At 52.9% G+C, this 135,178-nt stretch overlaps 6 protein-coding genes and 1 long non-coding RNA gene across 14 annotated transcripts; 3 read left to right on the top strand and 4 right to left on the bottom strand.

The window, feature by feature from the left end:
- Positions 1-459: 459 nt before the first annotated feature.
- Positions 460-34,553, bottom strand: IGF2BP1 (insulin like growth factor 2 mRNA binding protein 1). 2 transcript variants are annotated; one of them, XM_064174199.1, is made up of 15 exons: positions 34,107-34,553; positions 32,292-32,352; positions 10,279-10,327; positions 9,701-9,752; positions 8,791-8,854; positions 7,162-7,443; positions 6,448-6,582; positions 5,776-5,898; positions 4,892-5,027; positions 4,699-4,788; positions 4,185-4,328; positions 3,171-3,245; positions 2,776-2,907; positions 1,689-1,802; positions 460-636 (listed from the first exon to the last, which is right to left on the bottom strand). In XM_064174199.1, exons 1-15 carry the CDS (start codon positions 34,279-34,281, stop codon positions 544-546), a joined length of 1,725 nt encoding a protein of 574 aa, XP_064030269.1. In that variant the 5' UTR covers positions 34,282-34,553; the 3' UTR covers positions 460-543. The 2 variants fall into 2 exon arrangements, with proteins under 2 accessions (XP_064030269.1, XP_064030268.1); XM_064174198.1 differs by having other exon boundaries at positions 4,185-4,301; positions 4,666-4,788.
- Positions 34,554-51,140: 16,587 nt separating this feature from the next.
- On the top strand, positions 51,141-60,646 carry GIP (gastric inhibitory polypeptide). The gene is made up of 6 exons (XM_064174215.1): positions 51,141-51,234; positions 53,682-53,795; positions 55,138-55,284; positions 55,604-55,735; positions 59,421-59,504; positions 60,499-60,646. The coding sequence occupies exons 2-6, from the start codon at positions 53,719-53,721 to the stop codon at positions 60,506-60,508; spliced, it is 450 nt and encodes a 149-aa protein (XP_064030285.1). The 5' UTR covers positions 51,141-51,234; positions 53,682-53,718; the 3' UTR covers positions 60,509-60,646.
- A 1,943-nt stretch (positions 60,647-62,589) lies between these two features.
- On the top strand, positions 62,590-69,620 carry SNF8 (SNF8 subunit of ESCRT-II). 3 transcript variants are annotated; one of them, XM_064174592.1, is made up of 8 exons: positions 62,590-62,669; positions 63,301-63,351; positions 64,937-65,075; positions 66,454-66,558; positions 67,210-67,282; positions 68,144-68,285; positions 68,633-68,707; positions 69,374-69,620. In XM_064174592.1, exons 1-8 carry the CDS (start codon positions 62,616-62,618, stop codon positions 69,509-69,511), a joined length of 777 nt encoding a protein of 258 aa, XP_064030662.1. In that variant the 5' UTR covers positions 62,590-62,615; the 3' UTR covers positions 69,512-69,620. The 3 variants fall into 3 exon arrangements, with proteins under 3 accessions (XP_064030662.1, XP_064030663.1, XP_064030664.1); XM_064174594.1 differs by lacking the exon at positions 62,590-62,669 and adding an exon at positions 62,704-62,799; XM_064174593.1 differs by lacking the exon at positions 63,301-63,351 and having other exon boundaries at positions 62,591-62,669.
- Positions 69,621-71,282: 1,662 nt separating this feature from the next.
- On the bottom strand, positions 71,283-87,309 carry UBE2Z (ubiquitin conjugating enzyme E2 Z). The gene is made up of 7 exons (XM_064174432.1): positions 86,851-87,309; positions 84,361-84,433; positions 81,988-82,175; positions 78,400-78,511; positions 77,101-77,213; positions 76,326-76,416; positions 71,283-73,929 (listed from the first exon to the last, which is right to left on the bottom strand). Exons 1-7 carry the CDS (start codon positions 87,189-87,191, stop codon positions 73,759-73,761), a joined length of 1,089 nt encoding a protein of 362 aa, XP_064030502.1. The 5' UTR covers positions 87,192-87,309; the 3' UTR covers positions 71,283-73,758.
- Positions 87,310-89,767: 2,458 nt separating this feature from the next.
- On the bottom strand, positions 89,768-92,338 carry ATP5MC1 (ATP synthase membrane subunit c locus 1). 3 transcript variants are annotated; one of them, XM_064174042.1, is made up of 5 exons: positions 92,274-92,338; positions 91,628-91,676; positions 90,992-91,069; positions 90,545-90,720; positions 89,768-89,992 (listed from the first exon to the last, which is right to left on the bottom strand). In XM_064174042.1, the coding sequence occupies exons 2-5, from the start codon at positions 91,664-91,666 to the stop codon at positions 89,878-89,880; spliced, it is 408 nt and encodes a 135-aa protein (XP_064030112.1). In that variant the 5' UTR covers positions 91,667-91,676; positions 92,274-92,338; the 3' UTR covers positions 89,768-89,877. The 3 variants fall into 3 exon arrangements, with proteins under 3 accessions (XP_064030112.1, XP_064030111.1, XP_064030113.1); XM_064174041.1 differs by lacking the exon at positions 92,274-92,338 and adding an exon at positions 92,190-92,265; XM_064174043.1 differs by lacking the exon at positions 92,274-92,338 and adding an exon at positions 91,878-92,091.
- A 732-nt stretch (positions 92,339-93,070) lies between these two features.
- Positions 93,071-105,479, top strand: CALCOCO2 (calcium binding and coiled-coil domain 2). Of its 3 annotated transcripts, none has more exons than XM_064174039.1 (12): positions 93,071-93,308; positions 95,015-95,203; positions 95,988-96,090; positions 96,686-96,819; positions 97,464-97,589; positions 98,574-98,701; positions 98,813-98,894; positions 100,048-100,170; positions 101,793-101,888; positions 102,961-103,096; positions 103,497-103,534; positions 104,272-105,479. In XM_064174039.1, the coding sequence occupies exons 2-12, from the start codon at positions 95,021-95,023 to the stop codon at positions 104,452-104,454; spliced, it is 1,332 nt and encodes a 443-aa protein (XP_064030109.1). In that variant the 5' UTR covers positions 93,071-93,308; positions 95,015-95,020; the 3' UTR covers positions 104,455-105,479. The 3 variants fall into 3 exon arrangements, with proteins under 3 accessions (XP_064030109.1, XP_064030108.1, XP_064030110.1); XM_064174038.1 differs by lacking the exon at positions 93,071-93,308 and adding an exon at positions 93,318-93,400; XM_064174040.1 differs by lacking the exons at positions 93,071-93,308; positions 100,048-100,170 and adding an exon at positions 93,318-93,400.
- LOC135191603 (uncharacterized) lies at positions 102,947-114,914 on the bottom strand. The gene is made up of 4 exons (XR_010308853.1): positions 114,737-114,914; positions 113,393-113,541; positions 108,235-108,432; positions 102,947-103,118 (listed from the first exon to the last, which is right to left on the bottom strand). It is a non-coding gene; the product is annotated as an uncharacterized LOC135191603 (long non-coding RNA).
- Positions 114,915-135,178: the final 20,264 nt, after the last annotated feature.

Raw genomic sequence — 135,178 nt, forward strand, 5'->3', positions numbered from 1 at the left:
AGTTAAACCTGGTATGTGGAGCTAAACCTGGCACACAGAGCTAAACCTGGCACACAGAGCTAAACCTGGCACACAGAGCTAAACCTGGCAGGTGGTTTTAAACCTGACATGTGGATTTAAACCTAACAGCCAGAGCTAAACCTGGCACGTAGATTTTAACCTGATACACAGAGTTAAACCTGGCAGATGGAGCTAAACCTGACATGTGGATTTAGACCTGGCACACGGAGCTAAACCTGGCACACGGAGTTAAACCTGGCACACGGAGCTAAACCTGGCACACGGAGTTAATCCCAAGCCAATTTTAGGGTTTAAGGAGGAGTTTTAGGGGGTTTGTTTGGAGGGTTTTTTTTTTGGGGGGGGGGGTTTCGTGAGGGGTTTGGGGGGGTTTCACCCTAGCCATCTACCTTGGAAGCCAATCAAACTGCCTTTTAATCTGGGTCAATGAAAAGGTGAGCGTCTGTCTGGGGTAACTGATTCCTGCCACCCTGACGCCTGCCGCGGGCTCGGGCCGCGGTGCGCAGTGCTCGCGGGGGGATGCTCTCATTTCCTCCGCGCTTGCGTCTGCCCACTCTGCCCCTTCTGGTGCTGCTGCTTCACCTGCGCCAGGATGTCCTGGATCTTGCGCTGCGCCATCTGCAGAGAGAGGGGGAAAGGAGGGGAGGGGGGGAAAGGAGGGGAGGGGGGGAAAGGAGGGGAGGGGGGGAAAGGAGGGGAGGGGGGGGAAAGGAGGGGAGGGGGGGAAAGGAGGGGAGGGGGGGAAAGGAGGGGAGGGGGGGAAAGGAGGCGAGGGGGGGAAAGGAGGCGAGGGGGGGGAAAGGAGGCGAGGGGGGGAAAGGAGGCGAGGGGGGGAAAGGAGGCGAGGGGGGAAAGGAGGCGAGGGGGGAAAGGAGGCGAGGGGGGAAAAGGAGGCGAGGGGGGGAAAGGAGGCGAGGGGGGGAAAGGAGGCGAGGGGGGAAAGGAGGCGAGGGGGGAAAGGAGGCGAGGGGGGAAAAGGAGGCGAGGGGGGGAAAGGAGGGGAGGGGGGAAAAGGAGGCGAGGGGGGGAAAGGAGGCGAGGGGGGGAAAGGAGGCGAGGGGGGGAAAGGAGGGGAGGGGGGAAAAGGAGGCGAGGGGGGAAAAGGAGGCGAGGGGGGGAAAGGAGGCGAGGGGGGGAAAGGAGGCAGGGGGGGAAAAGGAGGCAGGGGGGGAAAAAGAGGCGAGGGGGGAAAGATGTGATGAAGCTGGTGAAAGGCCTGGAACACAAATCCTGTGAGGAGAGGCTGAGGGAGCTGGGGGGGTGCAGCCTGCAGCAGAGGAGGCTCAGGGCAGAGCTGATTGCTGCCTGCGGCTGCCTGCAGGGAGGCTGTAGCCAGGTGGGGTTGGGCTCTGCTGCCAGGCAGCCAGGGGCAGAAGAAGGGGACCCAGGCTGAAGCTGTGCCAGGGCAGGTTGAGGATGGATGTTGTTGTGAAGTTGTTGTCAGAGAGAGTGATTGGCACTGGGATGGGCTGCCCAGGGAGGTGGAGTCACCACCCCTGAGGATGGAGGTTCAGGACATGGTTTAATGGCCATGGTTGTGTTGGACTGGATGATCTTAGAGGTCTTCTCCAACCAAAGTGCTTCTATGCTGCTACACACAGGTGGACACAACCCATGCAAGCCAGCAGAGACCCCCCCCAGCGGTGGCACAGGAGCTGCTGGGGCCATACCTGACTGGCATAGAAGTGCCCAATGATCTTCACAACCACCTGCTGGTTCTCATCAGGGGTCTGGTCCCGTGGCACCACCACCTCTGCTGCCGTCAGGTTCTGCAGCTCATTGACCTGCGGGGAAGGGGCAGAGACCTCCCTGTCATGCGGAGGGAAATCCCTGCCAGCTCCCTGGGACACTTGTCCCTGGGATGTCCCCAGGCTCTAGCAGGAAGCTGTCACCCTCCCAGGGCTGCCCCCACCCCACAGTGCTCCCAAGCAGTGCTGGTGACACCAAGCTGGGTGGAGTGGCTGCCACAGCAGGAGGCTGTGCTGCTGTTCAGGGAGACTTGGACAGGCAGGGAGTGAAATTCAACAGGGGCAAGGGGAGAGGCTGGCAGCTGGGGAAGAGCAACCCCAGGGAGCAGGAGAGGTTGAGGACTGAGCTGTTGGGAGGCAGCGAAGGGGAGAAGGATTTGGGGGTGCTGGTGGTGGGAGGGTGAGCATGAGCCAGCAATGAGCTCTGGTGGGCAGGAGGGGCAGTGCCAGCCTGGGGTGGGTTAGAAGGGCTGTGGTTGGTAGGTCGAGAGAGGTTCTCCTGCTCCTCTGCTCTGCCCTGCTGAGGCTGCATCTGGAGTAGTGTGCCCAGTTCTGGGCCCCCCAGTTCCAGAGGGACACAGAACTGCTGGAAAGAGTCCAGCACAGAGCCACAGATGCTGAAGGGAAGGGAACAGCTCTGTTAGGAGCAGAGCCTGAGGGAGGAGAGGAGCTGAGAGGTGACCTCAGCAGTGGGTATCAATGTGTGTAGGTGAGTGGCAAGAGGCTGCAGCCAGGCTCTGCTGGGTGATGCCAGTGCCAGGCCAAGGGGCAATGGTGGAAGCTGAGGCAGAGGAAGCTTCATTTAAACAGGAGGAGGATTTTTTTCCCTGTGAGGGTGGCAGAGCCTGGCACAGGCTGCCCAGGGGGGCTGTGGAGTCTCCCTCTGGAGAAATCCAAACCCTGCCTGGATGTGCTCCTGTGTGATCTGGTCTAGGAGATTCTGCTTTGGCAGGGGGGTTGGACTGGATGAGCTTTGGAGGTCCCTTCCAGCCCCTGGCATCCTGCTTACAGTTTTGCCCCCTTTGCCAATGACCCTGCCCGCGGCTGAGGCGGGCACCCGGATGTGAGTCTCCAGCTTCACTTCTTCCTTGGGTCCAAAGAAGTTTTCCTCCTTCAGCTTCCCATAAATCCTGCCCTGTGCCTGCCAAGAGGAGGGAGAACAGCATCAGGCACCAGCCAGAACGTCCTACCCCTGCACCTCCCCAGCAGCTCAGTGCCTCCATCCCTGGGAGCCAGGATGTGCCAACCCCCCCCAGAACCCCAGCTCCTGAGGGGTTCAAACCAGTTCCAGCCCTGGGAGCACTGATGCTGAGTTAACCCAGCCACAGACTGGTCCCCACCCTGCTCCTCCCCCTGTGCTGCAACCCTGAGTGCCCCCCACGGGGGTGGCAGTGCAGGAGGAACCTTGAACTGAGCTTCTGGAGGCCCAGTGATGACCACCATGCGCACTTTGGAGTCTGGCGTCTCTGGAGGAGCAATCTGGAAGGAGAAGGGAGAGAGGATCAGAGAGATGGAGAATCATGGAAGGGTTTAGGTTGGAAAGGACCTCAGAGATCATCCACAAGGGATGGCAGTGACAGGACAGAAGGGCAAATTTAAACTGGAGATGAGGAAGAAGTTCTTCAGAGTGAGGGTGGTGAGACCCTGGCACAGGTTGCCCAGGGAGGTTGTGGAGCACAGAAGCACCCAAGGTGATCAAAGATCACCTTGGGTGCTTCTGTGCTCCACAACCTCCCTGGAGGTGCTCAGGACCAGGCTGGATGAGGCCTTGAGCAACTTGATCTAGTGGGAGATGTCCCTGCCCACAGCAGGGGCTTGGAACTGGCTGAGCTTCAAGGTCCCTTCCAACCCAAACCATTCCATGACTCTAGGTTGGCAGTGGCTGGGAGCACCACAGCTATGGTGGCAGCTGCATCCTCTCTCCCCTCTGCCACAAGCCTGAGCCCCCAGCCCAACCACCTGCTCTTCTTGAGCAGAAAGCCACAGCCCTGCTGGGGTAGATGGCAGAGCCCTGCACGGGGTTGGGGGGGAGGTGGCAGAGCCTTGAAGGGGAAAGGTGACAGAGCCCTGCTGGGGGGGGGGGGGGGGGGGAAGGTGCAGAGCCCTGCTGGTGTGGGGGAGGTGGCAGAGCCCTGCAGAGGGGGAGGTGGCAGAGCCCTGCAGAAGAGAGGGGGAGGACAGTGGGTGGCAGAGCCCTGCAGAAGTGGGGGGGAGGTGGCAGAGACTTGGTGGGAGAGAGGTGGCAGAGCCCTGCTGAGGGGGGGAGGTGGTAGAGACTTGCTGGGAGAGAGTTGGCAGAGCCCTGCCGAGGGGGGGAGGTGGCAGAGCCCTGCTGGGGGGGGTGGGAGGTGGCAGAGCCCTGCTGGGGGGGGGGGAGGTGGCAGAGGGATGGGTTCCCAGCAGGCCAACCCTGCCTACCTTGATGGAGGCACTTGCAAAGCGGGAGAGCTGCTTGATGTGCTGCCCCTTCTTGCCGATGATGGCACCGACAGCCTGCGCCGGGATGAAGACGTGCACCGTCTCCTGCTCGGGGGGCTGCGGGCACAGGGGGCACAAGGAGGGCTCAGTGCCACCACACAGAGATCCAGGCCCCCAGCTCCCCTCCCAGGCGATCACACAGAGCCACAGCAACCTCCAGCTTGGCAAAGCCCCTCAGGAGTGCCTGGAACGAGCTGCCAGGGGCAGTGGTGGTGCCCTCAAGCCTGGAAGGACTGCAGAGCCGTTGGGCTGCGGTGCCAAGGGGCAGGGCTGGGCTGGCAGCTGGGCTTGGCCCTCTGAAAGGGTCCAGATCTTTTCAGGTGATCAAGCAAAGCGAAACGATTCTGTGGTGGTCTTCACCACAGAGGAGGATCCCCAAGCAGGCAGCAGGAGGAGGCTGAGCTGCCTGATGGGCACCTACCATGAAGGAGCTGTAGGGTGCAGCCCCGGAGACGCTGCTTGGTGGAGGAGGAACTGCGTTGGAGGAGGCAGGGAAGAGGCCAACCGCAGCCAGGTTAAGGCCAGGGATGAGGTGAGACTGCAGCTGGTGGGGGGAGAAGAGAGAAAGGTTCATTGCTTTGATCAGGGCAACCTCCTGGCCAGCTCCTGGCAGCTAAAGAGGCAGGAGAGGACCCAGCCCCACTCACGCTCATGGCAGCCACATCGTTCTCGTAGGCTTCCCTCACTTTCTTCATGATCTCCTGCTCTGCCTTGCAGCAGTTCTCGATGGAGCCCTTCACTGTGATGGTCCTTTCAGGGTTGTACAGTGTCAGGTCCTGCAAGCTGAGGAGAAAGCCAATGTCAGCACCAAGCCCTGCCCTGCCCTGCCCAACCAGCTCCACCCCAGCTCCTCCTGATGGGTTCTGCTGGGATGCTGAGGACACAGAGTGGCACTGACAGAGCGTGCTGGGGCTGCAGGGTCCACACAGGCAACAGCATCAATGGTTACACTGAGAAGCAAAGCCTGGATGGGGCACTTAGTGCCATGGTCTGGGTGATTGGCTAGGGCTGGGTGCTGGGTTGGCACTGAGTGCCATGGTCTGGGTGATTGGCTAGGGCTGGGTTGGCACTGAGTACCATGATCTGGGTGCTGGGTTGGCACTGAGTGCCATGGTCTGGGTGATTGGCTAGGGCTGGGTGCTGGGTTGGCACTGAGTGCCATGGTCTGGGTGATTGGCTAGGGCTGGGTGCTAGGTTGGGCTGGATGAGCTTGGAGCTCTCTTCCAACCTGCTTGGTTCTATGATTCTAAGTCCACTCTGCTTTCACCCAAACCCATGGCTTAAGATTAAATTCCCAGTCCCAGCCATCAAATCATCTGCTCCTGGACTCCAGAGCCACCAAGGAACAGAGAGTGGACACCAAAAGGATGGGCCAAGGTATTCCAGGAGAGCTTTTGGAAGAAGCTACACCCCAAGCTCCCTTCCCAGCTGGGAGAAGCATCTCTGCCCACCCTCATCACATCCCACATCTTCTGCTCATCCACCCTGGGCTGAGGAAGGTCTGCCCTTGGTCTCCCCAAGGGAGCCTTACGAGGAGATGGTGATTTTTGTCTCTGTGTCCTGCTCCACCTTCTTCAAGTTTCTGCCTTCTTTGCCAATCAAACGTCCCACAAAGTTGTTATGGGCCAAGATCTTCAGAGGCACTTCATCAGCCCTTGGGAGAGGAAAGAGGGGAGGTAAAAGCAAACACCATCAAGGATGACTGCAGGCAGAGGAGGAGAGATTGGGACAGAGAGCTCAAATCCCAAAGTTCTTTAGAGTGAGGGTAGTGAGTGCCTGGCACAGGTGGAGGGTAGTGAGACACTGGCACAGGTTTCCCAGGGAGGTTGTGGAGCACAGAAGCACCCAATGTGATCAAAGATCCTCTTCTCCACACTGCACCCCCCCAGCTCCCTCAGCTGCTCGTCCCCAGCCCTGTTCTCCAGACCCTTCCCCAGCTTTGCTGCCCTTCTCAGGACCCACTGCAGACTCTCAATGCTCTTCTTGGGCTGAGTGGCCCCAAACTGAACCCAGGACTCAATGTGCAGCCTCACCAGTGCTGAGTCCAGGGGGACAGCTCCTTGCCTGCTCCTGCTGGCCACAGCATTGCTGCTCCAGGCCAGGAGCACCACCCAGCCCTGGGGGTTGGGATGATCCCACAGCCCAGCAGAGGTCCATGGGTGGGATAGTCACGCACAGAAAGACAGGGGAGGGGAAACCTTACGTCTTGGTGTCCTTGGCCTCCTTCTGCATGATCTCCAAAATCATCTTGCAGGCAGCAGAGCAGCCCTCGGGGGTGGAGTGGATGCTGATGGCTTTCTCTGCAGCTCCAGCGTTCTCCTTCCGGTGAACATCAATCCTGCAGGGACAGGCTGGGTGCTGGGGCTGCAGGGAGCAGCTCTGCAGCTCCTCACACCCTCCACGGCCCATGAGCTGCCTGGGGCTCAGGCTGGCAGGCTCTAGGCACCCGGGGAAGGGAGGAGGAGGTAACTGTGGGCTTGCTGCTCAGCAGGGAGCAGGCAGCCAGAGGCCCAAATAAGGCATCAGCTTCTCTTTATTTTAGGCAACCACGAGCGATGGAGTGGTGGAACAAGCACATGCCTGGGGGACAGGGAGGGCTGCCCATTCCTTCCTTGCCTTAGAGAAAGCCTTCCTTGGGGGGAACAAGAGCTGTAGCCACATGCAAGAACAGGTGGGTGAAGCCTGACAGGCTCAGGCTCAATCCCCGGGTGCCCCCCCCCAGAGATTTCACCCCAGCAAAGGGAGGCAGGTGGGAAAGTGCAGCCAAGAAAGCCTGGTGGGGACAGGCCTTGAGAAGGTGCCTTTGGGGCACACTGCTCTGCATGGTGAGAGAGCTGGAGGGGCCTCAAGCAGCAAATCCAGCCTGAAGTCACTGCAGAGCAGAAGGGACACAGCAGCTGGCGGGGAAGGGACTCACTTGGACTGCGTCTGCTTGGTGATGTTCCTGATGGTGGCACCTTCCTTGCCGATGATGGCACCCACGTACTGGGTGGGCACCAGCAGGCGCAGGGGGATGTCCACGGGCTGCTGCTTGACTGGGGCCCCAGCAGGGACAGGGGAGCCCTGGCGGGGGGCACCGCGGCCCCCGAAGCCTCCTCGCCGCCCGTTCTCGGCTCCCGGCGCCGACTGCTCGTCGGGGATGTAGGAGACCTTCAGGGCGTGGCTCTCCAGCTGGTGCCCGTTCAGCTTCAGGATGGCTCTGCAGAGGGAGAGGAGGCTGGGGTGGGGGATCCCTCTCGGTCGTATTTCCACTCTGAGTGGCTGCAAAGAGGTGAAGCTCTCCTTGGAGTAGCAGGCAGCAGGGAAGCACAGACGTGTGGTGGATAACATCCATGGGGCAGCAGTGTGCCCTGGTGGCCAAGAAGGCCACTGGGGTCCTGGGGGGCACTAAGCAGAGTGTGTCCAGCACAGCCAGGCAGGTTCTCCTCCCCCTCTGCTCTGCCCTGCTGAGACCTCATCTGGAGCACTGCCTTCATTTTTGGGGTCTCCACTTAAAGAGGGACAGAGATCTGCTGGAGAGAGTCCAAGGGAGGGCTGTGAGGATGAGGAGGGGACTGGAGCACTGCCTGAGGAGAGGCTGAGGGCCCTGGGGCTGCTTAGAATGGAGAAGAGAAGACTGAGAGGGGATTGAATCAATGTCTGTAACTATCTGAGGCTGAGGGTCAGCAGGGGGGACAGGCTCTGCTCACTGCTCCCTGGGACAGGACAAGCAGCAGTGGATGGAAGCTGCAGCACAGGAGGTTCAGCTCAGCACAAGGAGAACTTCTTGCCTGGAAGGGTCCCAGAGCCTGGCACAGGCTGCCCAGAGAGGTTGTGGAGTCTCCTTCCCTGCAGCCTTCCCAGCCCTGTCTGGATGTGTTGCTGTGTGCTCTGAGCCAGCCTGGATGGTCCTGCTCTGGCAGGGCTTGGACTGGATGATCTCCTTTGGTCCCTTCCAACCCCTGACATCTGTGAGCTGTGATGTGAGCAGACATCGCTGCTGCCATGGGGACCTGGGAGGTCTTTCCGCCCAGCCTGGATGAGCCAAAGGATTTTACTGAGGACCTCTCCAAGCACCCATGGCAAGGACTGGGGGGCACAAAGAGAGACTCCCACATCTCCTCGTGGTCTCTGGCGTCTCAATCCCTCTCCTGGCAGGACTCGAGGGGACTGCAAGAGCTGGAAGCTGTCGATAGATGGAGCTGGCGGCAAGAGCAAAGCCTTGGCCGCTGCTCTCCGCAGCTTCCGAGGGAGACAGCCCCGAGGGCAGCTCTGCACAGCGCTCAGCAGCTCAAACAAACACAAACCCCTCCGCTTTTAAGTCAGGTTCTCACTCTGTGAGCTGCAGAGAGGAGCCTACAGCCTTGGATGCCTGCTTGAAAGCGAAGGAGAAGAAAGGAGAGCGCCAAGAGAGAGGATCCAAGAGCAAAGACCTGCTGCATGTCCAGCTGAAATGTGGGGGTTCTGGGCTGGTTTAACTCCCAGCACTGGGCAGTTTTGTTTTCTGGGCACGGGGAAGGGGCTGGAGCCACAGCAGGGAGGGCAGCAGGGAGGATGGAGAACTTACTGCCTGGTCTGCTCCCGGTTGGCGTAGGTGACGTTGACAACGGCAGTCTCGCTGTCTGTGTTCACTGCGAGCAGGAGAGGCAGGAGTCAGAGAGGCAGCACCAATGCCTCAGGCCAAGCCCCCCCCCCTGAAAACCTGGGAGACCTCCTCAGGTGAGTCCTTGCTTGGACAAATCCCCTCCAGGGCTCCCCAGGAATTATAAACACTTTTCTCCTGCGAGGGAGAAGAAAGTCCAAGGCTCAGCCCATGAGCAGGAGATGGCATCAAGCTCTGCAGCCAGGTGGGGTTGGCCTCTGCTGCCAGGCCCCCAGGGACAGAAGAAGGGGACACAGCCTCAAGCTGTGCCAGGGCAGGTTGAGGCTGGATATGAGGAGGAAGTTCCTGGCAGAGAGAGTGATTGGCACTGGAATGGGCTGCCCAGGGAGGTGGTGCAGTGCCCATGGCTGGAGGTGTTGCAGCCAAGCCTGGCTGGGGCACTGAGTGCCATGGGCTGGTTGGTTGGGCAGGGCTGGGTGCTAGGTTGGGCTGGGTGAGCTTGGAGCTCTCTGCCAACCTGCTTGTTTCTATTCTATTCTAAAGCCACCAGAGTCAGCTCCATCCTGCCAGCCTGAGTGCATGGAGTGTGGCCAGCAGGTCAAGGGAGGTTCTTTTTCCCTTCTGCTCTGCCCTAGCAAGGTCTCATCTGCAGAACTGAGCTGCACAGCTCAAGGGAGACAGGGAACTACTGGAGAGTGTCCAAAGGAGGCTACAGAGATGCTGAGGGGCTTGGAGCAGCTCTGTGAGGAGCAAAGGCTGAGAGTCCTGGGGCTGGGAGCCTGAAGCAGAGCAGCCTCCACCCCCCACGTGGACAGAGCAGAAGAAACTCTTCAGACACAGCAAATTGGCCTCTTCTTTTTTATCCCACTCCTACCTTGCTCACAGTTTTCTACAGTTCCATACTGGGCTAACAAACCATCCAGAACCTGGAAAAGGAAACCCCCCCCAAATAAAGAGTATTCAGAAGTCCCATTTTCACTCTGGGACCATCAGGACAAACCAGGCCAACACAATCAATCAATCAATCAATCAATCAAGGCAGCTCTCTGGGCGTTAAGGCTGCACAAGCAGTTAGATGAAGGAAGCTCCTTTCTGCCCCAGGATGCTGGGGAGCCTCGGAGCCAGCAGGGGAGGGGGGAAAGAGGCAGGGAAAGCAAAGTCCTGGCAGTTGGTGGGGAAGGAAGGATCCAAGTTTTGTCCCTTATATGACAGACAAGTCATGGAACCCTCTTCTTGGTGGCAAGTTTGGTGGTGTAGCTCACCCCCTCTGCCAGTCGGATCTCCTCCTGTGCCAGAAGAGGAATAAGCTACATGGAGGCAAGGGGCTGCTATAATTAGACTTAATTAGAAACAAAGTAAAGGAGAAGATCAACTTCAATCCCAACTACAGCACCATGGAGGGCAGGATTAGTCCTTAAACCTGATCTACCACTCTCTGCTTGCTCCTCTTACCTCCCATCGCAGCTGGGGGGGAATGTTCCGGATTTGGATTTTCCTGCTCCTGAAATAAAGGAGAAGTGGTTAAAAGAAGTCAGCTCTGGTGCCCCAAATTCCTCTGCCTCACGTTGGAGTTGTTGCCTCTTGACCTAACTAATCAAGCTTTGAGTTCTCACACCCCCAGCCAGGGTTTCTGATGGCTTTTGGTCAATGACATCCAGCTCGGTTGGTGCTGGGAGCTTCTCCAAGAGCCAAAAATCCAAACCCTTTGGCACTCCAAACCCCTCAGCCCTACCCCCAGAAGCACAACTGGAAGGGCAGAGACTTTTGTCAGGTTAAACACAAGGATTAGAAAGCAAAAATAAATGGAAAATGAGCCTTGTGATCCTGTGACCTGCACTACAGGCACCAAGGGGTGACCCCAGAGATGCCACCAGCTGCTGGAGCATCACTGCTGCACCTCAGCATCCTGGCTGAGCTTTCACTGGGGAGAGAGATCCAGGCACAGGCATCCCAGATCCTGGCTGAGCTTTGACTGGGGAGAGAGATCCAGGCACAGGCATCCCAGATCCTGGCTGAGCTTTGACTGAGGAGAGAGATCCAGGCACAAGCATCCCAGATCCTGGCTGAGGTTTGACTGGGAAGAGAGATCCAGGCACAAGCATCCCAGCTCCACCACCAGAGATGGTCACTGCCTGCTTCTCCACTCACATTTTTGGCTCTTCCTAACTTGGCTTTTCCCAAAATAGAAACTCCATTTTTATATTCCCAGGTCAAATCTGCCCTGGGGGGATGCTGTGTCCCCTCCTGCCCCAGCCCACCCCTCCCTGTGCAGCTGCTACAGACAGCTGAGAGCAGCTGTGGGCTTGTCTAGCAGCTCTGGCCAGGTCACCACCACAGCTTCCAGCACCCCAACCTGCTACCAGACACCCCAAAAGCCCTCTCCTAAAGGCAATGACACCTTTAGGTGCCCAAGGTCTTGAAGGGTGCAGCTTTAAGGGTGCAACCCAAGTATGAGCAATGCCAACACCCCTCCACCCCAGATGATTCCTGTGTGCTCCTTCCTACTCATTGGCCTCTTCTTTTCCAGGAGCAACCAAAATCAATTCATGTTAAGATTCCTAAAGCTGAGGAAGGTGAATGGCAGCAGCTCAGGGGTGGCAGCATGCCCCTGGGTCAATATCCTTGGAGCTGCTCATCACCAACCTGGGCCTTGAGCTCAAAGTGTTTATGAGCATGGGAAGCAATCCAGGAGAAGACAAAACAAAAGCAACTTCCAGATCCTTATCCTCCAATTCCACAACTTCAGAAGGCTGCTGTCAGGGAGAAGAAATCTTCTCAGCATGCAGTGGCCCAAAGCCCTGTGTTAGATGTGGCACCACAGGTGAGGATCCCTCCTCAGCTCCTTCACCCTGTGAGGTAAAAGCAGCTGCCTCCAGCATCCCCCCCTCTCTGTTCCCTGCAAGCCCACCCACATCAAACCCCCCAGCCTGGCTGGGTGGTTTCAAACAAAACCAGAACTGATGCTTCCCAGAAAGTCACCAACACCTCCCAAAGACTCAGACCAGAGGGATGAGGAGGACAGATCTGGGGTGGCTTTCCCCTCCTTAAGTCAAAACAGAGCATGGGGGGGGGGAAGGAAATAGGTTTGGAGTGCTCCTGCCAGCTCAGCTACCAAGAAAGCTCCAAATCCCCACATTTGGTCACCACTGCAGGTGCAAACCAGGCAGGCAAGCAAAAATAAAAAGAAACCATCTCAGCCCTTAACAGCGCAGCAGGTCCTAGGGGGCTGCAGGAAGCAAAGGCAGGGACCAGGCACACCGCACCCTGAAGCCAGACCTCTCCTCCCGCTCCCAATCCCACCTCCCGAAAGCAGCGGCTGAGAGATAAAGAACTGCAGAATGCAAACAATGTCCTAGCCCAGGGAGGGTCAAAAGGGATTTGGAAGCGAGAGGAACCCCCTGGAGGTCTCCCACCCCTCCGACCCCTACACCACGGAAACTTCTCCAGATGGCTCCAAGCATCCACGCAGGCAGAGCCAATGTTCTACACGGATGTGCCGTGGGGAGAGCAGAGCCGTTTGTGCCCTCACCCCCTCCTTCTGTCCCTGGCACCTCCTTTTCTAACCCCCTAAAAAGAAGTCCCCCAACACACTGAATTAACAAAAGGAAGGAAGGAGATCTCCTTCTGCTGAGCTCCAGGTCCCCCCTTGCCGAGCTTGCCCAGCCAGAGCACCTCCTGCACCCACTGTGCTGGCCGAGAAAGGTGAGAAGCTGCTCTGCACCTTGCTGGGGTCGCTGGGCTTTGATTGAGATGTTAATTAATGGCTAACCCCTCCCGCCGTGACCACACCACGGGGATTATTGGCTGCTCCTGCCAGCCTCCTCCAGCGAGAGATCCCCACGAGGCCACGCTCGGATGAGTCTTTTCTCAGCCCAACCGGGAGAGCTGCACAGAGCAGCATCCTGCTGCCAGCCAGCACCCCCCAAGCTCTTCACTCCTGGCTCGTCTCCATCAGCACCCATCCTGCCCAGAGAGGGGGGAGCCCTTTGGTGAGGTTTGGGCTTGAGATGGAGCGGGTGGAAACTTCTCCTGCCACCCGCAGCCCTTTGCAGGAGCAGCTCCGCTCGCATGGGGCTGGGTGGGAGCGAGGGGGAGCGGGAGCGATGCGAGGGGGAGCGGGAGCCGTGCGAGGGGGAGCGGGAGCCGTGCGAGGGGGAGCGGGAGCCGTGCGAGGGGGAGCGGGAGCCGTGCGAGGGGGAGCGGGAGCCGTGCGAGGGGGAGCGGGAGCCGTGCGAGGGGGAGCGGGAGCCGTGCGAGGGGGAGCGGGAGCCGTGCGAGGGGGAGCGGGAGCGGCGGGCAGCGGCCGCGGTTCAATTACAGAGGAAGTCATGAATAAATAAACCCTGCTCTTTGCTTTGCTACAAGCAGGTCCTGCCGGATTTAAATCCTCGTGGCAAAGTGCCACGGAAGGCAGCAGCCCCGGCTCTGCCCACTCCCACCTCCCTCCACGCCCAGCGGAGCTTCTCTTCCAAAGGAATCCCTCCGGGGGGCGGCGATTCCCTGCCTTTCCCTATTCACCCTGTGCCAAAGGCAGGAGCTCCTCCCCCCTCGCCCGACCTCGGCTGCCAGCCAGGACCACTGCTCGTGCCCAGCGGGCCAGAAGGAGCCGCAGAGCAGCCCCAGCAGCCTCTAGCCCACGGGAGAAGGCGACAGCTCTCATGGATGCTGCTCATGGGATGCCAAAGGCTGGAGCTTCCCAGAGCCTCGGAGTGAGCTGGAGCCGGTAAAAACCCCACAGGTCTGTGTGCAGATCTGGATGGGTTCTGCTGCCGAGCTGGGGGCTGCTTTGATTCGGAAAAGAAGAACAATCAGGGTGGAGAGGGCAGGGTGAAGAGCTGCAAGGCGAGAAGGATTCGCGGGATGGACCCTGGCATCGCTCTCCCCCTGCTCCGTGCCCATGGTGCTCTTTGGGTAATGGGATTTTAACACCCCACTCCGTCTGCCAGCGCCCCCCCAGCAGATCTCCTGCAGAGCCAGGAGGCACAGAGACCTTCACAAGCTCTTGGTGTGCTCAGGAAACCCTCCCCAGACTCAGCTGGGCTTGCTGGGGGAAAACAACCACCTGCCTTGATGCCCCCAGATCGTAGTGAGAGGCTGCAATAGCATCCACAGCATGGAGCCACCCCACAGACGAGCATTTTGGGTCAGTGCCAAGCAGGGAAAGCACCAAGATGTGCTCCATCAAAGGTTTTCCTTCCCCCAACTCTTCAAAGAGCTCAATGCACCAACAGGTTAAACCCCTCCAAGAGGGGAAAGCAAAGAGATGGAACAAAACACCCAGGAGCATCCTGCAACCAGCAGGTACCAAGAGATAACTGCACCAGAAGGAACCTTCTCTCCAGAGAGGAGAAGCAAAGATGAAGCAGGGGAAAGTGGCACCCAGGAAATGTCCAGTGGTAGTCTCAGACAGCTCCGGAGCCAGCTGCAAACCAGCCTGAGTCCCTGACACACTCAGAGCCCTCACTGGCAGCTCACATCCTCAGAGCCCTGCACCCGTGGGTACCCAGAGCACGGATGGACTGGTACCCACTTCAGCCTCCAGAGAGAGCCCTGAGCACCCAGAGAGACAGAATCAGCCTCAAGAACCCAAAATTAACTTTTGGGTCGATTTGGTTTTTGCTTGGCTTGTAATTTCCAGATCCCCCTGGGAAACATCCAGATCCAGCTGGCAGCATCCCCTTTCTCTCAGCCCTGGATGCATCCCCAGAAACCACCTTCAAGAGGGTGGCTGAAGCCTCCTGCTGCATTGAGAATCTGCTGGTAATTCCCCAGAGTGGACTGGCACGGTGGCAGTGGTGGCAGGGACCCAAGAAAGGGGCACCAGCAAGTTAGGAGCAGGCAGCCTGGCTGGGGGCCAGCAGGAGGCTGGGGCTGGCTGCTGCCAGCCAGGGCGAGTGGCAAAGCAGCACCAGCCCTGCTCAAGGGTTCCCCTCTCTGGTGCATGAGCCCCAGGGGATGTTTGAAGTAACATTTGAGGGGCACAGAGATGATCCTCACCCCAATCCCTGCCTCCAGCAGGACTTTCTGCCACCTCCTCCAGATAAAGTTCAGTCTCACCTGAGGCAAGTTGCTGTTGCCCAGCATGGAGAGAGAGGGAGGTTTGGAGTGGAGCATCCCTGCAGCCACAGCCACTGAGAGGGCCAAAAAATGGAGCTTGGGATCAAACCTGGATCACCCTGTGGGAGGGGGAGTCTCCTTCCCCTGTGTTGTGGAGCTCCCTGGCATGGGCAGGGACTCACCAATGGACTGGGGTTCAGCCCTGGGCAGCAGCAGCAGCTTGGAGGTGGCTGGAGATGCAGGGAGGAGAAGAGGCTGGAGTGGGCTAGAAGCTCAGGTCACCCCAGCTTCCTGAGCATTCAAGCCCCAACAACGTTCCCTGTGATCTGCAGGGAGCAGACACTCCCAGCCACCTGTGCCACCAGCAGGTGCTGCTCCCCAAGGACCACCTTCAGGAGCAACCAAATCCCCAGCGCCCAGGGGTGACCTCTCCCCAAGCAAAGCAGCCCAACGCTGCAGCCAGCACCAGCACAGCCACCCCCATGGATTTCCTTCCTCTTCCTCACCCCCAGCCCAGGTTTTGCTGGGACAACCTGACCTCTCCTTAGCTCCAAAGCAAGGGGATGATCTGGTGAGCATCTGCTAGAGAAAGAACCAACCCAGACACTGCAGCAGGAGCTGCTGGACCTCAGCAGCCTGCTGCTCTGCATTGGGGTCAGCAGTAGGTTCACTGATTGCAGTGGGTTGGAAGGGACCCTCAGAGGTCATCTTGCCCAACCCCTCTGCAGTCAGCAGGGACACCTCCAACTAGACAAACTGCCCAGGGCCACAGCAAGCCTGATCTTGGATGTCCCCAGGGATGGGGCCTCAACCACATCCCTGGGCAACCTGCTCCAGGATTTCACCACTCTCATTGTGAAGAGCTTCCTCTGCAGCCACCCTAGAGCCACACACACCCACAGATGCTCTGTGTGTGCCATGCTGGCTACAGCATCTCCCTTCTCTCCAACACCTCCTGGACCTCCTCCATCCTCCACCACAGACCTCTCAAAGCAGAGGGGACTGGAGGCACAGAGACACCAAAGGACCAAGCACTGTCAGCCAAGTACAGCAGCGACAAAGCACAGCCGAGCTCTGGTCTCTCGCTGACCTCAAGAACCAATCCCATCCTGGCCCATCTCCTGCCAACCCCCACGTCTCCAGCTCCTCAGGGCAGGAGGAGGACAGCCAAAGCCAGCCACATGCAGGGGGGAATCTCCCAGAACTCTGCCACCTTAAGGATGGCTTCGCAATCAAATGCAAATGGGATGCAAATTCAGGGGCTGAAAACACAGAGCTGGAGACATCCCTGACTCAATTAGCAGCATTTCATTTATCTAGTTAGGCTCTGATTCAGGGGAGCACTTCATCCTCTGCCTCATGTCTGGTTGGGGTTCTTCTTCTTTGCTTGGGTTTGTTGATTGTTTGGGTTTTTTTTTTCTTTTCTTTTTTTCCTCTTCTTTTTCTTTTTTTTTCCTTTCTCTTTTTTTTTTTTTTCTTCTTCCTTTCCTTTTTTTATTTTTTTAATGGTTTGAACATTTTTAAAGAGGAAATTGTGGTTGCTAAGACACAAACGTTGCCAGGGGGACCCAAGGAAAAGTTGGGAGCAGAAATTAACTTGCTTTTTCCCTTTGGTGAAGGGGTAGGGTTTGTGGCTTGCCAGCACCTCCACAAAGCAGGGATCTCATCCCTAAAACTCCTGCCCTGGTGTCCTGGTGGACAAGAAGTTCTCCCTGGTCTGCAGTATGGCCCCAGGGCCAAGGTCAGTGCTCCCCAGAGCATGAAGAAGAGTGTGGCCAGCAGGGCAAGGGAGGTTCTCCTCACCCTTTGCTCTGTCCTGGTGAGGCCACATTAGGGGTACTGGGTCCAGTTCTGAGCTCTCCAGGTCAAGAGGGACAGGGATATGCCAGAGAGTGTCCAATGGAGGCTATGAGGATGATCATAGAAGCAGTCAGGGTGGGAAGGAATCACAAGAACCATCCAGGTCCAACCCCCTGCCATGCCCAGGGACACCTCACACCAGGGCAGGCTGCCCACAGCCTCAGCCAGCCCGGCCCTGAACACCTCCAGGGATGAGGCTTCCACCACCTCCCTGGGCAACCTCTGCCAGGCTCTCAGCATCCTCATGCTCAACAACTTCTTCCTCACCTCCAGGCTGACTCTCCCCATTTCCAGCTCTGTTCCATCCCCCCCAGTCCTATCATTACCTGGCAGCCTCAAAAGTCCCTCCCCAGCTTTCTTGTAGCCCCCTTCAGACACTGCAAGGCCACAGGAAGGTCCCCTTGGAGCCTTCTCCTCTGCAGACTGAACAGCCCCAACTGCAGTCAGAAAGACTGAAGGCCCTGGGGCCGTTGAGCCAGGAGAAGAGCAGCCTGAGAGGGGATCTGATCCATGCTGGTCAAGAGCTAAAGGGTGAGGGGCAAGAAGAAGAGGACAGACTCTGCTCAGTGGTGTCCTGCCACAGGACAAGGGGCAGTGAGCACAAACTGCAAGCCAGGAAGTTCCACTTCAACATCAGGAAAAGCTTTGCTGTGAGGGTCCTGGAGCCCTGGAGCAGGCTGCCCAGAGAGGTTGTGGAGTCTCCTCTAAAACACTTTCAAGACCCTCCCAGATGTGTCCCTGTGTGACCTGCCCTTGCTGCCCCTGCTCTGTCAGGGCAGTTGGAGTCCATCTCCACAGGTCCCTCCCAGCCCCTGCCATTCTTTGGTTCTCTGAACCTATGATCCACTGAGAAAGAAGCAGAAGCCCCAAAGAGGAGGTACCTGCTGGAAGCCCTCCACAGGCACCCACCACACCTCTGAGCACAGCCCAGCCCTGGCTGCCCCTTCCCAAGGGATCTGCCTCCAGGCTTTACCCACTTCACCTGTGCTTTGCCACCTCCTACCTTCCCTCCTGAGCCAACTCACAGCTGCCCCACATGCCAGCTGGCTGCTGTCCATGGAACACCCTGGCACATGGACTTCCCAGCAGGACCAGGCACGCGAGGTCCTCTCTGGAAGTGCTCACACCCTGGCAAGGCAGGAAGAAACACATACAGACTGCCCAGGGGGTGACTAAGCAAGAGCAGGAACCCAGTCCCCTCCTCAAACGTGCCATCACCCAGGTCTGAGTCATGCTGAAGTGGAGGCAGATGTGGGAAATGCCTTTTTCTGCATGCAGACCTTCCTGACCCAGCTCCTCGTGGAGCTGCAGCAGCTTCAGGTTGACCCTTTGGAGCATTTGCTGCTTCTCTGCTCTTGTGAGGCCACACTTGGAGCACTGGGTCCAGTTCCAGGCTGTCCAGTTCAAGGGAGATGGGGAACTACTGGAGAGAGTCCAGTGGAGACTCATCCAGAGATGCTGAGAGGCTCTATGAGGAGCAAAGGCTGAGAGCCCTGCAGCTGAGAGCCTGCAGAGGAGCAGCCCCAGAGAGGCTCTGAGCACTGCTCATCAGTAGCTACCTGCACCCTTCTTCTGCCCCTTGCTTCCAAGCCTGGATTCAGTGCTGAACCTGTTGAATGAGGGAGATCTTCTTGTGACATGGGCAAGGCAGGGCCAGTCCCACAGAGCTTACTGTAATGGGTAGAACCTCATCCAAGAGCCCCCAGATATGCCATATCTGAGTGGAATCCAGGAGGGATGGAATGGCAAAGAAGAGCATCCCTTCTCTCAGCCCAAAAACCTTGCAGCCTGCTGAGAGAACACCAATCTGAGCAACCCTCCCATGGCTCCCACAAAGCAAAGGCAAAGCTCAGCCAGGGAAGCATCCCCTGCCCCCAGAGCACCTTCTCCACCCAGACCTCAACTGAGTGCCACCAGCACAGGGAACTCTGAAGCTCTAACATCTTTTCTTCCTCAAAACAGCCTGGGTGACTTCAAGCTGCTCTGCTCCTTCACAGAACCAAGCAGGCTGGCAGAGAGCTCCAAGCTCAGCCAGCCCAGCCTAGCACCCAGCCCCATCCTGTCAACCACACCATGGCACTCAGTGCCCAGCCAGGCTTGGCTTCAACACCTCCAGCCATGGGCACTGCACCACCTCCCTGGGCAGCCCATGCCAGTGCCAATCACTCTCTCTGCCAACAACTTCCTAACAACATCCAGCCTGAGCCTGCCCTGCCACAGCTTCAGCCTGGGTCCCCTTCTTCTGTTGCTGGCTGCCTGGCAGCAGAGCCCAACCCCACCTGGCTACAGCCTCCCTGCAGGCAGCTGCAGACAGTAACGAGCTCTGCCCTGAGCCTCCTCTGCTGCAGGCTGCACCCCCCCTGCTCTGCAGAGAGGTTGGACTGGATAAGCTTTGGAGGTCCCTTCCAGCCCCTAGCATTCTGTGATTCTGCCTGCCCTCAGATCCTGAATCTCCACAACGAAACAACTCCTCCAGGGCCACACAGTGGTGAAAAGCCTCCGTGGCCAAGGGTTGGGGCTCACCTGGGGCGACCTGAGCAAGGCAGGAGGAGTGAGTCCCATCTGTGCCTGTGCCAGAGCAAAGCCAGGGCTGCAGGGTGGCTGATGGGAAAGAGATTTGGGGGTGGAATAAAAGGAAGAGGAGGCTGAGAAAGGAATATGCAAATCTGAGTAATGACAAGATTAAAGCAGCAGCAGCAGGAAGAAAAGCAGAGAGAAAAGCAGCTCCATCCCACGAAGAGGAACGATCCAAGAGGCCACACCTGGGGAGAAGAGGCCAAGCCAGCAAAGGTATTTGGCTTCTTGTGGCTGGGAGGATGGAGGAGGGAGGTGGCCATGGGATTTGGGAGAAACACCTCAGCCACCTGAGGGTCTCACCCAGCCCCAGTGGCCTCGGTGTGTAGTTCTCTCTGGCAAGCCAGCCCGAGGTGATTAATCCTCTCCATCAATCACCTCAGCCACCAGAATTTGATCTTGGGCTAATAAATCTAATTGGTCTCTCCCCATCAGCTCCGTTGGAAGCTCAGGAGGCTCACACCCAATAATTGAGGAGATTTTTTGCCAGGAGGCTGCCAAGAATGAGCTGTCCATGAGCAGCCCTTTGGAGGCCTCAGAGCTCCTTCACAGAACCAGAGAATGGTAGAGCTTGGAAGGGACCTCTGGAGCTCAGCCAGCCCAGGAGCTACAACACAGATTGCACCTTCTGCACTGAGGTCCAGGGTGGAGACCTTTCTACCCTAACCCAGGACCCATGATGCCCTAACCCAGACCTGCCAGTCTGAGAGCAGTTTGGGTGGCAGAGGAGGGTCTCAGACCTCCTCCAGCCCGGGCTTGTGAGCAGCAGGCTTGCTCCCATCGTGCTGGGCACAAATCCCAGCCCAGATGCCAAAGAGAAGCTCCCAAAACTCCTTCCAGCCCTGGCACCAGCATCAGCGGCTGCAGGCAAGGATGTCACAGGGGGGCTGCAGCAGGTTTGGTGTCACAGACAGAGGCTGTGGCTGAGCCCACACTGCACTCTCCACTGAAACCAGCAGGTGAAGTCCAAATGCTTCTGGGAGAGGGGACAGAAGAAAAGAGCTCAGATGAGAAAGGTTTTTTTCCTCCTTCCCCTGAATTCCCAGCATAGATTTAGAACAGAAGAACCAAATCCTCCACCAAATCTGGTTGAAACCAGACTCAGCTTCTCCTGCACTTCCTCTGCAGACAGGTGAGGGCAAAGCAAAAACCTCTCTGAGCAAAAAGCCATCCTGCTTTTGCACCAAAGCCCAAGCCAAGAGACCTCCTCATGCACAGCACAGAGGCAGGGCAAAAGGTGCCAACAAACCCACCCTGGCCAGGCCCAGCTGGCACCCATGGAGCCCACACAGATCACAGAATCATTAAGGCTGGAAGAGACCTTTAAGACTGAGTCCAACTACATTGGCCACTAAAACTATATCCTGAAGAGCCACATCTACAGCTTCCTGATCATGTCTAGGGATGGGGACTCCACCACCTCCCTGGGCAGCAAAGAAATTGTTCCCAATATCCAACCCAAACCTCCCCTGGCACAACTTAAGCCCCCAGGGATCAGTGCTGGGCACAGACCTGCTCAATATCTTTATTGATGACCTGGAGCAGGGCATTGAGGCCAGTATCAGTCAGTTTGCAGCTGGCACCAAGCTAGGAGCAGCTGTGGAGCTGTTGGAGGGTAGCAGAGCCCTGCAGAGGGACCTGGGCAGGCTGCATGGGTGGGCAGAGGCCAAGGGTTGGAGACTGAAGAAGGCCAAGGGCAGGTTCTGCACTTTGGCCACAACAACCCCAAGCAGCACTGCAGGCTTCATCCCACTGGAGCTGGACCAGCAGCAGAGATGTAAAGTTTCCAGCTGGGGGAAGCCTTCCTCTGCTTGATAGATTTGGGTTGGGTTATTTTAATAAGAGAAGGAGAAGATTGAGGCTTGAGCAGGACAGGGCAGGAGCTGGGAAAGAGCTTTTCAACCCCTCTGCTGCTCATCTCATTACAGAGTAAAGACCAATGCCAAAGCAAAGCCATTTAAAGCTCACCACTGCCTTGGCAGTGGAAGGAACAGAAGGAACCTGACCCAGCAAACAATGCCCCAAATCAATTCAGCAAAACCATTAAGGAAATCCAGCACAAAGCCATGGCAATATCTGATCTGGATTTCTTCCCTAAGTGAATTCCACCCCCCAGACATGTTCATGCCCTTCTCTCCTGCCTGCTCCCAGCAAACATTCACATGGCCAAGCTTTACTGGGGCAAACCAGCAGCAGAAAGGAGCTTTGAGAGCTTCACTAAACAAATAGTTAGGGAAAGTGGATCTAAAAGTGGTGCTGGGCAAGAACCTGTGCCAGGCACACAGCTGGTGGGATAAAAGCTCACCAGGAGAAGCTCTTCAGCCAAATCACAGCTTTTTAAGTCACCAATATTGTCTTTTTCAACAGAACCACCTATAAATGTCACAGCCACTTTGCATCTCTGCCCTCAGCCAGTTGAGGTTTCAGATATCAGAGGAAATTCTCTCTCCTCCAGAGATCCTCCAGCCCAACCCCCCTGCCAAAGCAGCATCACCTGGGGCAGCTCACACACAAACACATCCAGATGGGTCCTGGAAGCCTCCAGAGAAGGAGGCTCCACAACCTCTCTGTGCTCCACCACCCTCAAAATGAAGTTTTTTCCTCATGTTGAGGTGGAGCTTCCTGGGTTGCAGTTTGTGCCCACTGCCCTTTGTCCTGTCACAGGACACCACTGATGAGAGCCTGGACCCTGCCTCTTGACACCCACCCCTCAGATATTTATAAGCAGCAATGAGACCCCCTCTCAGGCTGCTCACCACCAGGGCTCTCAGCCTGTCCTCATCACCCTGATGTTCCAGTCCCTTCATCATCCTCACAGCCTTCACTGGACAGTTCCTAGCAGATCTCTGTCCTCTTGATTTGGGGAGCACAGAAGTGGAGAGCAGAGTCCAGCTGTGGTCTCAACTTGTTGCATTATTGGTTCTGCTGTAACTGAACCCTAAAGACTAACCAATGACCACACAGAGTTCATCCAAAGTTGTGTGGTTTAGGCTCCAGTTCAGCACCTGCCACATTTCACCACCCAAGCAGCCCTGCTGACTTCACAAGGGTAGCTTCCCTCTTCCAAAGCACCTCCTGAAGGAGTCCCAGTGAACCCCAGCCTAAAAGCACAACCTCCAGAAGAGGCTCTTGGCTGCTCATGAAGTGACATCCCCAACACACAGCTCCCTAAAAGCTTGCAGAATCCCTCAAGGAGATGCTCAGATTGCAGTGGGTTGGAAGGGACCCTCAGAGGTCATCTTGCCAGGCCTCCCTGCACTGGGCACCTCCAACCAGATCAGAATGCCCAGGGCCACAGCAAGCCTGATCTTGGATGTCCCCAGGGATGGGGCCTCAACCACGTCCCTGGGCAACCTGCTCCAGGATTTCAACACTCTCATTGTGAAGAGCTTCCTCTGCAGCCACCCTAGAGCCACACACACCCACAGATGCTCTGTGTGTGCCATGCTGGCTACAGCATCTCCCTTCTCTCCAGCACCTCCTGGACCTCCTCCATCCTCCACCACAGACCTCTCAAAGCAGAGGGGACTGAAGGCACCAAGATCTCCAGGGACCAAGCAGTGACAAAGCACAGCCAAGCTCTGGCCTCTCTCTGACCTCAAGAACCATCCCCATCAGAGAACCAAGCAGGTTGGCAGAGAGCTCCAAGCTCATTCAGCACAGCCTAGCACCCAGCCCAGCACCCAGCCCTGCCCAACCAACCAGCCCATGGCACTCAGTGCCCCAGCCAGGCTTGGCTTCAACACCTCCAGCCATGGGCACTGCACCACCTCCCTGGGCAGCCCATGCCAGTGCCAATCACTCTCTCTGCCAACAACTTACTAACAACATCCAGCCTGACCCTGCCCTGCCACAGCTTGAGGCTGTGCCCTTGTTCTGATTTAGTTTGGAAGGGACCTTAAGGATCATCTATTTCCAACCCCTCTGCCATGGGCAGGGACACCTTCCACCAGAGCAGACAGCTGAAGGCTTCATCCAGCCTGGCCTTGAACACTTCCAGGGAGGGGGAATGCACCTCCAAAGCAGAGGATGAGTGTGGCTCATGAGCAAACACCAAAGCTGACCCCCTGAAGGCTCCTTCCCAGAACTACATCTTCAGCTCCTCAGGGCAGGAGGAGGGCAGCCAAAGCCAGACACACGGAGAGGATCTCTCAGAACTGCACCACATTAATGATGTAAAATTAAGGCAAAGGACACGAGGAGGAAGCTCAACCCAAGCCTACCCTGCTCCAGTTCCAAACCACTGCCCTTGCCCCAAGCCCTTCTGAGCAGTGCTTCACCATTTTCCTTTAGTCTTTGCTGATTCGCTCTGCTTGCTCATAAATACTTTGATGCCAGAGGGGTGGAACCACAGGAGGTGATAAAACACACATCCATGTCCTCACAGCAAAGAACATCCACATCTCATTACTCCCTGGAGTGACCAAATCTGGGACTAGATGAGCTTTGAGGTCCCTTCCAACCCAAACCGTTCCAGGAATCCACTTTGGGGCAGCAGCTGCCACTGTGGGAAGGTAGGAGCCAGGGTAGAGAGGAGAGGCTGGGAATGCTGCAGCCTCCTGGGGGTGGGCTGCTGGATCCAGACCTCAAAGAATAAGACAGAACCCCAAGCAGTCAGAGTTTTCAACCCATTTCCATGTTGGGTGCTGATTGCTTCTGGATAAAAATAAAGGAGTTTGGATGCTGAAAAGGATTGGGGAAGTCTGGCTCCAGCTGGGGGTGAAATTCTGAGAGCTGCTGTTATCATCATCATTATCACTACTACTACTGCTGCCACTATCACCACCACTGTCAACACCACCACCATTGCAGCATCTTCCCTTTTACTTAGCTCTGGATCCAAATTCTCCCATCTCTTTCCCACTCCAGCCTGGGAGGCAGCTCCTTGAGGATCTCTGATTTTAGCCTCATTTTAAAGAGAGAAAGAAAGAAATGGGGTGGGAGGTTGCAATTAAAAGGGAAAACTCCAGCAGGACCTTCACTGGAATCAAAACTTTCTCCTTTTGCTGCAAATCCACTTCCCTGGGCTCTCAAGTGCTGTTTACACAGGGCAATACCCCCGGACCGGGAGGGATTTGCATCTCGCCGTGCGCTGCGTGGAGCTCTGCCAGCTCCCAGCGCTTCCCCGGGCACGAAGCTGCTGCTGCTGCCGCTGGTGCTTTGAGGAGAGGTGGACTGCGTTCGGAGCACCTGAAACTCACACCTGGGGGCTTGTCCTTCCAAAATAAGGCGTGGGAGAACCTGGTTCTGTCAGGGATGCCCCCGTGGGTTAGGGATTTGGGGTTTTCGTGCGGCTGCTTTGCTCCCACCCGAGCAGACGATTACAGCAGCCAGAAAAGTGTGAAATTTCAGCTCCGACCACGCCAGGGCTCCCAAGCGTCAGTCACGACAAAATCAATGAGCCATTTCCTGAGGGGCTGGGAGGGCTCCGCCGAGGGGGACGCAGAGGACTTTCAGGTGTGGTTGTTTTCTCCCCCTCCCCAGCCCGACAGCGAGGCTGCGCTTTTCTCTTCTTCCCCATCGGGAGGTGGAAGTAGAGACAGGGATGCTCTCCTGCTGCCCTGGCACTGCCCTCCTGGCTGTTGCCATCCCATCCTCACTCCGAGCAGTGTCCTCCACTCCTGACCCCTCTTTCCCAGCCAGAACCTCTAATGTGCCCTGCTGCTCTTCAGGCTTTATTAGCTCCCCTGGGGAAGCTCCCGTGCCCGAGCGAGCTCCGCTCGAAGCAGTGGCATGGGGAGGATGAACGCTTCCAAAAAGCACTTCCCAACACACAGGTCACAGAGTGACAGCACCAGGCAGGCTGGCAAAGCCCCTCGGGATCACCAAGTCCAACCTAGAACCAGCTGCAGGACCCCAGCCCTGGTGAGACTCCCTCCAGACAGCCCCAACCGTTGTTAACTCTCTCCGGAGGAGGAATCTGAGCAGGTTGAAGCATGACTTTTTTTTTCCCCCCCTTCCTTTTAAATCAATATACTGAAAAGCACAAAGACAGCTCCAGCACCTTCAAGAGCTGAACTCTGGGCACCAGGCAGAACCCAGTGGGGATCTGATTTGCACTGCCCTTCGGGGAGTTACTCCAGCAGAGCAAGCACTCTGGTTTCCAGCAACCCAGCTTAGAACAACCTTGCATTAACTCCCCCACAGCTTCCCGGGGCACCAACCCTGGTACCAGAGGTGTAAAACCTCCAACCTGCTTCAGACCGAGACTCAGGGCAGGATTGGGGTGGGAAGGGACTTCCCCCGAAGTCACTTTGACCAACCCAAACGTTCCTCCAGCCCATGCCGGGATGTGAATCTTGACACTGCCCAGGCAGAACCTCTCACGGTTCACCAGAAAACACACCCGGATGGGGACGGGCAGAGAGAGGCACACTGAAGGCACAAGGAAAAACTTCCAGCTGAGATTCCTGCGATCCCCCCAGCTCCAAAAACTCCAGGACAAAAGCTGCAATGTTCAGGTAAAGCCCAGGAAAGTTGTTTGGGTTTATTCTGAGCTCGATTCCCCACGGAGCCTGCACAGTTACAGGTACCCGGGGAAGGCAGCTGGGATAAACCACCACACGCACCTCCAGGTGGACAAACTCCTCCACCGCGGCTCTGGGCTTCTCGTTTCCCACATTCCCGGGGAGCAAATGATTCCCTGACTGCCTCTTAAACGCTCCTCATGCCTCTCCCCGCAGCAGTTAAAGCCATCCCAAGGGGATGCAGGACAGTGCAGGACATCAACCCTGCCACTGCTGCACTTTTCTCCCACTTCTTTCCTCTCAATCTGTTTGCTTTGCCGGACAAGTACATCCCCACCACCACCACCACCTAGGTACTCTCTGCAGGACCCTTCCAGGGCATTTCCAAGCTTCAAACTGAACAGAACAAGAATTTCAAGGTGCACAAAAGGTTCAAAGCCATCGACCAGCAAGGAGTCAGGGTGAAGGGCAGACCTTGCAGACTCCTTCTGCCAGTTGCTCCCCACTAACCCCCTGTTTATCAGGGTGCAGCTGGCAGTTGGCAAACCCCTCCCAGCCACAAAGGCAGAGGAGCAGGCACCCTGTGCTCCTCAGAAATGGGGGATTCAGGAGCACACAGCCCCAGTCAAGTTTTTAAATGCCTCTGGGCACAGCAAAAGAGACTTTGCACCCAAAACTTTGGAAAAGCTTCTCTCTGGTGCAAAACAACCAAACCACCACAGCACAGCAGAGAAGTTTCTGCAACCTCTTTGAAAGGCTTTTTCTTTTCCTTCCCCCCAGAAGAAACTTGAGAAACTTGCAACCTTCAGGTTTTAGGCTCCTCATTTCCCCCCCACTCCCTCTTCTCCTTCCCAAAAATTAAAGAGGGAAGTAGAGACGACAGCATCCATCCCCTGGGCATATTCCCCTGCTTATCTGCTTTAGCTTCCCACTTCTCCCCGCTAAAACTGTGCTGTAAAATCTGTGACATCACTAAAAGGAGCAGAAAAGGAGCCCCAGCACCTTCCACCTGCAACAGTGAAGGCAGCTTCCACCCCAAAATTCCAGCAAATCTAGGAGGCAGTGGAAAAAACGAGTGGGAAAGGTGGGAAAAAAAACGAGTGGGAAAGGTGGGAAAAAAAACGAGTGGGAAAGGTGGAGGAGGAGCTGGCAAACCCCAGCAGGTAAAAAGGAGTTGGAGATGCTTCCTCCTACTCCAACTTGGTGCTGCAATCCCCATGGTCAACCTTGGGCTATCCCAAGCAGCCTGAATGCTCCCCCAAGCCCTCCCAGTGCCTCTGGAAAACATTAACATTGTTGGGGAATTGGGCAGGGGGGGGCAAAAAAAAAAAAATCACTTTTTGGGTTGTTTCTTTTCCTTTTTTTTTTTTTTTTTTGGGTGGTTGTGTTGTTGAACTCTGCAAGGTCTCCACTTTCAAAGGCAGTACTTTAACCCCTACCTCCCCCCAGCCCTATCTCTGTTTGCTTGGGGAGGGAGAAGGCAACTTAAAAGGCAAAAGAGAGAAACAAACCCAAGGAGAAGTGGATTCAGCCCCAACCATTTCCACTGAGGTTCGTTTGGGAATTCGATTTCTTTTCTCCTGGGTACTAAACCAACTCAGCAAAGCTCTTAAAGGGCATCTCCAAGGGATGAGCTCCACTTTCTACAAGCTCTAAACTTGAAGCTGACAATGAAAATCCAACTTTTCTGGGGGGGTATTTGCCACTTCAAGCTCCTAAATAGGAAGGGGCAACAAAAATGTTTCTTTTTTCAGGCTTTTAATTGGTAAATATATTAGATTCCTTCTATTTTTTTTCCTCTTTCCTCCTGTTAAAATTGATTCAATTGTTTCCAGGTCGATTAAATGATCTCCCTGTTAAACCTCACAGATAAAACTTACTGACAAATTATTAATGTCTGATTTAATGACAGATTATTCCTAGGTTGGTTGAGGGATTTTCCCCCCCCTCCTCCTCCTCCCTCCCTGGAAATCATCAAAATATATTAATTCCCAAACGATTCCAGCTCCCAGAGGTGTAAAACCAGTAGCAGAGCTCTCAGCTCAGAGCTGGGGGGGCTCAGAGAATTAAATCAACGAAAGGCTTGAAGTTTATTGCCCTTTTTGGTGCAGGCAGCTCTCAACTCACAGCTTGGGGTGGGGCTCAGAGAATTAAAGCAACGAAAGGCTTGAAGTTTATTGCCCTTTTTGGTGACCAAATAAATTAGCAACAAACCAAATCCCCTTAAACTCCTCAGGAAAAGAAAATTTATTCACCCTCCCTCCCCATTTTCCAGCCCTGCTCTAAACGAGGGTGTTGCTCATTTCGTTTTGCTGAGATAAACTCCTCAGCCAGACCTGTTTGAAAGGGGAGGAGAATGGGCTTAAAAGTGGCTTAAAAGCAAATTTTTGCCTCAGCATTTAAGGAAAAGATTTTGGATTCCACGGGGGGGGGAGGAAATTAAATTAGCAAAGATACTTATTTAATTTCACTTTTTCAGAGGCTCCAAACATCAGGAGAGGGAAGAAGGGGGGGAAAAGGAACATTTTGTGTTTAGAAGTGACAATGAAATCAATCACACTCAGCCTTCCCCTCATTTTGGTCAAGATTTCGTTGCAAACAATTAATTGGAGGCTTCTGAGTGGGCAAAAAAGAACATTCTGCCCCGTGCAAAAACAAAGGCTGGGGTAAAAAACGAACCAACAAAAGCCAGGGTGAGGGTCACAGATTGGCTGCAGTTGGAAGGGACGTTAAAGATCATCGAGTCCCCAAGATTGCTCCATCCATTTCCAGGCGCTCACTCTAAATGCCCACAGCATTAACGGCGTTTGCTAAGTGTCACCTCCGCTCCCGAGCACGCAGACCCCCACCCAAACCTACAAGCTGCTTGGAACTGACCTCGACTTAAAGCCTCCCTTTCAGTCGAGAGTCTACAGGGCTGTTATCAACCCAAGGCGCTCTCTTCCCCCTCCCCTTTCCCCTACCACCACCACGCCAATGACTTGGTTTCATTCTCTCTGCTCGACTCACTTCCACATTCCTCATATTTGGAATGTCTGCTTGATGGATTCACTTTTTTTTTTCGCCCCCTTCACCCCTCCCTCTCTCTTCATTCATTCATTCTTTCGACTCCAGGCTTTTCAGCTTCTCACTTCCAACCCCCCTCCCCAAACCAGCCTTTACTCTTCAGTGGGGAAAACTGAATCATTCTTATTTCTCCCCCCCAAAATCAAATCTCTTTTTTTTTTTGAACCTTCTGCAAAATAAACCACACAATAATTTCCTTTTTTTCTCCCCTTCCCTTAAATCCTCTTTAACTTTCCCCAAGTTTTCCTCCCAAAAGCTAAAGACAAAACCCAACCCCCAAACACCAACCGACAAAACACAAACCAAACCCAAACGAACCTCAGAACTCTGTGGCTTGGTCCTTATTTTCTGTCTCTTCAGCTAAAGCATCTTTCTCAGCAGCGATTTTTGCTTCCTAAGCCTCCACACCTCCGAAGGAACTCGGTTAAAATGGTTCCCCCTTCATCATTAACATAATTCGCAGCTTTAAAAGTGCGAGGTGGAAAGAATTGCTCTAATTAAACAACTCTCAACCGGTTGATCCTTTCTAAGGGGATCTCCACGCAGCAGCCACACACCAGTGGCTCTTTTTGGTGCCGCATTGCCCACAAGCAGCATCTTCATTTTTGTTTTGGGGGGTGGGGTGGATGTTGTTGTTTTAATTCATTTCTGATCGTTTTAGCTCCAGGAGAGATTTCAAAGCAGAAAAAAAAAGAAAAAATAAAGATTTCTTTCCAGCTTGGCCAAATTCAGATCTAAAACCAACCCAAATCGCTTTTTTTTCTTGACCCTTTCCTTATTTCCACACAAGCAAAAAAAGAAGCTCTAAAACCAACCAAACAAAATCAACTTGAGGAGATTTGCTATTTATTTTTTTACTTTCAGAATTCAGCTGGAAAGCAGCACCAAAGCTCCTGAGTTGTTTTCCCACATTTTTAAAGGGGAAAAAAAAAGAAGAAGAAGATTTGCTCTCAGGTCTGGGGCGGAGGTGGAGGGAGGGAGGGAGGGGAGGGGGAGATTGTTAGATCCCACCAAACCCATCGGATTTTGTCCTCCCTGCTCACACTTAATTAACCATTTCCTGCTCTATGAGGCTTTAAAAACTGGAAAATCCAGTCTTAAAAACAAGCAGAAAGGGAAGAAAAAGAAGAAGGAGGAGGAAAAGACAATAAATAAAAGAAATCCACACACCCCAAACATTAAATTGCCTTTGAAGCAGTCCCCTTCCCTCATCACCTCAGCCCTTACTCAGGCTTGGAAAGAGAAGGGGAGGACCCCCCAAAAAAATCCACCAAACAATCTCCACCCCCCCAAAAAAAAGGAGTTCATTGGAGACGAACAACCTGCCAAGCTTCCCGAGAGCTGCCAAGAAAGTCGCCTTTTTTCCCACTCAGAAACACAAAACTACTTCCCCAAAGCGAGACAAAGTAACCGCGGCTGCAGCACCCCCTGGGGACCCCCCCCCCAAAAAAACAACCAAACCCTGCCCCAGCGAACGCAGCTCCTATCGCTTTAAACACAGCGCCCAGAGAGAGGGGGAGGGGAAGAGCTCATTTTAACCCCTCCACCACCATCCCCCCCCCTCAAAAGGGGTTTAACAGCTAAATGCAGGGCAGAGCATGTTTGCAGATCGGGAGGAATGCAAAGCAATCTTCCTTCCACCTATTGTAAAGTTTTCCACACGCCACCCCCTTCCCACTCCCAGCAGTTCTTTGAAGCAGAAAAATTCCCATTTTTAGTGAATTTCGGGGGGGGGGGGGAGGTTGAGATGTGCTCTTCCCTCCTCCCCCCCCCCACCTCCAGCTTATTATTGCTTATCCAGCAGCAAAATTAAAGGCTAAAGAAGCAAGGGGAGGGGATGGAGTAGAGTTGAGTGCTATTTTGTCCCCTTTCATAGGGCTCTTCCACCAACACCCCCTCACTGATAACCAAGCAGCAGCCCTGGCATGAGCGTTTATTGATCACCCTGCCACGAGGTGCTCAAACTAATTAGCAGCGGTCGTAATAACACCAAATACTGGCTAGGAAACGATGAAATGGGTTTGGGTTGTGCCTCCAGGCTCAAGCCCTGCAGCCCACCCTGCCAGAAGAGCCAAGCCTGCGAGGTTCGGCAGCACCACCACACCCCCGCCCGCCTCAAAAGCCGAGCCAAGGAGGCAACCCCAAACCGAGCTCCAAACCCGCAGTCTGAGGAAGGGATTGGCCAAGTGATGAAGGAACTGGAAGAGTTGGAGGAGGAAGAGTTGGCTTCACCTCCCTCCTCCTCCTCGCCCAGGCGTTGAAGTAAGAGCCTCATCACGTGGCCGATGCGGGTTTGGGGCTGCTCGATCCAACGTGGACCGTTTAGGGTTGGGATTTAACTTGCCCTAGGCCCAAGTGGCCTCTTCTTGAGGTGGGGGAATGGGAAGGGATAGGGTGGGTGGGTCCCTGGAGACAGGAAAATTCGACAGCAACTAATTCTTTACGTCGCCTGAGCCGCACAGGAGAGAGGCTTGGGGACAGCAGTGGCCAAGGGCTGCTCCAGCATCCTGCTCGCCGGCACAACAACAACAACAACAAAGGGCCAAGAGGACGGAGAGGGCTGGGCAAGGCTGGGGGCAGTGGGTGAAGCTTTTTGGCAGCTAGATGGAAACGCCGGGGTGGGGGGAGGGGAATGGAATAAAGAGAAGGAAAATAATAACATAAATCTAAACCTCACCGGTTTCATCCCAACATAAAAGTTGCCCCTGGGTAGGAGGTGGTAGCAGGGCAGCAGCCAGGGCTCAGCCGGGTTTTAAATCCCACCCTGGCACGGCACGGAGAGCCCAACCCCACTTCGGGTTGGATGGGTAGGGTCGGTTTGGGTTCTTTTCCCCCCCCCCTCCTTTCTTTAAACCTTTCCCCATCAAATCGCAATCAATTTCACTTTTACTTTGGCCAACTTTAATTTTGGCAAACAAAAGATTTCCTCCACCCCCTCCAGCTCACGGCAGAGGAACCCGAGCGGAGAAATCCCTCCAGTGGCACAAGTCTGGAAATCCCAAGCCCAAAAAGAGAGAACAAAACCACCCCAAGCATCCATCACCTTGGGGCAGGCTGCTGGCTAATTGTTGAATTGATTCCTCCTTTTTTTTTGGGGGGGTGGGGGGGGAGTGGAAAGAAAGAAGGAAGAGGAAGAAAAAATAAAGCCCCGAACTTAATCGCACAGAAAGTTTTCTCTTTCAAACCAACAGAAATCAAATGCTGAGCCTCAAAATCCATCTCTCACCTCCCCGAGGGGTGGGAAGGGGAAAGCGCAGCGAACACCAAAATCAACACCATCATCTCCCTATTTTACAGGCAGCATTTTTGGGGGGGGGGGGTGTGATTTTTTTTTTCGCCTCTTTCAACCTTCGTTTGGTTCATGTTTGTTTTTTTTTTTCCCCCTCCTGCCAAAGAGCAATTTTCAATAGCAAACTAACCCGAAGCAATTAAAAACATTACCTTTGCTTTTTGGGCACCGAGTGTTCGATCTCGAGCTGTTTGCCGTGGAGCTCCACTTTCCCTGGTGGAGGACGAAGCGAAAACAAACCCAAACAAAACACAAAACAACAGACCTCAAATGTGGCTGTTTCTTAACTCAGTATCTGGGTGGGGTGAGGTGGTGCAGCAAACTCCAGACAACATCACGTGCGAGCGCCCAATTTACGCCGAATTCCGACCAACTCCACGCAAATCCATTTTTCCAATCGCCCTTTCCCCCCCCTCCCCACCTCCTTCCCTCCTAATTTTGTGTTTTGGTCGCAAGTGCATTTTTAATTCGAAGTCTTCCCTCTGCCTTCAACTGGGAAGCTGTTGGGAGGGAGTGGTGAGTTGGAGCTGCCTTGTGGACAATGTTCCTTAGGAATATTTAATTCCTTAGTTCATCCTTGCTTTGGAGAGCAGGAAAATAAGGAATAAGGTTTGGAAACCACCACCCCCCCACCACCACCACCCCTCCCATGTATTTTTTCTTCCCCCCTCTCGCCTTTATCTAATTTCGTCTTGTTTAAACCCTACAAAAAGTCCTGGCGAAGGGGAAAAGGGGGAGGGGGGGAGAAGAGATCTTCTTCCCCCCACCCTCAAAAAGGCTCCAAAATTCCAATTCCATGGCAGAAATTAATTTCTCTTTGAAAATGGAGTGGGTTGGGTTTGTTTTTCCCTTGCTGTTGGGTGATGATGATGATGCTGAGTTATTTTTTATTATTATTTGTATTTTTTAATGGAGGAGGAGGAGGGAAAAAGCCCAGCGGGAAGAGCCCAAGCTTGGAGAGGAGGAAAGGAGTGAGGAAGGGGGCGGAGGGGGGGCGGGGGGGGGAGTATATATAAAATAATTAAATAAAACAACACCCAAATCGTTCCAAATTCAACTCATTTCCCAATCCTCAGCCTGCCGGGGAGGTTTTTTTCCTCCCTCCCCTGCGAGCAGCATGGCGACCTTCGCGCTACTCCCCCACATCACATGCCCCAGGAAACCCAGTTTCAAATCAAAATGGCCAAAGTCCCAACCCACCCACCCGGGACCACGACGGGACCCACCCCCCACCCCCCCCCCACCACCCCAAAGCCCACCGGGCCAGCCGCTCCGGGGGCTGCATGAGGTGAAGGGGGTAGGAGACACCTCACTTTTTAGCCCCTCGATGTTCTGTGCCTTTTTGTGTGGGGGGGGGGGGAGAGGAGGAAGAAGAGGGGGTCCAGCCCACGCCGCTTGCTGCGAACCCCGACGGGGCGCAACGGGGAGCGCTGAGCTTTAATTTTTTGGGGAGGTCGGCTCGGGAGGGGTAGCTTCGCGAAGGGGTCCGGAGTTTTGTGGGGTGGGGGAGAGGAGGATTAAAAGGGGAAGATGAAGGAGGGAAGAGGAAGATGAAGGAGAAGAGGGAAGGGAAGAGAGCGCTGAGTTTTTATGGGGGGTGGGGGCTGTAGCGGGGAGTTAAGCCTCGAGTGGCCGGGTCCGGAGATTTGTGGGGTGGGGGAGAGGAGGACAGAGGAGAGGAGGATGCAGGAAGAGAGGAAGGGAAGACAGCGCTGAGTTTTTAGGGGGCGTGTAGGGAATTAAGCCTTAGCAGGGGTGCGGAGCTTTGTGAGGAGGGGGAAAGGAAGATGAAGGGAAGGAAAGGCAGGGGAGACAGCGCTGAGTTTCCTAGGGGGGGTTGTGTGTGGGGTGGGGGTGCTTAAACCCCGAAAGGGAGGTCCGGAGCTTTATGGGGAAGGGGAGAAGAGGAGGAAGGAGGGGAGAGGAGGATGAAAGAGGGGAGAGGAAGAGGAGATAACGGCGCTTACCCGAAAAAGTTTCGATGGCTTTCATGGCCCACTGCTCGTCGGGGCAATCCACAAAGGCATAGCCGGACTTGACCAGGAACTGCCCGCTGAAGGAGATCTTGTGATCGTTGAAGACTTTCTCCAAGTCGGCTGGAGTCACATTCTCGTTTAGGTTCCCGATGTAAAGCTTGTTCATGGTGGCGGTGGCGGGAGGCGGCGACGGCGGCAGCAGCGGCGGCGACGACGGCGGCAGCGGGAGGGAGGCGGCGGCAGGGACACGCCGGGGCTCGGAGCACGGCGCTGGCGGTGGCGGCTGCTGCTGCTGCTCCTCCCGGGGGGGCTCCACCGTGTAGCCCTCACCCTGCCGCCCCCTCGGCCAGGCTTGGGGAGGGGGTTAAGTATTTGGGGGTAGGGAGGTCGTCTTCTTTCTTTGCCCCCTTTTTTGTTGGTTGTTGTTGTTTTTTTGGAGGGGGGGGGTGGGAGATTTTCTTCTTTTCGCAGCGTTTTTGCGCCGTGGGGAGGGGGGCGGCGGCTGGAGGAGGGGAAGGGGGAAAAAAAAGGGAAGGGGAAAAGGGGTGGGGGGTAGGGAGGGGGAGATTCTTAAGGGGAGGGGTGGCTCCGGTGGGGCGGTGGTGGAGGGTAGGGCGGTGGTGCTGGTTTGGGGAAGGGGTTGTTGGGTGGGGGTGGGGGGAGGGTGAGGGGGAAGTGGGGGCGCCCCAAGCCCTCGGAGTGGCCCTGAAGTGTCACCGGACGGCTGCGGCCAGTCGGGCACCGCCTCTAAATAAAACCGACCTGGAAAAAGGAGTGAAAATGTTTGCGGGAGGAAGCCACGTGGTGATGCGGGAGGGCCCAGCCCCCCGGGGGGGAGGGGCCGATGAGAGGATGGAGGGGGGGGGTGGGGGCGGGTGGGTGTGTATGGTGTGCGTGGGGGAGGTGTGTGTGGGGGAGGAGGGGGCTGTGGCTGCCACTTAATTATTTATTTTCATTTAAATACGGCGGTACCTCCGCGCACCGCCGCCGCCCCCCCGCCCCTCCAGCCCAGCTGTGTCCCACCCCCCACCTTGTCCCGGGTGGGTGCGTGTCGTGTGTGTGTGTGTGTGTGTGTGTGTGTGTGTGTGTGTGTGTGTCCCAGTTTTAACTCCACACCCACCATCACCATCACACGCACACACACACACCCACCCCCCCCTCCTTCGCCCATCCCCGTCCCGTCGGAGGCACTTTCCCATCTGCTGCGGCCCCCCGCCCCCACCGTGCCCCTCCCCCCCAACCTCTCCCCTCCCCCCACGTACTCCCCCCCCCTCTTTTTCCCCCGGTGCCTCAATGGGATTTTTTTTCCCCTGGGTGTAAAAAAACTTCAGCATCAAAGGGGCCGAGAGGTCCCCTGGCGCCAGGGGATTGGGGATGGATGGATGGATGGATGGATAAGCGGGGGGGGGGTGAGGAAGGGACACCGACCCACCCACCCCATCCCCCGCCCTGGAGCTGACCCAGTCCGACGGGGTGTTTGGGGGAGTCCTGTTCCCCCCCTAGGAGGGGGCATTGTCCCCGGCATTGTTTTAAGCCCTTGATGTGCAGCCCCGCGGAAGCCTTCGAGGAAGGGTGTGGGGAGGTGGTGGAATTGGGGGGGGGCTTAGCCCTCCCATCACAGAAGGGCCCCATGGTGGAGAAGGGTAGCCCACCGACGGGGCTGGGCTGGGAAAGAGACCTAGGGCGGGAAGCGGGGTGCGTGGGGGGGATGTGGACGCCCCGTCGGCAAAGCATGGATAACCTCCCCCCCGCCCTCCCTTTCCTCTTCCCCGCCTGCCTTTTCTGGAGGCTTTTATTTTTAGGCTCACGATGGGTTGAAAATAGCAGCGAACCCCCCCCCAGCCCCCTCCCCGCCACCTAAACACCCGCCCCTATTCACCCACCCCCTCCACCACCGCCTTCCTGCCTCCCCGACGGGGCGGGCGGGGAAAGCTCCGGTGAGCCGGGGGCTCAGGGCGGGATGTTGCCGATAGGGGAGGGGCGGCTGTGGTGTCGTGTGTCGTAGTGTGTGTGTGTCCCCCCCCCCTTCCTCATCACCCTCCTCTTCCTCTTCGCTCATCCCCATCCCTCCTGCAAGTCGAGGCACGGACCGAGCCCTCCGCGCCTGCGATCAAGCGGAACAGCCAAAGCTGCTCCCGCTTGTGGCTGCTGCCGACACCCCCGGGGAGATGGGGGGGGATCAAAACCAACCAAAATTCCCAAAGCGAAGAATTTTGGGGTCGGAGCTTTCGGGGCGCGGCTCTCCCGGGCAGCTACTCGCACCCTGAGCGGATGAGCAGCCAATTCCGCACCCCCCAACTCCTCCTTCCCCATCCCCTTTTCTCCACCCCAGCTTCCGGGAGGGGTTGGGGTAGTGGTTGGTGGTACCCGCCCTGAGAAGGGCTGGCAAAGTGCTTGTGCCCTCGGTGCCCCTCAGCTGGGTTGTGCTGTGCTTTGGGGCGGGGGGGGGGGGGGAGTTCTAAATATTTTAATTCATTACTACCTAAATACTTTGAGATTGTGATTTTTGTTGCTTTATTTTGAGGGATTCTGATTTTTATGTCTTTATTTTGGGAGATTCTGGTTTTTATCTCTCTATTTTAGGGGCTTCTAATTTTTATGTCTTTATTTTTAGGGAATTCTAATTTTTATTTCTTTATTTTGGGGGATTCTGATTTTTATTTCTTTATTTTGGGGGATTCTAATTTTTATTTCTTTATTTTTAGGGAATTCTAATTTTTATTTCTTTATTTTGGGGGATTCTGATTTTTATTTCTTTATTTTGGGGGGTTCTAATTTTTATTTCTTTATTTTGGGGGGTTCTGATTTTTATTTCTTTATTTTGAAGGATTCTGATTTTTGTTTCTTTATTCTGGGGGATTCTGATTCTTATGCCTTTATTTTGGGGAGATTCTGATTTTTATGTCTTTATTTTAGTGGTTTCTGATTTTTATGTCTTTATTTTAGGGGATTCTGATTTTTATTTGTTTATTTGGGAGATTATTTTCTTTCTTTCTTTCTTTCTTTCTTTCTTTCTTTCTTTCTTTCTTTCTTTCTTTCTTTCTTTCTTTCTTTCTTTCTTTCTTTCTTTCTTTCTTTCTTTCTTTCCTTCTTTCCTTCTTTCCTTCTTTCCTTCTTTCCTTCTTTCCTTCTTTCCTTCTTTCCTTCTTTCCTTCTTTCCTTCTTTCCTTCTTTCCTTCTTTCTTTTTCTTTTCATTACTTTTTTTTCCCCCCTTCTCCCCCTCCTCTCTCCCAGGCTGAGGAAGAGCCACGTGGAGAATCTGTTAGTAAATACATTTGCTGTTAGAGGCAGGACTCCGAGGTTGTGTGAACTTTAAGGAAGGACATCTGCTCTGGGCTCCAGCCTCCTAGAAATAAATCCAGACAGAAATCCATAATCATAATTAAAACACCAAAAATCATTCAAATGAATTCCAAAATCCTGGGAAACGAGAATTTAAAGGAGGGGGGGAGGGGAGAGGAATTCCTTGAGCCTTCCCCCTCCCTGTATCCAATCTGTTACCCTGGGATTTTCCCTTTCAAAAGGCATAGATGCTGCTCACCAGAGGAAAATTTGATTTCCCATCTTTCCATTCCCATCCTGCATGATTTGGGTTCTCCTGGGTAAATAAAACCATCTCAAACTAAATATCCGGAGGAGCTGTTTGGTTTTAATCAGGAGCATTGCTGCATCCACGTGGGAATTCGTTCCTAGGGTGGCCAGGGAGAAATTCAAGCTCCGAATTCACAGGTGAGAAGAAAAGAGGAATGAAAAGTGGGAAATCAGCATCCCTGCAGGCTCAGAAAAGGACACTTTGAGCCTTCCCCGGAGGAGAACTTGATCGGGCACCTTCCTGCCACTGCCATGTGCCCCCCCCCGCGAAATAAAACCCCAGCTCCAAGAAGCCACCGACGATCTGCTGCGGATCTGTTCCTCACCCTGAGCAGAGTACTTTTGTTGTTGCTTTTATCGATTTGCCCCCACCTCGGTGCCTTCCCCACGGAACAGAATCCTGGGCAAGAGTGCAGTGAAGGAAATCAACCTAAAAAGAGGAGAGGGGAAATAAAGGGGGGGGAAGAAAAAAGGGGGGAAATTGCGAACAAAGAGGGAGGTCTTCAATTTAGATCTGAAACAAGCGAGGCTATCAGTCAACCTCCTTCCCCTCCTGCAGCATTCCAGATGCAAGGTATTTAGGGAATGCAAACAGCAGGGACTAAATCATTGATCTGCAGGGGGTGGGGCGGGGGTGAAATCTTCCCTCGCCCCTATTCGGAGAGAGCAGCTCCCCTAAAACCCCAACTGCACCTCGCCCCTAGCCGGGGTGAAACCAGCTCTGCAAAGCCACCCCACCCCCCTCCTCCGAAGGCAACGGTTCTCCCCGGGTTTAAATGGAACTGCAAATCCAGTGGGATTTCAGGAGCTAGGGAAGGGGCTGAGCAACAGTTTGCACCCGGAGGGTGGCGAGGGGCTGGCACTTGGCAAAGTTGCTTTGGCCTTTGCGTTGCCCTCCCCCCACCCCCGGGGAGGATTTTCTTTATCTGGGGTTCTAACAGAGCCCTCCAAGGAGCTGATTTTGCTTCGTGTGAGTTTACAAACAACTTCACTTCTTCCCCCCCCCCCCCCCCCCCCCCCCCCCCCCCCTTTTTTTTTTTTACTGCCCCAGTCCCTTACCAGCATAAAAGCTGCTTCTGATTTAAGCCATAAAATCTGATTTGGGGAGAAGTTTGGCGCGGGGGGAGGGGGGGGTTGGTGTTGGATTTGTTTGAGAGGTGTTTTGGTTTGGTGTTGTTCCCCCCCCCCTCCCTGTTTGTTTGGATGGGGTTATTAAAGAGATTTCAATCTCAGCATCAGGCAGAAATGGCTTTAGTGAGGCGCCACAATTCAGCTACAAGTTCAGAGCTCCTCTTTTGGTGGTGGTGGTGGTGATGTTGTCGTTACCAATTTGGAGCTGGGGAGGAGGAATCTTCTTAAGGGAGGAGGCTGGAAATGGAGAGGTTGAAAATGGGAAGGAGGAATTTTCTTACGGGAGGAGTTTGGAGCTGGGGAGGAGGAATTTTCTTAAGGGAGGAGGTTGAAAATGTGGAGGTTGGAAATAGGGAGGAGAAATTTTCTTAAGGGGGGAGGTTGAAAACAGGGAGGTTGAAAATGGGGAGAAGAGGAATTTTCTTACAGGAAGTTTGGAGCTGGGGAGGAGGAATTTTCTTAAGGGGGGAGGTTGAAAACGGGGAGGGGAGGAGGAATTCTTAAGGAAGGAGTTTGGAGCTGGGGAGGAGGAATTTTCTTAGGGGAGAAGGTTGAAAATGGGGAGAGGAGGAATTTTCTTAAGGGAGGAGGCTGAAAGTGGGGAGGAGGAATTCTTACAAGGGAGGAGGCTGGAGTTGGGGAGGAGGAATTTTCTTAGGGAAGGAGGTTGGAAGTGGGGAGGTTGGAAATGGGGAGGAGGAATTTTCTTAAGGGAGGTTGAAAATGTGGAAGTTGAAAATGGGGAGGAGAAATTTTTGTTAAGGAAGTTGAAACTGGGTGAGGGAAAACAAAAACTCTTCCTGAAGTGAGGGGTTTGATCCCCCCCCAAAAAACAAACAACCAACCACCAAACCGTTTGGAATTGGTGCAGTTTGGTGACCTGAGGCCAAACAAAAATCATCTAAAATAGAACTGATTGTTAATGGCAGTGAGAGGAGGGAAGAAGAACAAAATCTCTGCGCTCCTCTCACTGCCACTCAGCATTTAAATCTTCCTTTAATCTGGAGGAATTTGGGAGGCTTTTGGGTTGGTTTGGGGTTTTTTTTGGGGGGGGTTGGGGATGAGCTTTGAGGAGTTTGTTTGCTTTTAGGGGGGAGGCTCTGGGGGCTTCTTAAAATGGGTTTGGTTGGTTTGGTTGTTTTCTATTTGGTTTGGTCTGGGGAGAGGCTTTTTGGGTTGGGGTTTCCTTGTTGCTTGTTTGGGGTTTTTTGTTGCTTGTTTGGGGTTTCCTTGTTGCTTGTTTGGGTTTTTGGTTGCTTCTTTGGTTTTATTTGTTTTTGTTTGGGTTTTTTTGGTTGCTTTTTTGTTTTTTTTCTTGTTGCTTGTTTGTTTTTTGTTGCTTCTTTGGTTTTATTTGTTTTTTGGTTGCTTATTTGGGTTTTTTTTGTTGCTTGTTTGGGTTTTGTTGTTGCTTGTTTGGGGGTTTTTTGTTTTCTTGTTTGGTTTTTTTTATGCTTGTTTGGGGTTTTTGTTGGTTTTTGGGGTTTTTTGGTTGCTTGTTTGGGTTTTTCTGTTGCTTGTTTGTTTTTTTTGTTGCTTGTTTGGTTTTATTTGTTGTTGTTTGGGGGGTTTTTGGTTGCTTGTTTGTTTTTTTTTAATGCTTGTTTGGGGTTTTTGTTGTTTTTTGGGGTTTTTGGTTGCTTGTTTGTTTTTTTTTGTTGCTTGTTTGGTTTTATTTGTTGTTGCTTGGGGTTTTTTGGTTGTTGTTTGGGGGTTTTTGGTTGCTTGTTTGGGGTTTTCTGTTGCTTGTTTGGGTTTTTTTGTTGCTTGTTTGGTTTTATGTGTTGTTGTTTGGGGGTTTTTGTTGTTGTTTGGGGGTTTTTGGTTGCTTGTTTGGGGTTTTCTGTTGCTTGTTGTTGTTGTTGTTTGGGTTTTGTTGCTGTTTAGGGGTTTTTGTTGTTGTTGCTTGGGGTTTTTGGTTGGTTTTTTAGGGGTTTTTGTGGTTTGTTTGGGGCTTTTTTGTCCTTTGCAGTTTTTTGTTGTTGTTTGGCTTTTTTGCTGCTGTTTGGGGCTTTTTTGGTTGTTTGTTTTGTGGGTTTTTTTTGTGTTTTGTTGTTGTTGTTGTTTGGGGGTTTTGTTTGTTTGTTTGGGTTTGGTTTTTCTTTGGGGGGATTGGTTTGGGCTTTTCTCATGTGTTTTTATTCAGCCTCTGGCACTAATTCATTTGGCAGCACAAAGATGCACTCAGTAACCTCCAAACCTTGAGGGAAATGACTCCCCCCCCAAAAAAAACCCTTCATAGTTTCAAAGTGTCAAGACATGAATTGGTCCCTACTAAATATGGACTTAGAAACATCTCCAGAAATTTGGGGGAGATTACCAAAAATCTTCGTGTTTCAAAAGTTCCAAAGCATTTACTAATTCCTCTCCATTAAATATAGACTTAAAAGCCCCAGAAATTTTGGGGGGGAAATAAACAAAACCTTCACGTTGTCAGAAATTTAATACATTTATTAATTGAAGTCTGCTAAATATGGACTTAAAAGCCCCAGAAATTTGGGGGGAAACCAACAAAATCTTCATCTTTTGAAAGTTTCAAAGCATTTACTAATTCCTCTCCATTAAATATAGACTTAAAAGCCTCAGAAATTTGGGGCAAACAAACAAAACCTTCATCTTTTCAAAAGCTTAATACATTTATTACTTGAAGTCTGCTAAATATGGACTTAGAAGCCCCAGAAATTTGGGGGGGGAACCAACAAAACCTTCATCTTTTGAAAGTTTCAAAGCATTTACTAATTCCTCTCTGCTAAATATGGAGTTAAAAGTCCCCCAAAAATTGAGGGGAAACAAACAAAATCTTCATCTTCTGAAAGTTTCAAAGCATTTACTAATTCCTCTCTGCTAAATATGGACTTAAAAGTCCCAGAAATTCCTCTCTACTAAACATGGAGTTAAAAGTCTCAGAAATTTGGTGAGGAAAGAAATAAATTCTTCCTATTTTCAAAGGTTTGAAACATTTATTCGTTGCAGATGATGAATAAATGTGGACTTAGCCCCAGAAATTTGGGAGAAAAAAACAAAACTCTTCATACCCTCAAAGGTTTAAAGCATTCACTAATTGCAGGCTACTAAATATGGACTCAGAAGCCCCCAAAAACTTAAGGGAAAGAAAAGCTTCATCTTTTCAAAGCTGAAAACCATTTATTAATCACAGCCTAAATAATCTGCACTTAGAAACCTCCCCATAAATGTGAGGGGAAATGACCCAAAAAAAGGATTCTTCATCTTTTTGGAGCTGAAAAAGTTTTTATGAGTTGCAGCCTAATAAATGGGGACTTAGAAACCCCCCAGAAAGTTGGGGGGGGGGGGGGGGGTAGTTAAAAGGATCTTCCTTTTTCTTCAGCGTTTAAAACCGTTTGTTAATGGCTACGAAATGTGGGCTGAAAGTCTTCAGGAAAACAAAAGGTGACAAAGGAAAAGTGGAAGGAGGGAGGTGGGAAAAAAATCAGTAAGAGTTTTCCTTCCTTCCTTCCTTCCTTCCTTCCTTCCTTCCTTCCTTCCTTCCTTCCTTCCTTCCTTCCTTCCTTCCTTCCTTCCTTCCTTCCTTCCTGTCTGTCTTTCCTTCTTTCTGGAAAATAAAAGGTGAGAAAGGAAAAGTGGAGGGAGGTGGAAAAAATTCAGTAAGAATTTTGTTTTCTGCCTTCCTTTCTGCCTTCCTTTCTGCTTTCCTTCCTTTCTGCTTTCCTTCCTTTCTGCTTTCCTTTCTGCCTTCCTTCCTTCCTTTCTGCCTTCCTTTCTCCTTTCCTTTCTGCCTTCCTTTCTTCCTCCCCTTCTGCCTTCCTTTCTGTCTTTCTTTCTTTCTAGAAAACAAAAGGTGACAAAGGAGAAGTGGAGGGAAGTGGAAAATATCAATTAGAATTTTGCTTTCTTTCCTTTCCTTTCCTTTCCTTTCCTTTCCTTTCCTTTCCTTTCCTTTCCTTTCCTTTCCTTTCCTTTCCTTTCCTTTCCTTTCCTTTCCTTTCCTTTCCTTTCCTTTCCTTTCCTTTCCTTTCCTTTCCTTTCCTTTCCTTTCCTTTCCTTTCCTTTCCTTTCCTTTCCTTTCCTTTCCTTTCCTTTCCTTTCCTTTCCTTTCCTTTCCTTTCCTTTCCTTTCCTTTCCCTTCCCTTCCCTTCCCTTCCCTTCCCTTCCCTTCCCTTCCCTTCCCTTCCCTTCCCTTCCCTTCCCTTCCCTTCCCTTCCCTTCCCTTCCCTTCCCTTCCCTTCCCTTCCCTTCCCTTCCCTTCCCTTCCCTTCCCTTCCCTTCCCCTCTCAACCAGCAGAACTAATCTGACTACGGAGGGAGCCTCTCCTTCAAAACTAGGTGAAAACTCAACACAATGAGAAGTGAAGAAGTTCCTTATTGGGAAATATTTCCTTTTGCTTCAGTGGAATCCCAGTTTGAACTCCCTTTTGTTCAGGGTTGGTTGGTTGGGGTTTTTTTTTGGGGGGGGGAGGGGGGTGTTGTGCTCTGTGGAAAACATTCCTGGCTGGCAAACGTAGCTCACAGGGAAGAGGACTCAGCTGGTTAAAGCTTGCCTTGATAAATCTGTCCAGAACCAAACCAAGAGTTGAATACAACAACAAAATAAACAAAGCCAAGCTTTGAAGTGGGCTCTCAGTAAAACTTTCTGACCTGAATCCCCATCCTGGCATTTAAATCTGGGTTTGGTGGAGCTCAGGAGCAAAGCAGCATCCTCAGCCCCAGGGAAAGGGCTAAAGGATGGGCAATGCCCCTCTGCTCCCTGCAGGGTAGCAGCTTCAGGAGCAGCTGAAGACGGAAACGGTTAAAGATGCAACTCGTTGAGAGATTTGCCTCTTCCCTAAACGTTTTAAGTGCTTCGGTTAAAAAACAACACACAGCAAACACTGCAATAAACTCGTCCTGAAAAATCCTTTCGTTCTGGTACCAAAGAGCTGCAGCCTCTTGAAAACAAACCCGACAGAAAAATCACAACCAAACAACGATTTGCCTCTCCTCTACATCTGCTGCTTTGCAGTCTCTGGGCTCCCACCAGGACACGGAGCTCAGCTCTGCCCAGGGTTGGGGCTTGCTTGCACTCGCCCAGGTCTCCTCTGAGCCACAAGCTGAGTTTTTCGTTTGGGGGTTTGTGAAGACACAGAGGAATGCTCAAATATCCCCCCCAGAACAAAGCTGCTCTGCACGGGCTGAGTTTTTTTGATCTCCTGAAGTGGAAATGGTTCCGTTTGGGGAGTTCTGTCTATTTTTTGGGGGGGTAAGTGGCAAACTTTGGGAGAAAAGGAAAATGGTTATGGAGTGAGCCCCTGAAGGTTGCTGTTGTTCAGACAGTCCCTTTCCTTTCCAGGTTTCTCCACACACCCTCCCTAAACGAATGTGCCACCACTTACCTCTTCACGGCAGACCTTCCTAACCTGTCCATTCAGGGAGGTTTTGCTGCCTCCAAAAATCACCAGCAGCAGCTGGACAGAGAGCTGGGAGCAGCCATTTCCCCTGGGCATGGCTGGAGCAGCAGGGGTCAACAAATAAAGAGCTTTTCCCCTGGTCTTGCTACAACGATAAACTAAACTAACATAGCTGGGAGAGCATCGTGGGGGATGAATCCTGCCGTTGCTGAACTCCCCCTGACCTTATTTCGAGCAGGAGCTGCTCTTTTGAACCCCCCCTCCAAACATTTGCAGCGCTTCTCAAGTCCAGATGAAGTCCTTTCCTTTCAGCCACTGTAGGTATCTGTGTCACATTTGCTCTGCTCTGAAATAAACACATTTTAGATCAGCTTTATGCTGCGTGAGGACAAATTTGAGTGGCGGGGGTGGGGGGGGAGTGGGGGGGTGGGGAAGGGTTTCTCGTTTCAAGGCACCACTTCAATCCCCCCCACTCCGAGAACAGTGCTTGCTGCTTCACATCCCTTCCACTTCGACTCCCTGTAGCAGGAGGCAGCCAGAAAGGAGAGGAGAAAAAACCAGAGGCTCAGGCACTGATACCTAATTCTTTCTACCCAAAACAAGTGTGTCCTGGCAGGGAGGGAGCTGCACAAGCCACACTCTGCTGTGGATTGGTTTAGCAACAAGAACAAAATGAAATGAAAGACAGAGATACAGATGATATAGATACAGATGATAAAGATATAGATACAGACAGATCATTACCCAAGCAAAACCTTGTCCTGTACCCCACTGCCTGTGCAGGGGCAGCAGCACTGCTGGGCTGCTGCAGAGGTGATGTTAGCAGAGCAAGGAGGGCATGAGAGAGAAACAATTCCACTGTTACTGACCCAGCCACTCGGGCAGGCTCCTTGCCGTGGACTGGGTTGTCTACTTTCTTGTCCTGCTGGTAACATAACCTGGGCTTTAGCAGGGCTGATTGTTTCCTCTCCTTCCCTGCAGCTCCACTGCTCTAATCTCCTCAGCTGCTTTAGGGTTTTTTTGGCTCTATCTTTGCTCCAAGGGAGGAATAAAAGATGGGGTTTGTGCATCAGGGTAGCTGTGAACAGGGTTGAGAGCAGGTAGCTTTAGTGCTGAAGTCCAGATGATCTCTCCAGCCTCTGGAAGCAGCTATGGTGATCACTACACAGAGGCAAAAGTGACTTGGGAGATTTTTTGGGGGGTTATATACATGCAGCTCAGGGCTCCAAATAAATCCTCCCAGCTTAGATGACAGAGGTGCTGGGGTGGGCTTGTTGTCCTGGGGGGTACAGCAAGCACTTGAGACCAGAGAAACAAGCAGAGCATGCAGCAAGTCCACACTCTCCTTGCCTTGAGGTTCATATTTTCAGCTGGGGTGGATTTTTTTACCCCAATGAAGAGAGAATCAAGAAAGCTCCGAGACAGCCACGGCAGCGAACTGGGTTAGGTCAGGAACAACTGCTGGAGCCATACAAGCCCTGAGGGCTTTGTTTGCAGTTAAAAAAGGGGAGTGTTGGCATTTAAACCCCCATCACAGCGGCGTTTGGAAACCATCTCTGCTGTTGTGCCATTGTGGGAAAAAACCTGGTCCGCTCCTGCAAGCACTGGAGGGGAGGCAGGGCTGAGCTGGGAAGGGAGGATGGAGCAGTGCTCATCACCCCGAGGATGTCCTGCACATCCACCCAGCTCATCCCTCCTGCCGGCTGAGGGGAAGCTCTGGGCAGGCTTCGGCACAAGGGACGGGGTCAGGAGCCAGGCAAATCCTCTCTGCTTTCAGCTGGAGCCAGGGCTGCTTTCACCACGTTTTGGGAAGTCTGAGCCTGCCGCAAGAGCCTTGGCACCCAGGACCGGGTGGGTGACTTCCCCTCCTTACAGCCCAGCCTTTGCTACACGAGGGACTGACTGAAGATGCTGGACAGTAGCTGGGAATGTGAGTGGGCAGCAGGATGCCAGACAGGCTTGGGAAGGGAGAGGAAAGCTGGGCACAGGCTGTGAGGTCAAGGTTTGGGGGAAAGAAGCTCACATTTAGGACTTGTGCTCTGCAAAGGTGCAAGAGGATGGATGAGGCTAAAGCACATGGATAGGAGTTACCTCCTCTGCAAGACATTGGTGGTGATTTAGGGAGATAAATGAGCTCCCAGGCAAAGCTTTGAGCCTCTCTGACAGCAGCAAAGCTGAGTTCAGAACAGAATAGGTCCTGAATCTGGCAGGAGGGTTGGACTTGATGATCTCTTTGGGTCTCCTCCAACCCCTGACATCCTGTGATCCTGTGAGCCTGTGAATCAGGATCAGAGTTTGAACGATGCCCCAATGCCTGTGCACTGAGGAGCAGAGCAAAAGCCAATACTGGTGGATCCAATTAGGAATCCCAGATCAGCCTGAAGCTTGCCCACAGAACAGAGCAGGAAGTGTTCTTTCACCTGGGACATGCAGCACCTGAAATCCTTCTCTGGCAGAGCAGAGATGCCCTGAGCGGTGCCACGAAAAAGCAGCAACCCGAGAGTGGTGCTCCAGAGGGAGAGGGAAAATCTTACTCATTGCATCCCCTGGGAACAGGAGAGAGGCTTCAACTGTGCCCTGGAAGCAGAGATGTCAGAGCTGAACCCTAGGGAAGGGAACTGTGCCCTGGAAGCAGAGATGTTAGAGCTGAACCCTAGGGAAGGGAACTGTGCCCTGGAAGCAGAGATGTTAGAGCTGAACCCTAGGGAAGGGAACTGTGCCCTGGAAGCAGAGATGTCAGAGCTGAACCCTAGGGAAGGGAACTGTGCCCTGGAAGCAGAGATGTTAGAGCTGAATACTAGGGAAGGGAACTGTGCCCTGGAAGCAGAGATGTTAGAGCTGAACCCTAGGGAAGGGAACTGTGCCCTGGAAGCAGAGATGTTAGAGCTGAATACTAGGGAAGGGAACTGTGCCCTGGAAGCAGAGATGTCAGAGCTGAACCCTAGGGAAGGGAACTGTGCCCTGGAAGCAGAGATGTTAGAGCTGAATGCTAGGGAAGGGAACTGTGCCCTGGAAGCAGAGATGTTAGAGCTGAACCCTAGGGAAGGGAACTTTGTAGCATTTCCATTGCTGAGAAGTTTAGGGAATGGATCAGCCTCAACCTTCCAGAGTGATTCGAGTGGAGCTGAGGCTGTCTGGGAGCAGGGGAGGGAATGAGTGACCTCCTGAGGTTACTTCCAGCCCCATTTTCCATGATTGCAGGGACACTGAATACTTGGGATGCTTTGCAAGCGAAGTTACCCTTCAGATGTTTCAGTGTCCCAGAGCAGAGCCAGAAGGGCTGCTCCGGTAGCACAGCTGTGAGCTTCCCAACACATTCCCACATTCCTGAGACACCAACTCCTCGAGTCAGGTCTGCTATGGAGAGGAGAGGAGAGGAGAGGAGAGGAGAGGAGAGGAGAGGAGAGGAGAGGAGAGGAGAGGAGAGGAGAGGAGAGGAGAGGAGAGGAGAGGAGAGGAGAGGAGAGGAGAGGAGAGGAGAGGAGAGGAGAGGAGAGGAGAGGAGAGGAGAGGAGAGGAGAGGAGAGGAGAGGAGAGGAGAGGTTATCCAAGCCTGGCACAGGCTGCCCAGGGAGATGGCTCAATCCCCACCCCTGGAGGTGTTTCAAAGAGGCAGAGATGTGGCGCTGAGGGCTGTGATTTAGCCCCAGCCTTGGCAGAATTAGAGCATGGTTGGGCTGATGAACTCAAAAGCCTTTTCCAAGCAAACCAGGTCCATGGTTCTATAACTTCTGCCTGTCCAAGGGGAGTTTGGGGTTTGCAGATGAAAAGCCTTGAGAAATCCCCAACTGCTGCTGCTGTCCAAGCTGCAGTCCCAGCAGATGCCCTGGAATAACCAGGAGTGCTGAACTCAGGCTCAGCATTTAATCATGCTGGATATTTATTTCACTCTATTAACTTTATACCCTACAGAGGCACTTAATGAGAGGAAAACAAACAGGTTGCACTTTGGAGAAACAAGATACCCGAGTTGGCCAGCAGTGAGGGACCCAGAATACATATCATAAAGGCAGCAGGATAAACTAGTCCCTTTTATTGATTAGCAACTGTGCTGGGAGTGCAATCTGGCTCCTTGTAACTATCATAGCCCACCCCTGATTGCAGCAGGCACCCAGCTCCTGCCCGGGTGCAAAGCTTCTGCAGCTCCTGGCACGCTCAGGTGCTGCTAGCCAAAGGGCTTAGCCATGTGCTAAGTAGCTCCTGTGGAAGTAATAATTACTCCCTAATAGCAGTGAAGTCTTAATCTGCACTAATAACAGCCTCCCGAGCCTTTATCTTAATGGGCAAAGAGATGCTGCAGAGGTTGCTTGTGCCAAGGAGTTGTGGTGGTTCACAGCTGCCCAGTGGGGTGCTGGAGTCTCCTTCTCTGGGGAGATTCCAAACCCACCTGGGCACTGTGATCCTGGGCAAGCTGCTGAGGGTGTCCCTGCTGTAGCAGGAGGCTTGGAGGGGATGCTCTCCAGAGGTCACTTCCAACCCCTACCACGCTGGGGTTCTGTGTAAGCAGCCTGCCAGCTCTGCCAGCACTAGGGAAGGCTCCATGTGGGCTCTTCTCCAGCCTCCAGGGCTTGCTCTCCAGGGCTCATTCCTTCTACCTCCTCCACGGCTCACTCCTTACACATTTCCCAGACCTCCTTTCCCATCTTCTCCAGAGCTCTTCTTCCTTCCACATTCTCCAGAGCTCCTCCTCCACATTCTCCAGGGCTCATTCCTTCCTTCTACATTCCCAGGGTCCCTTCTTTCCTTCCATGTTTTCCAGGGCTCCTTCCCCATATTCTCCAGGGCACCTTCCTCACACATTCTCCAGGGCTCCTTCCTTCTGTGTTCTCCAGGGCTCGCTCCTTCGCTCCTTCCTTCCTTCCTTCCTTCCTTCCTTCCTTCCTTCCTTCCTTCCTTCCTTCCTTCCTTCCTTCCTTCCTTCCTTCCTTCCTTGTTCTCCAGAGCTTTTTCCCTTCCATGTTCCCCAGGGCTCCTTTCCTCCTTCCACATTCTCCAGAGCTCTTTCTCCATGTTTTCCAAGGCTCCTTCTCCTTGTTCTCCGGGATTCTGGTGCAGGAGTGCTTGGAACCAGCCTGTGTCTGACTGTGTGGCCAAGCAGCATTTCTCAGGCAAGCAGAAGCTCTCCCCTTTCCAGAAAGGAATTGCCAAGTGGGATTGTGTCTGTGCAGAGATGCAGAGCTCAGCACCACACTGACGTGCTCAGGACAAGATGCACCTGCTGGGGGCACGGTGCCAGCACAGTGAAACCCTCTCCCATGCCCAAACCACCAACACTTCACCTTCTTTTTTTGGGGAGAGGGCATTATTATTGCAGCTCCACTAAAGGCTGCTCCTTGCTCAGCCCTGTCAACCAGAAATCCCACTTCTTTCCCACACAAGTCCCTGATGTAGCTGAGCCAGCACAGACCTGGGAGGATAAGCTCAGCCCTCCTCCAGCCCAGGTGTGCTGGATTCCTGCTCCCAGCAGCTCTGCTGAACTCCACACACACACACAAGAGCCTGGTGGACCTGAGGGGAAGGTTGTAACTTGGATAACCTCCTGCAAAAGTTCAGGCTGCTTGGAGGAGCCAAGGTGCAGACAGGGCTGTGCTCAACAAGCTGGCACAGCTGTGGGGGCTGATTCCCTCTGGGAATGATGTGAGCAGAGCTGAGCTTGGAGGTTAGTTTGGTACAAGCTTGATCCTGCTCTGCTCCTTCAACAGACCAAAGCTGGCTGGGATGGGGAGCCCTGAGAAGTGAGTACAGAGCTGGTAGCAGCCTCCAAATCATAGAATGGGTTGGGTTGGAAAGGACCCTAAAGATCACCCAGTTTCAACCCTCCAACCATGGGCAGGGGCATCCTCCACCAGCCCAGGTCACTGAAGGTCTCATCCAACCTGACCTTGAACACCTCCAGGGAGGGGGCACCCACAGCCTCCCCACAGCCTCCCTGCGCAGCCTCTTCCAGAGTCTCTGTGGGATTTAGATATCAAGAGTTAGGGGTTGCAGCTTTCCTAGAGAGACTCCACAGGGAAGCAGGACAGGTCAGACAGCACAGAGAAGATCTCAGCAGGAAGGCAGCCACGGCAGAGCCGCCAGGAGGTTCATTTACCCCTGCACTCTGCCGGCACAATTAACATCTGCAGAACATCTGCTCCCCTGGATCCAGCTGTGCGAGGGCAGCGTGAGGTGGTGGCCTCACTGACCCACGTCCCCAGCAGCTGCAGAGCCACAGGCAAACACTCCATTACACACTCGGGGGTGGGGGGGAGAGAAGTCCAAATGGGTGCTCAGGTCCAGCTGCTACCCCTCACCCTCCACAGACATCTCCACCTCCTCAGCCACTGCTGCCTCACCAGGTCCTACAAACCTCCTGTCTGCCACTCTTCACCTCCACTTTTTCCCCTCTCGGAGCACACGTTCGGGGAGGGTAGAAGCTGCTTTCAGTACTTAGGGTTGGCACAAGGGCTTGCAGACCACAGCTGGCAAATAATCACCTCGGGTCCTGCACCTCTGCAGGCAAAGAAGGAGAAATGGGTTGGGGATGCTCAGGCTCGACGGCGACAAAACCAACAGTGATGGGAGCTGTCGATTTTAGCCAGGTTGTTCCCCCTGTGAGGGAGGGAGGGAGGCAGCAGATTGGATCCCCTGAAGACAGCACTTCACACTTGGCCAAAGAGAAAGGCTGGAAAGCGAGGAGTCGTTGGGGGTTTTCTGACCGCGGAAGGAGGTGTCGGATGGAGCTAAAGCTTTCAGCCCCAGCACCATGCGTGCTATGCCCACGGCCCCTGCTCATGCCTCAGTTTGTGACCAGGTTTAATTGCCATTAATGTAAACATATCTTAAAAGGTTATTTTCCTCCTCTGCAGGTCAATGGACCTAATGAAGCAGCTCTAAGTGGGTTTGAATTGCTCTGATTAGGTGCTTGATTTCCTGTTTACCTCCTGGAAGTGGGTTTGGTCTTTCACAGCTAAGGTGGATAAAAAGCCCTGAAGGGTCTCCTTAGCTCCAGAAAGAGCTGAAACCCCCTGGGCAGCTTCAGAGCAGGAGAAAGGTAAGAAACTCTCTGTTGCTCTTCCTCTATAGCTATTTTCTGTTCTATTTCTTTTTTCCTTAGGGCTGGGAAGGGACCTCTGGTGATCATCTACCACCTTAGAGTGTCAGGCAGGAACAGCCTGAGGTTTTGGCTGCATTTTTCCCCCCTAAACTGACCTTTTTCTCAGAGGCTCTGTCGGAAAAGCCCTGCAGGTTGGAAAGACAAAGACAATCAGAGGAGGGTTTGGTGCGTGGCAAAGAGCAGGGTTGGGATCTGCACCTGTGCAGGCAAATAAGAAGTTGGTTCTCAGCTGCTCTTTGGGATGTCCCAGCTGTAGATAAAAAGGGAAGAGTGAGGAGTTCTCTCCAAAGCAGCCTTGCAGAGGGCACTGGGAAACCTTCCTGTTGCCAAAAAAAAAAAGCCACCAGTTGGTCCTGCTCCGGTGGAGAAGTCAAATCGCAGGATCTAACCAGTGGGGATGTCACAGATCCACAGCAAGCTCCTTGCCAGGCAGGGCCAGCAGAGCTTGGCTACCCCGCTTCGGTGCCACACAGCAAAGAGATCCTGTGTATCATCCAGGGATGGTTTTAAACCCCCTCCTGGAAGCATGGGCTGCTCGTTCCCTCCTCTGCGGGTAAAGCCTGCCGAGGAGCAGCGCAGGCTCGGCTCAGCGGTGCTCACTGATAGGCGCTGGGAGCGAGCTGGAGCAGAGGAGGCGCCACGGGAACAGAAGGAAAAACTTTGTCACCGTGAGGGTGCCAGAGCCCTGGATAAGGCTGCCCAGAGAGGTTGTGGAGCCTCCTTCTCCCGAGACATTCAACCCCCACCTGGATGCATTCCTGGGTGATCTGCCCCAGGTGATTCTGCTCTGGCAGGGGGGTTGGACTTGGAGACCTCTGGAGGTCCCTTCCAGCCCCTGACATTCTGTGCTTCTGTGAGTGTCCTCTCTTAACATTCAGGCTGCAATTGCCCCCTTCCAGCATCACAAAGAATTGCCTTCAGTGGGACTAAATGGTTGCCCAACTTAGCTGTTTTCAGACCCCCACATCATAACCCACAATTTTATCCCCAATACAGGAAAGGACAAACAAATAAGAGGGAAAAAAACCCTTTGGTATTTAATCATTTCCCCCTCCCCTCTCTGCATTTAAAATGCCCTTCAGGTTGAGCTGCACCCCAGGATTTACTTCTGCTCTTGCCACACTCTGTAATTATTTATCTTTGTATAGATTGACAGAATGGTTTGGCTTGGAAAGGGACCTTAAAGATCCTCCAGCTCCAACCCCTTTGGCAGGGACACCTCCCACTAGCTCAAGCTGCTTTTTCTTGCTGTAACTCAGAGGGTTTGTAGGGATTTTAGCAGCACCCAGGATGCTGCACTGTTCCTGTTAGGGGCTTTCCTCAGAACTGGATCTATCTGAGGTAGTTTAAGTGGTTTGCTTACTGAAGAGGAAGGGCTGAAGGGAAGAGACCCCCCCCAAATTTCCAGGTTGAAAAAAAACCCCAAACGATGGAATGCAAACAACACCCAAACGGGGGCAGGTTTTTGCTCCCTCCCAGACAAGAACTGGGCTGCTTTAAAAGCAGAAGTGGCTGCTTAGAGGGTTCAAGTTCTATCAGTAGATCAGTCAGTTGGTGAAGGATGTGGCAGCCGAATCCTGCTCTAGATCATTTCGTTTTGGTCCTGTTGTTATTCCTGCTGCTAGCAGCAGCTCTCTATTGAAACGGAGCTTCCAGAACCAGCTGCAAACAGAGCGAGGTGAGGGACAACAAAATCTGTCTGTGAGCCACGGTTTAAGCCCAGTTGAGTGCAGGGTTTGGAGAGCTGGAACTGTAATTAAAAGAGCTCGGATGTCCAAGGGCTGTTGAGCTGAGCTGGGGAGGTGAGGGCTAGGAACAGCTTGAAACTAATAAATCTTGGAATTCGATCCTGTCGCTGCCCGTGGGATATTTGTCAGCACAGACATTCGCTGAGTGTGGCTCCAATACCCTCCAGAAGGGATCCAGCCCACCAGAAACCACACCCCCACACCCCCAGAAATCAGCTCAGGCTCTTAAATCCTGCGAACTCACAGGGTGGGGTAGCAGGATGCTGAATTCCCTGCCCTGATCTACGTTCGCCCTTCACACCCTCCAGCTTGAATCGACCCTCAAAGCACAATGAGGTACCCACAGGGTCAGCTTGTAAACGCGGAGGAAGACAAAGCCCTGGCCTCCAGGAATGCACAGCCCACAAAGAATTTGATGGCTACAATAAAAAGTATAAGGAAACGACATTAAAAGCCCCCACGGTGGGGAAGGGCATTGAAAACAAGAAGCAATTTAACGGGGGAGGGCTCTGGAGGACGCAGAAGGCTGCTCCCAGCACCAGGGCTGGGGAAGCATTTACAAGCACAGGCACGTGCCCGAGCACCAGAGACCCCTCCGGGCTGGCTGCCCTCCCACTCGTGTCCCATCTGTCCTAGGAGTGCCCTCTGCTTCTCGACAGAGAGCCCAGCCACCATGATGATGTCCTTCAAAGTCCTCTCTCTGCTCCTGGCCTCGCTGGGCTTCGTGATGATGGAGGAGAACGTCTCCGGGTAAGCCTTCTGGAGAGCTGGCAGCGTGGGCTGAGCCCTCTGCAGCTCCCCGCTGGAGGCAAAGGGACTCTTTCCAGGGGCCTCTTGGTAAAGAGGTGAGAACATGAGTCCCGAGGTGGATTTCAGGTAACAGGCAGCTAAGGGCAGGGAGATGAGCAGGCGATAAGGGAGAGCTCACAGTCAAGCCCTGAGCCTTTGAGCCAAAGTTTTCCTTACAAACTTCGTGGCTCTGGGTTAGGAGGAACAAGCTGGAAGGCAACCAGAAGAGAGGGAAGCTTACTGCAAGCTACAAACGAGATGTGGTCATCTCCCCTGCATAAGGCCAGGAGGGATCTGGTGTTGGGATGCTTCTGGCAGCAGGATACAGTTTCCCTTTCTTCCCCTGCCTCCTGCTACAAAATTTCCAGCTGCCACCTGAGAAGACTCCAAAGAATCCTTACTAGAGCAGGAGGAGTTGCTTCAATCCCAGAAAGTCAAGCTAAAAAAGATTCAGCCTTGGGATCCACTGCTAACTTAGGAAGCCACCAACTACATTTGCGCTCTCAGACCTGTCCTGGTCTCCGTGTCTGTCCTTGTCCCCTGCTGTCTGTCCCTGAGCTTCTCAAAGGCTGACCCTGGGGGTGCAGCTTACTGGAGGAGGTAGCCTGAGCCCACCTGGTGCCTTAGCTTGGAGTCCAGGTCCACACTGACTCCAGACTAGAGCTATGAGGATGATGAGGGGACTGGAGCACTGCCTGATGAGAGGCTGAGGGCCCTGGGGCTGCTTAGTCTGGAGAAGAGAAGACTGAGAGGGGATTGAATCAATGTCTATAAATGTCTGAGGAGGGGGGGACAGGCTCTGCTCACTGCTCCCTGGGGTAGGACAAGCAGCAATGGATGGAAGCTGCAGCACAGGAGGTTCAGCTCAGCACAAGGGGTCCCAGAGCCCTGGCACAGGCTGCCCAGAGAGGTTGTGGAGTCTCCTTCCCTGTGTGATCTGAGCTGGATTTGGATGGTCCTGCTGTGGCAGGGGGGTTGTACTCGATGAGCTCTTTGGGTCCCTTCCAGCCCCTGACATCCTGTGAGCTGTGACCATCAGCAGCCCCCAGAGCTCCTCTCCTCCCGGGCTGTCCGATCCGAGCTGCCACTGCATTGGACAGCGAAACGCATCCACGGTAGCCCTTTCCTGGCCGCCTCCTCCCATCCCAGCGCAGGGATAGGGTCACCTGCACCGCGAAGTGACCACCAACCCTCGCTGCCCACAGGGACTGTTTGCTCCCCCGCGGGCAAGCCGAGCCAAAGCCTCTGCGGTGCCTTGCGCTGGGCTGCGGCAGCTCTCAGCATCCCTCTGCTCTTCCCCCAGCGTCAGCCTAAGGGCTCCCAGCGCCAGACCGCTGCAGAGACGCTACTCGGAGGCCACCTTGGCAAGCGATTACAGCCGCACGATGGACAACATGCTGAAGAAGAACTTCGTGGAGTGGCTGCTAACCAGGCGGGAGAAGAAAAGCGAGTAAGTGCCGCGGACCTGCGCGACCCGCGCTGGGAGCTGCCGGCAGCAGAGCCGAGGAGGTTTCTCTTGGCTTGCAGCGCTGAGTCTCTCTCGGGAGTTGCTTCTCTTTCGCTTGCTTTGATACCTTTTCCCCTCAGCCTTTAGCAGTTTCTGCTCGCACACCGCAGCTCTGCCGCTCCCCGCCCCAGGAGCTCTCCGGGCTGCTCGTGGATGAGCTGGGAGGCAGCTGGGAGGGGGGTGGGGGTGGGTGTGGATAAGCAGCATTTGGGCACCCTCTTGTGGCATCTCGAGCTGCTATGGTCCCGTTTCACCCTTCCAGCAACGTCGTGGAGTCGTACAAGAGGGAAGCTGAGCCCCAGGCACCAGCTGCGAGCGGTCAGAGGTTGGACCTGGGCACGCAGGAAGCCAAAGAGTTCTTCGCCTGGCTTCTGAAAGCCAAGAAAAATCAGAGGTGAGTCGGGAGGAGAGAAGGTGGTGGCAGGGAGGGGTGAGGTCCCCAAGTGTTGCTCAGCTTTGGAAGAGCTCTTTTGAGGCCATCAGCTTCTGAAGGGCTGCTTGGGGGCAGGACTAAGCAGCTTGTAGGAAAATGAGAGGATTCTGATTGCCAAAGGAGGTTTCACTTTTTGCTGCTCTGTTTCCCGAGTGAGGGAAAGAAGGAGGGTTAAAAAAAAACACCAATAAATCCCTTCCCTCGTTCTGGAATTCCTCCCAAAGTATCAATTTAAACCATTGAGCTGATTTGGGTCCTTTTTGTTCAGCAAACCCCAGCACTTTGATAAGGTTGAAGCTGAAGTTCATCCACTCCTCTGACATCCTGAAGTCAACCCTGAGAGAGGAGCCCAAACCAACTGCTTTGACCTAATCAGAACAAAACCCTCTTAGAAGAAAAAAAAAACTACTCTCTGTCAAAAAAAGAGATGATAAAATGGATCTATTTCTGCCAAACATTTTGATTTGATCAAATCAACCCACGCAGGGGAGGAAAAAAGATGCCCCTAGCTCACCCTCTCAGCATTTTTACATCATAGAGCCACAGAACCAAGCAGGCTGCAGAGAGCTCCAAGCTCACCCAGCCCAACCTAGCACCCAGCCCTGCCCAACCACCCAGACCATGGCACTCAGTGCCCCAGCCAGGCTTGGCTTCAACACCTTCAGGCACAGCAACTCCACCACCTCCCTGGGCAGCCCATTCCAGTGCCAATCACTCTCTCTGACAACAGCTTCCTCCTCACACCCAGCCTCAACCTGCCCAGCCACAGCTTCAGCCTGGGGCCCCTTCTTCTGCCCCTGGCTGCCTGGCAGCAGAGCCCAACCCCACCTGGCTACAGCCTCCCTGCAGGCAGCTGCAGGCAGCAATCAGCTCTGCCCTGAGCCTCCTCTGCTGCAGGCTGCACCCCCCCAGCTCCCTCAGCCTCTCCTCACAGGGCTGTGCCCCAGGCCCCGTCCCAGCCTTGCTGCCCTGCTCTGGGCACCTTCCAGCACCTCAATATCTCTCTTGAATTCAGGGGCCCAGAACTGGGCACAGCACTCAAGGTGTGGCCCAACCAGAATGGGTTAGATTGGAAGGGACCTTTAAAGCTTCTGCTTGCTCTCAGCAGGGACATCCCCACCTTTAGAGCAGGTTGCTCAGAGCCCCAAACAACCTGACCTGCAGTGTTGCCAGGGATGGGACCTCTCTCACCTCTCTGGGCAACCTGGGCCAGGCTCTCACCACCCTCAGCATGACAAATTTCTTCCTTCTCCCCAGTCTGAATCTCCCTCTTAGTTTCAAACCATCTCCTCTTGTCCTGGCACAACAGGCCCTGCTCAAATGTCTCCCTAAGCTTTCTGACTGACCCCTTTAAGCACTGAAAGGCCACCAGAAGGTCTCCCTGGAGCCTTCTCATCTCTAGCCTGTACAACCCAATCTCTCTCAGCCTGGCCTTGGACTTTCATCCCTCTCATCATGTTGGTGTCCTCTGGATCTGCTCCAGCAGGTCTATGCCCTCGCACTGGGGGCTGCAGAAGTGGACACAGAGGTCTGACCAGAGCAAAGCAGCACAGCAGAATCCCCTCCCCCTGCTAAAGAAACAACCTCTGCTTCTCTCCCCCTATTGCTACTACAAGCTCCTGCTGTGACAACTTGGTCACCTAAATGTGAAGCCATGCAGGAGAGATGTTGCCTGCCCCAGGAGGAGTTTCTGAGTTGATGAACACAAACTTGAGCACAGAAGGTTCCATCTAAGCATGAGGGTGCTGTGAGGGTGGTAGAACACTGGAGCAGGCTGCCCAGAGAGGTCTCCACCTCTCTCTGGAGTCCTTCAAAACCCACCTGGACACCACCCTGTGCAACCTGCTCTAGGTCAACCTGCTCTAGCAGGTGGGGTGGACTTAGAGGATCTCCAGAGGTCCCTTCCAACCTTTATTACTCTGTGATTCTGAACTCTGAGCACCCCTGGTAAAGGATAGAGATTCTGTTGTTGGTTTTGAAGCTGTTGTGATCTTAAAACCATCCTGATGGTGGCAAGTGGAGCCTGCTGGGACCAGGTACCTCTGAGCAAGGTAACCATGCCCAGATGGAGTGTTCTGTTGCAGCATCGTTTCCAGAGCCATCTGGCCCTGAGCACGCTGAGTGCATCCCAACCCTGCAAGGCTTTGTGCTGTGTCAGCACATCCACAGCCTGTCAATAGCTTGGTTCACCTCCCCTCCCCCCCCATCCCTCCCCAATCTGAGCTTATGTCACAAACGTTCAAACAGCAAATTAAACACAAGGGGAGAGGGAGGAATAGACTCAAAAATCTGGCTTAAGGCAAAGGAAGGAGGGAGATGATTCCTCTGGCACCAAACCCAACAGGTTGTTGCTGTTCAGTCTTAAACTGGTGGAAAGAAGTGGGGGAGGAGGGTGGGAAAAAAAGTGGGGGGTGGAAAGAAGAGAGAAGGAACTCCCCACAGACAGCTCCCATCTCTCAGTTGTTCTGGCAAGGAAGAAGAACACAGATGGGATTTCCAGCGCCAGGGAGGCAGGGGACACTCACCCAGAACAGGAATCTGGGGGCATTTGTTGGCTTTTTCCAGCCTCTGGATGGAAATTGCTTTGGAAAGCAAAAGTTGAGGGGGGTGGGGAGAGGGGTGGGGGGGAGGGGTGACCCCGGGTAGGGGGAAATGAGCTGAGCTGTGGTTCACAGAGGTGTCTCAGAGAATCAGGCATCCAGAGCTGCCCTTCATCCTGCAAACACCAAATCAAAGGCAGGAGGGCTCTGAGGGATCTGCAGGGGTCAGCCAGTCTGACCTCTGCTCCAGAGCAGGAGCAGCCTTGCCCTAAACTCTTCCTGACAGATGTTTGTCTAACCTGTTCTAGGGGAGGGAGGTTGAGGGTGGAAAGAGGTAGGGGGGGAGGAAGGGAAAGCTTTGATGCTGGAGGTGAATCAACTTCATTAGCTGAGTGGTTTTTAACAGAAATGTGCTTATCTGGGGGGGAGGAGTTCCCACTTCGTTGCTTTAAGGGAAAAAAACCTGTGGCTTGCAGGAGAAAGTCCTCCCTGGGAACAAAGAGTTTCCTTTGTGGGGCTGGAGCATGGATGCTGCTTCACCCACACTCGGCCTTTGTTGTAATGCCTGCTGGCTCTAAGCTGAGGGGGGGTGAAAGGGAAGCTGGGGGGGATGTGGTGTGTGTCACTGGACTGTTCCTTCTTGTCCCCCAAGAGCCTGACAGACCTGTTCACTGCTGGGCAGTCCAAAGGTGCCCCAGCTGGAGGCACTGCTGCCTGCAAGGTGCTCACCATGTCCATGAGGCTGAAGGGGTTTGTGGTTTACCTGAGTCAAGGATGGTAGAGATTCAGAGTGGGGAGACACTGGCACAGGTTGCCCTGGGAGGCTGTGGATGCCTTCTCCCTGGATGTGCTCAAGACCAGGTTGAAGGAGGCCTTGAGCCAACCTGGGGCTGGAGGGAGGTGTCCATGCCCATGGCAGAGGTTGGAACTGAGTTCTTTGTAGGTTCATAGAAGGGTTTGGGTTGGAAGAGACCTTTTAAAGAGCATCTAAGCCCAAGGTCACTTCCAACCCAAACCACTCTATGAATCTGAGAAACATCCCTATGGGATAGCAGGCTGCACTGCTGCCTCTCCTCTGCCTCTATTTCATGGCCTGCTTCTTGCAGCTTTACTTGTCCAGAAGGCTTGAAGGATGTTTTGAACCAGGAGTTCCTGGCATGGCTGATGTTGACTGATCTCTGCAGACCAACGTGAGTGGCTCTTCCACCTCTGCCTCCTCGTTACAAGCATCCCTACAAGATCCCTTCCCAGCCCTTGGTCCCAGAGGTGCTCCCTCAGTGCTCAAGCCATGGACTGAGGATTTCTTACAGTGCTGGCATGGCACAGCCCAGCTGGGTTGGACTGGAGGCTTCAGACCTCTGGCCACAGCCTGGTTCCCTAAAACCATCTTCAGGCTCACCCATACAACAGAGCTGGGCAAAATGCACTTAAACAGTGTGCAGAGAAGGGAGGTTGGGAAATCCTCCCCCTCCAGCCCCAGCTTTAAATGAGGAAGAGAGGCCTGCATCAAACCACTCTCATTTCCCCTGCTCATTGCACACTGCCACAAAAGGCATCCAGAAAGCCAGACAAGAAACTGGGATGCCAAAGGTGCAGGGGAGGAGGCTGGAGGGGGATGTGAGGGTCCTGAGGAGACTCAAGTGAAAAGCTCTTCCTGTGCTTAGCTGACTGAAGTGAAGGCTGAGAGAAACAAAGTCACCATCTATTAAACACCAGGGTGGGGGGGAAATAAAGCAGGGGGGGGGAAGAAAAGAGCTGTTTATGCTAATGGCAAAAGTTGGCACAGGAACAAAAAGGGATGAACTGGCCCTGAATACATCTAGGCTGGAAATAAGAGGCAGCTCTGTGCTAGAGGCAATTCCACCCAGCTCAGGCAGACAACGTGAGCCCAGCAAGGCAGGCAGCAGAGAGAGAACAAACAACTGCTGAGCTCACCCCACAGGGAAAACACTGATCTGCATCTCCTCCTCCTCCTCAGCAGTTGTTGCTTGAGCTCACAACTTGTAGGTACATCCTGCTGGGATCTGGCTTGCTATCAAAGTGGGTCTGCAAGGTGCCAGAAGGGGGCTGGGAGGGGGAGAGGGCAAGAAGCTCTGCCTCGTTTTTCTACAGGAACCAACTCGTTTTAAGTGCAGCACCAGAAGAAGGTTTTTGGGGTTTCTCTCTCTTCTCTGCTTTGTTTAGGGCTTTGTAACTCCAGGACCTTCTCCAGGGGTTCCATCCCTACCCTACCAAGACAGAAGAGGAGGAGGAAGGTGTCTCATACACACTCAGTTCTCTGCATGTTCTCTGTTTTACTTAGTGTAATAAAGAGTTTATTCTGAAGGTGAAATGAGGCTCAGATGAACACTTACTGGGGGTTTGGCTATAAAATATTGCTCAACTGCTAACAAGAACCCCCAAAAGTGTCCTTCTGAATGAGGCTTGGAAAGGTCACAACACAGCTCCTAGAATCGGTCAGGGTGGGAAGGGAGCACAAGGAGCAGGCAGTGCCAAGCCCCTGCCATGCCCAGGGACACCCTACCCTAGAGCAGGCTGCACACAGCCTCAGCCAGCCTGGCCTCAAACACCTCCAGCCATGGGGCCTCAACCCCCTCCCTGGGCAACCCCTGCCAGGCTCTCACCACTCTCCTGCTCAACAACTTCCTCCTCACCTCCAGCCTCACTCTCCCCACCTCCACCTTTGCTCCATCCCCCCCACTCCTGACACTCCCTCACAGCCTCAAAAGTCCCTCCCCAGCTTTTTTGGAGCCCCCTTCAGGTCCTGGCAGGCCACAAGAAGGTCCCCTGGGAGCTTCCCCTGCTCCAGCCTGCACAGCCCCAACTCTTTCAGTCTGTGCTCACAGCAGAGCTGCTGCAGCCTCTCAGCATCCTCCTGGCCCTGCTCTGGACACTCTCCAGCATCTCCACAGCCCTCTTGGCCCAGGGGCTCCAGAGCTGGATGCAGGACTCCAGGTGGGGTCTCAGCAGAGCACAGCAGAGGGGCAGAATCCCCTCCCTGGCCCTGCTGGCCACACTGCTGCTGCTGCAGCCCAGGCTCTGCTTGGCTCTCTGGGCTGCAAGTGCACACTGCTGGCTCCTGCTGAGCTTCTCCTCCAGCAGCACCCCCAAGTCCCTCTCCTCAGGGCTGCTCTCCAGCCTGGCACTGCCCAGCCTGAATTGGTGCTTGGCATTGCCTCGACCCAGCTGCAGGACCTTGCCCTTGGTCTTGCTGCACCTCCTGAGCTTGGCTTGTGCCCAGCTCTGCAGCCTGCCCAGGTGCCCCCGGATGGGTCCTGCCCTCCAGCCTGGCTGCAGCACACAGCTTGGTGTGGGCAGCAAACCTGCTGAGGCTGCACTCAGTGCCCCTGCCCATGGCACCCACAGAGATGCTGAGTGCCAGCGACCTGCAGCCGCTGGAGCCCTGGGGCAGAAGCATCCCGAAGCAGACGTTCAGGTGCTTGAGCCCTGCCGCTGGGAGATGATTTCAAACCCGATGCCGGCATCAGCCTGGGCTGAAGGAAACGAAGCCAGGAGGAGGCAGCTGCGTAGCGAGGGACCCCCAAGGACCCCTCCTCACCTCCCCGAACCAGGGCTCCACTACACCCCACGGAGGGCACCAGGTGGGACCCAGTCACACAAACAGGTCTGGGGGGGGGGGGGAGGGGGAGGTCACCCCTACCAAAGTGGGACTCTCCCCCCCCCGCCCCGGGGAGATTGAAGCCTCCTCCAGTGGCAGCTACCCTGGCCCCACAAAGAGCCTCACCTCCACCCAGAGGCAGTCACCCCCCAGCCCAAATGTGGCTTCCCCCCGCCGCTGGCACAGCTGAGAGCCCTTCCAGGGACAGCCACCTCGATGCCGGGGGGGGCAGCCCTGCTGCGAGGCCACTCAGCCCCCCCGGGCAAGGGCTCACCAGACCGGGGCTCCCTCCTCACCCCCCGGAGCGGGGACCCTCCAACACAGGGGACCCTCCCGCCTGAGCAGGGCTCCCCCCCCCACTCCGGGGGGACTGAACCCCCTCCACGGAGCTCTGCCGCTCACCTCGCTCGGGGGGGACACCCTCGGGGGGGGGCACACTCCCCCCAGCCTCCCGGCAGGGTCCCTCCTGCCCCCCGTACGCACACGCAGAGCCCCCCCGGAGCCGCTCCGGTCCCCGCGGGGCCCCCCCGGAGCCGCTCCGGTCCCCGCGGGGCCCCCCGGAGCCGCTCCGGTCCCCGCGGAGCCCCCCCGGAGCCGCTCCGGTCCCCGCGGGGCCCCCCCGCGCCACGCCGCGCGTCGCCGCCCGATGACGTCAGGGGAGCGCGGCGGGAGCGGGGCCGGGATGCACCGGCGGGGGGTGGGCGCCGGCGCCGTGGCCAAGAAGAAGCTCGCGGAGGTGAGGAGGGGTCCGGGACGCTGCCGGGGAGGGCAGGGGCAGGGGCAGGGTCGTGAGCCGTGGGGCCGGCCCGCGGTGGGGTGTCAGGCCCGTGGGAGGAGACCCGGGACCCACCGGGCTCGTTAGGGAGGTACCGGAGCCCAGTGGTGGGTGCGAGGCTCGGGGGAGCGGTGTCAGAGCCGGTGTGGGAGGTGTCAGCGCTGTGCCGAGGGACGCACCGGGCCCTTGAGGGGAGTACCGGCCCCGTGCGTGGGGTGCCAGGCCCGCGGGAGGGGTGCGAGGCGCCCCCAGGCCCAGCAGAGCGGGGCCGGACGCCGCCGGTTGCCCGTGGGGAGGCTGCCCGGGTCCAGCGGGACCGTGTGGGGTCCCTGGAGTGGGAGCTGCCAGGCTCGGGGTGCGGCCAGCCCCGTCCGCACCTCTGCCGTCCCAGCCAGAGCCAGCCCTGCCCGAGCCCGGGGCGCCCTCGGCTCCCTGGCAGCTGCTCCGCTTGCCCGGGTGCCCGCCTGGGTGTCCCCGGGGTGCCCGCCTGGGTGTCCCCCGTGTCCGTGGGGAGCAGCTCCCTCACGCAGCGCTGCCTTCCAGGCCCCCTGCCCTTCGGCGCCGTCTCCACCGCCCTGTTTCCTTCCCGCAGGCCAAGTACAAGGAGCGAGGGACGGTCCTGGCCGAAGACCAACTGGCCCAGGTGGGAGCTCCCCCCCGGCCCTGGCAGAGGGCAGAACCATGGCTGTGAGCGTGGATTTCTCCTCTGCTCCCGAGCCTGGAGCGTGGGCAGTGGTGGCACCCAGCAGGCTGCTTTCCAGTGGAGTCACAGAGCCACAGCACCAGCCAGGGTGGAAGAGAGCTCCAAGCTTGTCCAGCCCAGCCTGGCACCTGCCCCTTCTCCTTAACCAACCATGGCACTGAGTGCCTCATGCAGCCTCCTTCTGAACACCCCCAGCCATGGGCACTGCACCACCTCCCTGGGCAGCCCATTCCAGTGCCAATCACTCTCTCTGACAACAACTTCCTCACATCCAGCCTGAGCCTGCCCTGCCACAGCTTGGGGCTGTGTCCCCTTCTTCTGGCCCTGGCTGCCTGGCAGCAGAGCCCAACCCCACCTGGCTACAGCCTCCCTGCAGGCAGCTGCAGGCAGCAATCAGCTCTGCCCTGAGCCTCCTCTGCTGCAGGCTGCACCCCCCCAGCTCCCTCAGCCTCTCCTCACAGGGCTGTGCTCCAGGCCCCTCCCCAGCCTTGCTGCCCTGCTCTGGGCACCTGCCAGCACCTCAGCATCTCTCTGCAATGGAGGAGCCCAGAGCTGGACACAGCACTCAAGGTGTGGCTGGGATGTTTGCTACAGGCCTCCTCTGCCTCCTTTCTCAGGTGCTCAGCAACATCTCACTCCTGTTCCTGCCCCATGTACGCCAGAGAGTAACTGCTGGGCCCCCTCCCCTGGCTCAGGGCAGCCTTATCTCCACAGTGGGCTGATCATGGCTTGAACTCAGTGTCAGAAGCATGGAGAGCTCTGATTTTGTGGCCAAAAGGAAGCAGCCTCCTGGGGCCTCTGTAAGGAATGTTATGGCCAGCAGGACCAGGGCACTGATTGTGCACCCAGCACTGGTGAGGCCACACCTCGAGTACTGGGTTCAGTTTTGGGGCCCTTGCTCCAAGAGGGACACTGAGGGGCTGGAGTGGGTCCACAGAAGGGTGACAAAGCTGGGGAAGGGTCTGGAGAACAGGGCTGAGGAGGAGCTGCTGAGGGAGCTGGGGGGGTGTAGTCTGGAGGAGGCTGAGGGGAGCCCTCCTGGCGCTCTGCAGCTCCCTGAAAGGAGGTTGGAGTGAGCTGGGGATTGGTCTCTTCTCACTAGCACCAAGTGACAGAAATGGCCTCATGTTGCATCAGGGGAGGTTTAGCTTGGACAGCAGAAGAAACTTCTTCACTGGAAGGGTTCTCAAACACGGGAGCAGGGAGGAGGTTGAGTCCCCATCCCGGGAACTCTGTCAGAGAGGCAGAGATGGTGGTGCTGGGGGCTGTGGTTTAGCAGCAGCCTTGGCAGAGTTAGTTGGCCTGGGTGATCCTTGAAGGTCTTTTCCAACCAAACCAGTTCTGTGTCTCCATGATCTCACTGACTGATTCTTGCCTTTTTTACCTTCCTTTAAAGACCCCCAAGCAGCACATCACAGAGCTCAGTGTTTGAGGACTCTGCTTACTTGGGGCCTGCTTCTGAAAGCAACAAAGAGAGGCCTCAGTGTTGAGCCTGTGGTGACACTTCCCTGCTGCTCTCTTGCAGATGTCCAAGCAGCTGGACATGTTCAAGACCAACTTGGAGGAGTTTGCCAGCAAGCACAAGCAGGAGATCCGGAAGAACCCCAAGTTCCGGGTCCAGTTCCAGGACATGTGTGCCACAATTGGAGTGGATCCCTTGGCATGTGAGGAGCAGGCTCTGGGCCTGGGCAGTCCTCAGCTTCCTCTCCCTGTTCACGCTGCAGACAGCTGGGGATGAAGCTGCTGGAGGTTGTCCTGGAGGGAAGCTGATGGTGCCCTGACTCCTGGAGCTTCTGTATTGCTGTGATGGACCTTTGGGTGGGGTTCACTTAAAAGAGGAGGGGGGAAACAGTGCCCAGAGTGGGGCCTCCATCTCTGGAGACTTTCAAGGCTCACCTGGGTGTGTTCTGTGTGATCTGCTGTGGGTGATCCTGCTCTGGCAGGGGGGGTTGGACTGGGTGATCTTCCCCCTCCTGGGGAGAAGCAGAAAGGCAAAAGCTGCACAGTAATTTGGCAACAAATGGTCAAAGGTTTAAGGGTTAATTCCCACCTAATGGTGCAGAGGCCTCTTCAGGTGCCCCTGTGGTGGCAGAGGTTGAAGAGCTGTTCTGGTGGGAGGTGTCCCTGCCTATGGCAGGGGTTTGGAACTGAATGATCCTTGAGGTCCCTTCCAACCTAAACCATTCTGTGAGTCCAACCAGCAACCTGACACCACCATGGTCATTAAACTGTGTCCCCAGGTGCCATGGCCATGAACCCTGCCTGCTGCTCATGCTTGCAGGCAGCCATGGAGTGCTCCTCATGCCCTGTGCTCCTGCCTCCATCCATAGATCCCAGCCTGGGTGTGCAGGACACCCTCTGCCCCAGATGGAGAGCTCAGCATTCCCAAGACCAAGTCATGCTGGTCCTACTGGGCAAAATGGCCTCTGGATGGGGGCAGCTGGCACAGAGTGGGTTTTCCAGGGAGAGAGAGTCCTCACAAGGAGGTTTGTCAGCAGCCTCCTTGCCAGCAGTAACTGGTAAGAATGCATTTGCCAGTGGTTCAATCCCACTTGGAACAGCTGGGGATGGAGCTGCTGGAGGTTGTCCTTGGAGGTGCTCTGACTCCTTGAAGCTTGTGGATTGCTGTGCTGGACCTTTGGGTCCATCCTTTAACAGTAACCATGGAGACTCTTCATTAACTTAGAATCATAGTCAGGGTCATAAGGGACCACAAGGAGCAGGCAGTGCCAACCCCCTTGCCATGCCCAAGGACACCCTACCCTAGAGCAGGCTGCCCACAGCCTCAGCCAGCCTGGCCTCAAACACCTCCAGCCATGGGGCCTCAACCCCCTCCCTGGGCAACCCATTCCAGCCTCTCACCACTCTCCTGCTCAGCAGCTCCCTCCTCACCTCCAGTCTGAACCAACCCATCTCCAGTTTTGCTCCATAGTGGATCTGAGGCTCCTCACAGGGGAGGTTTGTGAGCAGCCTTTTTGCCACCAGTAACTGGGAATGTTTTTTTTCAGTGCTTCAATCACTTTCCCCTTTCTCCCTTCACAGCTGGCAAAGGATTCTGGTCGGAGATGCTGGGAGTTGGAGACTTTTACTATGAGCTGGGTGTGCAGATTATTGAAGTCTGCTTGGCTCTGAAGCACAGGAATGGAGGTGAGGATCCCACTTCTGGCTGCATACTCCTTTCCAGATACCTTTTCCCTGTGGAAAATGAGTCAGCGTGGCTCAGTGTGGGGTTCTTGACTGGGCTGACAACTTAGTGAGGTGGCAGTTGTGTCTTCATGGTCCCCCCAAAGGCCTTGCTTTGTTTCTCTAATGGTCCAGCTACAGCACTGTTAATTGTGGTGTTAACTGCTAATTGTTAGCTCAGCTTTAGTGATCCTCGCAGAAATCAGCACTGGTGAGGCTACAAACCTCGAAGTCAGGAGGGTGGGGAAGGAGCATGAAACTGCCAAGTGACTGCTTGGAGGCAGCTGGAGGATCATCTCTGAAGGATCACAGCAATATTCCCAAGAGCTGGAATGCCACTGATAAGTCCCTAATTAAAAGATCCTCACTCCAGGAGGGCAATTTGACACCAGGAATGGGCTCCACCAAAGCCAGTTGAAACTTGAGGCTGATCCATCTGTGGGAGAAGGCAACAGCTGACTTCTGTGGGAAGTGACTGGGAGCTGAGCTCACCCAGGGCTGGATGCTGGGAACAAGGAACAGGCAGTGGCAGACACAAAGGACCTCTGACTGCTCTTGCAGGAGTGGTGTTGGAGCTGTGCTAATGCTTTCCTGTCCCCTTGTGTTGGCTCCTAGGTCTGATAACGCTGGAAGAACTTCACCAGCAAGTGCTGAAGGGAAGGGGGAAGTTTGCACAGGATGTCAGCCAGTGAGTGTCTGAGGGGCACTGCAGAGGGGCAGCATCTGGGGAAGGGAAGGGGGGGACTGATCTCAGGTTGATATTTAACTTCCAGCAGTGGAGCCAGTGGGCCACAGGCTCCTGGGAGCCCTGAGGCATAAAGGCCTCCTGCCTTGAGCTGGAGACTGAGAGTCCCACTACAAACTCACTTCTCTGGCTGCTGAGGCTGCTGTGCTCTGCTGAGGCTGCTGTGCTCTCCAAGCTGTGAGGAAGGGACTGATGAGTGTCCTTGCAGAAGATTTTAAGGACACAACTCATCATCACAATCACTAATGGGGGCTGAAGCTTAAAGTTTAGCACCTGCAGCTCAGCTGCTACAAGTGCTTCAAGAGGAGATTCCTGTCAGTGGTGTCCAGTGACAGCACAAGGGGCTGCAGGCACAAACTGGCACCCAGGAGGTTCCACCTCAGCAGGAGAGCCTTGTTTGGTGTGAGGGTGCTGGAGGCCTGGAGCAGGCTGCCCAGAGAGGTTGAGGAGTCTCCTCCTCTGGAGAGCTTCCAACCCCACCTGGCTGTTGTGCCCTGCTTGAGCAGGGAAGTTTGGACTGGAAGATCTCCAGAGGTCACTTCCAACCCTCAGCATGCTGGGATTTTGGGAATTGTGTCTCTCATGCAAGGCTGCACTTCTGCAGGGCAGGCACAGATACAAACTAACCTCTAAAGTGCTTTCTAAGAACATTTTTCAGCTGTTGGTTACCAGAGGCTGCAGCAAGCTCCAAGGAGCTGTCACTGCTCAGAGCCTCTGCATGTCAAACCTTCCTCAGTTACAGGCTGTAGGGAGCAGCTTGAGAGGCTCTCACTTTAAAGCCTTACATTGACTTCTGCTTCTCAGGGATGATCTCCTTCGTGCAATCAAGAAACTGAAGGTCTTGGGGAATGGCTTTGGGATTATCCCTGTTGGAGGAACTTATCTGATCCAGTCGGTGCCAGCTGAACTGAACATGGACCACACTGTTGTCTTGCAGCTGGCAGAGGTACTGAGCCAGGAGACTTCATAAGGCTTCCAAGATGGGGAGCTGTGATCTGACCAGGCCTGTGGGCAAAGCTGTCCACACACTTCTTTCACTTGGGTCTGGTGAGGAGCAGCTGAGTCCCCTTCTCAGACACTGAAGCAGGCTGCCCAGGGAGGTGGCTGAATCCTCATCCCTGGGAGTGTTTAAAAGAGGCAGAGATGTGGTGCTGAAAGCCAAGGTTTAGCAGCAGCCTTGGCAGAGTTAGAGAATGGTTGGAGTGGATGATCTTGGAGGGCTTTTCCAACCCAAATGATTCTAAACTATGGCTTTAAGTCTTGACCCAGTTGGTATTTGTCTTCTCCTTGCAGAAAAAAGGCTATGTCACAGTCAGTGAGATCAAGAGCAGTCTGAAGTGGGAGACAGAACGTGCAAAGCAAGTGCTGGTAGGTACAGAGGTCTCAGGTACACAGCAGAGTTGAGTGACAGCAGACACTCAGCTGGGGCTGTGTTACCACAGCATGCCCACAGCAGCCTACACCAGGCAGGCAGAGTACACAGTGTGTAAAGATGGAATGAGGGGAGCAGGCTCTCAGAAGCTGCAGGTGCTCCTGTGGCTTCACTGCCCTCCCTTAAAACTTGTAGTGATAGGACAAGAGGGAATGGATTGAAGCTTGGGGAAGGCAGATTTGAACTGGAGATGAGGAAGAAATTCTTTCCAGTGAGGGCAGTGAGATACTGGAACAGGTTGCCCAGGGAGGCTGTGGCTGCTCCCTCTCTGGAGGTGTTCAAGGCCAGGTTGAGCAGCCTGGGCTGGTGGGAGGTGTCCCTGCCATGGCAGGGGTGGGGTCAGAACTACTTCAGCTTAAAGGTCCCTTCCAACCCAAACCATTTTATTCATCTATGAAAATCAGAATCCTGTTAGTGCAGGCCCTGCATGAACACAGAGGCTGGGCTTGGCTGGAGGGCTGAAGGACATTTCTGCCACTAAAACATCAGCCCACACTGCACCCCCTCCCCCTCAGCCCAGAATCAGTGTGGGGACAGGACTGGTGTGAATGGCTTCTCAGCCACTTCACTTTCACTCACAGTTTCCACTCTCTTTGTGTTAGGAACACTTGCTGAAGGAAGGAATGGCCTGGCTGGACACACAGGCAGCAGGAGAACCTCAGTACTGGCTGCCTGCTCTCTTTACAGAGCTGTACTCTCAGGACATCACTCCAGAGGAAGCCAAGGAGGCAATACCTTGACTGCTACATGCTCTGTGCCTCTCTGGAATTCTTCCTGGGAGGTTATTTGCATATCACCTGCAACACAGGGACAGTGGACTTGAAATAAAAGGTTTTGTAAAGCAACAAAGATGGGAAGAGACTTTTGAAAAGGGCTTCTGCCCCTGTGCTCAGCACTGCTCAGGCCACACCTTGAGTGCTGTGTCCAGTTCTGGGCTCCTCCATTGCAGGGAGATGTTGAGGTGCTGGAAGGTGCCCAGAGAAGGGCAGCAAGGCTGGGGAGGGGCCTGGAGCACAGCCCTGTGAGGAGAGGCTGAGGGAGCTGGGGGGGGGTGCAGCCTGCAGCAGAGGAGGCTCAGGGCAGAGCTCATTGCTGCCTGCAGGGAGGCTGTAGCCAGGTGGGGTTGGGCTCTGCTGCCAGGCAGCCAGCAACAGAACAAGGGGACCCAGGCTGAAGCTGTGCCAGGGCAGGGTCAGGCTGGATGTGAGGAGGAAGTTGTTGTCAGAGAGAGTGATTGGCACTGGAATGGGCTGCCCAGGGAGGTGGTGCAGTGCCCATGGCTGGAGGTGTTGAAGCCAAGGCTGGCTGGGGCACTGAGTGCCATGGTGTGGGTGGTTGGCCAGGGCTGGGTGCTAGGTTGGTCTGGATGAGCTTGGAGCTCTCTTCCAGCCTGCTTGGTTCTGTGATTCTACAACGAGGGGCAATGGCTTTGAACCAGGAGAGGGCAGATTTAGACTGGAGATTAGAAAGTTTGTTCAAGTGAGGGTGGGGAGACACTGGCACAGGTTACCCAGGGAGGTTGTGGATGCCTCCTCCCTGGAGTTGTTCAAGGCCAGGTTGGATGAGGCCTTGAGCAACCTGGGCTGGTGGGAGGTGTCTCTGCCCATGGCAGGGAGTTTAGAACTGGATGATCTTTAAGGTACCTTCCAACCCAAACCATTCTGTGAATCTATGATGAAGTGTCCAGCTTGAGGAGTTTAACAGGACCAACTCATCCTGGCTTCCCTCTGAATTTTCTCCTCTGTTGTGCCACTGACCACTTAATTGTTTTGTCACAGCAAAAGGAAAATGATCTACAGCTGCTGTGTCAGCTGCAAAACCTAAAGAATCATTTCAGCTCCACCACACAATCAGAGAATTGTCAGGGCTGGAAGGCAGCCTCAAGCTCCAAGCTCCCTTCTGTAGTCAGAGATACCTCACGCTAGATGGAATCACAGAATCAGGCAGGGTTGGAAGGGAGCACAAGGAGCAGGCAGTGCCAACCTCCCCCTGCCATGCCCAGGGACACCCTACCCTAGAACAGGCTGCACACAGCCTCAGCCAGCCTGGCCTCAAACACCTCCAGCCATGGGGCCTCAACCCCCTCCCTGGGCAACCCATTTCAGCCTCTCACCACTCTCCTGCTCAACAACTTCCTCCTCACCTCCAGCCTCACTCTCCCCACCTCCACCTTTGCTCCATCCCCCCCTGTCACTCCTTAATAGTCTAAAAAGTCCCTCCCCAGCATTTTTGTAGCCCTCTTCAGATCCTGCAAGGCCACAAGAAGATCACCAAAGATCAAGTTGCTCAGAGCCATATCCAGCATCTGTCACCTAGAAAAGTTGGAGCAGAAGATCACTGTGGAGGGGGGTTTGGGGGGTGGGAAGAGTCCCTTCCAACCTGGCATCCTGTGAATCCTGCAGCCAGCAGCAATGAACACACAAAGTGTTCTGTAGAGTCCTCTCTCTCTCTCTGTCTCTGCTCTGTCCAAGGAGGTGGTGGTGTTCCACTAAGGAGTTAGCACAGGCTAGATTCTGCCAAAACAAACTTTATTGCACAAAAAAAAAAAGGAAAGAAAAGGGAAAAAAACCCAAAATCTTATGTACAATAAGTATATAAACAAAGGATCTTAGAGTGACTCTTGTGCATATATATACTTTTTTTTTCTCTCTCTCTTTTTTTTTCTCTTTCCCAACTCAAGTTAAGTCTAAAAATCTGTTGCTAAAACATCTCTGCCTGGAGCAGTCAGTTGAGGATTGTCACTTTGAAATGGAGACATTCAGAAATGGGAGGACAGATGACATCATTTTTAGAGCTAGAAAACTAAGAACTTCTTCTTCTTCTCTTTGTACAGCCACATGCTAAGTTCTGTGAATAGTGTCCACAGTAAGGCATTTTCTTGTTCTGTTGCTCTGGGTGGATGGGGAACACCACATGCATCACAAACGAGACTGCAGAACCAGCTCTTGCCTTTGGGAAGGCAGCAGAGCCACAGCTCTGCCCCACACAATGCTACTGGATGGTGAAAAGAAAGAAAAACCAAAGCCCAACCAAACCTCGATGTGACATTTTTACAGTGGGATGGAAGGAGGAGGGAGCTCAGCAGCGACTCAGGAGATTCCCTCCCTCCCACTGCCTCCCCCAAGACCTCACTTAGAGGTGGACACTGCTTTATTTACTCTCATCTGGTGTAGGTGGTTGGGTGAGTCCTGTGGACTTAGCCTTCAACCCTGATTTCCCCTAACTCAAGCCCACGACAGACCCAGGGGAGTTTGCTTGCTTAAGAGAAAGCCAAAAACAAAGGTCCCCAGGTTGCTACATGGCAACCTTCAACTCAGCACCATTCCCACCTTCCAGCTTCCCAGAGCTGCTGAAGCTGCAGGCTGAGTTCTGCAAGAGTTGGATTTCACTCACAGAGGCTGAAAACAATTCAGTGTCACACCGGGAGGGGCACTGCCTTCCCCTGCAGTGCACAGCAAGAGGCTTCTGACCCTGATTTGAGAACAAAGATAACCACTGGAAGTTCTCCCACCACCAGCACCACCAAGGAGCCTGAAACTGGGCTAAGCTGCTGGGAAGGTGTTGAAGGAAAGAGGGTTCAAGGTAAAGGTGCAACTTTGTGCTTAGCTTTCTTATCCAAGCTCTCATCAAAAGAATAATTAAACACAGATGAAGCTTTTTAATCAGCAAAACTTTACCCTGCTCCAACCAACCCTCAGCAGGCTCCTGTCCCTGGCCATTTTACCTCCCACCCCAATGAGCACCAAACACATCTGGGACATGATGGCACTGGCAGCCAGCAGCCAGCTCACCTCTGCTCACAGTTTACACAGTCAAAGCTCTGAACTGTTACAACTTTTCCACCACTCAATCAGCTCCTGCTCAGCTAAAGGAATTTGTCAGTGACAAGATGTTCACCTCTGGAGGTCTTCACTGCTGCCCCTTCCTCTAGTGTTTCAGTTTGGTGGAGCAAGGTAGAAGTGGGGAGTGAGGTGGCAGGAGGAAGAAGGGAGGAAAATCATAAACTATGACATTGGAGTTAAAAAAAAAGGTGGAAAGCAAAAAGTCCTTCAGGAAACAAAGCAGCTCTGTAGAGAGCAGCCAGGGTGAAGCATTTCTGGGGTGCTAAATCCAAACCAGCACTAAAGAAAGAACAAGATAATACACAAACTAGACTCATTAAGTGGCTTCCCCATCTCTGACTGATGATTTTCTGGTCCTCCCTTCCCCACACCACCAGGATGAACAAACCTGCACTCAATTTAGGGCTTCTCCTGTGGTTTCCACTGCCTTTTGATCTGCCCCTTTGCACCCAAAGTCTCAGTGCCAAAGTCAGGGCTTGAGTAAAGCTTTCAGAAAGGAGCCCACATTCCACCACTGCTCTTTTCTCTTTGGTCTGTCTACAACAGTGTCTAGAAGAAAGACATCAGGTAGATGTGCTCCACGGAGCAGAGAGGCTCCCATCTCTCCCAGCCCATACTGGGCACACACACGGGGGGGGTTCTGTCATACCCTGGACTCATCAAAGCGCTCCCACAGCTCCACGTTCAGCGTGGCCCCAGGGAAGGGCTCACTGACTTAGGAACAGAAAAGCTGTCAAGAGGATTTGCAGGCTAAGAGCTCATTCTTTAATCAAATGAAGGGGGGGAGGTGTGGGGGAGGAAAAAAAAAGTAAAAACAACCCCAAAAAAACCCCAAATGAAATGCAAATGAAGGAAAAGAACAACCACCAGCGTTGGTGTTTCCAAAACGTAACCTGATGCCACATGCTCTGGCTTGTCTAGCCTAGGAAGTACCTTTTGAAGAGTAGCCTGTCACAAGCTTGGCTTTGTCTAGCATGAAGTCTTCTCCTTCAGCATCATCCACCAGAGCAGCAGGAGGAGACAGAGGACAGCCTGCCAGGTTTCTCCACTCTGGCACTGGTTTGGTTGTCGAGTCAGTCAGGGATACTCTAGAGTGTGAAGACAGAAGATCCCCACGGCTTGGCCTCTCCACTGTGAGGGTGGCTCTAAGCTTTAGAGCAACCTTGAGTGTCTGTCTCTGTCTCAGAGGAGCTGCTCTCAGAGTCTATTTCTGTAGTCTCCTGCTGGTGTTTCTCTTGCACCTTCTGCCGAATGCCTTGCAAACGCACTAATAGGGACTGATAGTCAAAGTGGCCTCGTTTCTCACCGAAGGGATCCTGGAAGAGAACCGCGGATAAGGCTGGTAAGAGACCATTTCCCCTCCTGGGGAGGAGCAGAAAGGCAAAAGCCGCGCAGCAATTCGGCAACAAATGGTCAAAGGCTTAAGTGTTAATTGCCACCTAATGGTGCAGAGGCCTCTTAAGGTGCCCCTGTGGTGGCAGAGGTTGAAGAGCTGCTCTGGTGGGAGGTGTCACTGCCTACGGCAGGGGTTTGGAACTGGACGATGCTTGAGGTCCCTTCCAACCCAAACCATTCTGTGACTCTGTAATTTCCCTTTGGAGGCACTCACAAACCCAAGCCAACTTCAAAAGCAGATCAAAGGCCAAGCAGATATGGGTTGGATTTCTACTGCCAGCCTTGAGGAAGTAAAGTACTGCAAAGAGTTGGTCTCAGGGATGCAGAGAAAAGACTCCAGGTGGAAAGTCTGTAGAATCCAGAGGCCAAAGCCTTGACCATGCTTTGTATCAGTGCCACAGAGCTTGTCCCAGTGAGACTGCCACTATCAAGGCCCTCACCTGAGATGTAGCCAAGTCAGAGGCAGGAAGAGTGGAGACTATTTAGTGTTTGCAGCTTTTAGCCCCATCCCAGGTTGAAAACACATTGCTGGGCTCTGGGAGGTGGTGGTGGTGTTCACACCGCCCTATCTGATTTCAGCATCCAAGAGGCCTCCCAGCACCTGAGGGGGCCTACAAGAAAGCTGAGAAGGGATCTTTTACAAGGGATTGTAGTGGTAGGATGAGAGGGAATGGAGTGAAGCTTGAGGGGGGCAGACATAGAGTGGAGGATTAGGAAGAAATTCTTTGCAGTGAGGGTGAGGAGACACTGGCACAGGTTGCCCAAGGAGGTTGTGGATGTCCCCTCCCTGGAGGTGCTCAAGGCCAGGCTGGATGAGGCCCTGAGCAACCTGGGCTGATGGGAGATGTCCTGGCCCATGGCAGGGAGTTTAGAACTGGATGAGCTTTAAGGTCCCTTCCAACCCAAACCATTCTGTGACTATGAATCTTCAGCAGAAGCCAACATGTGGCCCTGGAGTCAACAAGAGAGCACATCTGGCAAACACTCATCTGAGACTGAGCCTGGAGTGACCTCCTTTTGAACAGAGGGTGATGAAGACAACCCCAGCACCTCTCCAGCAGCTCCTGCCTCCTGCACTACTCACAAGTGGGCAGATAACCAAGCACAGCAAATCACTGCCTCTGGAAACTGAGCACACCTCAGTCACCTTCACAAAGCCCAAAGAAAGCAACTGAGCCCTGGTTCCTGGGAGAAGGAGGAGTGGGCCACACCTGCCCATCCTCTAATGTAACCAAACTTCACTAGAGAGCCCTCAGCTCTGCCCTCTCTGCAGCTGAAAGCCCAGCACAGATCTTGCTTATGGGAATTTCTCATGCCAGATATGAAGTCTCCAGCTTTGGGAACGTCACCAATTTATGAATGACACAGGCAGTGGCAGCACTGACAGGAGAAAAAGGACTCAGAGACACAAGATCATTAAATCAGCCACTGCCATCTCTTCTTAGCAGTGGAATTTCTCAATGAGTCAGCCAAGAGATGGCTGAGGTGGGAGGAAGGAACATCTGTTCCCAAGCAAACAGCTTGCTAATCTATCCTCTAAAGTCTGCTCTCCTCCAGACACAAGCTCCAGTACTCAACCTGTCTGGATGTGTCTGCTGTATTGTCACTGCTCCTTCACCCCTGCCTCCTCCAGGAGCTTTGGACTCAGCTACTTTCAACTTCACCTGACACAAGGAGGAGTCAGGCAGCGATTGTGCTCCTGTGGTCAGCAATGCCGAGGCCACGCCTTGAGTCCTGGGCTCAGTTTTGGGCCCTTCACTTCAAGAAGGGCATTGAGAGGTTGGAACAGGACCAGAGGAGAGCAATGAAGCTGAAGAAGGGTCTGGAGAACAGGGCTGGTGAGGAGCAGTTGAGGGAACTGAGGGTGTTTAGCCTGGGGAAAAGGAGGCTGAGGGGAGACCTCACTGCTCTCTGCAGCTCCCTGGAAGGAGGTTGGAGTGAATGTGGGGTGGGCTCTTTTCCCCAATATCAGGTGAATGGACATGAGGAAATGGCTTGAAATTGTGCCAGGGGAGGTTTAGGTTGGAGATTTGGAACAATTCCTTTCCTGCAAGAGCAGTCAGGGATTGGAACAGGCTATCCAGGAAGGTGCTGGAGGCATCATCCCCAGAGGTGTTCAAGAAACCTGTGGCCATGGCACTTGGGGACATGGTTTGGTGCCATGGTGGTGTTGGGTTGATGACTGGACTCAGTCCTAGAGGTCTTTTCCAACTCAAACCACTCTATGAATCCAGGTCCACTTCATGCACCTCTAGGTGCTGCACCCTGTCACTCAGCACATGCCCTCACCCAGACACAAAGGCTGTCTGCCACCCACCTGCATGGTCTGTCCTTGTAGGTAAAGCCTCTCTTTACAAACCCCTTCATAGAAGTCGTAGTACTCCATGAAGGATTTCTCCATTACACCCCTGAACACAAGGAGAGAGCAAACAGTCACCACAAGAGGAGTGCTACAAGTGCCACACCACCCAGGGTCACCTCATCCCACTGAACAGGTTGCCCAGGGAGGTTGTGGATGCTCCATCCCTGGAGGTGTTCAAGGCCGGGCTGGATAAGGCCATGAGCAACCTGATCTGGTGGGAGATGTCCCTGCCCATGCATGGCAGGAGGGTTGGAAGTGGATGAGCTTCAAGCTCCCTTCTAACCCAAACCATTCTGTGCATCCATGAACACCCACACAGGGTGACAGCAAAGGAGGACGCAGAGCAAAACAAGCTCCAGCCTCACTGCAGCTGAAGAGCTCCTGCATTTGCTCCCACCACAGCTGGCTCCCCTCCCTCCAAGAGAGGCTTGTTTGGGTTGTTTTTTCCCTCCAGAAGACAAGGAACATTTATTCTCAGCCACAAGCTGGAGGATGCAGCCACTGTGCACATTAGCACAGCCTTTGTCAAGGCACAGCTCCTGAGCTCCACGCAGATGCAGCCACCCACTTGAGGGGACACAAAACAACTCTTTGCTGCAGCAGGCAGAGCTAAAGCTCTGCTCTTCACTGAGCAGGATCCCAGGAACAGCAGGCAGAGGACATTCTCCTGCCTCCACACCCCCACATTTTTACATTCCCCACGCTTGCCCCCCATGCCTCTGCTCCTTACCTTAGGGGCTCAGGACAGGGACACTTCCCCTCCAGCATGTCACACACTGCTACTCGGATGGTCTCGTGCCGAATGCACTCGTTGTAGTTCTTGCTGTCCCCTGGGTGCCTCTCCTGGAAAGAGAATTTGGGCCACTGAGTCCAGATGACTGCAGTGGCTCCTCACCTCTTCCTCCTGGGCCTGATGAAGCTCACTGGTGCACGAAGCCATGCTGGCTTTACCTGCTCTGTGTACCCTGAGCTGACTTATGCTGCCAGTGAGAAGCTGGCAAGGTTTCCCAGCTCCAGAGCTTTGGACTCCCAGAGTCCTGCAGGCAGATCTGGTTAGTACCTTCCTTGCCCAGAGATGTTGAAGAAAAGCTGAGCAGTTTGGTTCCTGTGTGACAACATACCCCAAGGAAACAGTTTTGCTTCTGTCCTGCATGGCTCCTGAAGAGCCATCCCATCTCCCATGCCTGGCATCCAGAGGTGAGAGGGACTTCACAATGGCCTCAGCAGGGCAGATTTAGGCTGGAAATGAGTAAGAAATGCTTGACACTGAGGGTGGGGAAACACTGGAACAGGTTGCCCAGGGAGTATGTCCCTTCCCTGGAGGTGTTCAAGGCCAAGCTGGATGAGGCCTTGGGCAACCTAAGCCAGTGGGAGGTGTCCCTGCCCATGGCAGGGGGGCTGGAACTGGATGGTCTTGAAGTTCCCTTCCAACCCAGCCCATTCTGTGACTCTGTTACCTTACACACACCTGAACTCAGCTCAGAGCTGGCTTCTGACTCCCTCTCCAGCTCTGACTAGAGACAGAGCATGCTGGAAAAGAGCCAAGTGACACAACCTACTTTTGTCTCCACTCCCAGAATGAGGAGCAGCTGAGGGAACTGGGGTGCTTTAGTCTGGATAAAAGAGGTTGAGGGGAGACCTCAGTGCCCTCTACAACTCCCTGAAAGGAGGCAGGAGTGAGGTGGGCCTTGGTCTCTTCTCACTATTAACAAGTGACAGGAGGAAATGGCCTCAAGTTGCACCAGAGGAGGTTTAGGTTGGACACCAGAAGAAATTTCTTCACTCAAAGGGTTCTCAAACACTGGACAGGCTGCCCAGGGAGGTGGCTGAATCCCCATCTCAGAAGGTGTTTAAAAGAGGCAGAGGTGTGGTGCTGAGGGCCATGGTTTAGCAGCAGCCTTGGCAGAGTTAGAGACCAGTTGGCCTGGATGATCCTTGAAGGTCTTTTCCAACCAAACCAATTCCATGGGATTTGCCAGGAGGAGCCAGAGAACTGCAGAACCAGAGCTGAGCCATGCTAAGGTCTCACCTGCTCAAAGCCAGGTTCATTGTGGTAGGGGTTCTCAGTCATCAGGGACTGGATGGAGATGAGGACTGAAGAGATACTCTGTGCTGGGCTCCAGGCAGGCCCGGTCCAGGTGCTGAGGCATCAAAACAGAAAAGCATCAATGAACACCATGGGACTGGCTGAGTGAGCACCTTCCCTCCAAGCACCAAAGCTCAGGAACCTTGGGGAAGCACAACTCTACCTCACAGAAACCAGACAGCAAGAGAAAGAGCTGCTACAGACACAGACAGCACTGGAGACTGAGGAAGTCCTGCAGCTCCAAGTCATTTATTGTCTCTCCTCTCGACCAAAGAAGCGCTTGAGTAAGACAAAAAGCAAGGTGGGAAACTGCTGGCACACACAGCAGCTGAGGGGAAAATAACACTGCTGAGTGCTTCCAGGGAACTTCAAAGCTGTGGCTACCATCTCCCACAGCAGCCTGCAGTGACACAAGCTGCCAGCACTGTCACAAGTCAAACCCAGCAGCTCTCAGGAACTGAAAGCAGATTCTCAGACTGCCGCTGCAGCCACTCAGCACTGCCACTGAAAGCACCCAGGGATGTTCTGCCACAGGGAAGGAATTCTTCAGCTGTAAACCACTGGAACAGGTTGTCCAGGGAGGTAGTTGAAGCCTCATCCCTGGAGACACTCAAGATCAGACTTGAAGTGGCCCTGAGCAGCCTGATCTAGTTGGAGATGTCCCTGATGAGTGCCGGGGGGTTGGACAAGATGACCTTTGAGGGTCCCTTCCAACCCAAAGCAGCCTGTGTGAGCAAGGTGCCCATTTCACACATACAGAGCAACAAAAACCCTTTGCACAGAGCTAGCAGAAGCAGAAAGTTGTTTCTGCTACTTGCCCTTAATATCCTAGCTCCAGATACTGCCCTGTCTCCCTGTGAGCTGAGTAAGGATGTGCTGACCCACATCTGCTCTTCCTAAACCCTTTCACTGGCAGCTCCCTCTGCGTTTCCCATCTCTGCTAAGGCTGAGGCTCTTTGTTCACTCTTCAATAATTCAGCTGCCCTGATAGGGCTGCAACTGCAGGAGCAAGAAGCAGCTGGTGTGGGAGCTGCTGGGTACTCAGACCCCTGAGACATGGACATGCCCTGCACATCTCAGTGCTCTGCAGGCATCAGCATCCAGCTCACTGCATCAGGAAGGCTCTGATGCCAAGGAAGATGTTGCCTGGCACAGTGCATCACTCTACCAGTCCTAAACCAGATGGGCATCAGCTACTTGGAGCAACACTGGTGTGAGCAGCACAGGCACAGTGCTGATGGTATTAGCTGCTTGGAGCAATGTTGGTGTGAGCAGCACAGGCACAGTGCTGCTGGTATCAGCTGCTTGCAGCAATGTTGGTGCAAGCAGCACATGCACAGCACTGCTGAAACCACCCCACCACATCAGTGCTCAGATTCCTGCTTGGCTGAACAAATCCTTGGAGCAATTCAAGCTGTCACTGTCCTTTCCTCACCTGCCTGCTGCTGCCACTACCCCTCTGCAGCAGAAGGAATCATCAACTAACAGCCCAGCTGCACCAGTCCAGAGCCTCAGCAAAAGCCTTTCTTTACTGGCAGCTGAAATTGTCCCAGCTGGGGCTGTCCCACCACGGCCAGGGTTCCATGAGAGCTGTTCAATCAAGCAGGACTTTCACATGTTTACCTCAAGCAGGAGAAGAACCAACATTTGGAGCAGTGGAGCCTGTTTGAACAGGCAGCACAGGAGCAGCATTTGTAAATCATTACACCCACTGCTCAGCCCCACTTACTCCATGTAGGTGGAAACCCAGAGCAGTCAAATGGCTCTCTCAAGGAAGTTCTTAGTGGCTTTTAATTTTATATTATTTCTTTTGAAAGCCCCACACAGAGAGAGGAAATTAAAACCACAAAACCCCACATTCAAATCACATTAAAGGATCAGGCTGCAAAGCACAAAAGCAGAAGAAACAAAGTGCTCGGTCACAGGCTTTGGAAGGGGAAGCAGGAGAAGAGTGTGCCAGGGGAGGTTTAGATTGGGTATCAGGAACAAGAGTGGTCAGGCATTGGAACAGGCTGCCCAGGGAGGTGGTGGAGTCATCATCCCTGGAGGGGTTCAAAAAACCTGGGGACATGGCACTTGGGGACATGGCTTAGTGGCCATGGTGGTGTTGGGTCGATGGTTGGATTGGATGATCCTGGGAGGACCTCTCCAACTTAGACAGTTCTGTGACTCTGTGACAGTGGCAGCACCCACTGAGCTTTGTGCTTCCTCTTGCTCTCTTCTCAGGGGCTTCTAAAGACAAGTTTGTGCTACACAGAATCACAAAATGTTAAGGGGTTGGAAGGGATCTCCAGAAATCATCCAGTCCAACCCCTCTGCCAAAGCAGGATCACTCAGGACAGGTCACACAGAAACACATCCAGGTGGATTTTGGAAGTCTCCAGAGAGAGACTCCACAACCTCTCTGGACAGCCTGCTCCAGGGCTCCATCATCCTCACCATACAGAAATGTTTCCTCATGTGGTGGTGGAACCTCCTGGGTTCTGTTCCCTGTTCTGTTCTCAGTGCTTCTAAGGACAAGTTTGTGCTCCCCTGTTCTGTTCTCAGTGCTCCTAAGGACAAGTCTGTGCTCCCCTGTTCTGTTCTCAGTGCTCCTAAGGACAAGTCTGTGCTCCCCTGTTCTGTTCTGTTCTCAGTGCTCCTAAGGACAAGTCTGTGCTCCCCTGTTCTGTTCTGCTCTCAGTGCTCCTAAGGACAAGTCTATGCTCCCCTGTTCTGTTCTCAGTGCTCCTAAGGACAAGTCTGTGCTCCCCTGTTCTGTTCTCAGTGCTTCTAAGGACAAGTCTGTGCTCCCCTATTCTGTTCTGCTCTCAGTGCTCCTAAGGACAAGTCTGTGCTCCCCTGTTCTGTTCTGCTCTCAGTGCTCCTAAGGACAAGTCTGTGCTCCCCTGTTCTGTTCTCAGTGCTCCTAAGGACAAGTCTGTGCTCCCCTGTTCTGTTCTGCTCTCAGTGCTCCTAAGGACAAGTCTGTGCTCCCCTGTTCTGTTCTGCTCTCAGTGCTCCTAAGGACAAGTCTGTGCTCCCCTGTTCTGTTCTCAGTGCTTCTAAGGACAAGTCTGTGCTCCCCTATTCTGTTCTGCTCTCAGTGCTCCTAAGGACAAGTCTGTGCTCCCCTGTTCTGTTCTGCTCTCAGTGCTCCTAAGGACAAGTCTGTGCTCCCCTGTTCTGTTCTGCTCTCAGTGCTCCTAAGGACAAGTCTGTGCTCCCCTGTTCTGTTCTGCTCTCAGTGCTTCTAAGGACAAGTCTGTGCTCCCCTGTTCTCTTTTCAGGTGCTTCTAGAGGCAAGTCTGTGCTCCCCCTGTTCTCAGGTGCTTCTAAAGACAAACCAGACTCTTGCTTCAGCAGAGGAATTTGTTCTGCTTTATGGCCCTGATTCTCCACACAACTCCACAGAAGCAGAAAGGTGCATCCAAGCACATCTGAGGGCCAAGATCAGGGCAGAAAGCACCGGGAAGGATGCACGAGGCAGAACACAGCCTGCAGCCACCTCCTCACATCCCCAGCAGAGCAGCTCAAAGTCTCCTTCCTTACCCTAGGATACTCAGGCAGACTTTCCCATTGCGGTAGAAGTTGGGGTTAAACCTCACTGTGTTATTTCCCGTGGTCATCAGTTTGACCCTTGGTGGGTGGATGGGATAATCTGGAGGACAGCGAAACAGGAACAAGAAGAAACCCCCTTCATAAGGCGTGTCAAAGGGGCCAGTGATCAATGCATGAATCTGCAAAACAAAAGCCCTGTCTTGCGCACCGCTCCGAAACTCCACCGCGCCCCGGCCCCGGCCCCTCCGCACGGCGGCAGCAAACCTCCACCCAGGCGGCAGCCGCAGGCAGCAAAGCAGGCAGCGACCTCCCCCAGCACACACACACCCCCACACCCATGTGCAGGTCATGCTCGACCCTCCCCACCCTCCCCCTCCCCTCTCCAGGCAGAGTCGCTGCTGCACATTTCTCTCTCCCCTGCACATTGCTTTGTTTTCTCTCCTCTGATTGTTTCTCCCTTTCCCATTTCTCTCCACACCCCTTTCCCCTCCCCGCATTCCCCTCTCCCTTCTACCCACACTTCTCTCCACCTTTCCCCCATCTCCCTCCTCTACCTCTTCCCCACACCTCTCTCTCCCTTCTTGCCACATCTCTCCTCTGCACATCACTCCTCCTCTCCCCCCATCTCTCTCTCCCATCTCTCCCCCATCTCTCTCTCTCCCTCTCCCATCTCTCTCTCTCTCTCCCATCTCTCCCCATCTTTCTCTCTCTCCCATCTCTCTCTCCCCCACCTCTCCTCCATCTTTCTCTCTCCCATCTCTCTCTCCCCTGCACATCCCTCTCTCCTCTCCCCCTTGCCCACATCCCCCTCCCCTCGGAATACTTCTCTCTCCCCTGCACATCTCTCTCCCTTCCCATCTCTCCTCTCTCCCCTCTGCCACACTCAATGTGCAAAGCAGGTTTCAGACATCAAGCTTTGGCCAGAGTCCACAACAGCTGCCTCCCATCTAGCTCTAACACAGTCCAAACCAGGCTGAATCACGGTTCAGCTGGTGGGCTCTGCTCAAAAAAAACACCCAACCAAACCCAACCAAACAGCCCCAAGCCCTCTGTGAAGCCACATTTCAAGTATATATAAAAAAAATACCTAATTTTAGAAAGAAAAAAAAAAGAAATGAAAAAAAAACCCTCAGAGTTTCTGCCAGACCTGAAACATTCCTTCAGTTTGATGCTCTCCTGCTGATTTGGTCTTATTGAAACCAATCATTTCCATCTCCCCTGCCAGGATCTGAAATTAAGATCCTATTCTCTCCATGCTAATTAGCCTCAAAGATCTCAATTGTATAGCAGGAAATCTGCTCCCTTTGGGCCATTAGGGAAGTTTCTTCCCCGGGAGAGATGCAAGCAGCCTCCTGTAATGATCCCCTCCAAAACGCCCCAGCAGTGGTGTTCTGTGAACCCTTCCTTCCCTTGCAGGGCATTCTGGCACCTGGGAGCTCCCAAAGCTGCACTCAGGAGTTGCCTGTGCAGAGAGCCTCCCTTTGTGTCACCTCCAAAAGCCCAAGGGCCCTAAATCAGGCAGGAGCTAACATTTGAGGGAATCCTTTGGCAGGGGGGTGGGAGAAGTGTGCAGCAGAGGCTAAATAAACAAAGCAACCTCCCCCCCAACACACACACAACTCTCGGGACACAGCACAGGGCAGGTGACATTGGCTGGAGAAAGGGCAGCACAGAACTATCAGATGAAGAGCACAGCTGGAGCAACATCTGCATCCTCTCTGACATCATGGGAAATTCCCTGGCCTGGAAAAGCCCTGAGAGCCAGGAGAGGCCACAGCAGACCCTAGGGAGCAGGTCTGCTGGAGGTGCTGTGGTGGGAGAGGCTGCATAGGCCAGACCTGGTAGCTACAAGAACCCAAGAGGGCAGCTCCCCAGCAGGAGAGGCTTGGGCTGCAGGGACACATCTCTGCCAGCACCCAACAATGAAACACCTCCAGCTTCCACAGGTGGGCTGTGGATAGCCCAGCACTGCCTGTGGCTAATGGGGGGCTTCTGAGAGGCTGGAGATGACCTTTCCAGGGAGCTGTCTTTTCTTTGAGCTGCTCTAACAATTGTTCTGAAGTATCCAGTAGGATGAGAGGAGCTGGATCAGCACCCAACTAGTTCAGAGGGCTTCTAGAGCAGAGCTGGCTTTATCTGTGGAAGCTTCTCAGCTCCAGTTTCCTCAAGAGCCTTCTCCCATTTTAAACACAGCTCAATGTCACCAAGCAAACTGGAGCCTCAGCGTGCTCTTGTGCAAGACTCACTCTGATTTCTCTCCAGACATGCAGGGAATACTCTTTTTTTGGGCAACCCTTTACAGCAGCCATCAACAGCAACATCCAGAGAAGCAGAAAGCTGAACCAGCTCCAAATCTTCCCTTACCTTGGTCATGTCTTGGGGATCAGGCACAACAAACATTCCCGGGGGCGGCTCCTTGTAAATGGACATGATGTCCCTGAAGAGAGGAAACAGGAATTAGCCAACATCTCCCTTGGGCCCTCCAGAAGGGAAGGTTCTAGATGCCAAATTCATGCACAGATGCAAAGGGAAGCACTTTTAAGATGGAAATGTACAATCTGGAGATCAGGAAGAAGCTCCTTAAAGTGAGGAGACGCTGGAAGGGGTTTTGCCCAGGGAGGCTGTGGATGCTCCCTCCCTGGAGGTGTTCAAGGCCAGGATGGATGAGACCTTGAGCAGCTTGGGCTAGTGGAAGGTGAGCCTGTCCATGGCAGGGGTGTTGGTACTAGATGATCTCAAAGGTCCCTTCCAACCCAACCCATTCTGTGCCTATGAACTCATAAAGAGCTAAGACATTTTTCTTTTGCCTCTGGCTGTCTCCTGCCTGACCTCTGTCAAATTATCCTCCAACCCAGCTGTGGCATATGAAGAGCACAGGCAGCCCTCAATGAATCCATCAACACAGGAGGCAGCAGACCAAGCCCACCCTAACTGCTGCTGGTTTGGATTTTCATAGAGTGGTTTGGGTTGGAAGAGACCTTCAAGATTACCTTGCTCTAAGCTCCTTCTGTGGGCAGAACACCTCCCACCAGGCCAGGGCTGCTCAAAAGCCTCACCCAATATTTTACCACAGATTGGCTTCAGTGCCTAAAAACTTCAGCCCTGGAGGTAGCTGTTGAAAAAGATGCCTCAGGTGAATTCTGTGGTGCAGAAGATGCTTTCCCACCCCCTGCTTTCCTCCTTCACACTCAAGGCTATTTACAGAACCCTTTTTTGTGCACCCAGCCATTTGTTTTCTCCAAACACACCCTGACTCAAACTGCCTTTGAGAACTCACTGCTCTGCCAGATTGAGGTTTAATCAGCAGGTTGAGGAGCAGTTAGGCTGCAGCTACACACAGAGGCTGGCTCACAAAGGCCTGCTTTGCTTTGGAATGTGGGCTAAAGGAGTGGAAAACACTAAACCAGATCACCTACAGCTGGGTGCAGTTTACAGGTAACCTACACAGCAACTTTGCAGCACGAAAAAAACATCTCCCTCCTGCCATCAGAGCTGCACCAAACCCCCAAGACAAGCTCAGAGAGTCACAGACTGTGGAGCTGGAAGGGATCCCACCTTGTCCAACCCTCCCTGCAGTCAGCAGGGACATCTCCAACTAGACCAGGATGCCCAGGGCCATGCCAAATCTGACCTTGAATATCTCCAAGGGTAGGGCCTCAATCACCTCCCTGAGCAACCTCTCCCAGGACTTTACCACTCTCATTATGAGGAGCTTCCTCCTGACGTCCAACCCTGCCCCACTTTCAAACCACTGCCCCTTGTCCTGTCACTGCTGGCCCTTGGGAACAGCCTCCCTGTAGGTCCCTTTCAGACACTGAAAGGTAGCCAGAAAGGTCTCCCTGGAGGTCATCTCTTCTCCAGGCTGAACCATCCCAATTCTTGCAGCCTGTCTTGGGAAACAACCTGAGTTCAGAGAGGTTTCAGAGTGGAAACAAGTGAGAGCAACAGGAGCACCTCACCCTCCTGCCTACCGTTGTGAAGTCAGTGCTTTGGGCTTTTGGCTCACTGGAAAGTGCCCAAATATCTGGTGCCATCTTTGGACGGCATTGTACAGACTCTGGAACATGGATGAGCAAGAGCCTGGCAGGCAGTGCTACTTGCTCTGAAGGAAGGGGAAGGACTTGCTGAGACAGTGCCAGCAGGTCCAACAATAGGAGCTCAGATCGCTCCACATCTCAAAGGCTCAGGACAAGGCAGCTTTCAGCAGATGATCCTCGGAGGAGTCAGAGCAACCAAACGAGTGGGCACCGGCAGGGAGGAGGATGGCTACAGGCAGGCGTAGCAGAAACATCCTAACTCGATCACCGATGGGCATCGAGAAGCCTGCCCCTCCTCCAAGGAGCAGCCAGCAGGCCAAGAGCAGCGCTGGAGCCGTGCAAGGAGCTCTGCTGCCAAACGCTCCCGCAGCTCTCGATGGGCGGCACAGGGCTCCGCAGCTGCCCGGCAGGCAAGGCAGGAGTCTGGGCAAGGGCAGGCTCAGGCACGGCGAGGGCCGGGGTCTGTCCACAGGAAAGCATCAGGGCATCGGGAGGGACCGAGGCTGCCCCCAGCCTCCGAGCCGTCGGTGAGGAAATGGTGAGGCCCAGGGAGCCGCTGCTGGAGCCGCTGCTGCCTCCAGGGTACCGAGGCCGAGCGGAGTCTCTGCGGCGTTACTGAGCCGCGGCCCCGCGGCCGCCTCCCGCCCCGGGCAGTCCCCTCGACAGAGCCCGGCGCGGAGGAGAGAGAGCTCCCAGCCTCCAGCCGGATAGGCCCGGGAGAAGCCCGGCGCGGCCGGCAGCAGGGGGAACCGGAGCCGCCACCTCCCCCCGCCCAGGCCGTTAACGGCGGCCGGCGGCGCCCGGGCCGTGTGCTCACCGTTTGATCCGCAGAAGGCAGGCCGGGCTGGGCCGCTCGCTGTCCCAGTCCCCGCTGACCGTGGGGTCCCAGAAGGCGGAGTGCGTAAGGAGTGCGGCCCCCGCAGCCGCCGCCGCCGCCGCGATGGGCGCCCCGCCGCTCCCCGGGGCGACGCCAGCGCCCGGCGTCGCGGCGCCGAAACCCGCCGCCGCCCACAGCTCGGCGGGGATGAAGACACCGGGACTCCCCGAGCCGCCTCCCGGGCTGGACGAGGAGCTGCCGCTTCCCGCCGCCGCTGCCGCCGCCGCCGCCGCCAGCACCGCGGCCGGGGCCGCCTCCTCGGCGGCCGGACTCTCCGCCATTCCGCGCCCGGCCTCGGGGAACGCCGCTTCCGGGACTCCGCACCAACGAGCCCGCCGGCCAGAGCGGCCCCCGCCGCGCACCTCCACCACCGAGCGGTGGCCAGAGCGGCGCCTCCCCCGCGCCCCCCTCCCACCGCCGGCGCAAACTCCCCCCAGACACCATAGAGTTCCCCCCGCGAGGCTAGAGCGCCCCTCTAGAGAAACGTCATAGCAGGCCAGAGCGTCCCGCTGGAGGCAGAGCGCCCCCTGCTGTGATGGAGGTCTCCTGGGGATGGAGGCAGGAGCCAGTTTGGGGCATTTTGGTATGAAAAAAGCTCTTTGGAAGCTGCTGCAAGAATCATCGAGCCACAGAGCCCAGCAGGCTGCAGAGAGCTCCAGGCTCACCCAGCCCAGCCTGGCACCCAGCCCTGCCCAACCAACCACACCATGGCACTCAGTGCCCCAGCCAGGCTTGGCCTCAACACCTCCAGCCATGGGCACTGCACCACCTCCCTGGGCAGCCCATTCCAGTGCCAATCACTGTCTCTGCCAGGAACTTCCTAACAACATCCAGCCTGGACCTGCCCTGCCACAGCTTCAGCCTGGGGCCCCTTCTTCTGGCCCTGGCTGCCTGGCAGCAGAGCCCAACCCCACCTGGCTACAGCCTCCCTGCAGGCAGCTGCAGGCAGCAATGAGCTCTGCCCTGAGCCTCCTCTGCTGCAGGCTGCACCCCCCCAGCTCCCTCAGCCTCTCCTCACAGGGCTGTGCTCCAGGCCCCTCCCCAGCCTTGCTGCCCTGCTCTGGGCACCTTCCAGCACCTCAGCAGCTCTCTGCAATGGAGGAGCCCAGAGCTGGGCACAGCACTCAAGGGGTGGCCTGAGCAGTGCTGAGCACAGGGACAGAAGAGCTTTCCTTGCCCTGCTGCCCACACTGCTCCTGAGCCAGGCCTAGGGAGACACATCAGGGCTGCATTTCAGGCTGGACTTAGGCCTCAAGCCCTGCCCGGGGTGCACAGCCTCACCCCATCAGCCCCAGGTAACAAAACAGGCACCCCCAGACTGGTGCCACTACCCCAGCTGAGGATCATCCCACCCCTACACCACCTGCAGCCAGAGGGGTGCAGTGGCACTGCACTGACCATGAGCACTTTTAGCTGCAAGGTCTCTTCACCACCAGCAGAAATGAGTGGTGCAGTTTCACACCTGCAAGGGAGAGTAAATGGAACGCACTGAGAGGCAGGAGGCTGTTTGGTCTCCTAAAGCATCAAGTGTTAAGCATTTGACACTCAGTCACCCACTTCTCACCACGGAGTTTCCCCAGGCACAGTCTGTCTCTTAAAGGGCTTCTGGTCTGACCCCATGAGCCACATCAACTGCAGGTGTAGGGTAGTCCCTCTCTAGCTCAGCCAGGGAGTCTCCCTTGAGTTCTTTTTGTTTTCACAGCTCTGCTTCTCCAACTCACAGGGACAGAGCTTTTGAGTCAAACTCTCAGTCCCCTTCCCCTCATGGGGGGTAGCAAACAGAGCAGTCCACATACCCCATTCCTATCCCCAGGGAGGTCACAACCCCATAGAGAGGCTTTAAGGGCACTGAGTAGCTCCATTAATTCAATTACCTAAAGCAGATAAGCAGAGAAGCTCCCTAAGTGCTCCCCTTCCTACCTGCCTTAAAGGCACAGCTCTTAATGCAGGGATCAACACTGAGGTTAGGTTTCAGCCTCTCTCCTCCCTATCTCATTTCTCCTCTGCTCTCTTTAACACCTGAAGCATTGAACTGTTGAGGGGAGAAAAGAAACACAACTCAGCTGTGGTCCTTTGGGTACAAAGGAGGCAGAGTGTGACCTTGAAACCAGTGTGAAAAGAAATTGTGTTCTTAAGAGTGGTGGCTTAGTGGTGCAAGCACAAACACATTTCCAAGGCACTCACTGCTCTTTCAGACACAAATAATAAAGGCACAGCACTTTCAACAAGAGCATGTGGAAAAAAACATCACTGCTGTCTACAACTACCTGAAGGGAGGCTGTAGCCAGGTGGGGTTGGCCTCTTCTCCCAGGCAACCAGCAATAGAACAAGGGCACACAGTCTCAAGTTGTGCCTGGGAACGTCTAGGCTGGATGTTAGGAGGAAGTTGTGCACGGAGAGAGTGAGTGGCATTGGAATGGGCTGCCCAGGGAGGTGGTGAAGGCACCGTCCCTGGAGGTGTTGGAAGCAAAGCCTGGCTGAGGCACTTAGTGCCATGGTCTGGTTGACTGGATAGGGCTGGGGGATAGGTTGGACTGGATGATCTTGGAGGTCTCTTCCAGCCTGGTTGATTCTATGACCACTGGGGCAGCTCACCTAGAAGGATCTGCTTGGCTTGAGCCCTGCTTGTTGGGATTCTTGCAGAGAGTGGAGCTGTTCAGGGACATTTTCTCTTTCCCAGCCCACTCCACATTAGCTTTCCTCTACTCCCAACACCATTTACTGTTCCTCCTCTCCATCAGTGCGCATAGCTCCATACCTGGCAGATTTGCTCTCCTCAACTAATCTCCCCAGGTCACCTCCCCATCACTTGGACCAAATAGAAGGAAAACAAGGGGGGAAAAAAAAAAGGCACCCATTTATTTAGAGAACTCTTTTCTTTAATGGTCAGTCTGGGACGCTGTGATGGAAGCAGACTCGAGCCGCAGAGGACAGAGCGATGGACGCCGCAGCCAGGACCAGAAGCTGTCACATAGCAAAGAGGATGAGGAATGCCACCATCAAACAGAAGAGACCCATGGCCTCAGACAGGGCAAAGCCCAGGATGGCATAGGAGAAGAGCTGCTGCTTGAGAGATGGATTCCTGTGTGTTGTACGAGGAGGGGAACAAAGCAGAGAGAGAAGAGGGATGGGGGGGGAAATAAAAATGGATTCACCATGAGAAACATGACCCAAAGCAGAGCTTGGGCCACAGGAAAACAGGATTATGTCAGGCAGGCAACAGATTCTGGAGCACAAACCAGACTTAAGGCAGGTGGCCACAGACTGGAGGGAACAAGCAGAGATTTTTATCCCTGGTTTGAGAGATATCAAACCCCAAAAGCTTTGGTGGTGCTAGCAGCCAACAGTTCCTGCTACCAGGCAGTGCTTCACTTCTTCTAGGAGCAGGCTCCACAGAGCAGCTGCATGGTTCAGAAGTACAGGATGGATTCCAACAATTCAGGCTTCATTTTAATGGAATCTTGGATTATAACAACTGTTTTCTATCCCAAGGACTGCTTCAACCAACAGAGTGCCCACTGAGACACACTCCAGAGCAGAGCTGGACAGAAAATCCAGAGCAAGCTCTGCTCATCAATTCACTTCAGTGCTGGGAGAAGGGAATACACTCAAGGCAGCCTGGCACCTCACTCACCTGGCATAGCCAATGATCAAGCTGCCAAACACCGTCCCAATACCCGCTCCTGACCCTGCCACCCCAACCGTGGCAGCTCCAGCACCGATGAACTTTGCAGCAGTGTCAATGTCCCTGGAAACGGCACTGGTCTGAAACTCACGGCGGGTCAGCTGTGGGTGGGAAACACCAGCTGGCTGTGGGGCACAAGACAAGAAACACCAAAATGACTTCTTTAACCAGAAGTAGAACTCATTTCTTAACAAAGCAGCAGCAACATTTACCCTCGAAGCAGAGGAAAATCATCCAACCTTGCTAAGCCACCCCCAAACACAGGGCAGAAGCTGTGTCCTTGGATCAGCCACCCTCCTGAGAGCCAAACTTACTCCATTTCAGCAGCAGCCACGACCTCACCACAGGCAGCAAGCAGAGCAGAACAGAACCAAGTTTACCACATTTGAGTCTCACCTGTACAGTCTGAACCTCAGGCCTGCTGAAAACAGACACAGAAACTGGTCTGGCCAGAGCCCTGGAGCAGCACCGGAGCTGGAGCAAAACACAGACAATTAACTCCTGGAATTGGATGTGTCCAGGCTAATTCCTGGACAAGCAGAGTTGTTTCATTAAGAACAGCCTTAAGAGTGTTTTAAAAACATCTCAAGGATGAAAGAAGAAGACTAAAAAGCAAAGGCATCTGCCTTAAGGTATTCCCACTGGAGCCAGCTGGATCATATCCATGAGTGATAGCACTGCCTGCTGCAGCACAAGGAGTGTCACATCTGCTCCAGCTGCTCAGTCCCAGACATTTCACTCCTAACCCATACCTTGAAAAAAACAAAGGGGGGAGTGAAATGCCTCTGTGGTAGTTGACTTCCCTTGGGAGAAGCCCTTGGGCCTGCAGTTCAGTGCACACTACTAAGATGGTAGGAATCACCCCGCGGTCACCAGAGGTCACCTTGTTTCCCCTCCTTAAATCCTCAGTGGCACAAACCCACCCAAGCCTACCTCAGCTGCGTTCTGGGCAGCGTTTGGAGCAGAGAAAGGCTCCACAGTTGTGTGTCCCTGCTAAGCACTACCAAACTCCTCTGGCGAAGGAGGACTTACCAGAGCTGGGGAGCTGAGGAGAGCCAAAGGAGCCTGCATTTTGCTTGATCTGTGACAAACAAAAAGGAGTGGAAATCCCAATTCCATCACCACCATCCAGCGCCCCCCGCCCCGGGACCGACACACACAATCCTCCTAGCTACAGCCACGTCCCCGAGCCACGGCCGAAGGCTTTCCTCACCGCCCCCACACACAACAGCTCCGCGGCCCCGTCCGCCCCCCCCGCGCCTCCCGTCCTCCCTCCGCTAACCATCACTCAGGTCCTCCCCAGGACACACTCAGAGCTCCGCATTTTTCCCTTCCCTGACCCGCTCGAAGCCCACACCAAAGCCCAGCTGAGCCCGCCCGAGCCCCGGGAGGTGCGTGGGGACCGCGGAAGCGCCGACCCTTGTCGCGTCCTCCGCGGCTGCCGCCTCCCAGCGAAGGGCACGGCACGGCCGGGGGCCGACCCCGCCGCCCGCCCGGGCTCAGGGCTGCTCCTCAGCCAGCAGAGCCTCCCCCGCTAGCGGCAGGTGAAGCGCGGGGGCCGGGGAGCGGCGGCGGGGCCGGGCGCGGCGCCCACCTGCGCGGGGCCGGCTCGGGGAGCGGCGGCGGCTGCGGGACTGTGGCGGCTGTGAGCGGCCCGCGGCGCCCCCGCCCCGCTCACCTTGCCGTGTCCCCCCGCGTCCTCCGCGCCCATTGGCTGCGCCGCGCCCGGCGCGCTGCACCCTGGGACAACGTCCGCGCTCCCTATTGGCTGAGAACGAGCGGGCCCCTCCCACTAGCATCCGGGACAGCGCAACACGACTGGAGGGCGTTGCCGGAGGGTGAGCTCCCATTGGCTGATTCTTTCCCCTGCCTGTTTGCTGATTGGCTGGGGGGCCTGGCGGTCTCCCAGGGAGCCCCGGGGCGCTCTGGGCGGCTCCGGGCACCACCGAGCCGAGGCGGTGATGGCGGCGGGGGGCAAGGTGGAGCTGCTGCCGCTCGTCCCCGGTGCGCTGGCGACTGCCGCACCTCTCCAGCACCGCCTTCTTCCCGAGCCCTTCTTGAAAGATCGTTTTGAACCCTGAGACCTTTTCCTGTCGTTTATTAACGTGTCCGGTTCAGCCGTGGCGGGAACCGAGAGTTCAGTGCCGCCGCCCCCGGGAGGGTCTCGGAGCCCTGGGGAGGGGGAAGCTGCCAGCGGCCACGGTGCGGGGGTGCGGGCTGCACCTTGTCCCGTTGCTGGCAGCCTCAGCTGTTTGGGACCGCCGCTGAGTGCGGCGAACCCCGCCGCGGTCGCCGGTGTCCCGCCCTGCGGGGTGCGGCGGCGGTGCAGAGCGGTCGGAAGCACCTCCCGAGGGCCGCAGCTTGTTGCCGGGCAGTTGGGTTCCTGCTGCGCCAAACAAGCTGAGCCTTTAGGCACTCCCCGAGCCTGGCTGCCCGCGACGACCGACGCTGGCGGCCCCGGTCCCTGCCCGCCCCGCGGAAGGAGCCCCGGCACGGCAAGGCGGCACCGAGCTGAGGGGCACTGGCACCGAGCTGCGGGGCCCAGCGGCGCGGGCAGGGCCGCCCAGGGGGCGGTTTCCCGGGCGGGGCGACACGCAGAGGCTGCTGCCTTTTCCCGGTTCTCCGCCTTCGCCTCGCAGCCGCGGAGCGTGCCAGCCGTGCCTCTCGGCGAGTGCCCGCCGTGCCTCTCGGCGAGTGCCCGCCGTGCCTCTCGGCGAGTGCCAGCCGTGCCTCTCGGCGAGTGCCCGCCGTGCCTCTCGGCGAGTGCCAGCCGTGCCTCTCGGCGAGTGCCCGCCGTGCCTCTCGGTGAGTGCGGCCGGGGGCAGGGCGGTGGTGACGGGTCCCGTATACCCCTCCTGAAGCCTGATGCTCCCCACGGGGGGCCAGGTCGGGGCGGAGGGGCGGCAGCCGTGGCCGCCCTGCGGCGGTGACACTTTCACTTTCATTTCCTGGTGGCGGAGCCTGGCCCGGGGGTACGGGGAGGAACGGCCGCGGCCGCCTGGGATCCTACGCACCGGGATACTAGCGGAGACCCCCGCGGCACCGGGCTGCAGGCACTGAGGGTCTGCCTGGCGCACCGGGGGCGCCGTGCCCTGGTGCCCAGCCGCGGCCGGAGGTCGATGCCGTTTGGGGCGGGGGGGGTCGGCGCTTTCCTCCATCGCTGAGGTGCTGCCGGTTCAGGAGAGCAGGAAACAGCAACAGCGAGAGAAAAGGGAAGCTCACAGCGGCCCCGGGCCGAGGCTGGCGGTGACCGATTGCATTTTCCTCCGTGTCAGCTGTATCGGCACCTCCCGAGCTCGGCACCCCGCGGGAGTGTCCCTGCCTCTCGGGCGACAGCAGCCCCACGGGGCCCCTCCTTCCCTGGCCGATGACTTAGGAGGTGTTGAGTAGCAAAAATAGGAGCGTTGATCAGATGTCCTCCCCGCCTCTGCTTCCCGGCATCGTTTCCTCTGCCGTCAGCATGCTCCGCCTGCTTTGTTTGCATTCCAGATCCTCGTTTTCACCCAAAACGTCTTTGTTGCTGTTGGTTTTTGGCAGCAGAATGCACTGAGTTGTTTGCATCCAGGCGTGGAGGTGCTTAAGACCAGGCAGGAGGAGGCTTTGAGCCTTGGAAGAGAGACTGGGAGCCCTGAGGCTGTTCTGTCTGGGGAAGGAAAGGCTGAGAGGGGATCTGATCAGTGTCTGCCAATAGCTGAGGGGTGGGGGTCAGGATGAAGGTGCCAGGCTCTGTGTGCTGGTGCCCAGTGATAGGGCAAGGTACAAGCCACAACCCAGGAGGTTCCAACGCAGCATGAGGAGGAACTCCTTTGGTGTGAGGGTGCAGAGCCCTGGAGCAGGCTGCCCGGAGGGGTTGTGGAGTCTCCTTCTGTGGACACTTTAAAAGCCCACCTGGATGTGTTGCTGTGTGACCTGCCCTGGGTGACCCTGCTTTGGCAGGGGGGTTGGACTGGATGAATCTGGAGGATTCCAAGTGCACATTCCATGTGATTCACAGGTTTCACGTGGAAATGAGCTCCTTGGAATCCTGCTTTATTGTTTTTTTTTCTGGAATCATGCAGGAATCACAGAACCAAGCAGGCTGGAAGAGAGCTCCAAGCTCATCCAGTCCAACCTAGCACCCAGCCCTGCCCAACCAACCGGACCATGGCACTCAGTGCCCCAGCCAGGCTTGGTGTCACCTGGAAACTTACTGATGCTGGACTCAATCCCCTGGTCCAGATCAGGTGATAGGACAAGAGGAAATGTCCTGAAATTGTGGCAGGAGAGCTTTAGGTTGGAGACCAGGAACAATTTCTTTCTGCAAGAATGATCAGGCATTGGAACAGGCTGCCCTGGAGGGGCAAATCCCATCAGCATCCTGCTGCTGTGAGGCACCACTTTCTTGCCTCAATATAATCCCCTCCTTCTTTCCTCTTGTAGACTTCCATGATGGATGAGACCTCCGATGAGCCTCCCACTTCTGCTGTCTTCTTAGACAACTGCCACTTCTCCCAGGTCATCTTTAACAATGTGGAGAAGTTTTATGTCCCTGGAGGAGATGTCACCTGTCATTATACCCTCACCCAGAACATCATTCCTCGTGGGAAGGACTGGGTGGGCATCTTCCGGGTAAGTGAATCCTGGGAATCCAGATGTGCCAAGAAGGAGAAGGCAGCAGCAGGCAGAAGCAGTCAGCTTGGGCCGTGCTAGAGCGAGCAGCAGTCAGCTTGGGCCGTGCTAGAGTGAGCAGCAGTCAGCTTGGGCCGTGCTAGAGCGAGCAGCAGTCAGCTTGGGCTGTGCTAGAGTGAGCAGCAGTCAGCTTGGGCTGTGCTAGAGTGAGCAGCAGTCAGCTTGGGCCGTGCTAGAGCGAGCAGCAGTCAGCTTGGACTGTGCTAGAACAGGGTTGGGGGATTCTCTTAGTAGCATCCATGTGTGCTGGAACATCTTTGATGGTGGCTAGAGACAAAGTGCCAGACCTGTTGTGATCTCAACAGCTGCAAGGCCAATCAAACACTGATTATCCTTTCCTGCACAGATCCTATCCTGCTCTCTTAGAAGTCAGGACAGTGGTGCAAAAGTCCTGCCAGTATTTGACCTGGGTAGAAATGCAGTCCCTGTCCTATAGGATAAACATGAGCTGTGTGATGTTGGTCTCAAGCTGCAGCAGAGGAAGTTCAGATTGGATAATAGGAAGAATTCCTTTCCTGCAGGGAAGGTCAGGCATTGGACCAGGCTGCCCAGGAAGGTGGTGGAGTCGCCATCCCTGGAGGTGTTCAAAAGCAAGTAGATGTGGCACTCTGGGACATGGTCTAGTGGTCATGGAGCTGATGGGTAGAAGGTTTGGGCCTGATGATCTTAGAGGACTTTTCCAGTCTTAATGATTTTATGTCATGTAACAATTTTGCTGCTGCAGGTGGGGTGGAAAACAACTCGGGAATATTACACCTTCATGTGGGCTCCTGTGCCCAGCGACACCCACGGGGACAGCAGTGTGCAGCAACAGATCCAGTTCAAAGGTGAGCTGGGAGCAGGGATCACTCAGGCCTGAAATTGCACCAGGGGAGGTTTAGGTTGGACATGAGGAACAATTTCTTTCCTGCAAGAGTGGTCAGGCACTGGAACAGGACAAGGAGCAATGGGTGTCAGTTGCAGCACAAGAGGTTCTGCCTCAAAACACAAAGGGGAACTTCTTGACTGTGAGGGTCCCAGAGCCCTGGCACAGGCTGCCCACAGACCCCCTCCTTTTGCTGCCACCACATTCAGAGTCAGAGGACATCTGCAGGATTGTGCTTTGGGAGACTCATTTCAGATCCCAGAATCACCGAGTGGTGAATCTGCTCAATTCTGCCCTCCTGCCTGATACTGTTTGTGGCCCTGGGAGTTGCTAAAATGGTGCAGGGACAGCTCTGAACTGGGATGTCTCTGTTTTCTCACTGTGATGCTGAGGCCTTGAGCAACTTGGTCTGGTGGGAGGTGTCCCTGTCTGTGGCAGGGAGTTGGAACTGGATGATCTTGAAGGTCCCTTTCAACCCAAACCATTCTATGAATCTGTGACTTAAGACCTGGGTAATGAGTAGCTGCACATGATGGGCTTGTTGTGTTTGCCTGAAGCTTACTACCTACCAAAAGATGATGAGTACTACCAGTTCTGCTATGTGGACCAGGATGGGGTGGTCAGAGGAGCCAGTGTCCCCTTCCAGTTCAGAGCAGAGACTGAGGATGATATCCTGGTGGTCACCACACAGGTAAGGGTCTCCTCTTTCCCTGCTTTTTACTGGCACATGCTTGGTGCTGATGGGGACCTCTCTTATTGAGGCAGGCTGAAAAAGCTGGGGCTGCTCAGCCTGGAGAAGGCTCCAGGGACACCTTAGAGCTGCATTTCAGTATCCAGAGGTCACCTACAGGAAGGCTGAGGAGGGACCTGTGGTGATAGGGTGAAGGGCAATGGTCTGCAACTGGAGGAGGGGAAATTTGGGTTGGACATCAGGGGGAAGTTCTCCACAGTGAGGGTGGTAAGACACTGGCACAGGCTGCCCAGGGATGTGGTTGGGGCCCTGTCTCATGGACACATGGCTTAGCATCAGCCTAGGCAGAGTTAGAGGATGGTTGCACTCAGTGATCTTGAAGATCTTTTCCAACCAAACCCATTCCATGAGTCCGTCTCCAAAGACCAGGGGCAGTGTGTGCTGGGGGGGCAAGAACTGAGTTGATGGTCAGCTCTGGCCAGACTGGGCAGAGTGAAGCAGCAATGTGGCCTGTGTTGGGAGTAAAAGCACAGAGGGGTACATGGTGTTCCCTTTTGCAGAGGTCACCTTTCTTTACTCTTCATGCTGTGGGATGTAACTTTGAAGTGCTTCTAGAATGACCAGACAATGTCACTGCTTGGCAGGGAGAAGTGGAAGAGCTTGAACTACAAAACAAAACTTTGTGTCAAGAAAATGAAGAGCTGAAAGCAAGTTGTGCAAGGCTCCAGAAACAAAACCTTGGGCTGCAGGAAGAGCTCCAGAAGACACAGGTCAAAAAAAGAAAGTTTCTCTATAAAGTCAGAAGCTTTAAGTCTGAAGGATGCAGTTTGCTGTCTACAGCTACCTGCAGGGAGGCTGTAGCCAGGTGGGGTTGGGCTCTGCTGCCAGGCCCCCAGGGACAGAAGAAGGGGCCCCAGGCTGAAGCTGTGGCAGGGCAGGCTCAGGCTGGATGTGAGGAGGAAGCTGTTGGCAGAGAGAGTGATTGGCACTGGAATGGGCTGCCCAGGGAGGTGGTGCAGTGCCCATGGCTGGAGGTGTTGCAGCCAAGCCTGGCTGGGGCACTGAGTGCCATGGTCTGGTTGGTTGGGCAGGGCTGGGTGCTAGGTTGGGCTGGGTGAGTTTGGAGCTCTCTGCCAGCCTGCTTGATTCTATTAAAAGGGACTCAGTTCCAGGAGAAAAAGAAGGTCACAGAGGGCTGCAGCACTTCCCCTGTGGGGACAGGCTGAGAGAGTTGGAGAACGCTCCAGGGGGACCTCATAACAGCCTTCAGTACCTAAAAGGGGCTACAGGACAACTGGGGAGGGACTTTTCACAAGGGCTGGAAGTGACAGAATGAGAGTGAATGAGTTGAAGCTTGAGCAGGGCAGATTTAGATCAGAGATTAGGAAGAAATTCTTTGCAGTGAGGGTGGGGAGACAATGGCACAGGTTGCCCAGGGAGGTTGTGGATGTCCCCTCCCAGGAGGTGTTCAAGGGCAGGCTGGATGAGGCCTTGAGCAACCTGGGCTGGTGGAAGGTGTCCCTGCCCATGGCAGGGGTGTTGGAACTGGATGAGCTTTGAGGTCCCTTCCAACCCAGACCATTCTGTGAATCTATGAATAAATGGAGCCAGGGTCTGAAAAGAGGCAGCATGAGGCAAAGGAGATCTTTTCCTTCTTCAGATGGGCTGAGTTGAGGGTTGCTGCAGTTTCAGTTTGGAGCAGGACTACTGCTTGAAGCCCATTTACCTCCTGTCAACCTCACTGTGATTTTCAGGAGCTGCAGAACAGCTTAGAGTCTCTGAGGAGCAAGACAGAGACATTGGAGCTGGAGCTGAATTCCCTGAGAAAGGAAAACAAACATCTAAAGGAGCTGGATGACTGCAGAGAGGCAGAACTGAGCCAGTAAGTGTATCCCCAGCACAACTCAGAGCAGGGTTTGCTGTAAGCACCTTGCCCTCTTGGATTAAGTCTCCATCCATGACAGCATTCTGTGTTTTGATTTCTTCTGGGCAGACTCAAAGAGCAAGTTCAGAATGTGACCTCTGAGAAGGAACACCTGGAAGCCAGATTGAAGACAACCATGGATCAGCTGCAGGTAGCAAACACAGAGGTGTCCTCCTCTGCTATTAGCAGCTGCCTCTGATGGAGCCAGTTTCCCTCTGAGAGAGAGCTGAGCAATCTTGAGCTGCTCTGTGAGTGTCTTTTTGGATGAGATGACAGGAGAATGATCAAATCACAGTCACAGAATGGACTGGGTTGGGAGTGACTTCTAGAGGTCACCTGTGACCTCCCTGCAGTCAGCAGGGACATCCTCAAGTAGATCAGGTTGCTCAGAGCCCCATCAAGCCTGAATGTCTTTGAGGATTGAGCCTCCACGAGCTCCCTGGACAATCTGGTCCAGTTTTCCACCTCCCTCATAATGAAGACTTCTCCCTGGTGTCCAACCTGCCCTTTCCTGGTTTCAATCCCATGTCCTCTTGCTCCAGGCCTTTGTAAACAGCTTTCTCATAGCCCCCTTCAGTTATTGGAAGGTTACTGTAAGGTTTCCCTGGAGCCTTCTCTTCTCCAGGCCGAACAATTCCAACTCTTTCATACAGTCCTCATAGGAGAGATGCTGAAAAATGTCCAACTTTCATCTGATTTAACCTCCAGGAAACCTCAAGAAAGTTGTAGTCTGGCAAGAAGGATAGGAGGGAGTTGTGCTGAGAGAAACTGTCAGGATTTGCTTCCTTCAGAGCATCCCCTTTATGTGCTCATTCAGTTAACCAAAGTCAGGCACTTGATTACCTCCTGCTAGCTAAGGAGCCAGGCAGGAAACACTTCTGTTTGGAGAAACATTCCAAAATGCTGGCCAGTAGCTGGGTGAAAAGAAGACTTGTAGCTGGGAGGTATGTGCTAGACTGAAAGCAGTTTGGTTGTTAGGTCTGGGACATGGGAAGCCCAGAAGGATAGGCTCTGGGCTCTGCTTTATTCTTGTTCTCTGACTTCTCAAGCTTGTAAGTGTCATCTTGAAACTTCAAAAGCTCTTCAGAGGACATAGGAAAGGAAGAGTGCTGTGCTCTGATGAACACATCAGCTCTGCTCTATCCCCATGGAACTCTTCTCAGTTCCTGCAAAGGTTTGAATGGAAACATGTTTGCAGAAAAGCAGTTTAAGCAGCTGTGGGTTCCAGAGCTCTGCCTGCTGCCTGTGCTTCTCACTCAGAGCTGTTTGGCTGTCACTTACTGCATGTTCCTCTTTCTGCCTAGTCTCTAGTGTTGAATTATGAGAAGGAAGTAGAAAAGCTATCTCAGATGGTTCATGACAAGACAGAGCAGCTTGAACGTTTAAAGGAAGAGAATCAGCAGTTGTGTGTGGCTGGAACTCACCAGGTAAGGACTTCCTTCAGTCTCAGAGTACTTGGAGCCAGGGTGGAGAGGCTGAAACATCTTTGGCAGTGACCAGGTACAAATATTGCTCAGTATTAGAAGAACTGCCCTGGTGAGGCAACTTCTGGAATATTGTGTCCAGATCCAGGCCCTTCAGTTCAAGAAGGACCTCAGAGAACTGCTTGGAAAAGTCTAGCACAGAGCCACAAAGATGCTGAAGGCAGTGGAACATCTGCCTGTGAGGAAGGGCTGAGGGAGCTGAGACTCTTCAGCTTGGAGGAGACTGAGAGGTGACCACATTCGTGTTCATGAAGATGTGAAGGGCTAAAATTGACCTTCTAAAGTTGCTTCTCTCTTTGGATGTGCTACTCAGGAAGCTTTTGGAGGCTCTGCTCTCAGTTTGGCACTGAGAATTAGATGCCTAATATAGATGATGTGATTACCTCTGCTGTGATACCAAATGTTCAGGGTTCTTAGAGTGATATTTTGAGGGTGACTGCAGAAGCTCTGATCTATCTGATCTAATTTCCTCTTTAATTCAGCAGTCAGCTCCAGGATCAGTTCCTAAGGACATATTAATTATCCACCATCAATACAAGTCTCACAGCACCAGCAAACCTAACAGACTTGGACAGCTCTCACCTGCCAGGGTGGATTTTTCCACTGCCTGTGTTGGTTGTTGTCAGCCTTCCTCTTTGTTTAACCTGTCCTAGGTCCCTTTCAGAGTGTCACCTCACATGTTGCAGTGTGTGATGGTTTGGGAGTTACCTGCCCCACACAGACAATGAAATCACCCAGACTAGACTCAGTGGGCTGGAAGGAAGCTTTAGAGTCACAGCTTAGCACAATATAGAATCATAGAATCAAGCAGGTTGGAAGAGAGCTCCAGGCTCATCCAGTCCAACCTAGCACCCAGCCCTGGCCAATCAACCAGACCATGGCACTAAGTGCCCCAGCCAGGCTTCTCCTGAGCACCTAGCAGATAGTTACAGTACATCACAAATACAGACAAGGTAAAGGTAACACAGAAACACAGCAGCCTTCCAGAAAGCAGAGGCCCCAGGAGGGACTCCCAACCACCCTTCCACCTTCTTCCCACCCCTCTACCTTATCCCAGAGTCTGCCTTGTGTGCAAGGTGAGTTTGGAGGAGCAGGCAGGGTGGTTAGAGGCAGAAGGATTAATTACAGAGAAGCAGCCCAGGGAGAAACAGACTCTGAGAGGCAGAGACACACTCTCTGTCTTATCTGTGTTTGTGTTCTTGCTTTTATACATCTCAGCAAGGCTGTGAGTGAAGCAGACCTCAGCATTGCTTCCTTTTCACAGCCTATCATCTATTTTTTCTCATTAAAATATGTAGCACATAGTGACAGTCCAGAGGGTGAGTGAGTGGTGGCATGGAGATAGCCTAGGTGACAACATATGGAACGGTGAGAGTCCCACTGCAAGGGAAGGGCTATTTGTTGGTAGGAAGTGCAGCATGAGGCAGCTTGTATGGGACAGCTCCACTGCTGAGAGCTTTTTAGTTGCATTTTACTTTGATTAGAGCATTGTTTTGTTTGCCACTTTCTCATGATCTACCAAGAGTAAACTTGGTAAACAACTTCCTTCCTTCTTTCCTTCCTAGCAACAGAACCAGGACTTAATGCAAGAACTTGAGGAGCAGAAACGTTTGTTTCAGATTCTGCAGGCCAAAAAGAATGAGACTGATGAAGAAAATCAGGTGAGAGCTCGGCACAACTCCCTCATGTTCTCCTGTATTAAATGTAACCTAAGCTCTCTGTCCAGTGCTCACTCCCACTGACCCTTCTACTGAAGATCACCAGATCTGAGGTCTTCATGAAGACTTCTCTAGGCTAAGCACCCCCAGCTCCCTCAGCCTGTCCTCTTCAATGTCTTTATGATCTGGACCAGGGCATTGAGTCCAGCATCAGTCAGTTTGCAGATGACACCAAGCTAGGAGCAGCTGTGGAGCTGTTGGAGTGTAACAGAGCCCTGCAGAAGGACCTGGCCAGGCTGCATGGGTGGGCAGAGGCCAGTGGGATGAAATTGAAGAAGGCCAAGTGCAGAATTCTACACTCTGGCCACAACAACCCCAAGCAACACTACAGGCTGGGGACAGAGTGGCTGAGAGCCACTCTGCCACATAGCAGAGGTGCTTCAGACCTGAGATCATCTTTATGGCCCTCCTCTGGACTCACTCCAACAGCTCTGTGTCCTGCTGCTGGGGAGGACTGGACACAGTATTGGAGGTGAGGCCTCTGAGTGTAAAAGGGAAGAACTGAATGGACTTACTTGTTTAACTCTCACACATTCTAAACAGGGCTGCTCAGTTTTATTCCTTACCCTGCATGACTTCAGAGTAGTATTTTGTCCTTTCAAGTGTATTATTCTCTTGTGATCTTCTTCTCTGCCTTTCCATAGAATCACAGAATCAAGCAGGTTGCAAGAGAGCTCCAAGCTCATCCAGTCCAACCTAGCACCCAGCCCTGGCCAATCAACCAGACCATGGCACTAAGTGCCCCAGCCAGTCTGTGTTTGAACACCTCCAGGGACAGCGACTCCACCACCTCCCTGGGCAGCCCATTCCAGTGGCAAACCAATGGCAGATGCTTGCCACTCCTCACCTCAATTTACTGTTCAGTCAAGCAGGACCAACACTGAGATACCTAAAGAAATCAGAGCAGTTTTGATTGTGCTAGAAGAGGAATTGTGCTAGGGCAGAGTTTGCCTGCTCTCTGAAAATGGTCTCCTGAGCCTCTGGAAGGTCATTCTGCCCTTTTGTGCCTTTGCAGAAACTGAAAGAAGAGAATGATGAACTCCTGAGGCATCTCACCCAGGCTGAAGAGGTTTCTTCCTTCCCTGGTGTTTCTCAAGCTCCAATTCCAGTTCCTGAAGCTGGAGGCCTTCTGTTTGGGAACCCATATTGTGGTGAGAAGATTTGGCATCCAGTCTGCAACCACAAACACACAGCAGTTAAAGCCTCAGCAAATTATCCTCCCTCTCAAATGGAATGTTGTAGAAAAGCCATCATTCTAGCAGCACCTCTGGGCAGCTTTGTGTCTGTGCAGCTGATTTGGCAGCTGCCAGCTGCTGCCAGGTGTTGAGTTCACTGAAGTCATCAGCTGTCTGCTCATTTTCTGCCAAGAGACAACTATTAGCTGGGAGACAGCTAATTCTGTGGCTGATGTCCAGTTTCCACAGTCCTAAATATAGAGATTTAGATCCAGGGCCACATCCTGATGTTGCAAGAATTCCTCATTAGCAGCACATTATTCAGTTAATTGTTTTGCTGTAGCTAAATTGATGACTTCTCTTTTTTTGTATCCAGCTGCAGGAGCAAACCTGAGGGCAGGAGCTGGAGACGAGGTAAGTAAAATGGACACAACCGGATGGGAATGAGTGAGTTATGGACATGAATTAGGAGGTTGGAGTATAAAAAGTTCCATCTTGAGCTCTGTAGCCTTACTGGTTTGATCCTGCTAAGGTAGCAAAGAAGAAATTGAAGCTCTGCATGCTTAATATCATAGAATCACAGAATAAAAGTATCATTTGGCTTGGAAGGGACCTTTAATGGTCATCCAAGTCCAACTCCCTTGCAGCAAGCAGGACATCTACAACCAGATCAGGTTGCTCAGGGTCCCTATCTTTGAATGCTTCCAGAGGTGAGGCATTTATCATCTCTCCAGGCAACTTGTGCCACCTTAGTGTGGACTTCCAGTATCTGAAGGAGGCCAACAAAAAAAAGCTGGGGAGGGACTTTTTAGGCTTCCAACCTGCTTGATTCTGTGCTTTAAAGATCAGCCCTTGGCAGCATTTGAAGGTAGAATGAGCAGCATGGAGCTGCTAAATACCCTGTTTCATATTAAAAACATGGACATATGCTGTGTAGGATGAAAGGTTGAAGTTCCCCTCAGAAGCTTTTGGCTTTTAAGTGTCAAAACACTTACTTGGACAACTCCAAAGATGGTTGAAAACTTGAGTGGTAGAAGTCAGAAAGAGATGTCCAAAAGCGCTGATAATATCTGGCCACTAAACTTTTCTGCTTCTTCTCTTTAACTCTACTTGTTTAAACTGGTTCTGTTTGCATTTGCTTTGTTCTTCAGGCTTCCCTAAGGAAATGCCCCATCTGCAATGATGTATTTCCTGAAGAGATTGAAACCACTCAGTACGAGGCTCATGTGCAGAACCATCTCCTGGAGTGCCCCCTCTGCCAAGAGAGCTTTGAGAACTCTGACAAGCAGGTTTTTGATGACCACATTCTTTGTCATCGGCTGGAAGAAGCCTGAATTTGCATCTGCTCTGTAGAATAAAGAGCAGAGGCTGCAGTATAGAATAGAGCAGAATCACTCCATGAGCTTTGTTCATGCTAACACCACCCAGACAGGACTGTCCATGCCTCTAGAACTGTAACTCTGAGCTTCTGTTTCATGCAGCATTTGACCAACACACATCAATCAGGTCAGGCATCCACATCTTGAAACTGAATCACTGTCACTGAACTTAAATCCTCTGTCTTGGATCAGGATATTTGCTTGTGAAACCAGTCCCAAACCCTGTCAGTAGTGATGTAGTTGAAGATGGTAGCAGTTCTTTAGAGCAGGATTGGCCATGTCACTGCTGTGTTCTTTCAGGGAGGGATCCAAGATGGGCTCAGCAGTTTTCTGATCTCTAGTTAATGGGTTTGTTCTTTAATATAGCACTGTGATTGCTAACCAAAGATTAGAAAGAGCACAGCAGCCCTTGGGATCACACCTTCAGACCTGCCCTCAGCTTCTGGAAAGCAGCATTAGTTATTAGAAAGTTAAAAAGTCTTCAGTAAAAATCCATCTCTTCTTTCACAGCCATGATAAAGCGAAGAGAAAGAGGCCCACTGAGGCTGGCTTTGCAGATGGGAAGGTCTCAGGCTTGTCCCTCCAGTGGAGCAGGCAGGAGGGCTCATTCCATGCTGAGGCACATGCCCTGTCTTCTCCATCCATCTCAGGAGAAGGAGGAAAATGGAAAACTTCTGGAAGAGGAAAGGTTGGTGTGGAGCCTGTAGAGAAGCAGGAGCTGAGTGGCCTTGGCACCACGGAGGAGAAATAACCTCTTGGAGTGTCCTCACTGAAAGGCAACTCTGATTATAGCTCTTTGAAGTGTCTAAACCTTGATGCAGCAAGAGCCTGTTCTCAACCCAGAACACTGTGATTGAAAACTTAAGTGCCTTGGGCTATTAGCAATGCTTTGTCCACTTCACTGTTTTTACTTCTGCTTCAGGGTTTTGAATTTATCAACAGCTTTTTTCCCCCTTCAGATCCCAACTGGGAAAGGTTTCTGAGACTATTTCCTGCTGAGTATCCCAAGTTGAACATTGAGTTGAAAAAAATTCTTTAGAGCATTAAAGACTTCAAAGGGTTTTGCTGTTTCAGTTCTGCACAGAGTTTTTTATCAGCCCAGGTTTAAAAAGAGTTCTTTCTGTCTTTGAGATGTGTTAGAGGGGTAAGCTTTATTTAAAAAGATTATTAAAGAAAATAAAAGCACAGAAAAAGAAGAGCTGGAGGGAGAAAAGCTGGAGAAAGGTGTCTGTGTCTGTTTGTTCTTCAAGGAATAAAGAGCAGCCTGAGGGGGGATCTCATCAGTGCTGATCAATGCTTCGAGGGTGGGTGACAGGAGGATGGGGCCAGGCTTTTATCAGTGGTGCCCAGTGACAGGCCAAGGGGCAAAAGGCACAAAGTTGAACATAGGAAGTCCCATCTAAACGTGAGGAGAGATTGAGGGAGATGGGGCTGTGCAGGCTGGAGAGGAGAAGGCTCCCAGAGGATCTTATTGTGGCCTTTCAGTATCTTAAAAGGACTACGAGAAAGCTGGGGAGGGACTTTTTAGGCTGTCAGAGAGTGATAGGACTGGGGGGAATGGAGCAAAGCTGGAAGTGGGGAGAGTCAGCCTGGATGTTAGGAAGTTCTTCAGCATGAGGGTGGTGAGAGCCTGGAAGGGGTTTCCCAGGCAGGTGGTGGAAGCCTGATCCCTGCAGGCGCCAGGCTGGATGAGGCTGTGGGCAGCCTGATCTGGTGTGAGGTGTCCCTGCCCACAGCAGGGGAGTTGGAACTGGATGATCCTCGTGGTCCCTTCCAACCCTGACTGATTCTAGGATTTTGAAGGTGACACCACTGGAGCAGGCTGCCCAGAGAGGTGCTGGAGTCTCCATCTCTAGAGGCATTCCAAACCCACCTGGATGTGTTGTGTGTCCTTCTCGAGGTGAAGCTGCCTCAGCAGGGGGGTTGGACTGGGTGATCTCCAGAGGCCTCTTCCAATCCCTACCACTCTGTGATTCTGCGAATTGCTGGAGTCTTGAGGGAGCTATTTGCAGGCTTTCAATTACTCGCTGAAGCTTCTAACGAAGTACTTAAGCACCTCTCTGAATAACTTGGGAGCCTGCAGCTGCCTGCAGTGTGGTGTCCCTGAGGCTAGGAGATTGTTGCTAGTTAGAGAGCAGCACCTCTTGCAGTGTGATGTCCCTGAGGCTAGAAGATAGCTGCTGTTTAGAGAGCAACACCTCCTGCAGTGTGGTGTCCCTGAGGGTAGGAAGATTGTTGCTGTTTAGAGAGCAACACCTCTTAACTGGCTGCTCCTCAGTGGCTCCTTGCAGGGTGGGCATCTAGCACAACGTCCTGTGGATAGCGCAGAGGGGCACCCAGCACCTTCCGCTTGCCTCCTGCTATCATTTCCCCAGTTCCCAGTGCCTCTGCAGCGGTGCCAGCCCCGGGCCGCAGGCAGCAAGAAGGGTGGCCGGCAGAGGGGGTCAGACTGCCATAAATCTCCGGAGGATGGTGGCCTCTGGAAGTGCTTTTTAAGGTTTGTTCATTTCCTTTTCACCAATAACGACACCGATTCAGACTCCCAGCGCTCCCAGCCACATCCCTGGGCCTGATGCAGGTCATCCCATCCTTACCCTGGGTAGCCAGGGACCGATTTACCCCTAAGCAGAAATTACATCATATATTTTTCTGCCCAAGTTTTTCATTTTGCTTGTAATTTACAGCATTATTTATGTCACAGCTGCATTTGGCCTTTGGAATCCGTAAGAGGTTTCAATCCTCTCTCAGTTTTATGGTTTAATACAGAAGTGGCTCAAATGGCTGATAATTAGAGATAGTTATTATTTGGATGGGAGCCAATATTGCATTGATATGGATTAGACAAGGACCCTGAAATCAATTTCCAGAAAGGGCAGTAAGGGCTTGGCACAATTTATACCCCCAGCTGATGGAGGATCTGAATGGGCATTCATACCTCAGAGGAAGAAGTGACACTTGGTGAGCCAAACCTCTTTTTAAACCTTTACAGAGGTTATTTTAGTCCAGCTTAGGAGCTGGCCCAGTTTGCTTTCCAGCAGCAGTCACTGCTCTGATGCTGTGTGGCATTTTCTGTTCCCTCATGCAAGCAAACCTCAGCTCTCTTCTCCCTTCACTTGGTTCCTTTTGCTTTTCCCTCATTTTTGCCAGACCCTTTGCCCTCCTTTTCCAAGAAGCTGATTCTTCTCTCGGGCTTTCTCTCTCATTTACACAGAGCTTATTTTCAGTATATCACAGAATGCCCAAATCCCAGCACGGTGGAGGGCTGGAAGGGACCTCTGGAGATCATCCAGTCCACCCCCAGGGCACCCACAGCAGCTTGCCCAGGATCATCATGGCCAGGTGTGGCTGGAATCTCTCCAGAGAAGGAGACTCCACAACCTCTCTGAGCAGTCTGCTCCAGGGCTCTGCACCCTCACACCAAAGAAGTTTCTCCTGTTCAGATGGAACCTTCTGGGTTCCACTTTATGTCCATTGCCCTTATTCTGTTGTTGGGCACCACTGAGAAATGTCAGGCCCCAACCACCACCCTTTGGCTCTTACTGAGCACTGACAAGATCCTCTCTCAGGCTGCTCTTCTCCTGCAGAACAATTTGGACCTTCAGCACTGTCAATATCCTCCAAAAAGAGGGTGCTAAGATTTAGAAGAGGGGAAGGAATTTCTCTAATTTAAGAGTGACAGAACACTGGAACAGGCTGCCCAGAGACAGGCTATCCCTGGAAACATTCCAAACCCACCTGGACATGTTCCTCTGTGACCTTCTCTAGGTGAAGCTGCCTTGGCACAAGGCTTGAATTCGACGATCTCCAGAGATCACTTCCAGCCCCTACCACTCTGCGATTCTGTGAGGCAGAGGCACGGAGCAGAGTCCATCTGGCAGTGCTGCTGCTGCTGCTGTTTCACCTTAATGAGGCTCCCGCGGAGAGCAGAGGAAGCTGAAAGGAAATAAAAAGATTCCTGACAAAAGGAATGTAAATAGACAAGGTGCAGGTGAACAAAGGAGGAAAAGGAAAGCTGATGGAGTGGTTATTCTCTGTAATCACTTTGTCGGGTTGGTTTTAAGAGGCAGGAGAAAAGATCAACAATTCTTTGCAGCAGAAGAAAGCCACATGGAAGACTGGAGGCGTTTTGGTCATCAAAGTCCTTGTCTGAGGGATTAGTCCTGTGGTCACTTAGTAAGCAGAGATGCTTCTGTATTTGGCATGTAAGGTGAGAAGAGGAAGAGAGCAGAGAAGGGAATGGGGAGAAAAATGATCAAAATTACACTTAAGCCACACTGATTTAGGTCTGAGCTCATCGAGTCCAACCACAGAGCTAACACCACTGTGGCCATTAAGTCACATCCCAGAGTGCCCTGTCCACACATTTCTTGCACACCTTCAGGGACAGTGACCCCACCACAGAATATCTTTGGTTGGAAGAGACCTTCGAGTTCATCCAGTCCAAACTTCAACCCAGAGCTACAAGGTCACCACTAAACCATGTCCCTGAGCACCAGGTCCAGACACCATTTAAATCCCTCTGGGGATGGTGACTCCACCACTGCCCTGGGCAGACCATTCCAATGTTTGATAACCCTTTCAGTGAAGAAATATCTCCTCATCTCCAGTGCACCAGTACAAGCAGAGAGGGCTCTGTGGGTGTATAGCAGCACAAACCCCAAAGGCTGCGTTTGTCACCCTCTTTGTGCCCCATTAAATCACCCCATGAAAGGCACTGAAGACTCCAACCTTCATTGTTGTGCTGGTTGAAGGGACTGGGTCTCAGCACTACATCAGTTGTTTTTCCTCTAAGCAGCTATTAGCCTCCTCCATTATACTAACAGAACTGGTTTCCATCCTCTGCCTCATTTATTCCAAAGCAGCATTATTGAAGTGAATGGGGGTCTAAGCCCTGGATATTAGAAGAGCTGTTGGGTCTCCTCATAAATAACGAGTTGTCAAGGATTTTAATGGAAACCCTCAGAGTGCTGTAAATCTGTGCAGTTCTGCCTGCATCCCCTCCCTCATTTCCATCACAATATCACTCCGGTGGGACTGCAGGCTTGCAGCATGTGCCAGGCAGCCGAGATTGGGAGGCCGTGAGGTGGAGGGAAGGAAGGGAGGGAGGGGGGCTGGAATGAGAGGCTGGAGATGGGGTAGTGGGGATTGAGAACAGTTGGCACTGCAGAAGCATCTGCTGGGTGGCCAGTTTTGGAGTCACCTGGTCTATTCAGAAGAGAGAGGGGAAAGGGTTATGCACGCAGGGGGAGCAGAGGGGGGATCACAGAAGCAGGGATGCTTGTGGAATACAGAGGGATGTGTTGTGGTTTACAGCGTGCTCCGCTGGGCTGTGAAGCAGTAAATCTCGGCAAGGAGAGGGCTTTGCTAGGGCTCGATCACATTTTAAGTGGGAGAGCAAGTGCAGGGCTACTGCACCATCTGCAGATGCCCCCTCCCTGGAAGCATTCAAGGCCAAGTTGGACAATGCCTTGAGCAATTTGGTCTGGTGGAAGCTGTCCCCACCTACGGCAGGGGGGCTGGAACTGGCTGATCCCTAAGGTCCCTTCTGCCCCAAACCATTCTATGAATCTCTGAGCTGTTGCTGTTAGGCAAAGAGCAGTTTCCTTTTCAAGATGGATTTGGCTTAGGTTGGAAGAGACCTTAGAGATCATCTACTCCAAACTCCCTGCCACAGGCAGGGGCACCTCTCAGCTAGACTCAGTTGCTCAAGGCCTCATCCAACCTGGCCTTGAACATCCCCTGAGAGAAGGCAGCCGCAACCTCCCTGAGCAGCCTGTTCCAGAGCCTCACCACCCTCCTACTGATGAACTTTTTCCTCAGACCCAGTCTAACCCTGCTCTGCCTCAGCCTCAAACCATCCCCCCTTGACCTGTCTCTAAACAACTTCAAGAAACATCCCTCTGCCACCTTCCTGTAGGATCCCTTCAGGTACTGGAAGGAGCTCTAAGGTCTCCCTGAAGTCTTCTCTCCAGCTCCCTCTGCCTGTCCTCACAGGAGAGGTGCTCCAGCCCTTGGATCATCTTTGTGGCCTCACTCCCCACAGTTTCATGTCCTTATGCTGGGGGCACCAAAACTGGAGGCAGTACTGGAGGTGAGGTCTCACAAGAGCAGACTAAATGTGGGCTTGCACCCTGCCTTACCATGTAATCTGAATGAAAAGTGGCACTGGGGACAGAGTTTCTCCCTAGCCTCAGAGTGCCCAGGCCTTGCAGTCCTGTATAAAGAGTAGTCTGGCACTGAGAACCTAAAATCTAGCAAAAGCCATCAGCAACTCAGATCCTAAATTAACAAGGTTAAATAAAGCTCCTTTCACATGGCAAGCTCTGAAGAATTCAGCCTGAGAGACATGTTCTAATTAAATGTCACCCCTAGGTTACAGCCAGGGAAACATTTACACACACATGAAGGAATCTGGCCAAAGTAGCTGAGAGAATCTGTGCTTAATCCACCCCTTCCCCCCTTTTCCATCTCCAGCTTTAACATTCATTTGGAGAGAAGCTGAACAGCACAAGAAGTGACGCAGGAGGGATCAAAAATGGATGGCTGCCAAAAGGGATTGATGCCCTTCAGGCTCCAGGGAGCTTTTAACCCTTCCCAATGGTTTTCCCTGCCTGAAAAAAAAAGCAAAACAAAACCAACCCAACCCAACCTGGTGAGGTTGATCAGGCTGTTCTCCTCTCTACTGATCCATGAGAGATTGGCCAGTGGGAGCAGCTGCTTGGAGAGCGAGCTGATAACTCAAGCCCTGAGGCACTTACATCTGTACCTCTCCTCCCTTGCCTGCTCCCCTTTCTCCAGTAACAGGATGAGACTGGAACACTGCAAGTGCTATTATAATGTGCATCCACCCCTCTGGGGGCCTGGGCATGATTACAGCATCTAAATGCAACCAGAAACAAGCAGGGACAGTGGAAAAGACAAACCCAAGATGGTCAGCCTGAAGAGTCTGAATGCTTTGTACACACTGGATTTGCTTCTGTTTAATTATAAAGTTCCATTTAATAATAAGTATCTATTAATAATAAATTTCTATTTAATAACTAGTTTCTGTTTAATAATAGGTTTCAAAAGCCCTAAGTGGAATGAATTCCTCTTTTGCCTAAGAGCTGTTAGGATGTTTTGAGAGCAGCTGCTGCATGTGTTCTGTGCTACAGCCTGAGAGAGCCATATGGATTTTTAATTCCTAAGAGTTATGACTGGGTTGTAGCAGTAGAGATGAACCCAGGCTGGCCTTAATGGGCTCATTAGACTTGAGAATCCCTCCTTAAAAAAGCCTATTGTTAGGAATGACCTGCTCCAAACTGTAGGAAAGGTTTGGAAGAGAGACTCATTTATATGAACCAGGGAAATTCAGTGTTATTTCTGGCAGCTCAGTGGGTTTTACACCTTTAGGAATCATAGAATCACAGAATCAAGCAGGTTGGAAGAGAGCTCCAAGCTCACCCAGCCCAACCTAGCACCCAGCCCTGCCCAACCAACCACACCATGGCACTAAGTGGCCCAGCCAGGCTTGGCTGCAACACCTCCAGCCATGGGCACTGCACCACCTCCCTGGGCAGCCCATTCCAGTGCCAATCACTCTCTCTGCCAACAACTTCCTCCTCACATCCAACCTAGACCTCTCCTGGCACAGCTTGAGACTGTGTCCCCTTCTTCTGTTGCTGTTTACCTGGCAGCAGAGCCCAACCCCACCTGGCAACAATCTCCCTTCAGGTAGTTGTAGCCAGCAATGAGCTCTGCCCTGAGCCTTCTCTTCTGCAGGCTGCACACCCCCACCTCCCTATGCCTCTCCTCACAGGGCTGTGCTCCAGGAGGGCTGGGGAGAGACTACTGACAAGGTCTTGTAATGAATGGATGAGCAGTAATGGGTTTGAACTGGCAGAGGGGAGATTGAAACTGGACGTTAGGAGAGTTCTTGACAGTGAGGGTGGTGAGACACTGGCACAGGTTGCCCAGGGAGGTTGTGGAGCACAGAAGCACCCAATGTGATCACAGCACAAGGGCACAAGAACCTCTTGTCCTGCTGCCCATACTGTTCCTGAGCCAGCCCAGGATGCCATTGGCTCTGCTGCCCACCTGGGCACTGCTGGCTCATCTTCATCTGCTGTTGACCAGCACCCCCAGGGCCCTCTCTGCCTGGCTGCTCTCAGCTACTCTGGCCCCAGCCTGCAGTGTTGCTTGGGGTTGTTGTGGCCAAAGTGTAGAACCCTGCACTTGGCCTTGTTCAATCTCATCCCCTTGGCCTCTGCCCACCCATGCAGCCTGGCCAGGTCCTTCTGCAGGTCTCTCCTACCCTCCAACAGCTCCACAGCTGCTCCTAGCTTGGTGCCATCTACAAACTTACTAATGCTGGACTCAATCTTCTCATTTTGATTATCAATAAAGATATTGAACAGGACTGTGCCCAGCACTGATCCCTGGGGCACACCACTGGTGACAGCTGCCTACTAGATGTGGCACCATTCACCACCACTCTCTGGGCCTGGCCCTTCAGCCAGTTCTTGACCCAAATCAGAGTGAATCTGTCCAAGCCACAAGCTGGCAGCTGTGCCAGGAGCTTGTTGTGGCAGACGGTGTCAAAGGCTTTGCTGCAGTCCAGGTAGACTACATCCACAGGCTGCCCCACATCCACCAGGCAGAAACATGATCATAAAAGCAGATCAGATTGGTCAGGCAGGACCTGCCCTTCTTAAATCCATGCTGGCTGGGCCTGATCCTTTGACCATCCTGCAGGTGCTTCCTCCTACACAGCCTAAAGAGAGACCAAAGCTAAACCAGATACATCACTGCAGGATCCTGAATAAAAAAAACAATTCTTTAGTCCCAGTTATGTCTCCAAATCTTGTGCTTGGAGGAAAAAAACAAGCTGCTCTTATCTAAAAGTTATACATACCTATATATCACTTGATTGCATCTTAGTGAGCATGCCACAAACTGCTCAAATCAATCCAAGGAGCTCGATGGATCTTTAATTCTATCAGGAAGTGCTGGAAAGCTCTTCACCTTCAGACAGATAATGAGCTCCAGTAAATCTGCTGCTGCCTGCCATGGAAATGGGAGCAGGTTAGTTTAAAGGAACCACTATCACAAAAAGAAAAGGGAAACCAAGCTCTGTGTGTCTGTGTGTGTGTGCTGCACAATTAGCTTAGAGCAACCTGCTCCATTTTTAGCCGTCTCAGTCTGTTGCCATGGCAGCAGGAACTGAATTGGTACAACTGTTGCAAGGTCTGGATGTAAACGGTGCAGCTCCTCATGTCAGCAGCACCAACGGGCCTCAAAGTCTCATTTCAGTCTCCCAAAGCTGGCAGTTTTGTGTTGTAATCTCTCTTGGATGACTCTGGTGCCCATTTCTAGATTTAAGACAGTGCATTACCACTAAGCACAGGGGCAGGGCAGCAGAGACAGATCCAGAGCAGATTAACACCTGAAAGCCTTTGGCTGTTCAAAACCAAGGCCTGAAATCCAAGCAGCTGCAGGAGGTTTCACCCTCAGGTTTGCTGCCTCGCAGATAAACTCCAGGTGGATGATGCTGCATACCCACTTGTGCTAGTTTGAAGCTAGCTAGAATGTTTTGGTGAGAAGAACTGGATCACAGGCTGTGAGAGGAAAACAATGGTGATGTCTACTCCCCTCAGAGCCTTGCTGAAGAAGAAAGGGAAACATTAGCTAACGCTCTCACCATTCTGTGCCACTCTGCCTTGGGCTTCTGACTGAGCTGCAGCTCCCTAACCTCACCTGCCACTCACCTTTGCTGCTTAACCTCTTGGCTGAACCTCTATTCTTCTTTAGGACTGGGGTAAGGTTGAGAGGGGCAGGGGGAAGGTGCAGGGGTGGTTGAGAGCCCCTCCTGGGCACTCAGGTTTCTGGGAGGGCAGTTGTGTGTCTGTATTACCTTTTACCTTGTATATTTCACAGTATCACAGTATCACCAGGGTTGGAAGAGACCTCACAGATCATCAAGTCCAACCCTTCACCAGAGAGCTCAAGGCTAGACCATGGCACCAAGTCTGTCTATAACTGTATATACTGTAAACATCTGCTTGTCTCTTTTGCTAGCTCTAAATAAATAGCTTCATTTACATTCCCAGAGCCGACTGAGACTAGTCTGGGTGATCTCTAAAGTGTAGGGGGGGACAGGGAACACCCAAACCATCACATCACTGCTGCTCAGGCCTCAACACTGGGCTCTGACAGGGACTTGGGTCCTGAACCCGGTGTGGGCCTCACATCCACTCACCTCTCTCCCTCTGGCCCCGCAAAAATGGCATCCTACAGGCGGCCAAGGGCAGGGCGCTCCTCTGCCAGCCCTCCCTATGAGGTTCCTGGCTCTGCGGTCAGGGCGGATTTTGTAGCACAGGATCCCGCTCGGCCAGGAGCAAATTCCACCCTGGAAGCCTCTCCCTGCTGCCCTCCCGCTCCCACAGAGCCGCCCCTGAGGCAGCGCCGCCCAGAACCCCCTGCGCGCATATGCAAATCAAGCACTTCCTAACCGCTGTGATTGGCTATGAGAGGTCCGAGTGAAGCCACGCCCCCCTGGGCCGTTGGCACCTGGGAGGGAAACAGAGGCGCTGCAGTGCGCATGCGCAATCCGCGCACGCCCTCGCGGCAAGCGCGTCCTCTTGTTGCCGTGACAACGCCTCCGCCTCCCTCGCTGTTCTTATCCAATCAGAGACCGCTTTGGCCGCTTGACCCAATGGAGAGGCGATGTGCTAATAAAGGGGCGGGGTGGAGGAGGGGTCGTGCAGGGCGTTTTGCCCAATCAGAAGGCAGGAAAGGGCAGGGGTCGTCTCTGGTGGCAGTTCCCCAGCCCCTGCCCTTAAGCGCAGCGGCTCCGCGGGGCGGGCTGCGGGTGGCTGTGCCTCGCCGGTGCCTCCGTGTAGGCTGGGCGTGAGCTGCCCTCGCTTCGAGCCCCCGCGATCCCTTCGGGCCTGCTGAGGTGGGGCCGAGTAATGCGGGGTCAGTGTCAGGGCGTCTCTGGCAGGTAGCTCTGTCTGGCAAGCCTCCCGCTGGCGTCGAGTCGATGCCAAGTCCTGTGTGACAAGGGGCAGGGGTGAAAGCCGGCGGGAAGGTGCCTCAGAAGTTGCCCTGCGGCCGCAGTTATGTCTTCCTGGGCTCCGCAGCTGTGTCTCAGCCTGCTCCCGGCGCCAGGGCGGAGCGTTGCGAGAGCATTTCTGTCCCTTTAACAGGGGCAAGCCAAAATGACTGCGGTGCAGGCGATTCCTGAAGGAGCAGTAAATTTATACTGGCAACGGGGGCCGAGGAATTGTTTGAACGTATCGCTGGAATTGTGAGACATCAAAAGCTTGGTTGTCCCTGCGTCTTGTTTTGCAGGAGGTTTGGCAGCCTCTCCCTGGATTCCCACACTGATGCAGCTGACTTGAGACATGTGCTACCAGTCGTTAGTCATAGAGCATTTATTGGCCCCGGCGTCCCCTGTTGTTCTAACACTTGCTCTTTGCGAGTGTGTGCTCTCCCTAATGTTTAATCTTCCTGAAGTGCTGGCCTGGGATGGGTCTACATATTTCTCTCCTAATGACTGAAGTTAGGCAAGAAGTCAAAACTTAATATGTTTGTGAGCCCTTGCCAGGATTTGCTGGATTCCTGCCTCCAGAGGAGAACACGAAGAAGCACTGCAAATGGCTCTGTTCCCAATCCAAATAAAGCATTATTCAGAGCCCTATTCCAGGAATCTTTGTGGTGGTTTGTTGGTTGTTTGTTTTTTTTTCCCCTCCCCACCACTCATCAGAAATATCAATGGAACTGTTTGTTCTAGCAGCTAACTGCAGGCCAGCAGTGGAGCTTCTGAAACAGTCGGAAATTGTTGGTTTGTTTGGGGTAATTCATGACTAATTGCTCAGATTATTATCTAAAGCAGGCAGTTGGTAAATAATACATCCAGAGTGAGCCAAAGCAATCCACCTTGATTGACTGCCAAGGTCTAATTGAGCAGTGAGTCTACATCTCCCTCTGAGTCCAAGCAGAGAGCTTGAAATCACAAATCTTCATTCCCTTTAAGCTGCTTCCACTCTGCAGTGCAGCGCGGGGACATGAAAGCAGGTCTGGCTGAGAGGGGTCAAGGCACTTGGTGCCATGGTCTGGTTGATTGGATAGGGCTGGGTGCTAGGTTGGACTGAATGAGTTTGGAGGTCTCTGCCAGCCTGCTTGATTCTGTGATTCTGAGAACAGGGAAGCAACAGCATAGAATCATAGAATGGTTTAGGTTGGAAGGGACCTCAAGGATCAGCCAGTTCCAACCCTCTGCCATAGGCAGGGACACCTCTCACTAGAAGAGGTCACTCAAGACCTTATCCAGCCTGGTCCTGAGCACCTTCAGGGAGGTTGTGGAGCACAGAAGCACAGAGTGTGATCTTTGATCACATTGGGTGCTTCTGTGCTCCACAACCTCCCTGGGCAACCTGTGCCAGGGTCTCACCACCCTCAACCTGTGCCAGTGCCTCACCACCCTCAACCTGTGCCAGTCTCTCACCTCCCTCACTGCAAAGAACTTCTTCCTAACATCCAGTTTCAATCTCCCCTCTGCCAGTTCAAACCCATTCCTCCTCATCCTGTCATTACAAGACCTTGTCAATAGTCCCTCTCCAGCCTTCCTGTAGGTCCCCTTCAGGCACTGGAAAGCTCCTCCAAGGTCTCCTTGAAGCCTTCTCCTCTGCAGAGCCCCAACTTTTGCAGCCTGTCCTCATAGCATAGCATCCTGGAAAGGTTTTACACAAGTCTTGTGAGGAATGACTGAAGGAATTGGGGTTGCTTCGTCTTCAGGAGAGGAGGCTGAAAGGAGACACCTCAGAATAGGGTGGAGCAACAAAATGGGGGTCAACATCACTTGCAACAAGTGACAGGCAAGAAGAAACAGCCTCCAGCTGTGCCAAGAGAGGTTCAAGCTGGATATTAGGGGGGGGAAATTCTTCACAGAAAGGGCTCTGAGGTGTTGGAACAGGCTGCCCAGGGAGGTGGCAGAGTCACCATCCCTGGAGGGATTTAACAAGCACCTGGATGCAGTGCTGAGGGCCGTGGGTTAGTGGCAGTGATGGGATTGTGAGCTCTAGGTGAGTGGTTGGACTTGATGATCTCAAAGATCTCCTCCAACCTCAACAGTTTCATGATTCTAAGATGATTCCATCTCAGCAGATGGGTTGATGGAAAGGAAAATTGATCCAATTCTCATGACTGTAAAGCTTCATTTCTCAGTTTCTAGCCAGCTGAGTCCAGCCTGGGTGATTTCATAAGAGCAGGGGCACAGGTAACACCCAAACCATCACAGCCTGGAAGCCAGACTCTGGCTGTCAGGGCAGGAGCAACTTCATCACCACGTTTCAGGAGGCCATCACACCTGGCCAGCATCTGCTCTGCCAGCTCTGCATCTCAAGGGTAATCCTCTCATGGCCATGTTTCACGATCACTGCTTCGACACTGAGCTGGGGCTTTAATATCCTCTTCAGCCTTGCCTCCATGTGGTCAGCCAGCCATAAATAGCATCCACTGGTCACTCAGCTCTGTCACTGTCACAAGAATCCAGGGCTGTCAGAAGCAAAAAAATTGTTACTCTGGAAACTCCTGCTCAGAAATGACCTCTAAGATTTGGAGGCAGAATCACCTTGACAAGGACTCAGGGCGTTGGGGGAAGATAAATTGAGCAAGGAAAAGTTTATCCCTCGTCAAGGGGAGCCAGCAGGATGAGGAAGGTGATTCCTCCACTTCTACTCTGCTCCCATGAGACTCCAACTGGAGCACTGCATCCAGTTCTGGTAGCCCCCAGCACAAGGGGGGCATGGAACTGTTGAAGAGGGTCCAGAGGAGGCCACGAAGATGCTCAGAGGGCTGGAGGACTTCCCCTAGGGGGGCAGGCTGAGAGACATGTGTCCAGTTCTGGGCTTCTCCATTGCAGAGAGATGTTGAGGTGCTGGCAGGTGCCCAGAGCAGGGCAGCAAGGCTGGGGAGGGGCCTGGAGCACAGCCCTGTGAGGAGGGGCTGAGGGAGCTGGGGGGGTGCAGCCTGCAGCAGAGGAGGCTCAGGGCAGAGCTGATTGCTGCCTGCAGCTGCCTGCAGGGAGGCTGTAGCCAGGTGGGGTTGGGCTCTGCTGCCAGGCAAGCAGCAACAGAAGAAGGGGACACAGCCAGGACAGGTCTAGGCTGGATGTTGTTAGGAAGTTCCTGGCAGAGAGAGTGATTGGCACTGGAATGGGCTGCCCAGGGAGGTGGTGCAGTGCCCATGGCTGGAGGTGTTGCAGCCAAACCTGGCTGGGCACTGAGTGCCGTGGTGTGGGTGATTGAGCAGGGCTGGGTGCTAGGTTGGGCTGGAGGAGCTTGGAGCTCTCTGCCAGCCTGCCTGATTCTATGATTCTGTGATTAGGCTCAGAGGAGACCTTAGAGCAGCCTTCCAGTAGGTGAGGATACTACAGAAGAGCTGAGAAAGGACTTTGGACGAGCACTGGGAGTGACAGGACAAGTGACAATGGCTTTGAGCTGGAAGAGGGGAGACTGAGACTGGAGATGAGGAAGAAATTCTTGACAATGAGAGTGGGGAGACACTGGAAGGGGTTGCCCAGGGAGGTTGTGGATGTCCCCTTCCCAAAGCTATTGAAGATCAGGCTTGGATGAGGCCTTGAGCAACCTGGGCTGGTGGGAGGTGTCCCTGCCCATGGAATTGGATGATCTTCAAGGTCCTTTCCAGCCCAAACCATTTTGTGAATCTAGGAAAAGAAAATTAACAGAAGTTATAAGAAAAAGACATCTTGAGAGGAAAAAAAAAAAACATTCCTGAGTGCTGAGACATTTTGGTTTATTTTACAGAAAGAAGCCATGGCTTAGGCTGGTGGTTGGGGAAGGTTCTGCTGTGCAGTTCTGGGTCATTCCAGCACAGAATTAGCTCTGCTAATAAGTGGTTGTAGAATGGGGGCCTGGCTGAGAAGGAAGGTTATCTTCCATTGAAACTGCTGATTTCTCAGAAGTGATGGAATTGGAATGCTGATGAGATTGCAGGGAAGTGAAATTGAAACTGTTGAGCCTCATTTATTGGCTTCCTTAGAGTAATGGGATCAGTATAGGGCTGATCATATTTAGTGCCATTAAATCTTCTGTGCTTAATTAAGATGCTTTGTACATTATGCAGTGTGACCAGGATCATGTAGAGAGGAAGGGAGGAGGCTAATACCTTTCTAACCCTGCATCTTGTTCGCTCATTTATAGGATAATGTATGCATGCATCTGACAAATTATTCCATTAACAAGAACAGAGTTAATTCTGCCAGAGAAAAAGGCACTGGTGGGAAGAGCTAAAAAGGAGAGAACATTTCTAAGCTGCTCCCAGAGAGGGAAGGGTTTTCCTTTCCTTCTCATCCTCCTGTGCTTGACAGGAGCAGGTAGATAGAATAGAAGTTATTAAGGTTGGAACAGATCTTTCAGAGCTGAGTGCAGACCTTGACCTAGCACTGCCAGGTCACCACTGAGCCATGACCCTCAGCACCACATCTCTACAGCATTTAAATCCCTCCGTGGATGGGAGATCCACCACTGTCCTGGGCAGCCTGGTCCAGGGCTTCATGACCCTTTGCAGGGTTAAATTGTTCCTTATGTCCAACCTCAACCTTTCCTGGGGCAACTTAAGGCCATTTCCTCTTGTCCTGTCACTTGTTACCTGGTAGAAGAGACCCCCTCTCAGTCTGATGCTCTCCAGGCTATTCCAGGGCTTCACAGCCCTTTTGGGGATTAAATTGTTCCTCATGTCCAACCTCAACCTTTCCTGGGGCAACCTAAGGCCATTTCTTCCTGTCCTGTCACTTGTTACCTCTTGGTCTGCTCTTCTCCAGGCTAACCATCCCCAGGTCTCTCAGCCTTTCCTCCTCAGAGGTGTCCCAATCTCCTCAGCATCTCTGTTGGACTCTTTCCAGTCGTTTCCTGTCACTCTTCAACTGAGGAGCTCGTAACTGGACCCAGGACTCCAGATGTGGCTTCACCAGGGCAGAATAGAAGGGGAGGGGAACCTCCTTTGATGCTGGCCACACTCTCCTTAATGCGCTCCAGGAGACCATTGACTCTCTTGGCTTCCAGGGCACATTGCTGGCTTGTGGTTAACTTCTTGTCCCCCCAGCACTCCCAGATCCTTTCCCACAATGCTGGTGGAGGGATCCAGCAGGTGGATGGACACAGCAGGTCACCTCCCACTTAATGCCATGGTTTAGTTGATGAGAAGGGTCAGGTGAGAAGTTGGACTCATTGATCCTCGGGGTCTTTTCCCACCTGGTTAATTCTGTGATGCTCTTCTGCTGCAGGAGGTTATTCCTGCCCAGGTGCAGGAGCCTACACTTGCCCTGGTTGAACGTCACAAGGTTCCTGAGCCCTCCAGCCTGGCCAGGTCTCACTGGATGGCAGCACATTAGGGCAGGAAAAGAGCAGTTCTGTTACACTGGTGTTTGCTCTCCAAGTTTGTCACTGTTTGGCCCCCTCTAGGAAGCTGCTCCCTTTCCCTGACTGCCTGCAGGGACACGGTGCTGATACCAGCCAGATGTGGCTGCGTGTAGCAGATGTTCATATTAAAATATGGATAGCTGCACAGGCTGTTCTGAAACATAACCACCCCATCTGCTCCTCCAGTCACACCAGTGCTCACTGTGAAGTACACCAGCTGATTCTCTCTTGGATCATCAATCCAAGCCACAGTTGCTTGAGGACCCTGAGAAAAATCTCTCTTTCGTCCGGCACAGTGATCATTAAATGCTCTTTTCTCCCCTCCCCAGCCTGTCTCTGCTGCATCAGCCTCAGTCTTACCTCCAGTTTGGGACTGGTTTGGCTCTGCGCAGGCTTCTGAAGCTGGCTGGTGGGTGTGTGGCCGGCAGAGGGGGATCGACTACACCAAATCGGTGAGTAAAGAGGGATTGTGCTCCTGGAACCGTGCAGGCAGCATTCCCTGCCTGCAGGAATCCTCTCCTTTGTGGCCGGCGTCACTCCAGGTCGTTGCAGACAGAGTTGTGTATTACCTGCAATGGATTCTCAGAGCACAACAAGTTAATTCCCCTTCCTATTCTTCTAATCCCAGCACCTTCTGGATTGGTATCCCAAAGCATTCTGGATTGCTATCCCCATGCATTCTGGATTGGTATCCCAAAGCATTCTGGATTGGTATCCCCACACAGCCTGCATTGGTATCCCACACAGTCTGCATTGGTATCTCACAGTCTGGATTGGTATCCCCACACAGCCTGCATTGGTATCCCACACAGCCTGCATTGGTATCCCCACACAGCCTGCATTGGTATCCCCACACAGCCTGCATTGGTATCCCCACACAGCCTGCATTGGTATCCCCACACAGCCTGCATTGGTATCCCAGCAGACACTGGATTGGTGTCCCAGCACATTGAGCTGCAAAGATGCCGAGGGGACTGGAAAGCTCTCCTATAAGGAAAGCTGAGAGATTTGGGGCTGTCTGGTCTGGAAAAAGAGCAGACTGAGCTGGAGATCTCTGCAATAATGCTCACTACTTACAGGGTAGGTAGCAGGAGGATGGGACCAGGCTTTTTTTGGTGGTACCCAGTGACAAGGCAAAGGTTAACAGCACAAACTTGAACATAGGAAGTTCCTTCTAAACATGAGGAGGAGCTTCTTTAATTTAAGGGTGATGGAGCCCTGGAGCAGGCTGCCCAGAGAGGTGGTGGAGTCTCTATCTCTGGAGACATTCCAAACCCACCTGGATGTGTTCCTCTGTGACCTTCTCTAGGTGATGCTGCCTTGGCAGGGGGGGTGGACTGGTTGATCTCCAGAGGTCCCTTCCAAGCCCTACCACACTGTGATCCTGTGATCAACCCGAGGCTGTTCATTTCAAATGGGATATTTGTCTGCCTCCTTGCAGTACACACAAACCCCAGCTGGGTTTGACTTCACACTCTAGCAGGGAGATGTGAGTTACTCAGAGGGTGATTTTTCCTCCTCTGACTCAGCATTGTGTCCTCTCTCTTTAGAGGAGTTAAGGCAAAGCATCAAAAGAGCAAGGAAGATTCCTGATGTTAATGTGAGAGTGATTTAGGAATGAAGGATTGAGCTCTGCCAAGTTTGCTTTGTGTGCAAGTGGTTACTCAGCAGCCTTCAGGGTAGGAGAAGTGCCTCAGGCATGATGTATTGACCCAACAGAAGGGAAAACCTTGACGAGGAAAGCTTCTGCTGCCTTCACTTTGACTCATTGTGTACTGGGAACAGCACAGGACAAACCTCCTGCCAGGCAGAGGATCTTCAGCATCTGTTTTGCAAGCAGTCCAGAAATCCTAAACTCAGGTTTGACAGAACCTGGGGGAGGGGTGCCAGGAGGTGGGGGGGAAGGGTCTTCTGCTTTCCTTCACTGTGTGATTTCAGTCTGCTTCCAATGCATCTCCCTCTTCTGCAGTCTCACAGTGGTAAGGGGTTTGGAGGGCCTGATCTTTGATCTCATTCTGTGCTTCTGTGCTCCACAGCACAGGGTTGTGTCTGGGCTGCACTCACACTGCAGGCTCCTGTGGAGCTTTGCATCAGCCCAGACCCCCAGGTCCTGTTCCTCAGGGCTGCTCTCAGCCATTCCCCGCCCAGCCTGGAGTTGAGCTTGGGATTGCACCCACCCAGATGCAGGACATTAAAGGGTACCCAGTGTCTCATTCTCATTTCTTTTAGCTCTCTCTCTATTCTTTAGCAGGGTTGCTTTTGTAACCCAGACTGAGTGGATGCTCTGCATTTCACTGACCTCAGCAATGCTGCACCAAGAATGGATTTCATCCATACCATCAATCTGGGTTTGAATCAGCTCCTGGTACAAGCTATTTAGCCTTGTGAGATGGATGTCTCTGCCTTAAGGAAGATCATTTCCAATGCAGAACATCAATAAAATATGAATCTTTTTCATGTGTTTTAATAGAAATTTTTGGTAGAAATTAAACTCCTCACTCCAAGACTGTTCCTGGGTAAAAAATGCAGGACATTGTAAGTGGCTGGAAACTACCAGAGCTATAATATGCAGTTAATTAGGTCACTGTGAGCCTGGAAAGGGGTCAAGGAATAGCTCCTTGCTCTTTTTTTTCCCTAGCAGCTAGATCCTCAGCACTGTGATTCACTGCTGTGTGAGGACACGAGGAGAGGAGAGGAGAGGAGAGGAGAGGAGAGGAGAGGAGAGGAGAGGAGAGGAGAGGAGAGGAGAGGAGAGGAGAGGAGAGGAGAGGAGAGGAGAGGAGAGGAGAGGAGAGGAGAGGAGAGGAGAGGAGAGGAGAGGAGAGGAGAGGAGAGGAGAGGAGAGGAGAGGAGAGGAGAGGAGAGGAGAGGAGAGGAGAGGAGAGGAGAGGAGAGGAGAGGAGAGGAGAGGAGAGGAGAGGAGAGGAGAGGAGAGGAGAGGAGAGGAGAGGAGAGGAGAGGAGAGGAGAGGGGCTGCTGAGTTGAAAGGAGATCTGCTTGCAGGTGAAAGGAGAAGTATCAATTTCCTCAGAGAGCTTCTAAATGCTGGGAGAATCTTTGAGTATAAAGCAGAAGGGAGAAGCATTTGATCAGTGTAATAGTGAGAGGCTGAGGAGCAGCAATCAAGGAGAGCAGTAGTTCTTTCTTTTATCCTTCACCTCCAAAACTGGGTTCAGTTTTCAGGTCCTCACTCCAAGAAGGACATTGGGGTGCTGAAGAAGGTCCAGAGAAGGGTAATGAAGCTGGTGAAGGGTCGGGAGAACAGGGCTGGTGAGAAGCAGCTGAGGGGATTGGGGTTGTTTAGTTTGGAAAAGAGGGGGCTGGGGGGAGACCTTCTGGCTCTCTACAGCTCCCTGAAAGGAGGTTGTAGCCTGGTGGGGATTGGTCTCTTCTCCCAGAGAAAAGTGTTAGGAAGAGAGCAAATGGCCTCAAGCTGCACCAAGGGAGGTTTAGGTTGGATATTAGAAACAATTTCTTCCCTGCAGGAGTAGTCAGGCATTAAAACAGGCTGCCCAGGAGGTGGTGGAGTCACCATCCCTGGAGGTGTTCAAAGAACACCTAGAGATGGTACTCAGGGACATGGTTTGGTGGCCATGGTGATGTCCAGTCTGAAGCCATTACCTTTATCAAAAAGTCCCTCCCCAGCTCTCCTGTAACCTCCTTCAAACACTTGAAGGCTGCTCTAAGGCTTCCCAGGAGCTTCCTCTTCTCTAGGCTGAACAAACCCAACTCTCCCAGCCTGCCTTTATGAGAATGAGTCAAACTTGTCTCATTCCTGCAAAGGAGAATTAGTCCAGCTCTGGGCTCCTCCATTGCAGAGAGATGTTGAGGTGCTGGAGGGTGCCCAGAGCAGGGCAGCAAGGCTGGGGAGGGGCCTGGAGCACAGCCCTGTGAGGAGAGGCTGAGGGAGCTGGGGGGGTGCAGCCTGCAGCAGAGGAGGCTCAGGGCAGAGCTGATTGCTGCCTGCAGCTGCCTGCAGGGAGGCTGTAGCCAGGTGGGATTGGGCTCTGCTGCCAGGCACCCAGCAGCAGAAGAAGGGGCCCCAGGCTGAAGCTGTGGCAGGGCAGGGTCAGGCTGGATGTGAGGATGAAGTTGTTGTCAGAGAGAGTGATTGGCACTGGAATGGGCTGCCCAGGGAGGTGGTGCAGTGCCCATGGCTGGAGGTGTTGAGGCCAAGCCTGGCTGGGGCACTGAGTGCCATGGTGTGGTTGGTTGGGCAGGGCTGGGTGCCAGGTTGGGCTGGGTGAGCTTGGAGCTCTCTTCCAACCTGCTTGGTTCTGTGATTCTATGACTCCTTGAAAAATATGATCCCAAATGACTGCAGCAACTGCACCTTTTATTCCAACTGAAGTAAAGCCACCAAGCTGATATGAGCAGAAGGGGGGGAAAGAAGGCTCTGTCTGCTTGCTCTGGCTGCAAAGCACATTTCCAATAAGTTTATGCTCTAACAAGCTGTATCAGTTTCATCTCAGTAGATCTGATGGTTATTGAACAGTGTTCAATGTTCTGGAGGGTGCCAGGCACATAATTGTTTTTACAACACTGTAAAATGAATCAGCCTGGAATTAGTGTCACTCAGCAGAATCACTTCCCTTCCCTTTAAATTACTTAATCTGAGGGTTAATCAAAAAGAAAATGAAGTTTTGACACTGCCCTTCAGCTAAGGGCAAGTCCAGGTTCAGTTGTCTTCACTTCATTTGGCCAGGAGGAAAGCTTTTGCAGTAGCTGCTCTGGTACAGCTGCCACTTCCCTGCTGCTCAGCCGGGGGTGGGGGGCAGGATGCTGACTGCTCAGCACTTCCCACTGCAAAGTCAAATGGGCAGAAAGAGGAAGCTGAAGCCTGGTTTGGTTTTTTTTTTTTACTTTCCTCTATTTTAATTCCTGTGAAATGAGAACCAGCAAAGAGGAGACACAGGGGAGGTGGAGGTGGGGGAAAGGTATTTCAGTGGGGAAGGTCCTTGCAAGAGCAGCTTGGCAGCTTCATCTGTCATGGAATGGTAGAATCATAAAAGCATAGAATCATATGCTCCAAAAGCATAGAATTAGAGAACCCCTGAATTATAGAGCCCCAGAATTACAGAACCCCTGAACTATAGAACCCCTGAATTATAGAGCCCCAGAATTACAGAACCCCTGAACTATAGAACCCCTGAATTATAGAACCCCTGAATTATAGAACCCCTGAACTATAGAACCCCTGAATTATAGAACCCCTGAATTATAGAACCCCTGAACTATAGAACCCCTGAATTATAGAATCACAGAAATATAAAACCAGAGAATCCCAGAGTTACAGAAACATAGGATTGCAGAATCGTGGAGTTATAGGAACACAGAATTATAGAATCCTAGAATCAGGCAGGCTGGCAGAGAGCTCCAGGCTCACCCAGCCCAGCCTGGCACCCAGCCCTGCCCAACCAACCAGACCATGACACTAAGTGCCCCAGTCAAGCTTGGATTCAACACCTCCAGCCATGGGCACTGCACCACCTCCCTGGGCAGCCCATTCCAGTGCCAATCACTCTCTCTGACAACAACTTCCTCCTAACGTCCAGCCTGAGCCTGTCCTGCCACAGTTTGAGGCTGTGTCCCCTTGTTCTGTTGGTGGGTGCCTGACAGCAGAGCCCAACCCCACCTGGCTACAGCCTCCCTGCAGGCAGCTGCAGGCAGCAATCAGCTCTGCCCTGAGCCTCCTCTGCTGCAGGCTGCACCCCCCCAGCTCCCTCAGCCTCTCCTCACAGGGCTGTGCCCCAGGCCCCTCCCCAGCCTTGCTGCCCTGCTCTGGGCACCTGCCAGCACCTCAGCATCTCTCTGCAATGGAGGAGCCCAGAGCTGGACACAGCACTGCAGGGGTGGCCTGAGCAGTGCTGAGCACAGGGGCACAAGAACTTCCCTTGTCCTGCTGCCCACAGTGCTCCTGAGCCAGCCCAGGATGCCATTGGCTCTGCTGCCCACCTGGGCACTGCTGCCTCCTGCTCAGCTGCTAACCAGCACCCCCAGGGCCCTCTCTGCCTGGCTGCTCTCAGCCACTATGGCCCCAGCCTGTGGTGCTGCTTGGGGTTGTTGCATATGATTCTATGGTTCTATGAAGTTGCCAATCTGCTCTTGCAAGGACCTTCCTCACAGAAATACCTTTTTTCCCCCCACATTCCCCAGGGAGGTGGTGGAATCCCCATCCCTGGAGGTGTTGAATCCAAGCCTGGCTGGGGCACTTAGTGCCATGGTCTGGTTGACTGGACAGGGCTGGGTACTAGGTTGGACTGCATGAGCTTGCAGCTCTCTTCCAACCTGCTTGATTCTATGGTTCCATGAAATTGGTTCCTTGCTAAGCTAATCCAAATCCCCTTCCTTCTGTCCACTCTGAATAGTGTAGTTTCAAAGCAACTCCAGTAAACTTCTCTGCCTCAAAGGCTTTCAGGTCTCACTCTCTGTGACTGTCACTTTCTCCTGATGGTTCACTGTAGCAGGTTTATTGGTTTTCACTCCATCACATTTCTCTGGCATTTATTAGTGGTGTGGTTGTAGAGTGATGCCTGCCTGGTGAGTTATGGCAATAACAGCTGGGCAGAGGAAGATGATTGTGAGCTACAATTATTGTCCACAGCAAAACTGCCAAGAAAGGGCTCTGAGAACTCATAGAATAAGAAGCATAGAATCATAAAATCATGGAATGGTTTAGGTTGGAAGGGAGCTCAAAGCTCAGCCAGTTCCAACCCCCCAGCATAGGCAGGGACATCTCCCACTAGAACAGGTCACTCAAGGTCTCATCCAAGCTGGTCCTGAACACCTCCAACGAGCTTGTGGAGCACAGAATCACCAAATGGGATCAGTCCAGCACAAGCCACGTGGACAACCTGCTGCAGGAGTAGGGCTGAGCTCTCAGGATATATCCATGCAGTGAAGGAAATGTGAGCTCAGCAGAAGACAGATCCACCAGACCCACCCCAGCTTTAGGACGAGTAACAGCAAAAGCAAACCCAGGACAACAGAGGCTGGACACAGGGCAGGAGTCCAAAAAGTTGCTCAGCATCCTCCAGGAGCCTGAAATTTCAGCTACCAGCTGCTGTAGGAAGGTGCAAGTCTCTGCTGCTGTGCAGGGGGGAGCTGTGCTGCTCCCAAGGCACATTCCTGCTGTTGGGAAGATGTGATTGGGATTTAATTAGTTCCAGTGTCTATGGGATGGTTTCTTTCATTACAACATATATCTGAAGATTTATATCCCTGCAGAGACAGGGAGGGATGTAGCTTGTGGAATGCTCTGACTCCTTTCTGCCGGAACTCTTCTGGGTTCCCTTCCCTACAGCAGAGCCAACAGAAGCATATCAGTGTCTGACACCCTTGGGGTTATTCATCCCCAACCCCAAAAGAAAAGGTGTAAGAATCAATGGGAACTAAGGTAGATTTTTTCCCTCAGTCTATCCAAGGTAAAACCCCTCTGCCTTTAGCAGCCATTATGATCTGAGGCCAATATCTTCCCTCCAAGCAGCGTAAAAGGGGGAGCTCAAGCGAAGAGATGATTGCAGTCAGCCAGCCATGAGGAAACAATATTTGCTTCTTCATCTCTTCGCTTGAGCAACAAGCAATAGTGGCTCTGACACGTGCTCAGTCACAAATGGAGCCTCTGAAGCCACCAATGGCCATGTCACACAGCCTGCCTCTGACTGTTGGGCACAGAAATAGGTGACTGCACGGCTGGCAACATGGCTCACAACCACCAAGGGCCAGCAAGAAGCATTTATTGGTCCTGGGGTTGATAAAAAAGTGATCCAGCACTGCCTGCTGCCTTGTGGTACGTGAGTAGTCAGCAGGAGAAGTTGTACACCATGACAGTGGAAAGGCAGCTTGGGGAAGGGCTCTTGATGTGGTGTGGATGCTACATGAAGAGGGAGAAGCCAAATCTGCCTCTCTTTCCGGTGAGCACAGAACGCTGTGGGTGCAGGTATTGAGGGGTCTTGGTGATGGGAAGAGAATGGGACAAGAGGCATTGGAGGCTCAGGGAGAGCTCATTGCTGTCTCCAACTACCTGCAGGGAGGCTGTAGCCAGGTGGGGTTGGGCTCTGCTGCCAAGCAACCAGTGACAGAACAAGAGGACACAGCCTCAAGTTGTTCCAGGGCAGGTTCAGGCTGGATGTGAGGAGGAAGTTGTTGGCAGAGAGAATGATTGGCACTGGAATGGGCTGCCCAGGGAGGTGGTGCAGTGCCCATGGCTGGAGGTGTTTAAAAAAGAGACTGGGTGAGGCACTTAGTGCCATGCTTTAGTTAATTAGAAAGTGTTGTGTGATGATCTCCAAGGTGTTGAGTCGATGATCTTGAAGGGCTTTTCCAACCTGATTGATTCTGTGATTCAGGCAGTCTGGGAAACTAGAGAAGAGGTAGAATTAGCCTGGACATGAGGAGGAAGTTCTTTGCTGTGAGGGTGACAGGACACTGGAACAGGTTGCCCAGGGAGGGGCCCCATTGCTGGAGACATTCAAGGTCAGCCTTGATGGGGCTGATCTGATCAGCAATCTGATCAAGTTGGGAGTGTCCCTGCTGGCTGCTCGGGGCCAGATGACCTCTAGAGATCACTTCCCAGCCCATGCATTGCACGATTGCAGTAAGTGGCCAGACACAGTCTCCTGCAGCCTGCGTGTGCAAGTGGGTGCATGTGGTCTCCCTCTTGTGCTGTGGAGAAGCTGCTCAGGAGGATGCTGGAAGGACATTTGTCAAAGGAAATGACTCAAAATGTTCTTTTAAAGGACCTTCTCGTGTGGCAGTGAATAATCTTGGCACTGTGAGTCTGTTTTTTTTCCCCTCTATTATGTTTTTGAAATGCCATTGAGTCCCCAGCTGCACTGAGCAGAAGCAGAGACTGGATTAAGTAAGAGAAGTTATAGTCTGAGCCCACCAAAATGCTCAAGAGAAGCTGGGAGGTGTCCCAGAGGGAAGGTGAGGAGCAGCTCTGGTATGTTGCTGGAGCTGAGTGCTTCTAACCTACCAACCCTCTGGAAAGGTTGGTGCTGAGGGTTTCCAATAGGTTGGTTTGGGGTTGGGACTTTTTTTGGCTAATAAAGTAAAATAAAATAATTAAAATAAAATAAAAATAAATAAAAATGAAGTAAAATAATAAAATAAATTTAAAATAAATTAAAATAGAATAAAATGTTAAAAATAAGAAGTAAAATAAAATAATAAAATAAACTAAAATAGAAAATAAAAATAAAATAAATAAAAATGAGTAAAATAATCTAATATGAAATATAATAAAATTAAATAAAAATAAATTAAAAGTAAATGAAAATAAAATAGAATAAAATGTTTAAAATAAAAAGTAAAATAAAATAATAAAGCAAAAAAGTTTTTTAAATAAAAAATAAAGAAAATAAATAACAAATTAGTCAAATAATATAAAATCGAATAAATCAAATGAAAAGTGAAATAAAATAGAATTAAAAAATAAAAAATAACATAAAATAATGAAATAAAATAAAGTAAAATTCAAATACACTAAAATAAATAAAAAGTAAAGCAAAATAAAATAAAATCGAAAGTACAAATATAGTAAATAAAAATCAAGTAAAATAAAATAAAATAATAAAATAAAGTTAACTTATAATAAATTAAATAAAACGTAAGGTAAACTAAAATAAAGTAATAAAGTAAAATAAAATGAAATAGGAAATACAAATACAATAAATAAAAATTAAGTAAAATGAAATAAAATAATAAAGGAAAATAAAACCGACAATAAAATTAAATGAATAGAAAATAACTCAAATAAAATAAAATACTGAAATAAAATAAACTTAAAATGCACTAAAATAAATAAAAAGTAAAGTAAAATAAAATAAAACAATAAAGTAAAATAGAATAAAATGGAAAATAAAAATAGAGTAAATAAAAATTAAGTAAAATAAAATAAGTGAAAGAAAACCGAAAATAAAATTAAATAAATGAAAAATAAGTCAAATAAAATGTACTGAAATAAAATAAACTTAAAATACACTAAAATAAACTTAAAATACACTAAAATAAATAAAAAATAATGTAAAATAAAATGAAATTATAAAGTATAATAGAATAAAATCGAAAATAAAAATAAAATCAATTAAAATTAAGTAAAATAAAAATAAAAAATTTAAATTAAGTAAAATAAAACTAAAATCAATAAAAATTAAGTAAAATAAAACTAAAAATTAAAATTAAGTAAAATAAAACTAAAATCAATAAAAATTAAGTAAAATAAAAATAAAAAATTAAAATTAAGTTAAATAAAAATAAAATAAATAAAAAGTATGTAAAATAAAATTAAAATTAACACAAAATAAATTAAAATAGAATGGAATGATTTTTTTAAAACAAAGTAAAATAAAATAAAATAATAAAGTAACATAAAATCGAAAATGCAAAAGACAATAAATAAAAGTTAACTAAAATTATATAAAAGAAAATAAAGCAAATAAAAAGTAAAATAGAACAGAACAGAATAGAGTAAAAAAAATCGAAAGTGAACTAAACTAAAATGAAGTAAAATAAAAATGCAATAAAATAAATAAAAAGTAAAGTAAAATACAATTAAATGAAATACTTTTCTTTTTTGAAGACGAAATTCTGGAAGTGAAGAACTTGAGTGCGGAAATGCTGATCCCCAGCTCCAAACAGAGCATAAAGACAGGGCACAAAACCATGGGGAGCTCTCTCTGGGTGAGAAGTGGACTGCTCAGTGCCAACAAGGGAAAGCAGCTGAGAGCAAAGAGAAGTAAGTGGTAAAAACCATTCCTGCCTTGCTTAGAACCTTCCTAGAAGCATGTTTGATTTTTTTTGTCTTTAATCTATAATCTGTTGATTTTTTTTTTCTTTCACCTCCTGAATGTTTAATCATTAAGAAAGAAACTTCTTTAACCTCGCTGAAGGACAAGAAGCCTGGTAGAGAGATCGGCTGGAAATTACACTGGGAAGAGGTTAGAATCGGCTTGGGAAAGGTTTGTTCTGTTCCCATTCATGTTTCGTGAGGACGCAAAGGATTCCACAGGGAAAGTTTTGATTTCCACTACCCCCCCCCCCAGCTCCAAGGGTTTGTCTCATGCTCACGGTCGGGACCTCCACACCCCACAGAGTAAATTTGCCAGGAGGAAGGAAAAGAAGGAAGAAAATGGAAGCAAAATAAACCTCAGTTTAACTGTGGAGGTACCTGGCGGCGGCTGAGAAGTCCCAACCAAGCTGCTTCTTAATGTGATGGTTAGGTTGGCGCATTTGGGGCACTTTGGGGGCACCTTCAGGTTTGTCTCCTTCTGGAATAATCAATTGACATGAAATCGAAATTGCTTCCGCGGCTGGGAACTCCTTTGTCAGCTCAGGAGGGAGGAGAGAGGTTGGTCCTTGTGGGCACTCTCTCCCCTCCCAATGCACCTTGCCTGCCGGGGAAGGGGATTTGGGGAGCGCACCCCTAAAACCCAGCGAGGGGAACACCAAAGTCGCGGGAGAAACCTCGAGAATGGAGAGGAAAATTCAGCTGATTTCCCAGGATGGCTGAAAATAAACAGCCCAGGTAAGGCTGGAATATGCAGAGAAGGAGGAAAGAAAAACCTCCTCTGCCTTTTGGGGGGAAATAAGGGGAATTCGGGCAACGCAGTGACTAAGTGAGGGAGGAAAAATAAAGATTTACAAAACTCGACGACGATTTTCCCCTGTTTTGCAGTATCTCGGTGCTTTGTTGTTGGGCTTTTGGGGGGGCATTTTTGGGTTGCTTTGGAGTTCTTTTTTATTCTTTGCTTTTTTTTTATTACTAAGCTAAAGGGAAGGGCGGAGGAAAACATTTCTTGGTCTGCTGCATCCATTTCAACTGAGAAATTGTTTATTCGTGGCTGTAGTGACACAGAGCTTTCAGAACCTGAAGCCTTCTGCTGCCCGGACCCTGTCTTTTTGCGCCTTCCTTTGGATGCGGGGACAGGTGATAAAGACATAGATGGTCGGGATGATAGTTTGGTTAATTGTTACTATTGGTATGATAGTATTTATCAAGGTAATTATCACTAACAATACGAACAATAGCAATATAAAGACTCTGTTAGGATTTATTCACACACTCATTAATATCATAGATCGATAAACGCTCTTCGATTACTTAGACCTCTCAGGGAAGCTCGGATCTTAATTACAATTAGAAAGTCTTCATTATTTTACCTCCAGGCACCCAGGAAGGGGAGTTTTCCCACTTTGAAAGCTCCGAGCTTTGTTCCGTGTCCCCAGCACCGGGAAAACCAGCAAATGCAAAGGGAATTCGGATGGGAAATAGGCTTGGGGATGGTGTGAATCGATACAGTATCGGGTCAAAAAGAGGGATCTGGTTAAAAAAGGAAGCATCTATCCATGGGTCTCTGGAGATCTGGCTGTGATCTGATCGTTCCGGATGCTTTGTGCCACAGCTCGCTGAGGTGTGATCCTGCAGGGCAGCAGCGAAGAGAAAATGCAAGGAATTCCCTTACTTTTTAGGGAAAACGAGTGGAAAAGGCTGGGAGAGTTCGCGCTGATGTGGACCCGAGGGCTGAGCCCTGCAGCGTCCTTCTTTCTCTGCCACCGTCCCTATTTATCAGGAGGATGTAAAGAGCAGGGAATATTTCTCTCACTTTCTCCCACTTTCCCGCTGGGAAGCAATGGGAATGTGAATTCCTGAGCTTCGACCGGCTCCATTAAGGAGCTGGAGTTACTCCTCAGCCGTGTAGACAGAAACAGCTCCATTTTCTCTAACTGCAACTGGCGGTAAACTTTCCAGATGTGACCTCTCCACTTCTGAGTTGGTTCTTTCTGCATCCAAATCGCTGCTTCTGCTATCCCGACCCCAGCTCCCGCTCCAGCTCCTGTTGGTGCGCGCTGAAACCTGCGGATTTTGAACTCTTTCTGAGCTCAAACGGACTCAGCTGCGAGCCCCAAACCCGGCGGGACTGGGGAGAGGAGCCCCCAGATCCTCCCTCACAAAGGGGTTAAAAACGGGAGGAAAAGAGACTGCAAACGGCAGTAAAGTGGTTTCCATTTGGAAAAACAGGATGGGATTATGCTGCTGCAAAGCAAAACCACAAAACACCCGAGCCTGTCCTTCAGGATGGTCCCAAGGATCCTGCTGCTGTATCCATCCACGTGTGGGATTTAATTTAATCGGGCACTGGGTCGACTAAGCTTTGGCTTTATCTTTCCCCCCCCTCCCATTCTGGTGGTTTCATCGATTCGCTGCCACACATTTATTTCCCCCAACCAAATTAATTCGCTTATCAGTGGCCAACCCCTAACAGCTAAGAGTGTGTCGTGGAGAAAATGGGAATGCGGCATCCAAAATACCGCATTTGGATATCAGCTTCTAGTTAACGCCAAAAAAGCTGGTTAGGTTCCCCGGAGCACCCCCAGAGCACTCGGAACCTTGGAGTTCCTGGATCTTTGGAATTCTCGGAGCCCTCTGAGCCCCAAACCCCCTCCCAAGCTCCCAGAGCTCCTGGAATCCCTGGAGCTCCCCAGGTCCCGGCTGCAGCCCGGAGAGGGAGACGGAAGGTGACTCCATGTCTCCCCCACAGCCGCCTCCTTCTTTCTCTGCCTCCCTTTGCCTTCCTCCCCACCCTCCTCCTCCTCCCAGCCGCCGCCCCTGCAATAAGGAAGGGAATGGAGGTGGGGGGAAAAGAGCGACCTTTGAACCCCCCCACCCCAGGGTGGACCCAGGCTCCCTGTGGGCAGGACTGGGGCGGGTGGACAGAGCTGGGGATACCCAAAGGGCTCACTTCCCTCCCCCGCCCCCTGCCGCGGACCCTACGGAGGGGAACGAGGAACGGGGTGCAAATGGCAACGCGTGGAGAGGAGCAGAGCCCAGGGGAGTGAGTTCTCAGGGGAGGTTTTGCTGCCCACCCCGTTGGATTTACTGGAGGGGGAAGCTTAATACCTCCCTGGCAGGGTGAGAAGGGGAGCTGAAGGAAGCCAAAGGTTCTTCAGGGAAGAGGAGCTCTGCAGACCCAGTTTGGCTTCAGCGTGCTTTTAGTGATGCACATCTTGGTCCTGCCCCACACTGGCATCTCAAAGTGCTTTCATGGACTAGGGGAGACAGGCAGGAGCCCCTGCTCTCAGCCCTTCACTCAAGAACAGATAAAAATGTGTAAACCAGCACTGAAATCCACCAGAAAAGGGATGGCTCTCCTTGTCCTCCACGATGCTGCAGCAACAGAGCTCTAGGTCAGTCCACATATGATGTCTGATGCCTTTCCATGATGCATCCATCATTCCTTCTGGGAGACATCCTACAC

This window comes from Pogoniulus pusillus, chromosome 40 (genome assembly GCF_015220805.1).
Source record: "Pogoniulus pusillus isolate bPogPus1 chromosome 40, bPogPus1.pri, whole genome shotgun sequence".
In the NCBI taxonomy this organism is placed as follows: Eukaryota; Metazoa; Chordata; class Aves; order Piciformes; family Lybiidae; genus Pogoniulus; species Pogoniulus pusillus.

What these genes read in the sequence shown, in the direction of transcription:
- IGF2BP1 (XM_064174198.1), bottom strand. Translation starts at nt 34,281, where the DNA reads ATGAACAAGCTTTACATCGGGAACCTAAACGAGAATGTGACTCCAGCC. An exon ending in CACCCTACAGCTCCTTCATG is followed by an intron (nt 4,302 to 4,665) that starts GTAGGTGCCCAT and finishes CTGTGCCCGCAG; the next exon opens with CCCCCCGAGCAGGAGACGGT. An exon ending in TTGGCAAAGGGGGCAAAACT is followed by an intron (nt 1,803 to 2,775) that starts GTAAGCAGGATG and finishes CCTTCCCCGCAG; the next exon opens with GTCAATGAGCTGCAGAACCT.
- GIP (XM_064174215.1), top strand. Translation starts at nt 53,719, where the DNA reads ATGATGATGTCCTTCAAAGTCCTCTCTCTGCTCCTGGCCTCGCTGGGC. An exon ending in ATGGAGGAGAACGTCTCCGG is followed by an intron (nt 53,796 to 55,137) that starts GTAAGCCTTCTG and finishes CTCTTCCCCCAG; the next exon opens with CGTCAGCCTAAGGGCTCCCA. An exon ending in AAAGCCAAGAAAAATCAGAG is followed by an intron (nt 55,736 to 59,420) that starts GTGAGTCGGGAG and finishes TGCTTCTTGCAG; the next exon opens with CTTTACTTGTCCAGAAGGCT.
- SNF8 (XM_064174592.1), top strand. Translation starts at nt 62,616, where the DNA reads ATGCACCGGCGGGGGGTGGGCGCCGGCGCCGTGGCCAAGAAGAAGCTC. An exon ending in CCGAAGACCAACTGGCCCAG is followed by an intron (nt 63,352 to 64,936) that starts GTGGGAGCTCCC and finishes GCTCTCTTGCAG; the next exon opens with ATGTCCAAGCAGCTGGACAT. An exon ending in TTGTCTTGCAGCTGGCAGAG is followed by an intron (nt 68,286 to 68,632) that starts GTACTGAGCCAG and finishes TTCTCCTTGCAG; the next exon opens with AAAAAAGGCTATGTCACAGT.
- UBE2Z (XM_064174432.1), bottom strand. Translation starts at nt 87,191, where the DNA reads ATGGCGGAGAGTCCGGCCGCCGAGGAGGCGGCCCCGGCCGCGGTGCTG. An exon ending in GTCTGCCTGAGTATCCTAGG is followed by an intron (nt 78,512 to 81,987) that starts GTAAGGAAGGAG and finishes TTGATGCCTCAG; the next exon opens with CACCTGGACCGGGCCTGCCT. An exon ending in TACAAGGACAGACCATGCAG is followed by an intron (nt 73,930 to 76,325) that starts GTGGGTGGCAGA and finishes GTTCTCTTCCAG; the next exon opens with GATCCCTTCGGTGAGAAACG.
- ATP5MC1 (XM_064174042.1), bottom strand. Translation starts at nt 91,666, where the DNA reads ATGCAGGCTCCTTTGGCTCTCCTCAGCTCCCCAGCTCTG. An exon ending in CTGAGGTTCAGACTGTACAG is followed by an intron (nt 90,721 to 90,991) that starts GTGAGACTCAAA and finishes TGTGCCCCACAG; the next exon opens with CCAGCTGGTGTTTCCCACCC. An exon ending in TTGATCATTGGCTATGCCAG is followed by an intron (nt 89,993 to 90,544) that starts GTGAGTGAGGTG and finishes TACAACACACAG; the next exon opens with GAATCCATCTCTCAAGCAGC.
- CALCOCO2 (XM_064174039.1), top strand. Translation starts at nt 95,021, where the DNA reads ATGATGGATGAGACCTCCGATGAGCCTCCCACTTCTGCTGTCTTCTTA. An exon ending in CAACCATGGATCAGCTGCAG is followed by an intron (nt 98,895 to 100,047) that starts GTAGCAAACACA and finishes CTTTCTGCCTAG; the next exon opens with TCTCTAGTGTTGAATTATGA. An exon ending in AGACTGATGAAGAAAATCAG is followed by an intron (nt 101,889 to 102,960) that starts GTGAGAGCTCGG and finishes GTGCCTTTGCAG; the next exon opens with AAACTGAAAGAAGAGAATGA.